Source organism: Oncorhynchus kisutch, linkage group LG8 (genome assembly GCF_002021735.2).
Source record: "Oncorhynchus kisutch isolate 150728-3 linkage group LG8, Okis_V2, whole genome shotgun sequence".
NCBI classification, from domain to species: domain Eukaryota; kingdom Metazoa; phylum Chordata; class Actinopteri; order Salmoniformes; family Salmonidae; genus Oncorhynchus; species Oncorhynchus kisutch.
Genome location: NC_034181.2, coordinates 57,964,713 through 58,108,891, shown reverse-complemented (window position 1 = coordinate 58,108,891; position 144,179 = coordinate 57,964,713). Strand labels below are relative to the sequence as shown.

The 144,179-nt window shown below is 42.1% G+C and overlaps 1 protein-coding gene across 2 annotated transcripts; it reads right to left on the bottom strand.

The window, feature by feature from the left end:
* Positions 1-27,698: 27,698 nt before the first annotated feature.
* LOC109895498 (cadherin-11-like) lies at positions 27,699-102,921 on the bottom strand. Of its 2 annotated transcripts, none has more exons than XM_020489212.2 (12): positions 102,437-102,921; positions 47,589-48,100; positions 46,445-46,739; positions 45,645-45,764; positions 42,229-42,396; positions 37,885-38,072; positions 34,877-35,130; positions 34,308-34,444; positions 33,579-33,700; positions 33,273-33,390; positions 29,820-30,071; positions 27,699-29,387 (listed from the first exon to the last, which is right to left on the bottom strand). In XM_020489212.2, the coding sequence occupies exons 2-12, from the start codon at positions 47,826-47,828 to the stop codon at positions 28,891-28,893; spliced, it is 2,391 nt and encodes a 796-aa protein (XP_020344801.2). In that variant the 5' UTR covers positions 47,829-48,100; positions 102,437-102,921; the 3' UTR covers positions 27,699-28,890. The 2 variants fall into 2 exon arrangements, with proteins under 2 accessions (XP_020344801.2, XP_031686595.1); XM_031830735.1 differs by lacking the exon at positions 102,437-102,921 and adding an exon at positions 66,414-66,503.
* Between the last annotated feature and the right edge of the window lie 41,258 nt (positions 102,922-144,179).

Below are 144,179 nucleotides of genomic sequence, written 5' to 3'. Positions count from 1 at the left end.
TCTATGTGAGGCACATTGAAGCTGTTGTGGTGACCCTATGTTTTGTCAGTTACCTGTACATACCGGCCAAAACACACTGGAACTCAAGAGTAAGGGAATGTTCAGTTCAGCAAAAGGGATCTAGAATGGTTCTTCTGGCACAGGCCACACATCAGGGGGATGGGTTCGGATTTCTAACCTTGAAATATTGTTCCTCATCAGTTATACTAGAGACATGAGGAGTGCCATAGTCTGGTTTAGAAGAAGTTCATGGGTATCTGTAGGAAGAATGTATATTGTGGGGTCAAGGAAGGTTGGGTAGGAGCCAGGGGGCTTTTGGGAGGTGCAGAGTAGAGGCGAGGCAATCACATGATTGCAGTCTCTGATAATGGTGGAGAGCTGTGGAGTAGTGAGGAAGGGGGTGGAGGTCAGGTCACCTTAAGGAGAAGGAACAGTTTGTTGCCCGTATCACTTAACTTCCTGCCTAGTAATAAAGATGTAATGTTTAGAGAGGAGGAGACTCCACCCAAATTGGGATAAATATATATATATATATATATATATATATACACACACACACACACACACTACTACTGGTGTAAATATGTATTTTGCAGCTGTATGACCCAATGGGTTTAAGCTTTACTAATCATCCACAAGTTTTAATAGGTTCATTTAGAACCTAACAAGGAATATGCCTTATTCAGGTGGGATCTGATCCGTGGGGACTTCACAATGGTCAGTTAGTATGTAATAACCTGCGTGTTACCATTTTGATCAACCGGTATTCCTCCCTACCCGTGCGCCGATGACGTGGATGTCGATTAAGGCAGCCCCCTCTGATTCAGAGGAGTTTGGTTAAATGCGGAAGACACATTTCATTTGAATGCATTCAGTTGTACAACTGACTAGGTATCCCCCTTTCCTTTCCTTTTCCCTGGAGAGGAAGACATTTCCTAGTGGTCACTGATTGGCTACTGAGAGAGTGGGGGCTAGTATATATATTTGTCTAACTTGTTTAGCCTTTTTGATGCTCAGCAGATAACAGGAAACAAATATTTTCAGTTCAGAATTGTATGTTCCTTCATGTGTCACAGCTACAGTATGATTATAGAACAGAACCATTGTAGACATTTATGAATCATAAAGGCTGCTTTTTCCTCACTTGAAGATCAATAGTGTTTTTTTCTCCCTTTGCTGTCTTGGATGCAGTAATTAATTACTAAAATCAAAGGCGCATATTTGCAACAAACACACATACATTTTTTTATGTGGGGGCTTTGAAGGTAAATGAATCAGACATCTCCATTATCCTCCACAGTGCTGTTTTTTAAAATCACACACATCTCAAACAGAAACCTTACTGTAAATACTTGCTGCTGAGCAGCACACATCACATGACATTCTAGGATCTGCTAAACAGTGAAACAAACCTAGATATTCCATTTATGAACACCCAAGTCATTATAGTCAAGAAGATTCCATAAAATAGCTTCAATATTAGCATGAGCTGTGGTAAAACTTTTTATTTCATGCTGGGTTTTTCAAGTTCTCGTTCCCTCTCTTCAGAGCTTGATGTCCGAAGTAAATAACCAATAGCTTGAGCAAGTCTAATATCTCACTCTCATTAAATCATTCAATTGCACTGAACTGAGGAAGTTTTGAAGTCATACAATGTTCCATTGAAAGGTTGAGGATAAGTAGTTTACCCTTTTGTTGGTCCACAAGGTTGTTGGTAATTATATGTTTTCACCAGGGACAGTTATTATTCAAATTTGACTGCCATGAAAAATTGCTTCTAAACCACTCTTGAACTGAATGCAAAATGTAGCAGATATGAATAAGTGCTCTTCAGATCAGCTATTCTCAGCTCTCCAGTGACCACCTCTCTTCCAAATACACCAGAAGGTTAACAGAAAAATAAACACGAGCTTGTATTGGAAAAGTATTTTTAAATGTTTGGTTTTTGAAGGGGATGTTCAACGACAATATCTAGCTGTATGTCCTACGCACCTAAAGCCAAAGCTGAACAATAAAACATGTTCTTACATTTCAGTTTTTCTGTCTTCGCTGTCTAAATGATCAGAACTCAATTGACGAGGAGGACCATCATCCACTTATACTCTTGGTGAATGTCATCCAGAAACTTTCTTACTCTTCCGTCTGGCTCTCAACACATTTTCACTGTGATTGAGCTCCCCTTCTTCAGTCTGCAAGTGTCCATAATTAAATCTGACCATTCTTTTCACAAAGTCATGAACTCTGTCTTAATGCTACAACAGAGACTATGATTTGGGGATGTTTTAAAGCTTTCACCATAAAACATTTGCCCCTTTAAAAACAAAATGTATATGTTCGATCCTTCATTTATCAAAGGAATCCACACTATATGACCTGAAAATAGGTCAATAAAGGCTCATCAGCAAAAGGCTCAAAATGTAACTCTACTTTAAGGTACATCTTTGTATGGTATACCCCTTAAAGGTTTTGTAAAGGGTACAAAGATTGTTGAATAGTTTATAAACTGTTTAGCCTAATCATTGGTTTATAGTTTGGTTTTATGAATCAGTAACGTGCAGGACTAAAATAGCATAGTTGCACATTTGGAGACTCACATCTCCCTCACTAGCTTTAAGCACCAGCTGTCAGAGCATTTTACAGATCACTGCACCTGTACTTAGCCTATCAGTAAACAGCCTATCAGTAAACAGCCCATCTATCTATCTACCTACCTCATCCCCCATACTGGTATTTATTTATTTATTTTGCTCCTTTGCACCCCAGTATCTCTACCTGCACATTCATCTTCTGCCGATCTACCATTCCAGTGTTTAATTGCTATATTGTAATTACTTCGCCACCATGGCCTATTTATTTCCTTAACTTACGTCATTTGCACTCACTGTATATAGACTTTTTGTTTTATTTTGTTCTACTGTATTATTGACTGTATGTTTTGTTTATTCCATGTGTAACTCTGTGTTGTTGTATGTGTCGAATTGCTACACTTTATCTTGGCCAGGTCGCAGTTGCAAATTAGAACTTGTTCTCAACTAGCCTACCTGGTTAAATAAAGGTGAAATAAATGTAAAAAATGTGCGACCTACATTTTGCAGAGATTTCCGCATTTAGATGAGGGAAATGAAACCATGATGCTTTACCACCAGCGATAGTTCCTTAGCCTAATCAGATTGGAAACCATTTCATAGATGGATTTGGGTGTAGTTTCTAATGAAAGTTAGTCATTCGAGTTAACTTCTCACAGATACAAATGGTGTTCAATGGCACAATGGAGTCCCCCAGCTGCCCAAGCATTTACTCCATCACAGATCTCTCCAAAACATTTCTGATTATTTGGGTGTGAATACCATCATAAACCTGTTCTTATTCCTAAATCTCTGCTTTTTTGTCTCCACTTTCTTATTATGTAAGGATTTGCCATCTGACTAGCATTTCAAAGGGATGTACAAAGACCCAACTAATTAGGAATAGATGGCTGAGTTCCAATACAATGGGGGATGAAAGAACCTTGCTAGCTAATGCCTCTGTGTACAAATCATTTTAACCCTGAGAGCAAAGGACATATAGCAGCATTAGTGAAGAAATGAGGTCGTAGACCCTTGAAATGGGAAACGCTGTTCATATTCAGAAGATGGGTGGTGGTGAAATAAGAAGGGTGTGTCACAATACTCCCCCTATCACATCAATGAACACAGATTAGCTCAATGGGCTGGTGGGCACTTTGTTTGAACCTGGCATTTTGAAGCTAAACCTTTTCTTTTTGCCTCAAAAGATGTTGGATCGGTCAATGCCTACAACCCAAGTCCCTTCAAAGTTCCACTGAGGTAGTTTGATCACCAGAAGCGGCTAGATTATACACCCAGATTGGAAACACTATAGCACAGCAATAGCACGGCTTCTTTTCAATTTCAACAGAAATTTGTAAAATCTCCATTGCTGTCTCACACTGTAAGATCGCTGAACCTTGCCCCCCTGGGGAAAGGATAACAGCTTTTTATTTGACATGTAGGGGGTGAGGAAAGACTGTCAGACAATGGAAAGTATGGAAATGCTCAGTGTTGAAAATTCCTTTTTACAAAGGAGACTAATTTCATCATGTCCCACAATAGCTTTGTTTAAGCCATTAGCACCTGGGTCAGACGAGGTAGCCTGAAATCAATCATGCTGTATTTTAATTCTGCATGCTATTTATAATGTCTGGATTTAGTTCAACTAATGGTTATAAATGAATTGCTGGTGCTAGTCACTTGGGGCTCCCGAGTGCTGCAGCGGTCTAAGACACTGCATCTCAGTGCTTGACTACAGACACCCTGGTTCAAATCCAGGCTGTATCACAACTGGCCGTGATTGAGAGTCCCATAGGGCGGTGCACAATTGGCCCACCATCGTCCGGGTTTGGCCGTCATTGTAAATAAGAATTTGTTTATAACTGACTTGCCTAGTTAAATAAAGAATACATTTTTTAAAATCACCAGCACACTCCATTGTTCCTTTGCTAGTCACAAAGTCAAAGATCATCTCCATAGTTTCAATTAAATTCTGCAATGGGGAAAGAGTATTAAAAGGACAGAAATAAAATGTTTTTGTCTGATACTGTAAATCGGGGATTGTTGTCCTGATTCAGCTGATTAGTACCATGAGGCCAGTTGGAGTAGGGTTGCACCAAAAGTGTGAACACCCAGTAGCTCTCCAAGAGGTCGTAGACCTCAGCTATGAATGTGGAATGTGACCCACACGTCACCAAAGTGTGATTATGACCCAAATGCATTATTTTGTGAGAACATCGAAGCACAGATTTTTCAAATACATTTCTAATACAGTATCTCGTTTTTGTTTGCAAATGTAATTCCACCTAAGCTCATTGTAGAGACACCAGCTTAATTTCAGTGCAGACTAGACAAGAATAATAATGGACTGTGGAGGAATAATCACTAGGGCTTTGCATATAGTGGATTACCACAATGGCTACACTAGTACATTGGGATATTGATAGAAAATGTATCACAATTCTCCAAGGGACTGTTTTGTTGGGGCTTGTTGAGGACAAAAGGTTATTCCTGAGGTTATCATATTTGAGTTGGATACTGTCGCATCTTCAAAATGTATTTTTCTCCAAAATCTGTAGCATTGCACATTCTAATTGGAACTGTGATCAATGTAAATGCATGGCGAGAAAACTATAATTGACAAAGAATGCTGGTTAGAGTGAATTTGAATAGCGTAGCATCATGTTATGGACATTAATCCCCAATTCGTAAACTGTTTAATTTGTGACAAAATTACCTCCATGCTCTGTTTTGTTGTTCCTCGAGTCAGCCGTGTAATGAATTATACCGAATAAGTGCAGCCTTAACCTTTAAAATGTATTTTTTACTACATAGAAAGTGATGAAATTTGGAAGAGATTGATTATCTACCCTGGACATGAATCATTATTTTTAACCCATGTATGAAATAGGGTGCTCAGAAATCTATTTGGGCACCGATAATTGGCAAGACACAAATATTAGTGCAAAATAGGCAGAGAATAAACTATGAACAACAAGCTAGAGGAAGGAGAAAGAAATTTGTTGAGGAAGGAGAAGTCGTGTTGAATGCAAACTATGGTCCTTTTTCAATTGAAGATGAATGTGTTTAGTTGCAAATGCTTGTCGTGGGTGGAGAAAAACAACAAAGTGAATTGTTCAAGCACAACCCATTCACCTAGGGAACACTGTGTCCTTGCATTCCATGGTACAGTAAGGACTTTGTGAATGCACTCTGTCTATGAATCCTTTATTCACTGGTATTCAAAGGAGGATTTTGAAGTGTTCAACCCCTCAAGTGCTTTTATCTGACAAAGTAGTTGAACCAGCCATGTTTATGTTAGAATACATCTGAACGCCTCTCGCTGTTATAAATTCTAAATTTAAGAGGTTAAAAACTTGATAGCAATTTTTGTTATACTGTATATGGTCCATACAATATATTTATCATTTTGGGAGTGCAATTGAATTACATGCAAATAGCACAGATGCTTCCGTTCTGCTTTCGCCTCTCAAACTGATACCACGTCAGTCACAGATGAGTTAATCTAAAAAAAAACAAGTAATTGTTTTGAGAAGCATACAGTTTCTTGTACATCAAGATAAGGTATATAACACAATCATATCCATCTTATGTATTGTTTAATTGTGGAGGTGATGACCCAGTCATCACAGATGTTCCAGAGGATGGCAAATGGCTACGAGGTTCCACATGAATCCACCTTGATCATTTTTGTTTCTTCAAAGCAAGACCAACATCACACGACTGAATATCGGCAATAATTCTGAAAACTACACACACTTGACATGGTAAAGGGCTTCTATTCGACTGCACCAAAAACAATATTTGCATATCATGTTTGAGTAGATGGCAGACTATCTCATTAGTTTGAACAACGCGTCATAATTCTATGACGAGACCGAGTTGATTGTAAACGTTCTAATTAAACTTGTGGAGCATGACCATATAATAAATGACTTCAGTCCATTTGTCTGAGACATTGCATTAAGGTAGAGGGGTGGAACCTGAATGCAGATGTAACTCACCATGAGGAGGGTGAAAAACCCTGGTGATTACCACTAACTGCCTGTAGTGAAGGTCGAGGACTTTCTTTCAGTGAAAGGGAGCTTTGACTCTTCACAATGAATCACTGTTGTGTGGCCCCACTCTGACGTCCTTCCCCACATAAGTCCCTCTTTCTAACTATATCTGACATCTTTGTTGTTATCCACAAGGGTGGGCTTAGCATGATTAAATAGATGTGAACAAAATAAATGATGAAGAGGAAACCTGGTATACTGTGTTACTGGATCTCCAAATCCTAGAGTTAATATATATTGCCTCCTCTAGGCCTCTAGATACACAGCTGCTCCAGGTTTCAAGCTGTATTACCAAGACGACCACTGGCAAATACCAACTGATAAGGTCTAGTCTCTTATCTCAGCTTTAGATAAGACATCTGATTAACCAGAAATGGAGCCAAATCCACATCTGCTAACAAGGGGCTGTTTATACAAAGGATATTCAGCTGAGGAACTAAATGATTAAGATCACTAACATGTCTTTTCATGCCTGTAGATTTCCATGATCAACATGGCCTAGCTGGTGTTGCGTAGCAACATCAGTCATCAAGGTGCACGCAGTACAGTTGTGAACATGACCAATCGTGATTTGCAGATGTGTGTCTAGTGTTTTGTCAGTATAGATAAATAAGTGATGACATGTTACAGTACAGTACATATTAATATATATCCAGTGTTGTTGAGGTGTTTAGTTATATTTATAAGAACAATGGTTGAAGTAGTCGTGTCACAGTTGTGATTAAATATAGCAGATTGGCATCCCCCCCCCCCCCCCCCCCAATTTGACACAAGGGTAGGGTTTGCATCTGTTCCTTCCGATAGTCTAGAATAGTGTCTAAGGAACAGGTCTGATATGAGTCATTTATATTCAGGTCACAGTTAGGTGGATTTTGTAATAATCCAGTTATTGATTGGGAACACATCTGTAGAGGAGCCTTTATCTGTACCCAAATTGGGTGCCAGGCCTCTGATGAGTTTCACCCTAGCCAGAGCTGTGACAACCTAGTGCCAATGGCAATCCATACAGATGGTGGCTTACTTCACCCTGATGTCCCACAATGAGTTACTGTATCACCTGTGGGATAACTTTGACCAGGGCATGGGCTCCTATTCTGGATCACAATTCCCACCTGGATCGTCTATGCTAGATGTGTCGCTCCATATCCCCATCAGGTTATACACACTACAATTTCATGAAGTAAAGTAATTCATCTACATTATACAATACACTCTGTAAATCATTCCGCCTCGTCCTGGTTACAGAAAACATCTCATAAAAGGGATTTTAATTCATCGCTATAGTATACTCCCACACATACCAACAATATTTACCCTCAGAAGAATGATGATATGAATTTATCAAACCTTCAACTGACGTCTCATGATTTTACAAATGGAAGGGAATTTTCCACATATGGTTCTTGTTCCTTATTGATAGAAGACCTACTCATGCACTGTAGTAGAATTAGAAAAGGCTACGGTTTTCTGCTCTGGGACTGAACGGTGCAGCCTGGGACCCCAAACACTGACCCTTCTCACCCATACCTCCTCTTCAACCACTTTACTGGTACTCTGTTGTTAAGCCACATTCTGTAGAGTGCATAGGCTACATACAGAAAGCTAAGGGGCTGGTTAAGATATAGAAAAGGCAACAAAGTACCTGAAACTTACTGGAGAGATCGGTTTAAGTGAACTATAGTTCACCATTTTTTCATGATCTGCACACATTTGTTTTCCATCTGCATCTACCCACTCTGCTTTTGAGCACCGCTTCACAACAATCCCAAGCAACCCTTTGAGTTGACAATACTCTATAAAGGACCAGAGAGAGTCCCTTTGACAGACGTGACTACGTCTTACTTGACGTGATTAGTCTTACTCTTTAACTAAAAAGGAGTATGCACCACTATGCACCACTACTTCCTTAATGGATTTCAGACCATTTTGATTGGATGACAGTGAGCGATCCGATCCGGTCTACTGAGCTGCCTGTACTCTCTCTGCACCACCACCACCACTACCTCAGGGTGTGATTAGATGTCGTTGTGGATAAGAGTACTTCCTGACTGCGTTGTGTGCTTGAGCACTTGAGTAAACAGTAGCTCTGACAGTGGGGTCTGACTTCCCCTCTCTTCATTGTCAACACATCCTCATGGTAACCTGTAGGCTGGAGTGGCCTCTCACAGACGGTTCTAGTCAATTGTTTTCTAGAAAAGTGTAAGAGACAAAGATGACCACCAAACGTTTACTTTGTTGCCTACCTGGATGATCATGCACCAACGATAGAGTGTGTGCATGAGAGGGGTAATGATACAATTTTGACATATTCGAACAAGGACTGCATTGTTCATGAAAATGTGACACCGCTGTAACAGGACAGGATAGAGATGCTGGTGTCCGACACCCACAGCTAAAGCTACGGTTGGGTTATTTTAGTTTCACACACATAGACAGGTACAGATAATGTATCATATTGCCTGCCTGTCGTTGAACCACAAACCTTTGATATAATTGAAAAAGGAGTATGCTGTATCTGTCTTAAGTTTGAAGGAAATAATAGAACTCGTTTTAATTAACCTAATTATGAGTGGTAATTTTTAAACGGCCATATAGAAATTAGGTTACAATTGGGAGTGTTAGCCTCCACTTTAGAGAGTCAAGTCCACAGCAGTAATATGCAAATGATGATATCTAGTGGTTTAAAATAAGTTATCTTACCTTTCGGTTAAATATATATACATTACAGAGGTTAATGAATACTATGAATACTAAGATAATCCTGCACATTTTTAATCAAGAGATTCAGGTAGCCTGGCATTTTTGAAAATGTTCACATAAATATGCAATTGTATTTTACATGAGTCTTTAATAAATATATGAATTAATGGCCTTATTCAATAAACTACCATTATTTGATAAAGGTTGTGCAGTGCACCATAGGGACAAATCATATCCTTTAGCATACTGGTTAAATCAAGATGATCATACATTTAGCCATATAATATTGAAGTGATAGCGCTCGAGAAGCCGGTGTTTGGAGGATATATTGGCACAGTCTAACAACACCGGCTTCTCAGGCATAATCACTTCTTTACAACGGGTTACCAACATATTCAAATAAAAATTTCCATATTTTCGTTAAAAACATTATTTTGATAAATTTTTCATACTATTTCATCCTTCCAAAAGATACAGTCCCGACACAAATCTAGGGATGCTGTGCAAACTGGTTGGTCATTCGTTCTATCGGTTCAGTTGCCAGAGACGCGACCCAGTCGTTCAGTCTTTTTGCTCTGTATCTATGGACACGACCCTGTCTTTTTTTGTTGTTGAAATGTTCCATTGCCACATTGGCTGGCAACGTTATTTTTCCTTGATGGCTAGCTGGCCAACTACGGCTAATTTACAGTTACGTCAAACATTGCAGCTAGAATAACAGCAAAGTAGCTGCATTTGCATTTGTTTAAACTGTTTTCTAGTGACATTTATTTGGATACATCCATACCAATGAGCTAATGAGGCACAATTTCACCTCATAGAAAATGTGCTCACTCGTCAGGATACTGTTGTTCAGGGGAGCTAGCCAACAACACAGCTACAGTACAGTAACAAAATCACTTCAAACAGAAGCTGGAAAGACTGCAAACTAACTGCCCTTCATTTAGTTTAACCTTTTTTCAATGGATTTTTTTTCTGTATTTACCCATAAAAATGATGCCCGCTGATTCATGATTTCGACTGGCTGAGAAAACGTTCAGTAAGGTTTATACAAATCTCCGCTGTTGAAAAAACGAAATGCTAGTCTAAAGGAAATGTGAGATCATGTCTAGATGCTTTTATAGTGCAGATCAAGTTTATAAATTAGCTGGTTGGGCTGATGAGACAGTGGATTGCGCAGTGAGATGGAACAGAGTAAATAGTCATTTTAACAACAGATTTAGCTGGTGGTAACTTGTGGAATAGACGCCGGCTGGAATGTGGTTTTAACCAATCAGCATTTAGGATTAGACCCACCTGTTGTATAATAAGAGAGAATCAATGAGGGGCTATGCGTTCTATGGGAAATAATGAACGATGTGAAGGTGTGTTCCACAACGCGTTGCATTGTTTTCCAGAGAACGCATATATCCCCGAGTTGATTATACCATGGCTGTAATTGAACACACTGTTGAAAGCACTGTAATTGAACATCCACTGAAGTAGCTAGCTAGCAAGTTTACTAGATAGCTACAGTAGGTGCTATGACCAAACAAACAGACTTGATAGTTTAGCTAATCAAACCATCAGTCCTAGCATGCCATTATGAAAATCTAATTTAACAATGCCAATAATGTTTTCAATTTGACTTTTGCTTTCAAAAGCAGCTCGTTTTTGGGAAATAATGCACGCTCTAGAATTCATTTCAGAGCAGATTTACAAACGTAATTCTCTATTACGTTAGAGTGTTTTTTTTTGTATTGCCGTAATGGCATTACTTTTCTATAGACAGGTAGAGTCTACTGTAAGGCACTGTTAAGCAAAAAGGTACAGTATGTTGGGTCTACCATGAGGAATTAATCAAAGTTATATTAATTTTTTAATGAGATACAGAGTGTAATGAAATTACAGTTAACGCCAAAACATCTTGTTGTGTACACCTGTATCATAAACTTACAATGCCTTATTAGCTAATACACCCAAATCTAGTGAAATCAGACATATGGAACAAGCCCCACTACATCAGCATGCACAGTGAACCTACTTATTAAGAGTTGAAAATATATATGTTTTAATTAGCTATACCTCTAGTGAGTTAAGCCTGAGAGACAAAAAAAATATAAGTAAAATGTTAATCAAAGTGGCAAAAGAATCCTAATTGTTTTCTTACAGGCTCTCCTGTGTAGGTACTAAAATAATTGTCTGAAGCTTTTTTATTTTTTTACTAATCTTAGATACTAGGTATTAGGTTGGCCTACTTACATGCTCCCTTGTCACTTGCTGCCACATATAATGGCCGTACCTGCTAGTTCCAAATGTGCATGCTTACATGGAGCTGAGCAGAAAGTACTTAAAATATGTCAGACAAACTCTCCAACACATTGCAAGACAAACTTGAAAAATAACAATATCAAGAGCTACTTTTCCAACTTTCTGATGCCCCAAGTGTTCTTTTTTAGTAATACCAATATCCATGTATTCTAAAGGCCCACGGGGCAGTAATCAATACCTCTGATGGAAACAAGTGGAGATTTTCAATAACTTCATGCAGTGCATAGTTTGATCCCATGTTTACCTTAAAACCTAAGCTATGTAGGTAACTGAAAATAGCACAACAGTTAACACATTTATTCTGAATATTTAATTAGATTAGGGCAGCTGGTAACCTAGTGGTTAAGAGCGTTGGGCCAGTAACTGCGAAGGTCGCTTGTTCAAATCCCTCAGCTGACTAGGTGAAAAACGTATCAATTGGACAACTTGGACAAGGCACGTAAACCTAATTGGTCCTGCAAGTCGCTCTGGATAAGAGTGGCTGGTAAATGACTGAAATGTACTTTGAATAGTTTGTATTTTATAAAAAGTCAGTAGGATTAAGGCCGCAATGCCGACATGAACACTATCTGCTCTTTCAAGAGTCCCAAGTGTTTGGTATGAAACTGGGAAAGGAGACAAACTGCTGAAGCAAAATATGGATTTATTCCCATTTCCTATTTGGGGGAAGGGCATGGATCAGAAAAGTAATATGACCCTGAAACTTTGTTAGGATCCTGGCGTGAATTATGGAGATACAGAGTGTAATGAAATTACAGTTAACGCCAAAACATCTTGTTGTGTACACCTGTATCATAAACTTACAATGCCTTATTAGCTAATACACCCAAATCTAGTGAAATCAGACATATGGAACAAGCCCCACTACATCAGCATGCACAGTGAACCTACTTATTAAGAGTTGAAAATATATATGTTTTAATTAGCTATACCTCTAGTGAGTTAAGCCTGAGAGACAAAAAAAATATAAGTAAAATGTTAATCAAAGTGGCAAAAGAATCCTAATTGTTTTCTTACAGGCTCTCCTGTGTAGGTACTAAAATAATTGTCTGAAGCTTTTTTATTTTTTTACTAATCTTAGATACTAGGTATTAGGTTGGCCTACTTACATGCTCCCTTGTCACTTGCTGCCACATATAATGGCCGTACCTGCTAGTTCCAAATGTGCATGCTTACATGGAGCTGAGCAGAAAGTACTTAAAATATGTCAGACAAACTCTCCAACACATTGCAAGACAAACTTGAAAAATAACAATATCAAGAGCTACTTTTCCAACTTTCTGATGCCCCAAGTGTTCTTTTTTAGTAATACCAATATCCATGTATTCTAAAGGCCCACGGGGCAGTAATCAATACCTCTGATGGAAACAAGTGGAGATTTTCAATAACTTCATGCAGTGCATAGTTTGATCCCATGTTTACCTTAAAACCTAAGCTATGTAGGTAACTGAAAATAGCACAACAGTTAACACATTTATTCTGAATATTTAATTAGATTAGGGCAGCTGGTAACCTAGTGGTTAAGAGCGTTGGGCCAGTAACTGCGAAGGTCGCTTGTTCAAATCCCTCAGCTGACTAGGTGAAAAACGTATCAATTGGACAACTTGGACAAGGCACGTAAACCTAATTGGTCCTGCAAGTCGCTCTGGATAAGAGTGGCTGGTAAATGACTGAAATGTACTTTGAATAGTTTGTATTTTATAAAAAGTCAGTAGGATTAAGGCCGCAATGCCGACATGAACACTATCTGCTCTTTCAAGAGTCCCAAGTGTTTGGTATGAAACTGGGAAAGGAGACAAACTGCTGAAGCAAAATATGGATTTATTCCCATTTCCTATTTGGGGGAAGGGCATGGATCAGAAAAGTAATATGACCCTGAAACTTTGTTAGGATCCTGGCGTGAATTATGGAAGCTAAGCTATTGCTAGTTTCATCTGACGTCCCATAAATCACCAGGCATGTCCAGCTTTTATTTATTTTTCCTCCCACATTTCCTGCAGTAACTTTTACAAGTACACAACAAAGTTCGACATTTTGAGGTGAAGACCGACACATTCACGTCAGCTGTTGTAGACCAGAAAAGTGATGGCATACTTTAAAGTCAATCTGCATGTTTAGAACCTGAAATTGTGGTAATTAGATCATCACTTGCAAAAAGGTATTCATTGAGTTCATTTGTTTGACAATTATTTAACAAGTGGCATAAGAAGGGACATTACTTAACTATTTTGGTTGGAGGATGCAATTGCTGGTAAGAAAATTTAAATAAGCAATTAATCTTCCTACAGTGATACTGATTGTTTGTAGACAACTGGAACATTTTAGCTATACAGTAGCATAACCCAGCTACGGACAGAAGCGACTTTATGTAGCAGGTCGGGAGAACTAACGCCGCAGGTAAGGGGTTATTAACGCAGCAGATTAGGATAATTAAAGTAGCAGGTTAGGAGAATGTTGTTAAGGTTAAGAAAAGGGATTGGGTTAGGCTTAGCTAAATTTGTCAAAAACTGTTATCCTCAATGTGACAACCACATTCATACAGTATGACATGTCACATGCAAAATAGGACTAGCATAGTTGGAAGCTAACAGCAGCACAGTAGGCCTAATGCTTCGATCACACCGACAGTCATTGCATTTTGGTACACCAGAATTACATTCCTCTCCAATGAAACGCTGCGTTTGCCTTTGCAGCATTGCGTTGCAGTGCATTCGGTGTGGTGCATAAATTGTATTAAAGCTTTGACGACAGCGTCACTGCGCAAAATAGTACGCAACATCATCTGGATATGTAGGCAACAAAAGTAAAAAATTTCCCTTTGCTAACATTTCTGTCAAGCCGTCTACGTATACAGTTTAACGCATACGTTCGATAAATCCAGCCGTACATTGGAAATTAATATAATTCTGGTGTACCAAAATACAATAATGCTGTTGGTGTGCAAAGCATTAAGCATAGCTACACACCTTATCCTAATCGGCCCTTGTCTAAAACGAATGTTCAATAAAATATTTGAACCTACTTTACCAATTGTCTGTCAGTGGGTCAAAATTATTATTATTAAACTGACTTCAAAACACAGGTCTCTGTGTGTGGCAATCAATATGTGTTTGCTCATGACCTAAGGCACGTGCCCAAGACGGAAGTGCATGCACCCGATGCATGCATACTAACCAAAGCATTGCAGGTGTTCACATGGTTTGCGCATGTACCTGGTGATATACATTTAAACGGTATCAGCGCTCTAAAAAGTCAGATAAATAATACTTCCCTGAAGATATTTTGTCTCACATTTCGAGCCACTGAAGGACCAACCGCACAGACAACCGGTAGTGTAAGTTTTAATGTAATTTTATTCAACAGAGAGGGTTGAAGGGCTGGCCTTTATAAAGGGTCAGGGCAGTCAAACGTGATTTCCTATTTATTTATGACATTTCCACACTTTGAGGTCAAAATGACACTCTGACATTGTGAAATTTATGATAATGCCATATAAGTGTAAGAGCTTTTCTTTAGAAAAAAAAAGAAAATGCCTGGAATTTCTGCCTTTTCAAGTGGGCTAGAATTTTTTGGCCCACAGCATGACATCACAATGTGATCTGAGTATTCTGAGCAATGAACAGTCATCTTATTTTTTTTGCATATGTATCCTCCTACTTTAAAGGATAAGCGGGGTAGGCTCTCTGGAGTCTCGACTCTAGAGGATCCTGTCTGCCAATCTGGGCTGTGCACGTAAATATATTAACATTTGTATCAACATGCCCACACCATCAGTCTGAGCATTTCAATGGCAAAGGGAAGCTGGAGGAAATAAATGATCATAAATAGTTTTAGTTACTTTCATGAAATAAACACACACAGTGATTTATTATGCATACACTGATGATTGAAAAAATACAATTAAAAAGACTGCATGTGGGCTTTAATATCTTTGGGAAATTCTCAATTGGTTAAACGTTTTAGTTATATGGTGTACAGTTAAAGGTAGAAGTGGCATTGCGTAGCATGTTAGGAGAACTGAAGCAGAAGGTTAGGAGAATTTGGGTATTGGGTTAGGAGAATTTGGGTATTAGGTTAGGAGAATTAACGTATCAGGTTAGGAGAATTAGGAAAAGGGTTAGAGATAGCTAAAATGCTACAGTTGTCCCCGACCCGACTCTAACTAGCCACAACCTTCCTCTCCTCGACTCCTCCATTGTCGTCTCCTACAAGACCCAGAAATAGAAGAATGGTTACCATATGTAGGAGAGAGAGAAAACCATGCACACATTTAAAAATGATACTCTACTTCCATTTTATATTTAAAATCTGGCACAACCAGCTACATTTCTTTTAACCACTTTACAGATATATTTTGTAAATGTGCCTGATGTGGAGAAGGAGAGAATCATTTCATACAAGAGCGTTGGTTTCCACATTTCCTCTCCTTCGCCTCCTCTCGTCGATTACCTTCAACCTTTTTCAAAAGGAGAAGAGGACAAGAGGAGTTGAGCAAAACCAATTGAGAATCTCATGTCATATTTATACACTTTTATCAAATATTTGCCAGCTTCCATTCTCTAGTCTGTTGTGGTTGCTTAAAGTTAGTCATTTGCTGCACTAGTCGGCAGCCATGTCCCCCTCCCCTCTAACTGCGAGGTATTATGTTGAAAAGTATTCCGCTGAATATACCGAGGGGTTTCAGACACAAAAAAAACATGTGATTGTGGCACCATGTAATGGCATGGAACACCAAATCAACACAGAGAAGAAATTTATAAAGAGAGACAAAAAAAAAACAATCAGCTGACAGTCAGTGGTATGTTCCAAGTCTGAGGTTACTCAGCTACGGTACAATGCATAATTATCTGTGAGCAATTACACACAGACTGAGTCATTTGCCTTGGTCAGATTTCATGTTGCTGTCATGTTGGTTGTGCATAATTTATTACTCTGATCTGCGGCCAGGGACAACTATAAAGATGAGACAAACAGGTTGCATTTGTAGTCTGAAAAACAAGGAGTCCCTCGCCCTCTTGTCTACAATCTCCCACATATGACTGGATATAAAAGGTCAATTATGGGACTGCACAGAGGGCTGTCCCCTGGCCCCTGCAGTACAGAGTTAGAAGTTGTCTCTAATTCCCCAAACTCCGTGGTTCTTGACACAGATTTGGATGTTTCAAACACAATGACATACTGTACTGACAAAGAGGGGTGTTTTCACATTCACCTCCACTGCTTTCAATTGAGAATTTACACACGCAGAGGCACGCACGCACACCCCACAAACAACAAGTGTAGCCACAAAACAAGATAATTGAATGTGTCAGAGATGGCTAATTTCCAAACTCCCTTTCTCTCCCATTCCTCCAGCCTCAGGTGGTGTTTGGGACCAACACTTAATGTCTGCAGCACCAGTGTCAGAAAGGAACTATTGATTCATGGTTCCTGAGGAAGAATCTGACACTTTTTTATGGATTCCAGAGATAAGAGACAACCCTGCAGCCTGCTGGAGTGCATCATCTCCTCCCTCTCTGGCTTGTGGAGGAGTGAGGGAGGTCAAAGCCTGCCGCCCAATCCCTGAGAGAGGAATTAGAGAGGCCCTCCGGGGCCTTGAGGTTGCAGGCTAATCACCTCAGTGGCTTGGCTAATGGAAAGAGAGTTCGGCTAGGGGCTCTCCTCAGCCTAGAGAGATGGGAGAGGTGGCAGACTGTTGGCAGGGCCACCCACAGACCTGCCACAGGTAACGGTGAGTAAGACCAGCTGCCTACTCTGCCCTCCTCACATCCATACACTCTGACACCTGATCCATACACCTCTCTCTCATACATCAAATGAAGCTTACGGGCCCCATGGTGATATCTATATTTATCCAGACATATACGTACATATTATGCTTAACAGTAGTTGTAATGTCAGGTAACCTTGGTACAGCATGCTGACCTGTAGTCTTTCTTCTAAACATGTTATTTCTCAGGTCCAACAGCATTGCTAATAATCTGAAGATGGTGCTGGCTAAAGCTAAAACTGGCGAGTGTAGAGAGTATAGAGATATTGTTATCCACGTCGGCACCAACGATGTTAGGATGAAACAGTCAGAAATCACCAAGCGCAACATAGCTTCTGCGTGCATATCAGCTAGAAAGATGTGTCGGCATCGAGTAATTGTCTCTGGCCCCCTCCCAGTTAGGGGGAGTGATGAGCTCTACAGCAGAGTCTCACAACTCAATCGCTGGTTGAAAACAGTTTTCTGCCCCTCCCAAAAGTTAGAATTTGTAGATAATTGGCCCTCTTTCTGGGACTCACCCACAAACAGGACCAAGCCTGACCTGCTGAGGAGTGACGGACTCCATCCTAGCTGGAGGGGTGCTCTCATCTTATCTACCAACATAGACAGGGCTCTAACTCCTCTAACTCCACAATGAAATAGGGTGCAGGCCAGGCAGCAGGCTGTTAGCCAGCCTGCCAGCATAGTGGAGTCTGCCATTAGCACAGTCAGTGTAGTCAGCTCAGCTATCACCATTGAGACCGTGTCTGTGCCTCGACCTAGGTTGGGCAAAACTAAACATGGCGGTGTTCGCCTTAGCAATCTCACTAGGATAAAGACCACCTCCATTCCTGTCATTACTGAAAGAGATCATGATACCTCACATCTCAAAATAGGGCTACTTAATGTTAGATCCCTTACTTCAAAGGCAATTATAGTCAATGAACTAATCACTGATCATAATCTTGATGTGATTGGCCTGACTGAAACATGGCTTAAGCATGATGAATTTACTGTTTTAAATGAGGCCTCACCTCCTGGCTACACTAGTGACCATATCCCCCGTGCATCCCGCAAAGGTGGAGGTGTTGCTAACATTTACGATAGCAAATTTCAATTTACAAAAAAAAAAAATACATTTTTGTCTTTTGAGCTTCTAGTCATGAAATCTATGCAGCCTACTCAATCACTTTTTATAGCTACTGTTTACAGGCCTCCTGGGCCATATACAGCGTTTCTCACTGAGTTCCCTGAATTCCTATCGGACCTTGTAGTCATAGCAGATAATATTCTAATCTTTGGTGACTTTAATATTCACATGGAAAAGTCCACAGACCCACTCCAAAAGGCTTTCGGAGCCATCATCGACTCAGTGGGTTTTGTCCAACATGTCTCTGGACCCACTCACTGTCACAGTCATACGCTGGACCTAGTTTTGTCCCATGGAATAAATGTGGTGGATCTTAATGTTTTTCCTCATAATCCTGGACTATCGGACCACCATTTTATTACGTTTGCAATTGCAACAAATAATCTGCTTAGACCCCAACCAAGGAACATCAAAAGTCGTGCTATAAATTCACAGACAACACAAAGATTCCTTGATGCCCTTCCAGACTCCCTCTACCTACCCAAGGACGCCAGAGGACAAAAATCAGTTAACCACCTAACTGAGGATCTCAATTTAACCTTGCGCAATACCCTAGATGCAGTTGCACCCCTAAAAACTAAAAAAATGTCTCATAAGAAACTAGCTCCCTGGTACACAGAAAATACCCGAGCTCTGAAGCAAGCTTCCAGAAAATTGGAACGGAAATGGCGCCACACCAAACTGGAAGTCTTCCGACTAGCTTGGAAGGACGGTACCGTGCAGTACCGTAGAGCCCTTACTGCTGCTCGATCATCCTATTTTTCTAACTTAATTGAGGAAAATAAGAACAATCCGAAATTCCTTTTTAATACTGTCGCAAAGCTAACTAAAAAGCAGCATTCCCCAAGAGAGGATGACTTTCACTTTAGCAGTGATAAATTCATGAACTTCTTTGAGGAAAAGATTATGATTATTAGAAAGCAAATTACGGACTCCTCTTTAAACCTGCGTATTCCTCCAAACCTCAGTTGTCCTGAGTCTGCACAACTCTGCCAGGACCTAGGATCAAGAGAGACGCTCAAGTGTTTTAGTACTATATCTCTTGACACAATGATGAAAATAATCATGGCCTCTAAACCTTCAAGCTGCATACTGGACCCTATTCCAACTAAACTACTGAAAGAGCTGCTTCCTGTGCTTGGCCCTCCTATGTTGAACATAATAAACGGCTCTCTATCCACCGGATGTGTACCAAACTCACTAAAAGTGGCAGTAATAAAGCCTCTCTTGAAAAAGCCAAACCTTGACCAAGAAAATATTAAAAACTATCGGCCTATATCGAATCTTCCATTCCTCTCAAAAATTTTAGAGAAGGCTGTTGCGCAGCAACTCACTGCCTTCCTGAAGACAAACAATGTATACGAAATGCTTCAGTCTGGTTTTAGACCCCATCATAGCACTGAGACGGCACTTGTGAAGGTGGTAAATGACATTTTAATGGCATCGGACTGAGGCTCTGCATCTGTCCTCGTGCTCCTAGACCTTAGTGCTGCTTTTGATACCATCGATCACCACATTCTTTTGGAGAGATTGGAAACCCAAATTGGTCTACACGGACATGTTCTGGCCTGGTTTAGATCTTATCTGTCGGAAAGATATCAGTTTGTCTCTGTGAATGGTTTGTCCTCTGACAAATCAACTGTAAATTTCGGTGTTCCTCAAGGTTCCGTTTTAGGACCACTATTGTTTTCACTATATATTTTACCTCTTGGGGATGTTATTCGAAAACATAATGTAAACTTTCACTGCTATGCGGATGACACACAGCTGTACATTTCAATGAAACATGGTGAAGCCCCAAAATTGCCCTCGCTAGAAGCATGTGTTTCAGACATAAGGAAGTGGATGGCTGCAAACTTTCTACTATTAAACTCGGACAAAACAGAGATGCTTGTTCTAGGTCCCAAGAAACAAAGAGATCTTCTGTTGAATCTGACAATTAATCTTAATGGTTGTACAGTCGTCTCAAATAAAACTGTGAAGGACCTTGGCGTTACTCTGGACCCTGATCTCTCTTTTGAAGAACATATCAAGACCATTTCAAGGACAGCTTTTTTCCATCTACGTAACATTGCAAAAATCAGAAACTTTCTGTCCAAAAATGATGCAGAAAAATTTATCCATGCTTTTGTCACTTCTAGGTTAGACTACTGCAATGCTCTATTTTCCGGCTACCCGGATAAAGCACTAAATAAACTTCAGTTAGTGCTAAATACGGCTGCTAGAATCCTGACTAGAACCAAAAAATTTGATCATATTACTCCAGTGCTAGCCTCTCTACACTGGCTTCCTGTCAAAGCAAGGGCTGATTTCAAGGTTTTACTGCTAACCTACAAAGCATTACATGGGCTTGCTCCTACCTATCTCTCTGATTTGGTCCTGACGTACATACCTACACTTACGCTACGGTCACAAGACGCAGGCCTCCTGTTTGTCCCTAGAATTTCTAAGCAAACAGCTGGAGGCAGGGCTTTCTCCTATAGAGCTCCATTTTTATGGAACGGTCTGCCTACCCATGTCAGAGACGCAAACTCGGTCTCAACCTTTAAGTCTTTACTGAAGACTCATCTCTTCAGTGGGTCCAATGAATGAGTGTAGTCTGGCCCAGGAGTGGGAAGGTGAACGGAAAGGCTCTGGAGCAACGAACCGCCCTTGCTGTCTCTGCCTGGCCGGTTCCCCTCTTTCCACTGGGATTCTCTGCCTCTAACCCTATTACAGGGGCTGAGTCACTGGCTTGCTGGGGCTCTCTCATGCCGTCCCTGGAGGGGGTGCGTCACCTGAGTGGGTTGATTCACTGTTGTGGTCATCCTGTCTGGGTTGGCGCCCCCCCCTTGGGTTGTGCCGTGGCGGAGATCTTTGTGGGCTATACTCAGCCTTGTCTCAGGATGGTAAGTTGGTGGTTGAAGATATCCCTCTAGTGGTGTGGGGGCTGTGCTTTGGCAAAGTGGGTGGGGTTATATCCTTCCTGTTTGGCCCTGTCCGGGGGTGTCCTCGGATGGGGCCACAGTGTCTCCTGACCCCTCCTGTCTCAGCCTCCAGTATTTATGCTGCAGTAGTTTATGTGTCGGGGGGCTGGGGTCAGTTTGTTATATCTGGAGTACTTCTCCTGTCCTATTCGGTGTCCTGTGTGAATCTAAGTGTGCGTTCTCTAATTCTCTCCTTCTCTCTTTCTTTCTCTCTCTCGGAGGACCTGAGCCCAAGGACCATGCCCCAGGACTACCTGACATGATGACTCCTTGCTGTCCCCAGTCCACCTGGCCATGCTGCTGCTCCAGTTTCAACTTCCACCTGACTGTGCTGCTGCTCCAGTTTCAACTGTTCTGCCTTATTATTATTCGACCATGCTGGTCATTTATGAACATTTGAACATCTTGGCCATGTTCTGTTATAATCTCCACCCGGCACAGCCAGAAGAGGACTGGCCACCCCACATAGCCTGGTTCCTCTCTAGGTTTCTTCCTAGGTATTGGCCTTTCTAGGGAGTTTTTCCTAGCCACCGTGCTTCTACACCTGCATTGCTTGCTGTTTGGGGTTTTAGGCTGGGTTTCTGTACAGCACTTTGAGATATCAGCTGATGTACGAAGGGCTATATAAATAAATTTGATTTGATTTGATTGCCTCCTGAACAGATATGGGACGTTACTCTTCGGATTTAAACAGGGTTGACGTCCTGAAACACTGAGGACACACTGTCATCTGCATTTTAAAAAACAAGGGTTAATCAGTCTCTTTCGTGAAAGGCTAACACATTATAAGGATAATAAACACAAGAAAGTGATTGACATTCATCCGAGGGCCAGAAGTACACAAATTGTAATATCATTGAAGATATTGCCGATCAATTAACCAGGGATGCTGTCTCATGCCGCTTGTACATTTGAGATTACTCTCATGTTATCATCCACTCTGACAAGATGACTTGTGGTTAAGGCTTAAAGCAAACATGAAAAAAGCAATAACACCCTGATTAAATTTGTTCTGCTGCTGTCTTCATTCTTGATACAGCTTGATATGCTGGCCTTGATTTTGCTCTAAAAAGGAAATTGGTCAAAGGTAATCTTGCACACTTAAAGTTGCAATATGCAGATATCTCTCTGCCAATGGTTTGCCTGAATTCAGTTTATGTGACAAAACAAGCAGTCATTGTGTAGAGAATCATTGTAGCATTTAAACCGCTGTGAAATATATTTTCCATAACCATAAATATTGTATTTTAAGCTGGTGTACGAAAGCAAAAGTAAAACGCATAGAAATAGCGCACATAGAACAAAACTACAGCTTCTTAAACCTGTCGTCAAAGAGAATGACAGATACTGTATATAACTCAGGTTACATATTGTCAGGCTAGGGTCAGTTTGTTATATCTGGAGTACTTCTCCTGTCCTATCCGGTGTCCTGTGTGAATTTAAGTATGCTCTCTCTCTTTCTCTCTTTCGGAGGACCATGCCTCAGGACTACCTGGCATGATGACTCCTTGCTGTCCCCAGTCCACCTGGCCGTGCTGCTGCTCCAGTTTCAACTGTTCTGCCTGTGATTATTATTATTTGACCATGCTGGTCATTTATGAACATTTGAACATCTTGGCCATGTTCTTTATAATCTCTACCCGGCATAGCCAGAAGAGGATTGACTGGCCACCCCTCATAGCCTGGTTCCTCTCTAGGTTTCTTCCTAGGTTTTGGCCTTTCTAGGGAGTTTTTCCTAGCCACCGTGCTTCTACGCCTGCATTGCTTGCTGTTTGGGGTTTTAGGCTGGGTTTCTGTACAACACTTTGAGATATCAGCTGATGTACGAAGGGCTATATAAATACATTTGATTTGATTTGATTGTAGCTTTAAGATTATAATGCAAAGCCAAATGGCAATGATAACACTGGGGAAATATATATATTTATCCCAAACAATCATGATATTGAAGTACACACCTTAGAGTTTAAAACTACAGTAATTCCAAGGTCAAAAGGCTCACACAGCACTTTTCTCACTCACTTTAGCAAGGTCCCTGTTAGAGTAACTGAGTGTTTCTCAGTGTGTTGCCCCTCCATCAGAGGCTGATTCCCAGGCTCCTGCCAGACTCAGGTAGGGGAGGAGTAGGAGAATGAGACTCACGTAGGGGAGGGGTCGGGGGTTTTAGAGGAGGTTGAGTTTCTGTTTACCTCCAGTTGCCTCCCAGGGGAAATTGGTTGTAAGCCTCATTCAGGTGGAGGGAAGTAACATTTTATTTCCTCTCTTTGCCATTGTTTTTTAACACCACATATGCAGAGGCAGTCATTTTGACTGCATACGAATTTAAAATGGAAGTACCTCTGCCATTTTTAAAGTCATGCCCCCTCCGTCCTTGACCTTTCCTAAATAAATCTATTCAAGACACATACAGTACCAGTCAAACGTTTGGACACACCTACTCATTCAAGGGTTTTTCTTTATTTTTACTATTTTATACATTGTAGACTAATAGTGAAGACATCAACACTATGAAATAACACATGGAATCAGGTAGTAAACCAAAAAGTGTTAAACAAATCAAAACCATCTCAATTGGGTTGAGGTCAGGTGATTGTGGAGGCCAGGTCATCTGATGCAGCACTCCATCACTCTCCTTCTTGGTCAAATAGGCCTTACACAGCCTGGAGGTGTGTTTTGGGTCATCGTCCCATTGAAAAACAAATGATAGTCCCACTAAGAACAACCCACATGGGATGGAGTATTGCTGCAGAATGCTGCGATAACCCTGCTGGCTAAGTGTTCCTTGAATTCTAAATAAATCACAGACCGTATCACCAGCAATGCACCCCCACCATCATACCTCCTCCTCCATGCTTCACGGTGGGAACCACACATGCAGAGATCATCCGTTCACCTACTCTGCGTCTCACAACGACACGGCGGTTGGAACCAAATATCTCACATTTGGATTCATCAGACCAAAGGAAACTTTTCCACCGGTATAATTTCCATTGCTCGGTTTAGTTGCAGCAATTCGACCATGAAGGCCTGATTCACGCAGTCTCCTCTGAACAGTTGATGTTGAGATGTGTCTGTTATTTGAACTCTTTGAAGCATTTATTTGGGCTGGTAAATCTAACTTATCCTCTGCAGCAGAGGTAACTCTGAGTGTTCCTTTCCTGTGGCGGTCCTCATGAGAGCCAGTTTCATCATAGCGCTTGATGGTTTTTGTGACCGCTCTTGAAATGTTTTCAAAGTTCTTGACAGGATTGACTAACCTTCATGTCTTAAAGTAATGATGGACTGTCATTTCTCTTTCCTTATTTGAGCTGTTCTTGCCATAATATGGACTTGGTCTTTTACCGAATAGGGTTATCTTCTGTATACCACCCCTGTCTTGTCACAACACAACTGATTGGCTCAAATGCGTTGACAAGGAAAGAAATTCCATAAATTAACTTTTGACAAGGCACACCTGTTATTTGAAAAGCATTCCAGGTGACTACCTCATGAAGCTGGTTGAGAGAATATCAAGAGTGTGCAAAGCTGTCATCGAGGCAAAGGGTGGATAATTTGAAGAATCTCAAATATATTTTGATTTGTTTAACACTTTGTTTGGTTACTATATGATTCCATCATGTGTTTTTTCCTAGTTTTGATGTCTTCACTATTATTCTACAATGTAGAAAATAGTCAAAATAATGAAAAACCCTTGAATGATTTGGTGTCTCCAAACTTTTTACTGGTACTGTAGTTCAGCGATGGAACAAAGTAATTAACTACAATGACCATAACTAGTCAAATGATTTTGTCTGACAACTCTACAGCATGCTTAAGCAGACTAGTCTAGCTAAATAGGATGGCTAAAGGAATGAAAAATAATAAGTAATCATATAAAAAAATAAGTAACAAACACTGAAAATGTGTATTTTTATTGATGTATACCTAATGTGGATGTATACCTAAGGAGACTATGGAATATTTGTTCACTAATGTTCACAATTTTTGGCTTTGGAATTTCCAATAAAAAGATCTAAAACATTTTAATGTCATTATTTCATAATGCATTTAATGTTTAAAAATAATTATCTGAACCAAAATCACAAACCAGATTTTTTTAAATATAATCTAACCGAACCGGCCGTCACACAGTATTAATCAAAGCAAAATATAATTTCCAAGAATAACCGCTGTTCCATATGCTCCACACATGGTAATGAAATTGCTAGTGTTCTTTGAAAAAAAGTGTATCCTAATGTTACCCCAGACCTTCATAAACACAAACAAATGATTATTTGTGTTACAGTGCTTTCAGAAAGTATTCACACCCCTTGACTTTTTACACATTTTGTTGTGTTACAAAGTGGGATAAACGTTTATTTAATTGTCCTTTTTTGTCAACAATCTACAAAAAATTATAACATTTGTAAAAGAAATATAAAAAATATAACACTAATATATTTTGATTTAATATGTTTTTAACCTCCTGAGTTAATACATGTTAGAAACACCTTTGACAGCGATTAAGTCTTTCTGGATTTGTTTCTAAGAGCTTTGCACACCTGGACATTACAATATTTGCAGATTATTATTGAAAAAATTATTTAAGCTCTTTCAAGTTGGTTGTTGCACATTGCTAGACAGCCATTTTCAAGTCTCGCCATAGATTTTCAAGACAATTTAAGTCAGAACTGTAACTAGCCCACTCAGAGACATGTCGTCTTGTTAAGCAACTCCAGTGTATATTTGGCCTTGTGTTTTAGGTTATTGTCCTGCTGAGAGGTTAATTTGTCTCCCAGTTTCTGTTGGAAAGCAGACAGACCCAGGTTTTCCTCTAGGATTTTGCCTTTGCTTAGCTCTATTCCATTTATTTTATCATAAAAAACTCATCCTTGCCATTGACAAGCATACCCATAACATGATGCAGCCACACCCATGCTTGAAAATATGAAGAGTGGTACTCAGTGATGTGTTGTGCTGGATTTGCCCCAAACATAACACGTTGTATTCAGGACATGAAGTTAATTTCTTTGCCACATTTTTTGCAGTTTTATTTTCGTGCCTTGTAAACAGGATGCCTGTTTTGGAATATTTTATTCTGTATAGGCTTCCTTCTTTTCACTCTGTCAATTAGATTATTATTGTGGAGTAACCACAATGTTGTTGATCCAACCTTAGTTTTGACCTATCGCTACCATTAAACCTTTTAGTGACCTGGTGTATTGATACACCACCCAAAGTGTAATGAATAACTTCACCATGCTCAAAGGGATATTCCGTGTCTGCTTTTTTCTACCAATAGACACCCTTCTTTGCAAGGCATTGGAAAACCTCCTTGGTCTTTGTGGTTGGACCTGTGTTTGAAATTCACTGCTCAACTGAGGGACCTTACATGTACTTGTATGTGTGAGGTACAGATATGAGGTAGTCATTAAAAAAAAAACATGTTAAACACTATTGCACACAGAGTGAATCCATCACTCATTATGTGATTGAAAACAATTTTTTTACCCTAAACTTATTTAGGCTTGCCATAACAAAGGGGTTGAATACTTATTGACTCAAGACATGAATACTTATTGACTCAAGACATTTCAGCTTTTTCATTTTTAATCAATTTGTAAACATTTCAAAAAACATAATTCCACTTTGACATTATGGGGTATCGTGTGTAGGCCAGTGACAAGTAATCTAAATGTAATACAGTTTAAATTTAGACTGTAACACAACAAAATGTGGAATAAGTCAAAGGGTGTGAATACTTTCTGAAGGCACTGTATATGAAATGTACTTATTAGACTGTTAGAATGTTGCTGTCAAAATGTCTCAAAGTGGGGTCCATCCAGGTCTGGCTTTTTTTTTTGTGTTAAAGTGCACATTGACCTTTAGCTGGGAAGCATCCCTTGGAGAGGTTGAATACATTCGCTCTGGAGCAACCCTGGGAGAGATACGTTCATCTCAGGAAATGGTCAATGTGAACACTGACTTCTGGGTCCATACCAGTGAAAAGCACTGTAAATGATGTGCAGTATGTGTGTGGACAGTGTATGTAGTGTGTGTGAATGTGTGTGCATGTTCATGGTGTCACTGGTTGTTCTGTGTCACAGTTTGCTACTGTATATTGACCTCCTTTATTGCTCTAAGTCCTCCCAGCATCATCGAGTAGACACTGTTCAATATCATAACACAGATCACCTCTAGGGAAAGAACAGATTGCTCTTTTGCTCTTACAGATTTATTAACGTCAATCATTTTATAAAAAGCATTTATTTCAAAGTTTTTCGCTTCTTAGATAGAAGCACATAATAAAGCAACAGTACAATGTTCATAAAATATAAGGGTGATGCTGTAACATTTTCTTACATGTTGAAATACTGATATCTGCATGTGTACTAAAATAAGAACATTTTACAAATAGGTACCATAAATTCGACATAGAAATTAGGCATTATTCACTACGACAGGACAGATTGCTATTTTCTCAACGAGGGAGAAAAACATACGCCAAACAAAGAAAATTTAAAAAATGAAGAGAACCCAAAAAAAATCATAGTAATCATAACATAATTAAAAAATAAAAAAGATTTACAAGAACCAATAGGCCCAAGTTTGATCCTCAAGAGACATATTTGCACATTGTACTGTACATACGTTATGTGGACTTCAGCTTGCTTTAGGATATACTTTTCAAGTTGCAAAAAATGCACTGTGATGCAAGAAAGTCCATTACTTAAGGCGATTTTTGAGCTCACAGGTCTTTCCTTGTGATTGATCATTGGTGAGATTGGGCTGAAAGGGGGGATTTTTCTCTGGATTTGTGAAAAAACACTGTCTCTGTTTTTGTTTGAATCCATCTTCCTCAGGAAGAGGGAGGTGCTACAGGAGTGACCAGTCTCAGTTTGCGGTTACTGTTTTCTCATAGGTTTTTCATTGATATAAGGCAACAATTTTCTCTTCTCCTTTGTGAGCTCATTCACAGTATCAACAATTACATGTCTCTCTGTGACCCACATTCCAACCCCAAACCGTAGTAACCTACAAAATGACTAAAAAAGTGAAATACCAAGTGTTATTTGATCTCTCACCACAAACATTAAGCATGTCTTCATTTTTCATACACACCAGTACATCCCACAGAGGTGATTTTTTTTGTTTTTGTTTAGTTTTTCAGTTTTTTATCTTTCTTTCTCTCTCGCTCTTGTCTCCAACTCCTCAATACCATCTGTCCTTCCTTACCAAACATCCCCAACAGGTATCTAGTATACTGCAAGTATACTTTACACGTACAAATAACAAAGTTTACTATAAATAAAAATGCTTGTGGAATACTTATAGTAAACTTCAAGCACCACACAGTCAGTGGATGGTTGGAGAAAGGGCGCAAAGAGATGGTCGGGGAAATGGGTGAACGTTAAGAGTTGTCATCGGCGGAGTCTTTGGTGCCGTAAAGGTCGGCCAGCTTCTTGAAGCGCGGGCCCCAGCTTTGGAGGTAGTCGTAGTCTAGGTCTGAATCTGTGGTCACCGATTCCAGGGAGCTGAGGGATCCAGCGATGGAGCCCCGGCCCTCATAGCCATAGATCTGGATGGAGTCATAGGGAGGGGCCGTGGGGTCGCTGTCCGCGTCGTTAATGCGGGTCTTGATGAAATCATCCACGTCCACAGTGTTGGCCACGGGGTGCCCGCCAGGCCTCATCGGGTACTGGAGCTCAGGCTTGATGTCCTTACGGGGTAGGAAGCCGTTGGCACCGTCAGGGTTCTGTAGTGTAGCAATGTCGAAGGCCTCTGTGTCCTCCTCTCCACCGCCTTCATCATCATAGGTGATGATGTTCTCACGGATGTCTTCCTCCTCGAAGACGATGAGTGGCTCCTTCTTCTGACGACGCAGTGCCACAAACAGCACCACGATCGCTGCCATGAGAAACATATCAAATCAGCCAATCATGCAGAACCTCTAGCTCTTACAGCTCTTAAATACCTTTAGCATAACAAATTCCCTAATTAGCCACGCTTTGACAGATGTGGAAAATAAATCAGAGCTGCACATAATTTGGATTAGAAGTGCAAAAATATACAGAATGTTGAATTACAGGTGGTATGAATCTGTCAACATTTTTAAACAGTGTTAATTGCAAGCTAAATAATCAATTGAGCCTGTGTACATGATCAAAACGCACACTATTAATACTCTGTCAAGCATCTGCCCATAAATACTTAAAAGTATTCTGAAAACATTAAGGATAAGCACCACTCAAGATGGTATAAAATATCAAACATGAGTTAAATATTAGATCAACAACAGATTGAATGCAAGTTGATGTTTTCTTTGGCGCTGATGCTCACCCAGGAGAATGACGATACAGGCGAGTATGGCGATGAGAGCTCCGGTGCTGAGGCCTGCAGGCAGGATGTAAGGCTCCACGTTGCAGGACAGGATGGTGTCCTTACTGTCACAGCTGCACACTCGAATGGTCAGCGTGTTGGTGCTGCTCATGGGAGGGTTGCCGTTGTCGTTGATCTCAATGGGAAGGAAGTAGACATCCTGGGTCATCCGGCTGAAGCCCCTCCGGGTCACATATATGCTGGCTGTGCTGTCTGTGGGGAACAAGAGGGGAGCAGAAGTAGAATAAGTACAGAGTAAAGAGGGTCCTTCAAAATGGCTCCTCTGAGGGGGGGGGGGGGGGGGGAGACATCTTATAGAGACATACCTCAAGAGACTTGCAGCTGTAATTGTTACAAAAGGTGGCTCTACAAAGTATTGACTTTGAGGGGGTGAATAATTATCAAGTTTTCTAAATTGTTGTTTGTTTCACAATAAAACATATTATGCATCTTCAAAGTGGTAGACATGTTGTGTAAATCAAATGATACAAACCCCCCCCAAAAAATATTAATTTTAATTCCAGGTTGTAAGGCAACAAAATAGGAAAAATGCCAAGGGGGGGTGAATACTTTTGCAAGCCACTGTATTCCAGGTACAGACTGTACAAACTGCTTAACACGATCATAGTTATAACCGAAGAGTTTTACTTAGCCAACGAGTTCATAAGGCAGACGTATAGCTGCGGGGAGGAGAAGCAATGAGCTGTGATTTTCCAGATATTACATTATTGTAATATTGTGAAAATTTTATTCGCTTTTAGAAGTGCAATTAAAGCTCTAGTGGAGGTAGCTGTATTGGTTTTACTTGGGGCTGGGTGAGGGTGGAAGGATGCCAAGTGCACTCTCCTGACTCCGTGCAAGGTCGCACTCAGAACAGAGATGGAGTGAGTTCATTTAGGTGCTTGTGGCTTAGTCATTTTCCCTCCCTCTCTCACAGCGGTGTCCTCAGCCCACTATAGCTTTTTCGGAAAAGGTTTCTCATGACAAAAACTATTGTGCATAGAGAACAGAAGGGTGAAAGGGCTCTATGAATCCTGCTCTATTCATTATAGGTCGACCTGATAGGTTATCATTGCCTTGGTAGAGTATCTCCTAAGGGTTGAAGTAGAACACAGTCTAAAGCCATGAGAACTTAACTATCCTATAGAAACAAGGTAACATGGCTGAAAGAAGCACGTCATAAGAAGCCGCTTTCAAGGAACATTTTCTTCATAAAATGATACTTATTAAGTGTTCATACATCTGCAGTTTTGAGAGTGCAAGAAAAACTCTACAAACAAAGCTTTTTTAGTGTCCAACAAGCTTTCTCTACCCGTAACCTTGTTCTGGACACCTCCAAAACAAAGGTCATCTGGTTTGGGAAGAAGAATGCCCCTCTCCCCACAGGTGTTACTACTACCTCTGAGGGTTTAGAGCTTGAGGTAGTCACCTCATACAAGTACTTGGGAGTATGGCTAGACGGTGCACTGTCCTTCTCTCAGCAAATATCAAAGCTCTAGGCTAAAGTTAAATCTAGACTTGGTTTCTTCTATCGTAATTGCTCCTCTTTCAGCCCAGGTGCCAAACTAACCCTGATTCAGATGACCATCCTACCTACGCTAGATTACAGAGACATAATTTATAGATCGGCAGGTAAGGGTGCTCTTGAGCGGCTAGATGTTCTTTACCATTCGGCCATCAGATTTGCCACCAATGCTCCTTGTAGGACACATCACTGCACTCTATACTCCTCTATAAACTGGTCATCTCTGTATTCCCGTCGCAAGACCCACTGGTTGATGCTTATTTATAAAACCCTCTTAGGCCTCACTCCCCCCTATGTGAGATATCTACTGCAGCCCTCATCCTCCACATACAACACCCTTTCTGACATTCACATTCTGTTAAAGGTTCCCAAAGCACACACATTCCTGGGTCGCTCCTCTTTTCAGTTCGCTGCAGCTGGCGACTGGAACGAGCTGCAACAAACGCTCAAACTGGACAGTTTTATCTCAATCTCTTCATTCAAAGACACTCTTACTGACAGTTGTGGTGGCTTTGCATGATGCATTGTTGTCTCTACTTTCTTGCCCTCTGTGCTGTTGTCTGTGCACAATAATGTTTGTACCATGTTTTGTGCTGCTACCATGTTGCGTTGCTACGATGTTGTTGTAGACCGTCGTTGTAAATAACAATTTGTTCTTAATTAACTGACTTGCCTAGTTAAATAAAGGTACAAAAATATATATATATAAAAAAAAATGAAAACAGATCAAACGCGTAGAGAGACAGTCCTCGCCATGCTGGCTGCTGTATAGTCACTGCAGCACTGCTTGGAACAGTTTGATATGACTTTATCTGGGGATTTCTTTTTTTTAAATGATCCCATTAAACTGCAATTAACACATTCATTCCCCCTCATTCATTCTCCTCCATCACAGAAGCAGATATGCTTGGAAGTGGCTTGTGACCACGGCACGGTCGGGAAGAGTATTAAAGAGATGGCTGACGATGAAAAAAAGAGCTTAAGTTTTTATAGAATGAAAATATTGATGGATGCATGTCATTAAGAGAAGTGTCATGTAATTGCTTGTTCAAAGATGGCAATGCTGACTGAACTACTCGCAGCAGCTGTTGAATGTCTCCATCGTAGTTATTGCAATAGCTTTGTCACATGGTCCTGAGCAATCTCTATGGATATAAGCAAGTCTAATCAAGCATTTTTATGGAGTCAACACTCTGTGATTAACTTTTGCTTCTCATTATCTTTAATCCGAGAGTTTATCAACAAGGTTGATGAATGCTATTCCCATGTTGAGTAATTCTCCTCTGATGAGAGATGGCATCCTCTGGGGATAAATACCACTGTGCTTCATCTGTTGAAATGGAATGTAACAGGTACTCTTTCTGACCAGGATCGCCTAACCAGCCGCTCCATCACTGTGACTGGCAGACTGGAAAGGGCTTTGAGCTTAAGGACAGCTGGGATGAGTCACCAGCCAGGCAGGCCCCCAAACACGGCAGGCAGAAGGAAAGGTGCTCTCTCTCTCTCGCTCTCTCTCACTTCTCCACCCCTGGCTGATCAGACAGAGTGTGATGTAGGGATAACTAATGCAATCACAAGCTCCGCAAACTGATCCAACAGGCTCAGTCTCCTACGCAGCAGTTCACCGATGTAGAGGCTAGGATGCCAGAGAGACACCCATGGTAATGAATAAGTGGGGAGCTCTATGGGATCTAGCTTCAAATCCAACTTCAGTCTACAAAGATCTGCTGAATCACTTCCGATGCATAAACAGTGCAAATGTAGAGAAACCTGATTTGATATAAAGAAGGAAAAAGACCCAGAGTTGTTCTATCTCACTGACTGGAGTACTGGACCAAACAGAAGTCGCTCTTCTCGTTGATGGAAATAGAACGTTTGAGCCCACCCACCTCTGTTGTCTTTCAGGGAGAAGTTGTGGTTGTTGACAGCCTCTGGGGCGATGCTGAAGTGGAAGTACTGTCGGTGGGCCATCTCATCCTTGTCCACCGCACTGACTGTCTCTATGAGCTGAGTTGAACAACACACATAGGAGTTAGTACAGACCGAGTTCACCAAAACACTGAACATATTCAATATATTCACTATAATATAAATATATTTTTGCACATGGTGGTTGCTAGTATGCAGAAAGATCTGTCTTTTCTAAATGTGACTTGGGGAAAAGTACAATATACATTGTGAATGATTGGACTTACTTTGCCAGGGGAGGCATTTTCACACACAAGGATTTCGTTCTGTGTGGCAAACTCAGGGGCGTTGTCATTCATATCTTTGACTTTGATGTTGACACGTACTTTTGTATCTTGGTGATGTCCCCCTGTGCAGAATGACAAAAATGAATAACAAACAAGTTAGTGATTTAGTGCACATACATGGGAATTGCCTGGCTAGAAAACAAAACCATCTCCCACTGCAAACACAATGAGAAGACAGCACAGTATGAACCTATTTATTGTATAAGAAATGATGTAGGTTGTTGAATGCTTGGAAATGATGCTGTCAGACAAGTGTCATGCATAATATAACAGAACTGCTTGATCTCTAAAGTTCCAGACAACATTTTTGATGCATCAAATTATCCCTGATAGGAGAGATGGAAATATTTGAGACAGATATACTTCAAAACCAGACATAATCATCTGGAGTAGAATCACACAGACGGAGAACAGCAACTTAAAGATGTTTATTTCTGATTTGGGGGGGGATGTGGATGTTTTGCAGTAGTCTCTAGCTACTCATTTCAGTTTTTGAAAGGCACTTTGTGGTAATCTTCTCTCAAAAACATCTTGAGGGAAGGCGACTCTAGGACCACATAAGAGCCGGGTGGGAACACAACAGTTCCTGGATTGGGAGGCATGACGTCTCTGATATTTCCAGCTACCCTCTAATTTGAAACCCGAGGTGGATATTGGAGGGTGGCGTACCAATCTCAGTGGCGCTGACAGAGATGTTGTGCCAGGGTAGTGTCTCCCGGTCCAGCGGTCTGGTGGTCTTGATGATGCCATCCTCCGGGCCGACACTGAAGAACTGCTCCACGTCCGTGTAGCGTGGAATCATGTACCTGCAGTGAACAGTAATGATAAGTAAACACGTATTCGATTAGGGCCTGGTTCCTTAGATAAATCAAAAGCCTAATTATCATTGTGCTGTAGGAATGCACGTTTGCATTATTTGGATGAATGTATTCAATGGAACAATGTTTATAGTTACAACAAAGAAACGGCATGTTCCTTTAAATATTTGCTCCCGCAGAGCAGGAAATAATATAGGCTATTTCTTTTGTTTACTGATTGAGTAGGGCCCTGCACTATTTTATGTTGACAAGACGAGGCCTTTGAAACTGAAATCATCTACGTATCAACATAACATTGGCAATTTAAAACAGCAAGGATGTATTATAACACAATGGGTCTGGGTGGGGTTGACAGCGGCGCTAAAAACAAACACAAATGAGTAACAGAGAGAGTGACGGAGAGTGTTCCAAGTAGCCTACCTGACAGGGTTGTTAGCCACGTCTGTGTCTTTAGCGTGTACACGGCCCACCACGGTCCCATCGTGGGCATTCTCCTCCACCTCGAAGCTGTAGCTAGTTGCCAGGAAAGCAGGCGGCTCGTCTGCGTCCTCCACCATAACCTTAACCGTGGCTGTGTCTTTGTAGGGTCCCCAGGCGATGAAGCGGGGGTCCACGTGTGTATTGGATGCCTCTACTCTCAGGGTGTATGCTCTCTTAGTCTCAAAGTCCACAGGCTGGAAAGAGGGAGCAGAGTGGATTTAGCAATAATACATTCAAACTATATCATCATTAATATCTTGGGACAAAAATGAGAAGGTTGTCGTAAACGTAATTCTTTCTATAATACAATTACTGCATCATAAAAAAGTATTTACTGTAGCTGTACACTGCTATCTAGAACCTTAGAGGGTTCTTCGGTTGTCCCCATAGGAGAACCCTTCAAAGAACCCTTTTTGGTTGCAGGTAGAACCATTTTGGTTACAGGTAGAACCATTTTAGGTTCTATGTAGAACCCTTTCTTCTGCAAAAGGGTTCTGCCTGGAACCAAAGAGGGTTCTACCTAGAACCAAAAATGTTTATCCTACCGGGACAGCCGAAGAACCTATTTGGGATGCCTTTTTTCTAAGAGGGTCAAATCAGTATGGAGTTGAGATGCTAGCTAGAGGGTGCTGTTGCAAAATAAGACAGTGGTTGTGGACAACGTCAGCATGAGACAACACCAAGACATTCTTTGCTCAGTCCTTCTACCTAAGATGACCCTTGTTTCAGTTTAATGCCTTATCTAAGTCATAGCCTCAAATCACCACCAGTTCATTTACTTGCAAGAAAATGGAAAGACACTCTCAAATCAATTATGCACAAACATAGTTAATGGCCATTTAGTGTGAACAACCCTTATCCCTCTACACCCTCCTACTGCTTTCACACATCTGCATGTTTTCTTATTACCCTGTCTCACATCACTCGCATAAATTACCGAGTGAGACTTTAAAGTCCCGACCGGAGTTGAGGGGGCGCCATACCAGGATGCACACACACAAACAAACACACACTTTATCTCTCTCTCTCTGCCTGTGTGGTGATTGATGTGAAGTTGTTTTCCTATCTCAGTTTTTTTGTTCATCCTTCAGTATTTTTTTTGCATGTCTTTAATGAAGCGGTCAGTGGTAGGAACTGCCATGACCCAGTTCTTTCCTTTAACAGGTCGGTGAATGTTCCTCACTGACGTTGTCTCCTGAAGCTGTGGTCCCCTTGCTCTCTGTCTCACCCCCCCCTTTATCTCTCTCTCTGCTCTCTTTCTCCCCCATCTCCATTTCTTTCTGTCTCCCTCCTCTCAACCCTCCCCCGTCTCGCTATCTCTCTCTCTCTGTTCTTTTATTTTGGCACTTAATAATTTGCTGCTGAAACTAATCAGCGATAGATAATATTCACAATAATGCCAGACTTCCTCTTAGCATTCAGCCTGCGCCTGGTAGCCCGCAGTTGAAACAGAATACTTGATTAAAACTCTGGCAATTCCGTCAGTCATTTCAACTTTAATTTTCAACATGTTTTGAAGAGCAAAAGGTGATGATTTCCCAAGAGGTGTATTGTGGAGGCATTATGTTATTGAGAAGAGCAGGGCTGCATCAAACTGATTGTTGTCGGCACGCTGTATAGTCCCCCCCTCCTCCCCCTCCTCCACCTCCACACACACCACACCCAGCCTAATCAGCAGACAGAATGGTCTCATTTGGGGACCTGGGTCCTGGAATTTGAGATAGCCAAACACTGTTAAGAATTACAACCAACCCCCCCCCCCCTCCCTACTCAGCGTCAAACCATTATTTCCCCTGATTCAATTCTTCCACTTTCCCCAGCTACAATTTCTATTACCCAACGTTCATAAGACTCATTATTGTTGCACCTCTCTGTTATGGAAATGAGGGGGATATGCACTGAGCAGCGAAGTCTGATCCCACTTGGGTTCATGCGGCCATAGAGGAAGTTGTTTACATGCCCATTTCACACATTTCAATGGCCGCTGTCGTGGCTTACCTGGTATAATCCGCAGCCATGATTAATAGAACAGTGCCATTTTTCAGCACATAGACGACACACACCGGTACTCACACTCCACAGAACTGCCAAAATTACCCAGCTTGCGTAAACCCTTGAGAATGCAAAGGCCTTCCTCTCGGAGTTGTGTTACTTTTGGAGAGGAGTAGAGAGGACCGTGAGTGAGATTGCTGCTGATCTGAGTGTGAGGGAGCTTGTGCTGTGAAAGACAGTTGAGGGATTTTAAATAATAAAGCACCACCAGGTGGCAATGCTCCGTCTAGGCTGCTGCTGCTGCGTAGGGACTAGGGAGGGAAGCAGCGCCTCTCTCTCCCTCTCCCCTCTGGAGGCCCGGCTAAGCCTAACCATGGCAGGCAGCTCCAGGCGCAGTGGTGCCAGTGAGTACCTAGAGGCAGCCCAGGCACGGTGCAGTGCAGTGCAAGGCTGACCTCTCCAGGTCGGTAAATGTCGGCATAATCCCAGCCCCGGAGCACAGCAGAGCTGCAGCTCCACGCTAGCAGCCGACCCACAGTCGGACTGCCTAGATGAGATTCCTCTCCCAGAGAACCAGCCATGAAAGTCAATGCTCGTAATAAGAAACTGAAGCGGTGTCATTGCAATCACAGAGTGGAACAGTGAAAAATCACTCTCTCTCGCCACTGCTCGGTGTGTGCTTCAGTCTCACACTCTCTTTCTCCCCCTCTTTCTCTCTCTACCACACATAAATTGCATATAGCCAGCTTTACACATTCAAACACGCACAGACACACACAGGTGTGTCAAGAAATGTCAAGTATTGAGGCTAGCATTTTAGTCCTCAGCACGTTAGTGAAAGGGCAGTAGCAAAAAAGGCGATTCAATGCAGACGACCCTATACACTGTCTCACAACATTCCCTTCATTCCTCCACAATGTTTGTGGAATAGTAAATCGCCTTCACTCCCTTTTCACCTTTCTCAGTTTGATGACACCCTCGCGGGTGTCAGTGTCGGTGGTAATCTCAAACACAGTCATCCCATCGCCCTCGATGAAACGATATGACACAAGTCCATTCTCGCCCAGGTCTGGATCTTTAGCCTTCAGACGGCCCACCTCCTCACCCGAAACCTTGTCCTCTGAAACTGACATGGAGTATACACCTGTGGGGAGAAACAATAGAAACGGTTACAACTAAGAAAATATCATTCACACTTGTAGTCGACGCCCGATGCCTGGTTTGACTTACTCCGAGGTACAGAATACCATTCACCCAACTTTTCACGACATTCATGTAATCTTGTTTTAAATAAGCCCCTGCCTATCTTTGTCACTGTGGGAGCAGCTGTATATACAGGTGAAGTCGGAAGTTTACATACACCGTAGCCAAATTTAAACTCAGTTCTCTGACATTTATTCCTAGTAAAAATTCCCTGTCTTAGGTCAGTTAGGATCACCACTTTATTTTAAGAATGTGAACTGTCAGAATAATAGTAGAGAGAATGATTTATTTCAGCTTTTATTTCTTTCATCACATTCCCAGTGGGTCAGAAGTTGACATACACTCAGTTAGTATTTGATAGCATTGCCTTTAAATTGTTTAACTTGGGTCAAACGTTTCGGGTAGCCTTCCACAAGCCTCCCACAATAAGTTGGGTGAATTTTGTCCCATTCCTCCTGACAGAACTGGTGTAACTGAGTCAGGTGTGTAGGCCTCCTTGTTCACACATGCTTTTTCAGTTCTGCCCACAATTTTTTTATAGGATTGAGGTCAGGGCTTTGTGATGGCCACTCCAATACCTTGACTTTGTTGTCCATAAGCCATTTTACCACAACTTTGGAAGTATGCTTGGTGTCATAGTCCATTTGGAAGACCCATTTGCAACCAAACTTTAACTTCATAACTGATGTCTTGAGATGTTGCTTCAATATATCCACATAATTTTCTACCTCATGATGCCATCTATTTTGTGAAGTGCACCAGTCCCTCCTGCAGCAAAGCACCCCCACAACATGATGCTGCCACCCTCGTGCTTCACGGTTGGGATGGTGTTCTTCGGCTTGCAAGCCTCCCCCTTTTTCCTCCAAACATAACGATGGTCATTATGGCCAAACAGTTCTATTTTTTTTTTTCATCAGACCAGAGGATATTTCTCCAAAAAGTACGATCTTTGTCCCCATGTGCAGTTGCAAACTGACTAGTCTGGCTTTTTTATGGCGGTTTTGGAGCAGTGGCTTCTTCCTTGCTGAGCGGCCTTTCAGGTTATGTCGATATAGGACTCGTTTTACTGTGGATATAGACACTTTTGTACCTGTTTCCTCCAGCATCTTCACAAGGTCCTTTGCTGTAGTTCTGGAATTGATTTGCACTTATGCACCAAAGTAAGTTCATCTCTAGGAAACAGAACACATCTTCTTCCTGAGCAGTATGATGGCTGCATGGTCCCATGGTGTTTATACTTGCCTACTATTGTTTGTACAGATGAACGTGGTACCTTCAGACGTTTGGGAATTGCTCCCAAGGATGAACCAGACTTGTGGAGGTCTACAAAAAAAAAATCGGATTTTTTTCTGAGGTCGTCTTGTCTTGTACACCTCCAATTGACTCAAATGATGTCAATTAGCCTATCAGAAGCTTCTAAAGCCATGATATCATTTTCTGGAGTTTTCCATGCTGTTTGAAGGCACAGTCAACTTAGTGTATGTAAACTTCTGTCCCACTGGAATTGTTATAAGTGAAATGATCTGTCTGTAAACAATTGTTGGTAAAATGACTTGTGTCATGCACAAAGTAGATGTCCTAACCGACTTTCCAAAACTTTAGTTTGTTAACAAGAAATTGGTGGAGTGGTTGAAAAACGAGTCTTAATGATTCCAACCTAAGTTTATGTAAACTTCCGACTTCAACTGTAGCTAGATACATGCACCGACTATACATAGCTAGATACTAGTAAAGAGGCTCCTAGTCTACCAGTAGCTCAGATTGTCACTGGTCGATTCCCTTCTCTTGCATGCCTTTAATTCGGACTCTTCCTGTATTCGGCTATAGGCTTGTGTAATGTATGTTAGAAGAAGTTGAAGTTGTAAAATTTCAACTACTGTTATGGTTTTGATAGCATGATGTAACTTGCACTTGTTGTTTTCAGGTTTGATTGAGACAATGTATTCCCCTAACCGTATTCCTTCAATAATGTCTTTCCTTATCAAATGTAAGACTAAATGCCCTTTGTAATATATTTTGGTGCATATACAGTGAGCTCCAAAAGTATTGAGACAGGGGAAATGTTTTGTTCATAACACTTATTATGATTGACATTTGTTTGGTATAAGCCTTTTCTTTTAAGAGCTTTGTCACAGTGGACCAGTCAAAATACAAAGTGCTGGAGTACAGAGTCAAAACAACAAAAGCATTTTCACTGTCCCAATACCTTTTGGAGCTCACTGTATGTGTTTAAAATACTATCCAGGTTAGGAATTGTCTGGTCATGGAACATTCCATAGAATTCTAGAAAAATACCACTGTTCACTAAAAAGGCTGTAACTCAATCACTGTAAAAGGTATTATTCCGATTTCAGATTATCAATCCTTACAAAATAAAGAACACTAAATATGCTCTAAGATTTTCTCTGTTTTCAATGGCAGTTGTTTGAGGGGAAAAAAACATTTAAGATACACATTTTCACAGGTGTTCTTTTCTTGACTGATTGCCAGTTGATTGATGTGGTGCTATCACATGCCATATCAGTTGAAAGGGCTGTTTTTCAGCTTTCAAAATGTGTATAATGTTTTCATATATGGTTTGACACCAGCAAATTATGCTCATTAATATACGCTGAGGTCATGGTCTCAGTAAATTCACAAATTCCTAAACTCTCCTACTGATGATGCAACAATACCAATATGGCGATTTACAGTTACTATTAGCTGGTGTTCTAAAGCCTAGTGTTTCCATTTGCTTTTAATGCTGTAAAACACATTTATGGTATTTTACTGTTCATTCTACAGCGTTTTACTGTTGAAATGAATTAATGGTGTGGTCCATCTTTGAAAGACATTGTATCTTTACCTGTTCTGCATTTACACCTAATTAAAGAGATTAGAGCGAGAGAGAGAGAGATATAAATGGAACGCAAGAGATACCTGTGGAGATTCAGCTGGCCAGCACCTGAGGGCCACAGCCCATGAGCAGACAGTGTTTTGTGTTTGTATTTGCATGTGTGTGAGTGTGTGTGTCTACAGGGGTGCATACACCTGCCATTGGCCGAGGCAGAGCAGTAGGGCCATATGCCCTCTCCGCCCTGTCTGCTCCTCCTATTGAAATGTTCAGAGCCAAACACTTCAGCTGCATTTAAAAATAACGCTGACATGGGAAGGAGCCTTTAAAAAAAAGGCCTAATCATATAAAGGGCTGCTACTTCAATCAGACTACATAAAAAACATAAGGGATCTTTTCGTGAGAAAGTTACTGAATCCACCCAGTCTAAAACTGTCTCTGACCATGAGAGCTGGAAATAAATATTAACATAATATCAGAGGTTGAAACGTGACAATACTGATGTGAATGTCATCTCAAAAAGTATGTCATTACTTATTGAACAATGTTCCAGTTTTCATCATCTGGGAAAGAGTTTACATTATTGCACGTGGTTGAGTCAGCCCACTGACTCAGTTTTAGAAGTTTCTCACCCCACCCAGGACTAGTTTACCCCAAATATGTATGCTAATATGCTAATTTTCCATCCAAGAGTCGCTGTTAGCAGGGATACATCCGAGCCTCAGTGCTGATAGTAGGGGAAAGATTGGGAGCTCTCTGGGACAAATCTTCAGGCTCTGCTCTCAAGAAGTAGGGGGAAATTGATGTGGACCATTTCTACTATATGAGACGTAAATCTGTGTTTAGCTCGCGGTTTAGAATTCCCCTCCATTCCCCCTCTCCGTCGAACAGAAATACTGACATACTGTTATCGCGCTTAAGATACTTGCTGTCATCACAGCTCCTATGAGCGCAATGAAACTGTTTAATAATTAAGTTTTAATACCCCCCCCTTTAACATCTATACCCTATACAAACTGCGTGTTGCATGGCCTCTGGGGCCATCAGCCATCCATATTTTGAAGTGTTGAGGCTTGAGGAGCTCAGAGAGCGCTAGACTGGCTTAAAGCAGACCTGTCCCCCGTGGATGATGCTGCTCTTACCTCAGCAGAGAGGGACAGTGACGACGGGAAGAAAGACCATCTCAGGGATTAAGTTAGCTTTAGAAAACCGAAAATAAATTTTAAAAACATAGAAAAAGTGAAAGACATGACTCTTCACTTACTCTGAGGGAACTTGGGTGGGTTGTCGTTGACGTCCGTCAAGGTGATTTTCACTTCTGTTGTCCCTGACAATCCCCCCATGTGTCCCCCCATGTCCTTTGCTTGGATGACAACGTCATATTCCTGCCGAGCTTCCCTGTCCATGTTGGGCAGAGCAGTCCGGATTATCCCTGGGGACAGGAGAGGAGGAAAATGGCTTTAATTCAAGAGGGACCTGCCTGTGACCTTTCAGCAGCTTACTACCATGCAAGGCCTATTGGGAGGAGCAGGGCATGATTGGTCATCACTGACACGTGAGATCACATTGCCATCTCATTCATCGGGCTCCTTTTCTAATATTGGGGTAATTACTGTGATATGTAAAAGGGAAAAAGAAGTGGCGTATTTCAATAGAAACTGCAGAACACTGCTCAGAACAGCAGTGAGGAACTGTTTTTTTAAGCCAGTTGTTTATTTAATTATGTTTCTGTGAGGAAACTGGCACTTCTCACATCACAGGAGAATATGATGGGGATGGTTGTTCTCTGGTGATATTTAGATGAGCCTGTGCATGAAATGCAGATAAGCCAAAAACAAATTATAAATGTGAGCATTGGACATGATCCAGTGAAATATCCAGCTTTGGTTTATTAGCAGGATTTTCTCTCTCCGATCTCTCTCTCGCTCTGAGATCTCCCTGTTTGGCTGGGGGTACTTTGGCTCCCAGGATGCTTAGAGTTCCACCAGGATATTGCTTGCCTAATCTGGCCGTGAGTTAATTCTGTTTGGCAAAGGACAGGTACACTCAGACTTTGCCTTGGAGAAATCCCAAAGCACGACAGGACTAATCCTCAACACTCACTTGGCACGTATACAAATTGTGAGAATTGACAGATTATCATAAGATACATTTAAATACATAACAGTTTTGATACAAGGCATACAATATGTATATATATAGTGCCTTCAAAAGTATTCAAAAAATAGGCCATGGTGGCGAAGTAATTACAATATACAAAATAAGATCTGGTGCAACCAATTACCTTCAGAAGTCACATAATCTGTCACAATCTGTCACATGATCTCAGTATATATACACCTGTTCTGAAATATCCCAGAGTCTGCAACACAACTAAGCAAGGGGCACCACCAAGCAAGTGGCACCATGAAGACCAAGGAGCTCTCCAAACAGGTCAGGAATAAAGTTGTGGAGAAGTACAGATCAGGGTTGGGTTATAAAGAAATATCAGAAACGTTGAACATCCCAAGAAGCACCATTAAATCCATATATATATATTTTTTTTTTTTTAAAAATGGAAAGAATATGGCACCACAACAAACCTGCCAAGAGAGGGCCGCCCACCAAAACTCATGGACCAGGCAAGGAGGGTATTAATCAGAGAGGCAACAAAGCGACGAAAGATAATCCTCAAGGAGCTGCTAAGCTCCACAGCGGAGATTGGAGTATCTGTCCATAGGACCACTTTAAGCCATACATGCCACAGAGCTGGGCTTTATGGAAGAGTGCCAGAAAAAATACATTGCTTAACTTCTTCGATATAGGGGGCGCTCTTTTAATTTTTGGATGAAAAACGTTCCTGTTTTAAACAAGATATTTTGCCATGAAAAGATGCTCGACTATGCATATAATTGACAGCTTTGGAAAGAAAACACTCTGACGTTTCCAAAACTGCAAAGATATTGTCTGTGCGTGCCACAGAACTGATGTTACAGGCGAAACCCAGAAAAAAATCCAATCAGGAAGTGCCGCATTTTTTTAAACCGCCTCATTCCAATGACTCTATATGGCTGTGAAGGAGCTAGGAGTCAGCTTACGTTTTCCACGTTTTCCCCAAGGTGTCTACAGCATTGTGACGTATTTGTAGGCATATCATTGGAAGATTGACCATAAGAGACTACATCTACCAGGTGGTCGCTTGGTGTCCTCCATTGCAATTATTGCGTAATCTCCAGCTGCAGAATTTTTCTTCTGATGAGAAGCCAACTGCCACCACTGATAGATTATCGAATAGATATGTGAAAAACACCTTGAGGATTGATTCTAAACAACGTTTGCCATGTTCCTGTCGATATTATGGAGCTAATTTGGAAAAAAGTTTGGCGTTGTAAGTGACTGCATTTTCCGGTATTTTTCTTAGCCAAACGTGATGAACAAAACGGAGCTATTTCGTCTACACAAATAATATTTTTGGAAAAAATGAACATTTGCTATCTAACTAAGAGTCTCGTCATTGAAAACATCCGAAGTTCTTCAAAGGTAAATTATTTTATTTGAATGCTTTTCTTGTTTTTGTGAAAATGTTGCCTGCTGAATGCTAGGCTTAATGCTATGCTAGGCTATCAATACTCTTACACAAATGCTTGGGTAGCTTTGGTTGAATAGCATATTTAAAAAATCTGAGATGACAGTGTTGTTAAGAAAAGGCTAAGCTTGTGTTTCAATATATTTATTTCATTTCATTTGCGATTTTCATAAATAGGAAACGTTGCGTTATGGTAATGTGCTTGAGGCTATGATTACGCTCCCGGATACGGGATTGCTCGTCACTAGAGGTTAAATAAAAAATAAGCAAACACGTTTGGTGTTCACCAAAAGGTATGTGGGAGACTCCCAAACATATGGAAGAAGGTACTCTGGTCAGATGAGACAGAAATGTAGCATTTTGGACATCAAGAAAAACGCTATGTCTGGCACAAACTCAACACCTCTCATCACCCCTGGAACACCATACCAACACAAACCCAACACCACAGTGAAGCATGGTGGTGGCAGCATCATGCTGTGGGAATGTTTTTCATCAGAAGGGACTAGGGAACTGGTCAGAACTGAAGGAATGATGGATGGCGCTAAATACAGGGAAATTGCTGAGGGAAACCTGTTTCAGTCTTCCAAAGGTTTGAGACTGGGACGGAGGTTCACCTTCCAGCAGGACAATTACCCTAAACTAAAGCAACACTCAAGTGCTTTAAGGGGAAATATTTAAATGTCTTGGAATGGCCTAGTCAAAGCCCAGACCTCAATACAATTGAGAATCTGTGGTATAACTTAAAGATTGCTGTACGCCAGCGGAACCCATCCAACTTGAATGAGCTGGAGCAGTTTTGCCTTGAGGAATGGGCAAAAATCCCAGTGGCTAGATGTGCCAAGTTTATAGAGACACACCCAAAGAGACTTGCAGGTGTCAAGTTTTCTGTTTTTTGTCTTATTTCTTGTTTGTTTCACAATACTGAATATTTGGCATCTTCAAAGTAGTAGACATGTTGTGTTAATCAAATGATACAAACCCCTCCCAAGATCTATTTTAATTCCAGGTTGTAAGGCAACAAAATAGGAAAAAATGTCAAGGGGGATATATATATATATATATATATATATATATATATATATGAAACAAGGTGGGACAGAGAGGTTGGGTACCTGTTTGTGGTTCCACTGAGAAGTAGGGCTGGCCCTGGAGAATGCTGTACACCAGTCTGGCACTATTCCCATAGGTGGGATCATCAGCATCTGTGGCTGTTACCTGCATCACTGAGGTACCTGGACGACACAAGAACAGCAGGTGTTATTATTTTCAATACCATTTACCCAACATAATACTTGCAATAAGAAAATCATTATGGCATTTAGCTTGAGCCAATACTATGTTTCTAAAATGAAATTCCTGCTATATACCTGATGTTGGAAGTGTTTGCCTTTCTAGAAATTGCTTATTCTTAACCGAAAATGTGGTGCAGTCAGCATCCCTCCCATGGTTATAATGTCCTTAAGTGCTCATGGTTTTGGGATTCACACAAAGCCTAGATGTTTCGCCAGTATTTTAAATTAATTTGCCATCACAGTGGTTTCTGAACATATTTGAAGCTGGGCTGGTCTAGACTGCCGAGTCTGAGCCCCAGAAGCACCATTTGGGTTGTCAGCTGGTGGAATCGCAGGGAAATAGATTGTTACTCTGACAGGCCAGCATTAAGGATGTTGTATTACATGGTGTGATCCCCCACACACACACACTCACGCAAAAAAAACCTTCACAAGGAAGAGGGAAATTGCAGAGCCGCAACAACAACAGCAACGCTTCCAACTTTGCCTCCCCCGGTCAGATTACAGTAATTTTGAATAATGCATGGGAAACAAGCTGTTCACTGGTAAACAGTCTGAGGAAGGGAGAATTAGACAGAGGGTAGAGAATCCTTCACGGTCCATTCCCCAGCCAGACTCACCGACGTTGGACATTTCAGGCACCCTGGCATAGTATGGCCCATGTAGGAACTCAGGTGGGTTGTCATTGATGTCCTGGACCTTGACTATGAACTCAGACGGAGGCTCCAGAGGCTTGTTGGTGGCCCTGTCCACAGCCTGGGCTGTGAGGGTGTACTGGGCCTGCTCTTCCCTGTCCAGGGTCTTGGTGGCATGGATGTTGCCTGTCTTGTCATCAATGACAAAAATGGTGCCTGCACCCTCCCCTGAGAGAATGTACTTGCAATTGCCATCCCCAGCATCAACGTCTGAGTGGAGCTGGAAACAAATGGAACGAAAAAAGTCAGCAAAATTACTTTGGAAAAAATATGTTAAAAACCATTTAAAAAATACTACCTTCCAACATGTAGTGTGATCACTAGAAGGAACATGGATAATGAGAATCACATTCGGCTCAGGCAATCATGTAAATGTGATTACATTTAAATGCATAGCTTAGAGAAAACTGCCTTGAAACCAATATGTTTCAACATAGAGAATCAATCTATATTTACTCTGATGATAAACATTAGGTGCAACACAGCAACATTACAATTAGTGGTCTGTCACATTATCAGACAGTCACTTGATTGGTTAATTTCTGCAATTCAAAACACGCATAACTATATTCCCACAAACGCATATATGAATTGTATTTCAATTTATTTTGCAATATCTACCAACTTTTCATTATATTCTATGAAATATTGTTAATAGAAACCTGTCCTGCATGCATGTTGTTTTTGTTGTTGATTGATGTCATGATTGATATCCCAATCCAATAATAACAAGGTAACATCTCTGTCACTGCCGGAATTAGAGGCAAATTTAGGTCCCCATTTGTAATCGTAATTTCTGTGGACCCCTAAAATTGCCTGTTTCCCAGATGTCAATGTCTTTGGGGGATGCTTTGATATTAAAAAGGAAATCTAATTTATAATCTTTAATCAAGTGGGCCACTGATTGCTTTGTGTAACAAATTGAGGATATTGCAAGGTCTCCACTGGTAATGAAAACCCCCTGTGACTTTAATTCAGAGATCAACAGATAGAGAGGGGGAAAGAATGGGAGAGAAAAGAGAGGAGAGGTAGGAAGGTAATGATGAAGAATTTAAAACGGTGACCTTACCCTGCCCACTAACACTGGGTCTGGCCCTGTGTACTCCTCAATGACAAAGAACTGGTTCCAGACCCAACCTCTCTTGGAGCGGTGTAGGACCTGTCCCTCCTTGCCTGTCCTCTCCCGGTGCCTGTGTAGGGAGAGGCGGCGGCGGTGGCTGTGCTCCAGGGGTGCCGAGGCGGCCACAGCGCTGTACAGCACGGCGCCCAAGCACATCAGGAACACCTGCAGTCCCAGTCCCTCCCACATCCTGCTGCCAGCCGACCAGTGCTACTCCGCCTTCCTTTGGGCCTTGCTGCACGTGTGCCTGTGTCCCCTGAGAGGCACAATCCAGAGATAATCCTGGGAAAACCTTCCTCCTGAGGTCCTTCCTGGATGGTGGCTTCACTCCACTCACTCGCTAGCCTGGGGACTTGGACCCTAAGCCTCACCGGATCCTTTGGTTTTGCTTTATGCAGTTACTCATCACAACCCCTTTCTTCTTCTCTCTCTTCCTCCTTCTTCTCCTCCCAACGTAGGCCCTGAAATGAAACGAAAATGCACAGAGTCGATCACAGGGGACAAAACAGAGTTCTGTACAAGAGTAGTTATCGTCAGCCCACTCTCCAACCAAAGTTTTAATTGACTCCTCTCTAAATCTCGACATATTAATTCATTTTGTGCCTCTATCTTGCTCTAATTAAGTGACAGAGGTTGTAAACTCATTTGCTCTTATTTAATTAGACATCAAGCCACTGGTGTTCTCAGATTGAAGTGTTGCCTATGTTTTGTCCCTTGTAGTATTACATTAGGTGAGTAGAGCAAAAGGGAAATAGTCTCCTTCAAAATTCTAATTTGGTACAAAATGCATCACTTCATTTTCATTCACTGACCATGCACTGATGGTCAACAAAGGGACAACGGAGCTAAAAACAGAATAGTCTAATAGTCGATTTGCACAGTCCTAACTGCAAACAAAGCAGGCCTAATCACATGCCAATAGGTTATGTTACACATCCGACAATTAACCAGATGCTGTGTTGTTGTCAGTCCCATGATTGGCTCTCATCACTTCCTGCTTGGCTGCTCATGGATGGACAAGGGGAACAAATGGACCTGCGGGAGATTTTCCTATCCACTGAGCCACTAAGAACCTTCAGCCTCAGCAACGATGCTAGCTGGGAGCCCAACCACAACAATAATGCTTTAACACACTGCTTACGGTGAAACACACGGTCCAGCAGGGAAGAGAGAGAGGGAGAGAAGAGAAAAAACAGAACAAATCTCCAGCTTTTGTGGCAGAGCTCATAAATAAAGTCCAAATAAAGCACATCCCACCAGTGAAGTAGGGAAATGGGCACCCTAACTCAGTTGGACCTCTCCACTGTCAGTCCCCATAATGAACGCCTGATAACGCTTCATGCTTTCCAGTGTCTCGGGTTGTAAATTGGCAGCTACTCCAGAAAAAGAAGACATTCTATGCTTTTTTTTCATTATTGACTGGCCACCAAAAATGTCAGCCAACTGTGTGTGTAGGAGTGGTTTTATTGCCTCCGATACCCCATCATCTCAAGGGAAGTGTTTCCCATTTAAATGCCTCGGGAATCACAGGCATTCATCCGTCTTGGCTAAGACTGTGGATGTGCTGAATAAGTAGTCTGGTCTAAAGTCAGTCATTGATGGCAAGTGACTCAACAGCGATGCAAAATGTCTCATCTATTACTGTAATACAGTGATTGTGAGTCATGTATGAAGTATTCCAGTGGATGGCTAGACAGCTAAATGTTTCAATGCAGAACTACTGTGGAATGGTGTGAGAGACATCGGAGAATTAGTGAATATGGAAAAATACACTGAATACACCAAACATCAGAAACACCTTCCTAATATTGAGTTGCACCCCCCCATCCCTCTTTTGCACTCAGAACAGCCTCAATTCATCGGGGTATCGGCTCTACAAGGTGTCAAAAGCATTTCACAGGGATGCTGGTCATGTTGACTACAATGCTTCCCACAGTTGTGTCAAGTAGGCAGGATGTCGTTTTTGTGGTGGACCATTCTTGATACAAATGGGGAACAGTTGAGCATGAAAAACCCAGCAGTGTTCCAGTTCTTGACACAAACCGGGGCGCCTGGCACATACCTTTTGTTTTGCCCATTCACTCTCTGAATATAATACATACACAATCCATGTCTCAGTTGTCTCAAGGCTTACAAATACTTGTTTAACCTGTCTCCTCCCCTTCATCTACACTGATTGAAGTGGATTTAAGAAGTGACATCAATAAGGGATCCCAGCGTTCTTAATGTTTGTCTACTCAGCGTATATCAACACTCTATAGCACCTTGTAAATATTGTAAAGGGGCGGATAGGCCATAGCTGTAGACACTAATATATGCAGGTTTACTGTCATGGGTCTTGCCCTAGAGGCAGAACTGAGCGATTGCCACAAGATGGACAAGCTGCAAAGTGAAAATTGGCTATGTTGTAAACATTTATGGGGAAAAAAAGTGCTTTTTGGTCTTAATTTAAGGTTAAGTGTAACGAATGCCCTGAGAGACAGGAAGCAAGTACAGGGAGTGAGTGTTTTAATAAATAAAAGAAACACAAAACACAATTCACCGACATGAAACAGAGTCAATAACACCTGAGGAAAGAACCAAGGGGAGTGACAGATATCGGGAAGATAATCAAGGAGGTGATGGAGTCCAGGTGAGTGTCACGAGGCGCTGGTGCGCTTGACGATAGTGACAGGTGTGAGGGATAATCAGCAGCCTGATGACCTAGAGGCCGGAGAGGGAGCGTACGTGACATTAAGGTTGGGTTTATCAGATGTTATGACTTCGTGGCTGTGCAGGCTAGTGACCATTCTGCAGAGTTGCCTCCAGAACAAGACTCATGAGGAAAAACGCGAACCTGCGCAATATAAGTGGAAGTGTTTCATGTTCCTCTTGAATAAATAAATAATGGTTACATTTCATGTTACTTAATGAGGGGTAAGATAATGCCACAGCTGCTTGTAAGTGCAAAATTGTTACTGAGACTTGGAGAAAATAATTATCGGATAAAGGGCAGAAAAAAAATAGCTTGTGCTTCAGAAGAAATTAAATGGCCAGCTACAAATATACGTGGCCTTATTTGTAGTGTGTGAATCCAGCTATATTTCCACTGTTCTAGCCCAGCCATGGACAGTGGTGGAGAGGGGATGTCTGAGGAGAAATGGAGTGACCTGACAGTGAGGGACAATTAAAACAATCCCTCTAGTCTTTCTCCAAGTCTCCGCTAAAAGCAGCCAAGTAACTTCACACTGTCACAGCCATGAAAAGTGAAGATCAGGAGAGAGGCACCGGGCAGATAAATCCTCCCTCTCTTTCAGCGCAGTCTTTTTGACACCAAGCAAGTGTCTTCAATATCTCATTGTGGCGCTGTAACAGCACATGTGTTACTGCTCTGCCGACATTACTATTTTAAATTGAAAACAGGGTCAAAGTTGAAGAATTAAGTTAGTTCCATGCTGATGTTTAATATTGAGTACCGACACATCAATAGACTCTAAAAGGCATACGATCCCACACCATTTGATTGAGGGGAACCCCAAAAAGCACTTATCAGCTCAGTGGGGCTCTTACATAATTGAACTCTAACCAGTAAGCATAGTCCTCAAAGGAAATATCATTAAGCAGTGAATACAAATCAAATGTTATTGGTTCTTTCAATGCAGGGCCTCATTAGGGTTATGATGAGAACCTAAATGATGTCCTAAATAAGTAAAGCGTTTCTTCAGCCACTGAAGGTGCATGTGGGGGTTGGGATTTGGTTTTTATAGCTGGGAGATGTGTTCTTCCTTGTACAATTATTATGATTATTTTTTAAGTAGGGAATGCAATCGCTCCCCAATGGTTATTGGAGCGATCGTAAAAAAAAAAAAAAACAGCAGACAGAGTATGGAACTGTGCTCAAATCTGAACCTCCCCTTGCAGAGGGGCTCAGCTTTGTCTTGCGTGACTGACCATTAACATTGTACAAGAAAAGCAAAGAGAAGCTCCCTCTCTCTCCCTCCCTCTCTCTCTGGCTCTCTCGTATTCTCTAGTGCCAGTTTAATTCTGTAAGGTCCAGTCGCACGTACAAGATGAAGTCGGTCTAAAGCAATAAGGGTGATTCATGTCTGAGTAGATGTGATATATGCCCCTGTCTGCCACAACCCTGGAGGCTCCACCCGTCTGTTTTCACAAGTGTTTATGACCGTATGGTGTGTGTGTGTGTGTGTGTGTGTGTGGGTGCACAAAGTATGTCTATTGTGTGCACATGTACTGATTTGTGTGAATAGTGTGTGTAAACAGCTTATTTATTGGGTGGTGTTGTTATACAATGAGTCGCCTATGCTGTCTGGGCACGGGAAATGTTTATTAAATTATTTTATTGATCCTTTATTTAACTGGGCAAGTCAGTTAAGAACACGTTATTGTTTACAATGACGGCCTACCAAAAGGCAGAAGGACTCCTGCGGGGCGGAGGCCTGGGATAAAACATTTAAAATATGGGTCAAAACACACATCACGACAAAAGAGAGGCGTATGGTGGCAAAATAATAAAATAAAGTTTATCTAGTGTGTCTATGCATTTAACTAAAGTCACGTGATGTACTGATAAGATGTGCTCCCTCTGCTAGAACACTTCCCCTTTGTCTGCGTGTCTGACCCATGGTTCTGGACTCACAGACAAAGTGCTGTTATTCCCTTTTTAGCAGTAGACTGAACTAAGCTCTAACAGACGAGCAGGACAAATGGTTTTGGCTTCTTTTAGAAACAGTGTGGAGACAATGAGCATTGAGAAATGGCGCGACATATCTTGACAACAATAAAAAACTCACCTCAGGCCAACCTCAGTTTCTCAGTTCCGTAGTCCTTTACAGTCACCAACCAGTACATCCTCACGGCTATTGCTCTGTTTGTTTGTCACACCACCCAAAATGGGGGCTGTAATCTCCTTATATAAACTGAGACCCAACTCCCAACTCTTCTTCATTGGGCTTTTAACATTACACATTATGTGATCCCCTCCATACTGCAATTCTTATCTAATAAAGAAAATATGTTTATTGAATGTCAGAGTCTCTCTCATTTGGTGGGAATTTCCATGGCAGACACCACAACACTACATAAAGAGAGACCTAAGACAACAACGCAGCATGTCAGCAACACATGACAAGACAGCATGGTAGCAACACAACAGGACAACAACAAACTGGCAACACAACATGGCAGCAGCACAAAATATGCTACAGACATTATTATGCACAGACAACAGGACAAAGGGCAAGGAGGTAGAGACAACAATACATCCCACGAAGCAGCTACAACTGTCAGTAAGAGTGTCCGTGATTGAGTCTGAATGAAGAGATGGGGGGAAAAAAACTGTCCAGTTGGAGTGTTTTTTTGTGTGAGAGAGAGAGAGAGAGTGACAGAGAAAGAAAGAGAAAAAAGAAAGAGTGAGGGATAGAGGGACAGGTAGAGGCGACAGTCTAGCGTTACAAATGGGGTTGCTGCGAGGGACGCAGCATCTTTGGAATGAATTCTCCACGTGCCGCCTGCATCCTGGCCTTCCCATTTCCTGACCAGCTTTGATGCACTTACTGGAGCAGTGGAGGAGGCGTTAGTGCTTGGTTGACTGTGCAGCTTGAGGGGATGTAAAAGAGTGGAGGTATTGCTGCTATAAGAATGGCATGTATCGCTTGAATGCGATATTGAATGATTTCTCCGTATGATGACCTAATCTACATGGAATAAAATTATTTACAATTACAACAATAACAAAGATCATTAAATATATAGCTGAATGTATTTTCATTAAATTTCCAATAAATTATACCTCTAAAAGTAGGCTATGCCTCCTTTCAAGATACAAGCATGGTACTGTACAGGTTATACTGATAAGACCATGTTTTCACTCAACGCAAAGTGGCCATATGATCACGGCAGATTGCTCGACAGACCATTTCATAATGAAAATAAACCACCCTTCTAAGCCCTCCACATGTTCTGTAATCCGTCACTTTCATGGAAAAACCAGGCACACTGCAGTCTGTATATTACACCATAGGCGCCGAATGTTCTCCTTTAACAATGCTGTATTTGGGAGCATGACCCCTGTATCCACCTGAGTGGTGCTTCTATTCCTAGGAATCGGGCTTTCTCCGGATTTTACCCCTTGCACACATATAAATCTTTGTTTGGATAAAAAAAAAAGAAGAGAGAAATAACACCACCGTCGCCACCTCATTCTCACAGCGTTGAAAGAAGCCGATCAGGGTCAAGTGATCGGGTCTGTAGTCTTGTGTAGTCCTCAGAGCTCCACCATGCTGCTTCTCACTCTGATAGGTAATTGCTCCAACACTACTACCACAGAGGACTCTGAGATCAGGAGGTTCTCTGCTATTCTCTCACTCGTTTTAGAGAGAGAATTTTGTTTGTTTTAAAGCAAGCTTTCTGCAATTCTACCCATTTTGCTATGAGGGGAGCAAACACTTTGCAATTCTACACATTTTGCCATGGGGGGAGCAAACACTTTGCAATTCTACACATTTTGTCATGGGGGGAGCAAACACTTTGCAATTCTACACATTTTGTCATGAGGGGAGCAAACACTGCAATTCTACACATTTTGCCATGGGGGGAGCAAACACTTTGCAATTCTACACATTTTGTCATGGGGGGAGCAAACACTTTGCAATTCTACACATTTTGTCATGGGGGGGAGCAAACACTTTGCAATTCTACACATTTTGTCATGGGGGGAGCAAACACTTTGCAATTCTACACATTTTGTCATGAGGGGAGCAAACACTTTGCAATTCTACACATTTTGCCATGGGGGGAGCAAACACTTTGCAATTCTACACATTTTGTCATGGGGGGAGCAAACACTTTGCAATTCTACACATTTTGTCATGGGGGGAGCAAACACTTTGCAATTCTACACATTTTGCCATGGGGGGAGCAAACACTTTGCAATTCTACACATTTTGTCATGAGGGGAGCAAACACTTTGCAATTCTACACATTTTGCCATGGGGGGAGCAAACACTTTGCAATTCTACACATTTTGCCATGGGGGAGCAAACACTTTGCAATTCTACACATTTTGTCATGGGGGGAGCAAACACTTTGCAATTCTACACATTTTGCCATGGGGGGAGCAAACACTTTGCAATTCTACACATTTTGTCATGACGGGGAGCAAACACTTTGCAATTCTACACATTTTGTCATGACGGGGAGCAAACACTTTGCATTTCTACCCATTTTGCTATGCAGTGTAGAGAACATTTTTGCCAAAACGTATGCCATGTTAATAACAGCTGAGTGAGAGTGACTAACAAAATCAGTGGGGGCCCCCTGGCAGTCAGGGCCCCTGGGAACCTGCCCTGCATGCCTGGGCCCTATTCGGACATGATAACTACAAGTTTAGTTTGATGGCTAGACTAATTTACCAAGCTAAACATTGTTAGCTGACATGCTAATTTAATGTCTGTCAGTGACTGACATAACAAGAGAAAAACTTTGCGTTGAGTGAAACACAATCACATTTCGAAAAAATTGCACCTTTTGTGTTCAACAGTAAGTTGAGACGCCGACTGAGTCCCTAGCGGCCGGGGGCCCAAAGTGACCACTTGTGTCGCATATACCTGGTGCCGGCCCTGCTGACAAGTTTATTAACATTGTTCAGGGACTTTGAATATACTGTGTTTACCTTTTGTATACGATACGGCTTCTGTAAATCAATGCCTCACAACAAAGACCTGCTAGATTATCTGCAAAGATATAGCATGCATGGCGTTGACAGACTTAACTCTTTAAAAGAAGACATAAGAGAGGATAAACAACTGGGAATAAAAACGATTTTCTACTCAATACGACTGCATGGAAAGAGGCTTTGAAGCCACACTGCAAGGAGGAAAAGTGGTCTTTGGTTTCTGGTTACTGTGGGCTGCTTCCTGTGGCTTTTAAAAGCGACAAAATAGAGAAAAGAAACAAACGATTGTGCTCCCAGGGCGTAACCTGACTCTTAATTGCCATTCAATTACACAGACTAATCGGTATAGGTGTTTCACAAACAAAATACCCCAGTCTGGCTTTCTGCACTTCAGAGCCAAAGAGGTCATTAGTATTCTAACAGGAGAGTGATGCACCCGCTTTTTTTCCTTCTCTCTGAGCAGACAGAGTCATGAATAATATGCTAATGCCATCATCCACAATTTGCCGCCACAGCTACAGGTGAGGGAAGAGTGCATGTACAGAAGATACTGTTACTGCTGCTACAGCCTTTGCATGCTGTTGTTCATGTTGCTGTCGATGCCGTTGCTCAGAGGGATGTCAAAGAGCCATGGAAAACGACTGATTCCATGGATAGCAGCCAGTCATTTGCACTATGCGGGTAAGGGAAAGCAACCGAAAAAAGAGCGAGGGAGAGGATACAGAGGATGCAGCTGAGCTTGAAGCGATGGTAGGAGTCTCGTTACCGAGACGGCTGGCTGTGGGATGGAGATGGAAATGGCGGAGGAGGTATGTATCACAGAGGAGCTGCACTCAAAGTGATGATATTTCAGCTCAGCCCTAGGCTTCTTTCCTCTCTGGTGTGCTCAGGAAGGCAGTGCATGCCCTTGGAGTTGAAAGGTTTATAACTGAGTATCATTTTACTGTGGCAAACAAGGCTCAGCACTCAGGTTAAGTTACCTTGACATATCTGAAGGTTAGAAGCCCTGCACAGGTCAACCACAATGCCTCTTCTGCATACCTGGCTACAGGAGTGTGGGTGGGAAGGGTTTTGATAGGGCAGTGTGAAGGTAGGATGCACCTGTCACTCAAACTGGAAGGAAAGCGAGACGGAGAGTACGAGGAGAAGCTACAGCTGAGACAGTGCAGTACATACACAGCCTGAACAAAGGGCAGTCACAGACAAACCACAAAGGGAAGGATACGGTTCAGCGAGACTCACATGATTGTTCCACTTCACACCAGCTTCTGACTATGTGTGTTCATGTGTGCATCTGGTGGAGTAGTGGGTATCTGATCTCTCTTAACCCACTACAAAAATTTAAGGGGGAATTATGAACTACAAGTACCCACATCAGCTTGTTCATAGACTAGTAATCCGTATCACTAGGCATCCTCAATCAGAGGACATGAGTACACACTGTATTATGTATATGAACACATACAGCATTAACAATAGGCCTATCTAGGAATCTCTAAAGGTAAGTTAGTCATACCAGTATCACCAACCTCTGTCATTTATTACATTTATCTTCAACTCAAAATGAACAAATGCAGAGAAAGACTCTCTTTGCAAATGACAAAAAATTGTAAGATGCAAACAAAAGCTACGCATCTGGTTCATTAACACTTACTGCAGTCAGCAGAACTGAATTCATGTTGCAATTGTACAACAATATCATTAACCAAAGAGTTTGTGTCATTAAGAAAATGCTGAAGAACTGTTCGGCTCAAAAATATCATTTCTAAACAGCCGAGAATACAGTTAAAGAATCAAAAGAGAAGCAAGTCATTTGAATCGGGAATAGCAAAAATGGACTGTGATTGCAAGCACCGATCTGACATCTTTCCACTGAATGTGAAAACAGAATGGCATGTACTCCAAACCTTCACAAAGGATCTCTACTACTGACAACCAGCAGACGTCAGGAGGCAATGTATGCTATAGTGGTGCCTCCAATTAGTAAGAACCAGGGATTCTCTTTTTGTGTCACATCCATAACATAATAATTATGTCTTCGGTTGTTATGCAAGTCTAATTTCTATGCCACATTGCTGTGTATCCAAGAATGTTAATGAAAAAGAAAAATCAATGAAGACTGCATCTGTATCTCTTCGGCTATTAAATCCAGTCTTTTCTCTTTCGTCTAGCAACGAGATGCTAGTATTTTAATCACAAAAAGAGGAATTGCCAGCATAATGTATTTTTACAGCTACACTCAAACTGTGGAACAGTGGAACAGTCGGCTTCCAAAGCCCCAAACTCCCCAGCCTTCTCCTATTCCTGGAAATGAAGGAGTAGCTGGAGTTTCAGATGGCCCAGTCCAGCCAGCCTGATCTAGGGAGCAGGAAACTGCAGTGTCTGGAATTGATTTGAGGCAAAGGGAAAAGGGATAGGGGACAGGAGACAAACAGACCCAGATCCCAACCATTATGGCTGGAGGATGACACACGAGGAGGAAGGAGCAAAGTGAGGCACTGCAATAGAGTGTCTGTGGGTTTTGTTAGTTAATTCTGCGTTGAAATGCCCAGAAGGAAAATGGAGACCAAAAATACACGGAGGGGAGGGTACACAGAAGGGAAAAAATACCAAAATATTTTTGGAGGGAGACAACCTTTTCACCAGACAGGCTGTATGAACAGACTTTACTTTTAAAACATTGTCATACTTGAACTTCACTAATCTGATTTTTTTTTTTTTTAAGATGATCTTCTGTGAAATGTATTCCCTTACTGAACAAATTGATTGACAGCTTTCCTATTTAGATTTTCTATAATGATAGAAAAGCTCGTCTCGCATTAAAGAGGTAATCCGCATTTGAAACAGCAACAAAGCATCTCCCTACCACTTTTCTTCGGGAAAAAGCTGAGGGACGGGGGCTCGAAAAATGCATTGACAGAGCTATGGATGCAAGGACTGACCATCCATGAAATCAAAAGTATGGTTTTAATGTCATAGCCGGCATTATAAGTCATTTTAGCCATTGCTATAATGAAGTAACTCGTCAGTGGTAATGGATCTGCCAGGTTGAATAATGATATAGAAGATAGTCTACACTGTGGGTTATGTATCAGCAGATTGTATCAGTAAAACCCATAGAGAATCTTACAAACCATCTAGCTACCACCGGCTGGTAATCTGCCTTTGCAGTAGCGAAAAGAGAAAAAAAAACATTACTAAACTCACAATTTCATAGCCACTGAACTGATTTCTTTCATGGGCAAGAGCAGCAGACCTGAAACAGTCTCCATGGTTGTTAAACAAACACAGAGGACTTCAAGGTGATGAGCGAGAGAGAGAAAGGAAGGGAGAGACAGAGAGAGCAAAGTGAACAAGATGGGCAAAGAGAAATCAAAGGGAAAGCACACAGAATGTCAGGGACCACTTCAGTGCTTCACAGTTCCCCTTATCGATGATGAAGACAACAATGTCAATTCACAGAAAGAGATTTCAAATTGAATGCATACCACTAGTGTCCAGATCAGAGCTCAGTTGACGCATAAAATAAACTGACCGTGTTGTCTTTTTACATCAGCAGTTGTCACAACCCACTGGACACAAACTGGTTGAATCAACGTTGTTTCCAAGTCATTTCAACCAAAACAAATCTTTGTGAGGATGTTAAATTAATGTGGAAAACTGATCGGATTTGAAAAAAGTCATCAACAGGGGGAATTTCGTATTTTTTCTCAACCAACGTTTTTACCTAAATCCAATGACATGTTGATTTCACGTTGAATTCACGTTAGTTGACAACTCAACCAAATGTAAATCCAAACTAGACGTTGAACTGAAGTCTGTGCCCAGTGGGAAAGCGCTTTACAGATACTCAGCCTAAAATCCCAAAGAGCAAGCAATGCAGATGTCGAAGCATCTAGGAAAAACTCCCTAGAAGGCAAGAACCTAGGAAGAAACATTGATAGGAGCCAGTCCTCTTCTGGCTGTACCGGGTGGTCATTTACGAGTACATTATGGATGGGATTCTTCATGTCATCATTCTGAAGAAAAATGTACTCTTGACGGGTGTTCACAAGTATTCCCAAACAACACGAATTTTGGCGTCAAATGTATAGGCTATTTACCAGATGTTATACCATTAAAAACCCATAACAATTAGGGCTGGGACTTGCCAAGGACATCAGAATATGATATTATCAGGTGCCGATACGATATGTATTGCGATTCTCACAATTCTATATGTATTGCGATTCGATGTCTGCTGCAGAGAGACAAGCGAGAGCATGAGAAAACGAGTTTTGATCAGTCAGGTAAATAAAAGTTCTGAAAAGATGTTGGCTCACTACTTAAAAAGAAGATGGAGAACAAGCCAGGGTTTTGGCGCATGTACAGCCGACTAGCTTTAGCTAACTCTACCTTTTTTATTTATTTTACAAATCCATACTTGGGAGTCAAATATTGATATAATATCATATTAAAATAATATAGCGATATGTTACTGTATCGATGTTTCACTCCCAATGCACAACCACACCTGTCTAAACAGAGATGGGACTGCTGTTCAAGTCCTACTACAACCGTACACTGCTGACTAAACTGACCATATCTGCCTTAAGAAACATTAGTGTGGCAACAACAGTTGACCGTCTTAGTCCTTTCTTCTGATTCAGTGAAAGTGATTAAAAATGAGCAACGCAAGAGGATAATAACTCTTAGACACAACAGAGTGGCCAACAGGGGAAATAAACAAGGGAAGGAAGATAGAAGACAGGAAATGTGATCCCACTTGTTATCAATCTTACAGGGTCTTGGCGGTTCAGCCCAGCCACCATTAATTAGCAATATACTTTACGTCCGGGACTGATATGTCTATTTGTGAATAAAAACCCCATGGATCATCTATCCCACAGACACATGTTAATGAGTCACATTCCAAAGTCAATTATATCCAACTCAAGCCGGTGGGAGTCACCAGTGAGGAAATTACCCATCACCCTCTCCTCTCATAGCACATGATTGTGTGGACTAATTGGAGAGAAAATGAACGATGGTGTGTTGTGACCTGTCTCTAAAGATCCTGTGAAGATTGAGCACCGGCAGGAAATCTGCTCATTTAAAATGAGATATTGACAGAGATGTTCAACTCCATCAAGGTCCTCAAAAGATAATTGTGTCAGTTCAGAGCAGTGGTATGACAACGGGGTATTTAAACTATAACACATAGACCAATAATGGACAAGGGCCTCTCATCATCTCAGGATCAGCACAGTGTCCTGGGCCTAAAATCAACAAACATGCTCTGCTTTTGAATACGACACATGGAGGAAAAGTGAATATTGTATATTACACAGTACAGTGTGCTACAAAAACCCAAAGCATGAATGGACACATTGATAACACAGCAATGACGATGATCTGTATGCATCCTTAACCCCTGTCTCGAAAGGAGTTGGCCATGGGAGAAAAAAAATCTCATGTCTCTGCAGCCTGTGACAGCAGTGACCTTTGGCAGTGTTGTGAGGTGGAAGGCGATATAGTGTTATCATCAGGTCTGTCTCCCAGAGCTTCAGAGTTCTAGGCTAGGTATTCTCGGGGTTTAATCCAACATTCAATGCAGCATTACTGTATCTGTATCTTGGCCATGGCTTTATCCTTTTCCCTTTATATAAGGTGCTCTTTTTTTCTGCAGGGAAAGGAAGTAGGGGGACAAACAGGCCTACACACAATCCGCCATTTCAGGTACCGCACAAAGGAGACAAAAAAGAAATGTAGCCATGGCTCACTTTGACCGGAGCTGTCTAGGCTCTGATGCACAGAGCTATGCTTTATCCCATAAATTGCAGAAATTAATAAATTATTAATATGACAGGTATCAAAGGAAGAAGGGAAATCCTCTTTTTCATTCTTGCAAGTAGAGAATTTAGATTGTTAATCCTCCAGGGCTTACATTTGTTTTCTGTATCTCTGAGTTCTGATTCCTTTGGGATTTAAAAACCATGGTAATCCCACAGGAAGTGAGTTCATATTTTTTTCCCTTTGCACTGGGACAGCATCAATATTGCTTTGAGCTGTGTCACTGGAGCCTGGCAAACATTTGTGGGACATTTGGGTATGATTTGGGCACCCAGACACAATTCCAATTTTTCCAGGTGGCCTTGATGCCCAGTCGATCAGAGTATCGAGGCATAGTTTCACCGTTTGACCTTGCTGTCAGGTTTGGATGTAGATGATGGATTGTTGCAAGTATTGCAATGCCCTACGTGCCAAGAAAGACGGAAACTCAGAATGAATTGTAGCATTGTAGAAATAAATATCTGGCTGCTACTTTAAACTGTACCATTATTGATTTGTCACTTTTCCACCCTACATTTGTTCAAACCTCCTGGTAAACAATCAATAGTGTTAGTGGGTATAAAACACAGCAGTGGCACAGGAAAGATCCCAGCAAATCCTCCACAAACAAGGAGGTGGATTTAGCAATGCCAGTCAGAACCAGGTCTTCAGACAGAGGGAGGCTGTTTATCTACTTATAGTGACAAACTAAAAACTAAAAGAAAATCAGTCTCCTACCATGGCAACAAGACAATACATCTAGTCATTGTGTAGAGGAGCTATGGGTAAACCGGTAATCTGCAGCTGAAAACCCTGACGCTAAGTGCTTTTATCCCTGTCTGGGATGTGCACAGAGCTGATGCTCCACCCTTAAAGTTAAATGTGTCTGCGAAGAATGGAAATAATCTGCATATTCAAAGGAGTTAAGGCTGAAATAAAAGCCCCTATATCTCTGATGGATCTGGCTTTAAGACAGGGGTCAGGGTGTAGAGCAAAGAGGGGGAGGCCGTCTGCCGGAGATGTTGACACCCTACTGCCTTGCCTTGTAGTTAAAACATGCTGGCTGTCTTTTTCTCACATTGCAAGACATTTCTAGGATTAGAGACTCGGGTACTCTCTGCCATAAGGTCACCCAGGGACACAATCACAATAACCACATCTCACGGAGATAAATATTTCTAAATCATACATTATTTTAAATAAATATATTTAAAAAAAATATAATACATGTGTTTCTTAAATTAGTGTTGCTCACAGAGGGGGTGGGAGGCAACATGTCTCCTCTGATTCTATTCAGTGTGGAAAAAGTGACTTTGAATAATTCTATGCGGCTATCTTAGTAGTGGTTGTCACAGACAATTTACACGCTTTTTGATTTCAAAGCACCAAGGGATGTTATAAAGCACAGTTTCCACATATTTCCACATAATACAAGTCAGTTATAATCAAACAATGTTTATTCTGTGGCTGACATGCTTTCTATTTATGGATTCCATATGACAGGAGAATCACATAGCATCAGTCAACCAACCCCATGAAATGGTCATGATGTCCATAACAAATCTGGAAAATTAATAAGTGGACCCTCAAACATGGTACAGCACTGCAGAGAATCCACAAAGCTGTATATTTTAATAAGGTCAAATCACTCTTTTTTTAGACATGGGCATTTCCATGTAAAAAGCCCCATGAGGACTAACATGTAAAGTTCACAGGAGCACATACAATTTGGTGTCAAATGAAAGCTAAGAGTCTATTTTTTTTATTTATTAAGGCATATATACACTGAACAAAAATATAAAACGCAACAAGTGTTGGTCCTCATGAGCGAAAATAAAAGATCCCAGAAATTGTTATTTCATTTTATTTATCTCAAATGTTCTGCACAAATTTGTTTACATCCCTGTTAAGTGAACATTTATCCTTTGCCAAGATAATCTATCCACCTGACAGGTGTGGCATATCAAGAAGCTGATTAAACAGCATGATCATTCCGCAGGTGCACCTTGTGCTGGGGCCAATAAAAGGCCAGTCTAAAATGTGCAGTTTTGTCACACAACACAATGCCACAGATGACTCATGTTTTGAGGGAGCGTGCAATTGGCACGCTGACTGCAGGAATGTCCACCAGAGCTGTTGCCAGACAATTGAATGTTCATTTCTCTACCATAAGCTGCCTCCAACGTCGTTTTAGAGAATTTAGCAGTACGTCCAACCATCCTCACAACTGCAGACCACGTGTATTTCGTTGTGTGGGCGAGCAGTTTGCTGATGTCAACGTTGTGAACATAGTGCCCCATGGTGGCGGTAGGGTTATGGTATGGGCAGGCTTAAGCTACGGACAACGAACACAATTGCATTTTTATCGACGGCAATTTCAATGCACAGCGATACCGTAACGAAGTCATGGGGCCCATTGTCGTGCCATTCAATCAAATGTATTTATAATCAATCAATCACATTTATTTATATAACCCTGTTTACATCACCCGATGTCACAAAGTGCTGTACAGAAACCCAGCCTAAAACCCCAAACAGCAAGCAACGCAGATTTAGAAGCATCTGCCGCCATCACCTCATGTTTCAGCATGACAATGCACGGCCCCAAGGTCGCAAGGATCTGTACACAATTTCTGAAAGCTGAAAACGTCCCTTTCTATGATTCATTTAGTTATTAAAACATGTCATTCTGTTCCCCAAAAAAAGTGTAACAGAATGACTGCAAGTGAATTGGCTACAACGGGAATTCATAGTAGTCACAAACAACAGTTGGGTCACCTGCTACTGTCCTCCCTTCCAGTGGCATACTGTTGTGTTCAGCTTATAAATGATTCATTTTCTCGTTCTGTCACGTGGTGGTCAAAGCAAGAGTGTGAAAACAGTCTGGACAACACGTCCCTCTCTCTGTGGTCTTGTTTGGGGGGTGGAGCTAAGAATAATACCCAAACATGCAAGGAGGATATACAGTACAAATGTTCTACCTTTGTGTACCTTTCAGGATGCATCACCATGAAGATAATGACATTCACAATTGTTCATTTCTGTATAGAAATCAGGATCAGGGACCCGTGATGGAATTCGTGATGAAATTCTCTTACCGCCATTCTGTTACCGGGTGTTAATCCACTTCACTTACTGTAGTTCGATAACCAAAATAGATTTTTTTTCAAACTCAAGGTATCCTATCATAGCTGACACCCCTTTCTTTCTGCAGACATCTTTGAATCTTAATTTGGAGAAGCTACTTAATTAAGAAAACATAGTCACGTACAAAACGGATGAAGATTTTACCGCCAGTCTGTTGCCAAACCTTACATCTGCACTGTTCGAGTAAATCTATTTTTGTAAAATGTTCTATGGAAATTATAAAAAAAATAGTTATTGTGCATAGAGCTGTATGCTTTAAAAAAAACTATGCAAGCAATCGGTTTTGTTTGGCATACTTTTAAAGTGAAAAAGCAGAGCCTCTGCGTCATTCTGTTACCGATGAAACCCTCTAGGTTTTCATTCTCCGTAATGAGTTATCAAGAACGGCTTCTCTCTAAAATACACTAAATGAAGCTGTTTAATAAAAGTTGTCCTGTGATTGAGTGTACAGTAACTGAATGCTCCAACAGTCGACATTACATTATATCAGGTTGAATACCAGAAAGTCTTGTTTATACATTCTTACACTTCATTTTATTAGTCAGATTAAAACATCTCCCCTTCACATTACTTGCCTTTTTTCCACTGTAATTCTGTAAAACTGGCATATACTATTTATGACAGCAGTGAGGGAGGAATTCTTATTGTACCAATGAAATAAATTGCATTAAGCTGCACAGACATATGGAAAGGATTTGAGTATATCTCTCTTTTTTTTCATCCCAAGGAACTGTTACACAACACTGACTTCCCCCTACAGCAGTCATAATTCCTCGCTCTGTCTTTTAAAACGCTGCAAAGTCATGACTATTTCCACACAATGACACACAGACCTATCAAATCCATAACGGGTTTCATTTCCCCCTTGATGGGAACATCATCAGTCTGACAGACAACATCAATCAGACACCATGGAATCTCTTAGGTGCACCGTAGCATGCCCATGGACATTCACGCTCATCAAATCAAATCAAAGTTTATTTGTCACCTACGCCGAATGCAACAGGTGTAGACCTTACAGTGAAATGCTTACTTACAGGCTCTAACCAATAGTGCAAAAAAAAAGGTATTAGGTGAACAATAGGTAAGTAAAGAAATAAAACAACAGTAAAAAAAGACAGGCTATATACAGTAGCGAGGTTATAAAAGTAGCGAGGCTACATACAGACACCGGATAGTCAGGCTGATTGAGGTAGTATGTACATGAATGTATAGTTAAAGTGACTATGCATATATGATAAACAGAGAGTAGCAGCAGCGTAAAAGAGGGGTTGGGGTGGACACAATGCAAATAGCCATTTGATTATGGCTTGGGGGTAAAAACTGTTGAGAAGTCTTTTTGTCATAGACTTGGCACTCCGGTACCACTTGCCATGCGCTAGTAGAGAGAACAGTCTATGACTGGCATGGCAGGGATCTTTGACAATTTTTTAGGGCCTTCCTCTGACACCGCCTGGTGTAGAGGTCCTAGATGGCAGGCAGCTTAGCGCCAGGGATGTACTGGGACGTACGCACTACCCTCTGTAGTGCCTTGCGGTCAGAGGCCGAGCAATTGCCGTACCAGGTAGTGATGCAACCAGGATGCTCTCAATGTTGCAGCTGTGGAACCTTATGAGGATCTCAGGACCCATGCCAAATCTTTTTAGTTTCCTGAGGGGGAATAGGCTTTGTCGTGCCCTCTTCACTAGCGCAGTGGTTAGAGCGTTGGGCTAGTAACCGGAAGGTTGCAAGTTCAAATCCCCGAGCTGACAAGGTACAAATCTGTCGTTCTGCCCCTGAACAGGCAGTTAACCCACTGTTCCTAGGCTGTCATTGAAAATAAGAATTTGTTCTTAACTGACTTGCCTAGTTAAATAAAGGAAAAACATTTTAAAAAACTACTGTCTTGGTGTGTTTGGACCATTCTAGATTGTTGTTGATGTGGACACCAAGGAACTTCTCAACCTGCTCCACTACAGCCCCGTCGATGGGAATGGGGGCGTGCTTGGTCCTCCTTTTCCTGTAGTCCACAATCATCTCCTTAGTCTTGGTTACATTGAGGGTGGACAGTCGTGGGTGAACAGGGAGTACAGGAGGGGACTGAGCACGCACCCCTGGGGAGTTCAAGTGTTGAGGATCAGTGTGGTAGATGTGTTGCTACCTACCCTCCCCACCTGGGGGTGGCCTGTCAGGAAGTCCAGGATCCAGTTGCAGAGGGAGGTGTTTAGAGACCACAGAAAAGCTTCCACACTGAAATGCAGCACAATTCTATCAGCTAAGCACCTCCATCTGAGAAACAAAAAAAAAAAAAAGATAAAAAAATGTCAAAGTTATCTTTCACATCTCAGTCATTCTTTGAGACCCTGCGATGACAATGATCTGCCTACCAGCACTGGTACCAATTCTTCAAGCTCTGTCAAGTTGGTTGTTGATCATTGCTAGACAGACATTTTCAAATCTTGCCATAGATTTTCCAGCAGATTTAAGTCAAAACTGTAACTAGGCCTCAGAAACTTTCAATGTCGTCTTGGTAAGCAACTCCAGTGTATATTTGGCCTTGTGTTTTAGGTTATTGCCCTACTGAAAACGTGAATCTGTCTCCCAGTGTCTGTTGGAAAGCAGACTGAATCAGGTATTCCTCTAGGATTTTTCTGTACTTAGCTCTATTCCATTTATTTTTGTCGTAAAAAACACCCTAGTCCTTGCCCATAGCATGATGCAGCCACCACCATGCTTGAAAATATAAAGAGTGGTACTCAGTAATGTGTTGTCTTGGTTTTGCCCCAAACATAACAATTCGTATTCAAGACATAAAATTAAGTTACCACATTTTTTTCAGTTTTGCTTTAGTGCCTTATTGTAAACAGGATGCATAATTTGGAATATTTTTATTCTGTACAGGCTTCCTTCTTTTCACTGTCAAATAGGTTAGTATTGTGGAGTAACTACAATGCTGTTGATCCATCCTCAGTTTTCTCCTATCATATCCGTTCAACTCTGTAATTACAGAGATGAGGTAGTATTTAAAAAATAATGTTAAACACTATTATTACACACAGAGTAAGTCCATGAAAGGTAATGTGACATTTTTACTCACAAGCTTATTTAGGCTTGCCACAAGAAAGGGGTTGAATACTTATTGCCTAGCTTTTCCTTTTTAATGAATTTGTACCAATTTCAAAAACATAATTCCACTTTGACATTACGGGGTATTGTGTGTACCATTTTAAATTCAGGCCGTAACACAACAAAACGGGGAAAAAGTCGAGGGGTGTGAATACTTTCATCACGGTGTCACGCCCTGGCCTTAGTTATCTTTGTTTTCTTTATTATTTTGGTTAGGTCAGGGTGTGACATGGGGGATTTATGTGCTTTGACTTGTCTAGGGGTTTTGTATGTTTATGGGGCTGTTTCCTTTCTAGGTAGTTTTGTATGTTTATGGGGCTGTTTCCTTTCTAGGTAGTTTTGTATGTTTATGGGGCTGTTACCTGTCTAGGTAAATTGTATGTCTATGGTTGCCTGGATTGGTTCTCAATTAGAGGCAGCTGTCTATCGTTGGCTCTGATTGGAAACCATATTTAGGCAGCCATATTCTTTGGGTATTTTGTGGGTGATTGTTTCCTGTCTTTGTGTTTTCTGCACCAGTTAGGACTGTTTCGGTTTTGCCACGTTTATTGTTTTGTAATCTGTTCATGTTGAGTTACCTTATTAAAATAACATGAACTCTAACCACGCTGCGTTTTGGTCCGCCTCTCCTTCCTAGGAAGAAAGCTGTTACACACGGTGATCAGCACATCATCGTGCTGATCCTCTTAAACATAAGAATACTATTGTTAGTGAATCTCTGGTCGCTGATTCACTCTGACAACACAAAGCCACAACAGATGTTCATGGATGGTGTGGTATAGGCTCCTTTAGAAAAACATTCACACAACACAGTGAACGTAGGTGTATGTCTCTGTATGTTTTTTGCCACTGAGACCTCCCGATGTCAACTCATCCTGGTCTGCGATTCTACAAATCCTCTACTGAGATAGGGTTTACTAGCAAACTAGCAGTCTATAAGGCTGACAGAGCAATTATTATAAGGAACAAGATATTCTTCAAATAAGGTTTGTTTTTGGTCAGATCTGTTATAGGTGACTGCTACTGTAGAACAGGAGAGGGCACACATTACTGTCACAAATTACAAATTACTGTCTTGGTGTTTGGACCATTCTAGTTTGTTGTTGATGTGGACACCAAGGAACTTTAAGTTCTCAACCTGCTCCACTACAGCCCCGTCGATGGGAATGGGGGCGTGCTCGGTCCTCCTTTTCCTGTAGTCCACAATCATCTCCTTAGTCTTGGTTACATTGAGGGATAGATTGTTATTCTGGCACCACCCGGCCAGGTCATCGTTGTCGGTGATCAGGCCTACCACTGTTGTGTTGTCTGCAAACTTAATGGAGTTGGAGTCGTGCCTGGCCATGCAGTCGTGGGTGAACAGGGAGTACAGGAGGGGACTGAGCACGCACCCCTGGGGAATTCCAGTGTTGAGGATCAGTGTGGCAGATGTGTTGCTACCTACCCTCACCACCTGGGGGTGGCCTGTCAGGAAGTCCAGGATCCAGTTGCAGAGGGAGGTGTTTAGAGACCACAGAAAAGCTTCCACACTGAAATGCAGCACAATTCTATCAGCTAAGCACCTCCATCTGAAAAACTTTTTTTTTTTTATGTTTAAAAAATTTCAGTTATCTTTCACATCTCAGTCATTCATGCTACTGTAGAACATAGGAGAGGGCACACAAATTAAATTGAGAGCTATGTCCCTAGACATTATGCAGCAGCAGCATTCTTTCAGGCCTTGGTATTCAACCTAAACTCTGATACTGTGAGAACAGGAGCAGTGCTTGTGGACCCAACCTATACTCTACTCTGCTCTTACCAATGATGCATGGCTACATGAGCAGAATCAATGAGAGGGCGTTCAGGCAGAGCATAAGCAGCTAGAATTATACCAGCTTTCGGGAGGATTTTGCAGGCCACAGCTGTGTGGAATTGACAGGTGGCAACGATGCCAATGTTTCGAAGTCAATTACACACACACGACCAACATAGCTGAACAGGGCCAAAATGACATGAAAAAATGCCAGCAAGACTGGGTTCATCTGTTCTGCAAGTCTAATTAAGATGACTGTGTCAAACAATGCCAGGCAGAGCTGCATGAAGGACACATCTTCCTCCTGGTGCACTAAGGCCAGTATTTACCCCAGATAACCGTTTCCCACTTCCCCTACATTTGATGTTAGTCATTCTAGTCACACACACGCACACACATATCACCACTGAGCATATCTCAAATCAAATCAAAGTTTGTCACGTGCGCCGAATACAACTGGTATAGACCTTACAGTGAAATGCTTACTTACAGGCTCTAACCAATAGTGCAAAAAAAGGTATTAGGTGAACAATAGGTAGGTAAAGAAATAAATCAACAGTTAAAAGACAGGCTATATACAGTAGCGATGCTACATACAGACATTGGTTAGTCAGGCTGATTGAGGACACATTCCTGGATTACTGACATATAAATCATAGGCTATTCTGAACTGTCCTCCAACTTCTCACATTTTTCACAATATCATATTCAAACCAGTTCCTTTGGTAAAACCACTGTAAGAGAAGCTCATAGAAAAGACTAATGATGTCTTGTTGAACATAAGCAGATATTTTGCAACTTATTGCTTTGTCCATCTCATTCCGTGGAGGGCCTAGGGTCTGCTGCTTTTAGTTTTTTTCCTTTCAATTAAGACCTAGACAACCAGGTGAGGGGAGTTCCCTACTAATTAGTGACCTTAATTCCTTAAGTACGAAAGGAGAAGCGAAAACCCGCAGTCACTCAGCCTTGTGTGTATTGAGTTTGACACGTGCTTTACAAGAACACCAGCCCACATGATGTGTTCTGCAAGCAAAATGTACATGTGGACATAAAATATAGATATATAGAAAAATAACAGATTGCCAAAGTCAATATAAATGCAAAGTAACACAAAAATAAATCACCTTAAAGAAACACTCTGCAAACCTTCTGCAATCCCCTGGAGATGTGTGCACGGGCGATGTGACTGACAGCTCTGTATGGGATTGATTCCCCTCCCCACGCACTTCAAATGAAACGTGGGAGAACAAACTGAATGACTAAGTAACCACAAACCTCACGTGCCACCATACACAGCAAGTGCAAAAGGTAATTGAACAGAATCAGAGGAAATCTCCTCAGAAGAGACCAGCTTTATCCATGACACATTGATTTAGTGAACCAAGGACAACAACCCACCTAGCCATTTGACAGGACTATCGAGTAGAGGAGGGCCAGAGGGTTTGTCCAATGCAGAATCCCCAAAAAATAAACGACAGTTTACATTTTCTATTACACATCGCTGGAAGAATATATATCAAAAACAAGCTTGGATGAAATCCAAGTATTCAGAGCGGATCGGCTTAATACCAGTCCCCAACAGAAAACATGTCATCCTAGCCAGGGAACAAACATAAGGTCATTGGAGAGAAAAGCCAATCGGAACGTCAGCTTTGACAAGCATCATTCACCCACTCTTCCTTTCAGAGCCACCTATTTGACTCATCCATTGAGCTGTCGATAACGACAAATTACATTATTCAAGTCAACTCTGCTGTCACTCTTTTCAGCAGCTATGTTTTCTTTTACCTGTCCTTTCAAAACATGAAATATGTGAGATGGAGGGAAAGGGAGATGAATCACCTAGTCTTTAGCAACACCCCGGCAACTTTTCATTTTGCATTTTGTATGAATTATACAATAGGAGCACACCCTCGTAATGAGTTTCAGTGCCATTTATTCGACCTTCCCCATTCCTTATCAAAGATACTCGGCATTTTTCCATGGTTGAAGAGAAGATTACCTAGCCAAGGTGAGCGAGTCTGTGTGTGTAACGACAGCAGGAGAGCCAGAGTGGAATTGCACAGCTAATACATTTGGAGTAGAGAGAGGTTGGAGTGGGAGTAGGGAGGATGGGGGACATAAAGTAGGCCTGGACAGTTAAGGGAAAAAACCGCTCATTCCCCGAGCCTGAATCTTTTCCCCTGTATGTTGATATTCAGAGCAGTGCTCACCTCTTGTGGATGATGTTTATGGATAAGCTGTTGAATATGTATTTGCCCGATTATGAGCTTTTGCCACCAAACGACCGTCCTTTATTTATCCAGATAGAGGTCGCTGACCTCCTCTGCTGACGCTCACCCTACTTGTGCCCAAATTAAATCCCTCCACTTTGCCTCCTTGACTGGTGATTCATTCTGAAGGAGATGCTGCCACCGCATCGTATTACCTGTATAGAAAACCAGCAATTGAGGGAAATTCAATATGCTTTTAACGTACATTTAGCCTCAGCAGCATGGGGTGTCCGATTCAAAATCTATGTTTCAGCCAGGAGGAAAAAATAAACATCAAATCATTTAAGTCCGTCTTTCAGTTTATAAACCATACTACCTTGACTTCGCAACTCGAAGCAAATGATTTAGTCTCTCACCAGTGCTGACTAATAGGATTTGCAATGCCAGATATTAGATTGCATCAATCTATCTCCATACATCTTCAAACTGCATAGGAGTAAAGTATATGCTGTGAAAATGATCAAATGCTATTTAAACATTGGTATTTGTTCATTTATGATACTGCAGCTCTCTCAGGGGAGGAGATTCCTTCTGATAAAAATAGCATAGAATTGAATAGCCATGCAATACATAATAGATCATTAGTGTAGTGGAGGACGTTTGAAGAACTCGCCCTATTTAAGATAAAGCAACTGCATTTAATGAGATAAGCCCTTGGGTAATCTGCCATATTCTAAATTCCTGAACTTCGCCTTACACCATTTCAATAGTCAATATTGCATGATTTGAATGAATATTTCCACCCTTCTCTCCACTTGTAAGGAGCCTGTTTCTAATGGCAGGCTGGAACTATCAGTCCTAAAGGATAAGGCATCTTCCTCTTCTAATGACAAGGAAGTGCAATTTCTCTTCTTTGCTTTTTTTGTTGTCATTGGTAAGTAACCTATAGTATTTATTTTTTATTTCCTGGAGTAGTCAAAAGAGCTGGGCCACTGAATGGTTATCTTGATAAGAGTAAGCCCTGAGCTAGCTGCGCTGAGACAGCCTCCAATGAATATCAAGTGACATGAGTCAGAGTGGGAGACGCTCCGGAAAATAAATGCTCTTCTATTAGAGTCGCCTTCTCCATTTAAACAGCCATTACTTCACAGCACACTGGCCAGAGGTGAGGTGGGAGGTGTTGACATACACCCGCTGTCGCTTGCCAAATTAAAAGAGGCTCAGGCCTACTTTGGTGAATACTAAACATAGCTTGGCTCACTCTCTATGCCACTGATTCATTCCCTCCGATTGGGCGTTCACAATTTGCCCGCACAGTGAAAACTCCCCGCAAACTTTGTTACATGGGTGGGAGAAATCGATAGCCTTGAATCATTTCATAAATAAGCCTTTGGCAGGGGCTTATTTACAGGTGTTAAGAGTCATTGGTGCGAACGAACTTGGCTGCAGCAGTGGCAAGGATGCTAAAGGACTCTCTCCTCTAACCACCCCTCCTCCCTCCCCCACCTCCTTCTCTCCCTCTCTCTCCCTTTCTCTCTCCCTCTGTGCCAGCCTCTACGCTGCAAAATCGGACCCAGTTGGGGCCCATTCATCAATGTTGGCTGCTCTCCTCCCCTCACACACGCCCACTCACTGAGGGGACCAGGAGATGCAGGTTTCCCACTGTATGCTCCGCTCTGCCAGTAATGACTAAATCTGTCATTTTCAACGTTATGAGGATTTCTGTGCGTTCTGCCTACAACTCCATCATGGCTGATTAGTTCCGGTGAGCTAGATCCAGTGTGAAATAAGCTCCTCGCTTTCAGACTCGACCTCCCTCACTCTCTGTCCCCTCTCTCTTCCTTTTCAGTCTCAATAACTCGCTCACATACATTCTCCCTCGCTATCTCTCACTCTTTCACCATGGCCCTTGATTATTGCACAGACTACAATGTGAAATAATTCATATCATAATGAAAATGGTTTGAGCCAGCCAGCTCGACTCCTCACTATTTAAATAATGCATCATTCAATCATTTCCATTCAACGTGCCCTGCTCTCCAGCTTCAGATGCTTAATGGTTGCGTATGAACTTTTTCTTGCAACACAATAGGGTAAGTTAAATTGGATAACTTCTGAAGTAAACACAATTCATTACCTATCTGGAAAATGTCATAATTGCTTCAGTGAGGGGACACGTTTGTATTATTACTAGTACAATATATATGCCAGCTGTGTATACCCTCATTTACGTTTGATCTTCATTATTTACCTACAAGTACCTACACTTGTGCAAATGAGGGATGCAAATTATATGCACACAGGTGTGGTTCCTGAGTTAATAATCAATTAACATCCCATCACGATTAGGGTCATGTATAAAAATGCTGGGCAGGCCATGATTTTGGCTACCATGGCGATGCCCCGATAGGATAATAATGCCCCATCCACAGGGTTTTGATGAGCATGAAAATGATGTAAACCATATGCCATATGCCGCTAGATCTCAACCCAAATGAACACGTATGGGAGATTCTGAAGTGACGCCTGAGACAGCGTTTTCCACCACCATCAACAAAACACCAAATAATGGAATTTCTTGTGGAAGAATGGTGTCGCTTTAAGTCACTTTATGCCCGCGTTTCCCTTATGGCAGTTATTGTACCTGTAAATTATGGGCCTGATTCCGACCCGAGTTAAGCGGGCATAAATGGAACATATCGTAATTCCCTTTCTATGCACTTTTGACTCAATGTGAATTCTGACCAGGAACTTAAGCATGAGAATAGCATACTATTCACCTGCTATTCGTTTTGATCGTGTTGAGATCCAATAACTTACGGTATGGCAGAGGTGTGTTTACAGATACGCTGTATTCTGACCTTGACTTAAGTTCCTAGTAATTCCACCAAGGAAACCATGAATAAGGCCGAGCGAACCTACTGGTTCCAAGTGGGGAAAAAAAGAGCAATTGAGTCATCTGTTCGGATAAGGGATTTGTAAATATATATTGTACAGGTATGTTTGTTTTAATATACGCTAAATGTGAAACCAGTCATATGTACAGATAAACTGAAGCATATCAATATATCAACTTCCCATTATAAACTTAATGAAATTCCATTCTGCAGAATTTACATTTTATAGCTATTTAACTTGCTGGAATAGGCCTAACAACAGATTCAACTGCCAATTGACTATTAGTTCCCTTCAGTTGGTATGGCCTACATTATCATTCCATTTATTTATGTTGTTTCGTTTACTTTCATCTGCTTCCTCTGTAAACGATGTCACAGCCATGTGGTTGTTACAGAGGATCATTAGTAACATTTGATCATGTAAAAAAAGAAAACTATGCTAATTAAATCGGATCGCAGACCAAGCCGTAACAGTTTGAATCCGACATGTGGCGCAATACTTGGCTGTGTCATCACACAGTTCCATAGTTAGTGCGGGCAATAGACAATGGTGTATCCTACTATTGTACACTATTCTCCCTATTATAATTCTATGAACACTAATCTTCCAACATCACAATGGGTTAAATAACTAAATGTGGCAATGTTCAGAATTAATCAAACCACCGTTTTCTTTATTTCGTGCATAAAGGCACTCCAAACCTGCTTTTATTGATTCATAAATACTTTCCTAACCCTAAATAATCTATAAAATCAGAGTATTTTCAAATATACCAACAGGTGCTGAAACGGAGACAAATATTTAGATGGCTTTCTTACATTGATCCCTAATATTCTTAAACTGTTCTCTCGATATATTCCTGTGAGTCTGTCAACAAAATTCAAACTTGTACACAATATTTAAAGGGATGGCTTGAAATAAATGTACTGAAAAACCTATTGATTGAAAACTCCACGAGAAAATCTGCAAGAGGAAGAGTTTTAAGCAGTTGAATTACATTTATTCAGTGCGTGCAAGGGAACCATGCCTGCAAAGCCCGTTACGCACCTTCATAAGTTAAGTCTGAATACCAACTACTGAGAAGTGCGGAGGATAGGTTTGCGGAGGATAGGTTTGCGTAAGAAAGGCGTAATTTCCTGAAGTCTGAATGAATGCCCTATATGCTAAAGCATGTGTGAACAGAAATGTGACCCGATTCAGGAAACTAGGCATATTACTTCATCAAAATGCGTTTTTTGGCAGAAATGCCTTCTCGAACATGTGAACTTTCATTTGCCTTAATATCAAACTTGTATGCCATCTGTAAATATGAATAAATTACATGGTTAAATTACATGGTTAAATGGTTCAAACACAAGCCTAGTTGGATTAGCTAAATAACCGTAGCCATGATTGGCTGAGATAATGAGTGGGCTGGACATGCCGAGATGAGTTTGGATTGGTCTTCCACATAGCATTCGTCTGTCTATTGGAGCTGATCATTATGTCTAGGTAATCGTGTAAACGCGGCTTAAATATACTGTTAGCTAGCTAACTTTAGCTGGCTGGCTCGCTAGCTAACGTTATGTGTATACTCTCCACTTTCTGAAGGACCGAGTTAAGAAGATGGAGGAAACACCAGTCTGGATTACATCAAACTAAGGGCAACCATGTATGGCATCAGACAGGAGACGCGTCCAACCGTGTTGTACAGTGGCTTGTGAAAGTATTCACCCCTTTGGCATTTTTCCTATTTTGTTGCCTTACACCCTGGAATTAAAGTGGATTTTTTGGAGGTTTGTATTTTTTATTTATTCCACCTTTATTTAACCAGATCAGCAAGTTGAGAACAAGTTCTCATTTACAACTGCGACCTGGCCAAGATAAAGCAAAGCAGTGCGACACAAAGAACAACACAGAGATACACATGGAATAATAGAAAAATAGAGTCTATATACAGTGTGTGCAAATGGCGTGAGAAGGTAAGGCAATGAATAGGCCATAGCAGAAAAGGAATTAAAGTTTGGCAAATTAACACTGGAGTGATAGATGAGCAGATGATGATGTGCAAGCTGTGCAAAAGAGCAGAAAAGTAAATAAAAACAACATGGGGATGAGGTAGGTAGATTGGATAATAAACATATCCAGGTGTTAGAATGGCCAAGTCAAAGTCCAGACCTGAATCCAATCGAGAATCTGTGGGAAGAACTGAAAACTGCTGTTCACAAATGCTCTCCATCCAACCTCACTGAGCTCGAGCTGTTTTGCAAGGAGGAATGGGAAAAAATGTCAGTCTCTCGATGTGCAAAACTGATAGAGACATACCCCAAGCGACTTACACGTGTAATCGCAGCAAAAGGTGGCGCTACAAAGTATTAACTTAAGGGGGCTGAATAATTTTGCACGCCCAATTTTTCAGTTTTTGATTTGTTAAAAAGTTTGAAATATCCAATAAATGTCGTTCCACTTCATGATTGTGTCCCACTTGTTGTTGATTCTTCACAAAAAAATACAGTTTTATATCTTTATGTTTGAAGCCTGAAATGTGGCAAAAGGTCGCAAAGTTCAAGGGGGCTGAATACTTTCGCAAGGCACTGTAGGAGTTAGCTTTGGGGATGACCAGTGAAATATACCTGCTGGAGTGCGGGGGTGTTGTTATCGTGACCAGTGAGCTGAGATAAGGTGGAGCTTTACCTAGCATAGACTTATAGATTACCTGCAGCCAGTGGTTCTGGCGACGAATATGTAGTGAGGGCCAGCCGACTAGAGCATACAGGTCACAGTGGTGGGTGGTATAAGGGGCTTTGGTGAAAAAACGGACGGCACTGTGATAGACTGCATCCAGTTTGCTGAGTAAAGTATTGGAAGCTATTTTGTAAATGACATCGCCGAAGTCGAGGATCGGTAGGGTAGTCAGCTTTACGAGGGTATGTTTGGCGGTGTGAGTGAAGGAGGCTTTGTTGCGAAATAGGAAGCCGAATATAGATTTAACTTCGGATTGGAGATGTTTAATATGAGTCTGGAAGGAGTGGTTACAGTCTAGCCAGACACCTAGGTATTTGTAGATGTCCACATATTCTAAGTCAGAACTGTCCAGAGTAGTGATGCTAATTGGGTGCGGGCAGCGAACGGTTGAAAAGCATGCATTTGGTTTTACTAGCGTTTAAGAGCAGTTGGAGGCCACGGAAGGAGTGGTGTATGGCATTGAAGCTTGGCTTTTTTAACTTGACTTTCAAAAACTTTAGAAAGGCAGGGCAGGATGGAAATAGGTCTATAACAGTTTGGGTCTAGAGTGTCAACCCCTTTGAAGAGGGCGATACGAAAGAGAGGTTGAACAGACTGGTAATAGGGGTTGCAACAATGGCTGTGGATAATTTTAGAAAGAGAGGGTCCAGATTGTCTAGCCCAGCTGATTTGTACGGTTCCAGGTTTTATCTGGATTTGGGTGAATGAGAAGCTAAGGAGGCTTGGGCAAGTAACTGCGGGGGGTGCAGAGCCTCTATCAGTTTTGTTAAGTTAAGTCTGCAGACCAGTCGTGGTGGTACGGCGGGGCGCCGTGTTGACAAAGGGTCCAGACCAGAAGGCGAGAGAGGTAATTGTAGTTGTAGTCATTTTGTTTGTTAGTCGGAAGATGCGCCTGGCTCCCAGCTAACTGGTGCTAGCTTCGGGACAGGGGCGTTAGCCACAATAGCCACGCGTTAGCAGTGATGATCCGATGCACAGGTCCAGAGCTTACGGCAAGTATCAGGTGGAGTGGCGGAGTCTACCCATGTTGGGGTAGAGGCCATCATTTGATTTACACAACATGCCCACTACCTCGAAGATGCAACATATTTTTGGGGGGTGAAACACACAAGAAATAAAACAACAACAAAAAACGAATCGCCCCCCACACCCCCCAATAGTCAATACTTTGTAGAGCCACCTTTTGCAGCAATTACAGCTGCAAGTCTCTTGGGGTATGTCTCTATAAGCTTGGCACATCTAGCCACTGGGATTTCTGCCCATTCTTCAAGGCAAAACTGCTCCAGCTCCTTCAAGTTGGATGGGTTCCGCTGGTCTACAGCAATCTTTAAGTCATACCACAGATTCTCAATTGGACTGAGGTCTGGGCTTTGACTAGGCCATTCCAAGACATTTAAATGTTTCCCCTTAAACCACTTGAGTGTTGCTTTAGCAGTATCATAAGAGTCATTGTACTGCTGGAAGGTGAACCTCCGTCCCAGTCTCAAATCTCTGGAAGACTGAAACAGGATTCCCTCAAGAATTTCCCTGTATTTAGCGCCATCGACCATTCCTTCAATTCTGATCAGTTTCCCAGTCCCCGCTGATGAAAAACATCCCCACAGCAAGATGCTGCCACCACCATGCTTCACTATGGGGATGGTATTCTCGGGTGATGAGAGGTGTTGGTTTTGCGCCAGACATAGCGTTTTCCTTTTTATAACCCAGCCCTGATCTGTACTTCTCCACAACTTTGTCCCTGACCTGTTTGGAGAGCTCCTTGGTCTTCATGGTACAGCTTGCTTCGTGGTGCTCCTTGCTTAGTGGTGTTGCAGACTCTGGGGCCTTTCAGAACAGGTGTATATATACTGGTGATGAGTCACAAATGTGAATGGAATTATAGGACCTCTCTGGGCACAGACACAGATTCCAAATGTTTATAAGAGATGTTTGCACAAATGTTTGCACCCAGACAGCACAGAGCCGCTCACAGACAGACAGACAGACAGACACACACACACACACACACACACACACACACACACACAATGTGGTTCCCTGTCTGCATCGCAATACTGGAAAGTCCCAGTCTCAACCATACTCCCACAGTGACTAAACTTTCCGTCCATTATTTTTTTTCTCCTCAATCATAGTTTTTTCAAGTCAATCCCTAGACTTCGAGAACTGCCACTGGCCAGTCATAATCTGTTATTGTTTCCATTAAACCATGTGCGATTATTATTGAAAACATTTATTCTAAATGAAATATTCAGGCTGATTTGACATTGGGCGCTATGATGGAGCTGCACTATAAATGGTTTATGTCATAGGTTTTGTCAAGTTCCTTTCTCTTGCAGCTCCACTTTGTTTTTGAAAAGCCATTTCAGAATAAGGTGGGTCAGGGGGACTAACCAGCTAAGGTTGCTACATTCAGAACACTAACATTGGGGAAAATGGGCGTTGTGCGGCACTGGTCAACTTTATTTGACACATTACCAAAGCAGGGGCTCGCAAAACCCAGATACCAACGGAACCCAGCAAGTCTCACTGGATGCATGTATGCTTATGTATCAGCTAAGTTAGAGTAAGATGGAGTATATGCATTTTTACAATGGCTCTTTTGAAAAACACCTGTGAATAGCCTGCCAGACAGGATTGGGAGGTGCAGGAGAAAAAAATTAGGTCAGTTTAGTATCAATGTCATATCTGTGCAAATCCATTCAGAAATCTCAGTCGAGGCCGAGCAGCTTCACTTTCTAATGACTTCGGCAGACATGCACATTCCTGTCTGACCCTCGATCTCTCTGTCTCTCCCTCTTCCTCCCGTCTCTCTTTCTTCCTTTACCTCAGTCTTTCACCCTCCTGCACAGGCCCCCAGGTGCTGCTTTGCTTGCAGAGCGACGGCGGGTGATAAATGGCCACATCTGCCTGTTCTTACTGCCAAGTGCGGCTCCAGCTTCAGTCCCTAATGTAGCCACACACAGTATCACAGGGCCACTTATCAACCCATACAAACACCCAAGAGACTCAACTAAATCCCCAAAACTGAGATCTCAAATTCTAGTCAGGCATGTAATTGCTCATATTAAGTGCCAGTGGTAGTCCAAGTGCTGTACTGTTTAGTGGCTTGTGAATGGGAAAAGGAAGTCAATCTGTGTGCTCACCTCAGCATAACCCCTGATCATTTACACCCACATTTTTCATGGATTTAAAAATATAGAGCCATCAGTGTGAGCTACTATACACCTGGCATATTTATGGGCCTAACAGGTGAGCCTTTACATTTTTTATCGAATTGTGCCCTTTAGCTATTTCTATGGCAACCTGCCAAGCCCTGAGCAGGAGATGGGAGCAGATAAAGGCACCAAGGACGAGGGTACAAGAAACGTCAGCGTTTCCGCCAAACACAAATCTAACTGTGAGGCATGCAAGCGCCCCCTCTTTCAAAGCCGCATTGGCAAATTGTTTTTTAAATGCTTTATTCAGGTGGATGTGCTGAGACCAAGGCTGCTGCACGTCTCTCGAAACAACAGAAGACACTGGCTGTGTCTGAATATCCATACTAGTGTGCTACATACTTAAATTGTATACTATGTATACTTTTTAGCACGTACTGTTTTAGCAAAAAGCATGCAGTACGCCACAGCCGCAACTCATTTCCAATTTGATAAAAAAAGTATCTAAACTCTGAATAGAATAGGAATGGAGTTATAGGCCTACTCAGGCTGATTATAGGCAGAGTATCACATTCGACCTATATCATGGCCCATACAGCCAATCTATCCTATTTAAAAAGGACCGAAGACAGAAACAGATCATTAGGTTCCACTTCAACGTACAATATTCATCCATGAAATCTAAGCGCTGTAACCTAAGTACCAGTCAAAAGTTTGGACACACCTACTCATTCAAGGGTTTTTCCTTATCTTTACTATTTTCTAAGTTGTAGAATAATAGTGAAGACATCAAAACTACAAAATAACACATATGGAATCATGTAGTACTCAAAAAAGTATTAAACAAATCAAAATGTATTTTAGATTTTAGATTCTTCAAAGGAGCCACTCTTCTGGCTCCTGAGTGGCGCAGCGGTCTAAGGCACTGCATTTCAGTGCACGAGGCGTCACTACAGTCCCTAGTTCGAATTCAGGCTGTTCAGGCTGTATCACATCTGGCCGTGATTGGGAGTCCCATAGGGCTACGCACAATTGGCCCAGCGTAGTCCGGGTTTGGCCGGGGTAGGCTCTCTCTCTCATTGTATATAAGAATTTGTCCTTAACTGACTTGCCTGGTTAAATAAAGGTTACACATTACCGAAGATGAAGTCTTAAGTTTACAGTGCACTGCATAGTCATCACTTAGGAAGCCATTGAATAAACCAGAGCTCTGCTGTAACTAAGGAGAGTAGTTCAAATGGAAGCAGCTGTCAGGCCTGCAATAATGCATCTGGTCTTCAAAAGGAAAGTAGGTTTCCTCCCAGTGTAAAGTAAATAAAAGGTGAATGGTTTGATTGTTGGGAAAGGAGGGCTAAGTACTAACAGGAATGAGCATTTTGGGCAGCACATGAAAATACTACCGTTTTACATTATAGAAAATAGAAACTGGGGCCTGTTTGCTCCCTTGTGTGTATTGGTGGGTGTGTCGGGGGCAGTGGTGGGCCATCAGGGCCAGCAAGGCCTTCTCTGCTGGCCTAAACATCATCAGAATATAATTTAAAAATATATATATTTTCCCACAAATATGTATTCAATTATTCCCCAGAGTAAGAGTTATACTCTTCATTTCATAGCTTTCCTCTTGGTTGCACTGCTTCCAGCCCCAGGTTGAGATTTGGAGGGCTGGTCTTTATGTTAGATCTTTTATCCAATCATATTCAGCCATCATGAGTTGCCAGGGGTCTAAAATATGCCCTCAGGCCTTCAGAATCAACAGTGTGGGTGCTTGTAGCTTGAAGTGAATGGAAAGGAAAATTTAGTGTCAACCAATCAGCTTTAGAGTTGGCTATTGTACGCCTGCTGGCTGGCTGCAGTGTTAAACAGGAGCCAGCTAGCAGGCGTAGTGCGTGCACGTCTTTTGATTGGATTACCAATATTGAGAGGCAGGTCCTATGGGCAGGTCTATGCAGAACCTCAGAACTAGGAAACCGAATTTGATAAACAAATAAATGTGCGTACTACTAAGCTGTTTTTTCAACCCACAATGGCGGAAGGAGGAGAAGATATCGATTTGGTCGAGGATATAATTTAACGCCATTCTCAAGACGAACTTTTCAAGAAAAGTTAGACATTGTAAGGAGAGGTCACCCGACGCCAACGCTACAAAGCCTGTCACAGGCGGGAAAGGGGTTTGTTCGCCACTTTCAAAGTTCCAACTACGAGCTCTATCAATGGCTCACAGGCTCCGAGAAGCACTGCAAATTGTACTGCTGGGAATGCTTTGGATTTGGTGTTTGGAGCCACACTGGCTTTGCAAACTTGAGTTGTCTAACCAAGGCAGCAACGAGACACCAAAGTACGGCTGGGCACTTACAAGCAATGGTGCTTTTGAAAACTTTTGGGGACACCCGAGTGGATCTACAGCTCAACAAACAAGCGCGCAGGGCAACGGAGTTGCACAAAGAAAAATTGGGAAATATTTAAAAATTGTGTCATGTTTTTGGGTGACGCCTGGTTATACTGCGTTTCTGTCTAAATGTATAGTGTCTAGAGCCATGGCATCATAATGATAATGATGGTAGAAGGCACAGCAAGAGACATGCCTTCCCATCTCCCACTCCTGTCCTCCATTACGATCAGGCCCTCGTTTACTACACCCATCTGAGTGTCATGTTAATGACAGCCCTGCTGGAGATTACAGCCCCCATGTCCTTGCGGGAGTGACAAACATCTTTCAGCCCACAGTCGTTCCCATTGAGCAGGTCATGACACACCTGGTCCTCCACTGGTTGTGCTGCTCATACTCAACTGCCTCAATTAGAATGGGAAAATAATATATTTCCTTGAAGGGATACTTCAGGATTTTGGCAATGAAGCCCTTTATCTACAGTACCAGTCAAAAGTTTGGACACACCTACTCATCCAGGGTTATTCTTTATTTCTTCTATTTTCTACATTGTAGAATAACAGTGAAGACATCAAATATGAGATAACACATATGGAATCATGTAGTAACCAAAGAAGTGTTAAACAAATCAATATATATGTTATATTTGAGATTCTTCACAGTAGCCACCTTTTGCCTTGATGACAGCTTGGCACACTAACTTAATTTGTGGAATTTATTTCCTTCTTAATGCGTTTGAGCCAATCAGTTGTGTTGTGACAAGGTAGGGGTGGTATACAGAAGATGGCCATATTTGGTAAAAGACCAAGTCTATATTATGGCAAGAACAGCTCAAATAAGCAAAGGGAAATGACAGTCCATCATTACTTTAAGACATGAAGGTCAGTCACGGAACATTTCAAGAACTTTGAAAGTGCAGTCGAAAAACCATCAAGCACTATAATGAATCTGGCTCTCAGAACCAGAGTTACCTCTGCTGCAGATGATAAGTTCATTAGAGTTAACAGCCTCTGAAATTGCAGGCCAAATAAATGCTTCACAGAGTTCAAGTAACAGACACATATCAACAGCAACTGTTCAAAAGAGACTGCATGAATCAGGCCTTCATGGTTTAATTGCTGCAAAGAAACCACTACTAAAGGACACCAATAAGAAGAAGAGACATGCTTGGGCCAAGAAAAATGAGCAATGGACATTAGACCGGTTGAAATCTGTCCTTTGGTCTGATGAGTCCAAATTTGAGATTTTTTATTCCAACCGCTGTGTCTTTGTGAAACGCAGAGTAGGTGAACGGATGATCTCCGCATGTGTGGTTCCCACTGTGAAGCATGGAGGAGGAGGTGTGATGGTGTGTGGTGTTTTGCTTTGTGACACTATCTGTGATTTATTTAAAATTTCAAGGCACAATTAAGCAGCATGGCTACCACAGAATTCTGCAGCGATACGCCATCCCATGTTTGTGCTTGGTGGGACTGTAATTTGTTTTCAACAGGAAAATGACCCAACACACCTCCAGGCTGTGCAAGGGCTATTTGACCAAGAAGGAGAGTGATGGAGTGTTGCATCAGATGATGGCCTCAACAATCACCGACCTCAGCCAAATTGAGATGGTTTAGGATGAGTTGGACCGCAGAGTGAAGGAAAATCAGCTCAGCATGTGGGAACTCCTTCAAGACTGTTGGAAAAGCATATGCAAAGCTGTCATCAAGACAAAGGGTGGCTACTTTGAAGAATCTAAAATCTAATATATATTTTGATTTGTTTAACACTTTTTTGCTTACTACATGATTCATGTGTGTTATTTCATAGTTTTGATGTCTTCACTACTATTCTACAGTCTATTCTACAGTACAAATAAAGAAAAACCCTTGAATAAGTAAGACGAACTCGTGGACACCATGTTTTATGTTTCTGCGTGCAATTTGAAGGAAGTTACTAACTAGTGTTAGTGCAATGACTGGAAGTCTATGGTAACACCAAGCATGCTAGTAGATACCATAGATATCCAGTCATTGTGCTAATGCTAGTTAGCATGCAAAATTACCTATAACTTACTTCATACTGGATGCAGAGACATAAAATTGGTGTCCATGAGTTTGTCTGACTCTGGGGAAGCAGACGGACAAAATCCCAAAGTATCCCTTTAATGGACACCTACCCCTGGGCCACCCACAATGTCAGCCACTTACCCATGTAGTAATAAATTCTTCCCTGCTGTAAAACTTATCCCAAGAATCAAAGGCCATGGAAAGATTGCCAAACTGCTTTCAATTACCTACAATATAATCTCAAGACTTTCAATTATTCTCAGAATATTTTTTTCAAAGATATCCGTAGATATGAGGGAGTTAACAGAGGTAGGAAATTAGCTGAAACTTGGCCTCACACCAATCAGTGGGGCCTAAAATACTTTAATGCACTTTCCAAACACACAGAATGAGAAATGACCCAGAGGGGCCTCCAGTCACGGAAAAGCCATTTCATTGGAGACTGACAAACAGCCCTGGGACAGAAATCAAAATGGCTTCCCTGCAGACACAGTGGAGGAGCTGGTGGGGTCTAATAGGTGCCAATTCCAGAGTGGTGAATGGGTTCACTGATGCAAAGCTACCCTGACAGTTTGAAACAACCCAAGCGAACAATACATAATAGATGCAAGAGGAAAACTTTTTATTTCATTCTTTTCTCTCTTTTTTTCCCTCTTTCAATTTTAGCATTGTCTGCCATACTACCCATAGAGTCAAATGGAAAGTGACAACATACTTCAAACTCTTTCAGACAGTGCCGAGTGTGCTGCTGTCCAGGGGAAGAGTGTAGTCAGTATTGACCAGTTTCCTTTCCAGTGTCCTGAATCAAGGGGTCTGGCTCAGGAGAAGAGGAGGGCCTCAAACCTTCATTGTTGCGAGCTGATAAAGAGATTAGGGCACTGTGAAAAGAGGCAGGACTGAATATCCCAGCATCTGAGATGCCTGTATGAAAGGGCCATTGTGGCCCTGGTACACATCCTGCCTTCCCTTTAACACTTGACAACCAAAACAGTGGACAAGAGAATTCCTGTGTCAGACAAAACACTCCTTTTTCGCACCAAAGGTTTATCAGCCTCATTTACAAATGTATGCCTTTGTGACCAAATAATTCCCCATTAGCAAAGCTACTAGAAGCAGAACTAAATCATTTATTCACAGATTCGCTGGTCTCAATGGTTAAAAAAATAAATAAAACCGTCTTCAAGACCACATGACTGAGTGCAGAAAAATATGTTGATCAAAAAGTGCCACAGCATCAGTATGAAAACATGTGGTGGCAAGGTTTTTTCCTCTAGCCTTTGTGTGTCACTGTGTTTGACTGGTTTGTGTGGTTAGAATCTGCACGTCAAAAGCAGAGAAACCATTTGAGTGGGCCACCAGATGTTCCATCGCAATGGGATTCACATGCATACAGCCTCCTCCCCCTTCCCTATTCATTCCCATACAATTTCCCCTGGAGGAAATTAGAACGTTAGATGTGCAAAATTAAATAAACGAATGAAATCAATGATACTCCATTTCCTATTATAATGACAAATAAAATAAAAAATGAGAAACGGGAGAAAATAATTTGTATACCTATACAATTTTAATGCATACAGGATGGAAGCGAAGACCACATTATACCACAGTACATAGCCTGCATCCTTCTTCCACAAGAAGTAAACAAACTACTGATGATCATCCGTGGGGCGGGGGGGTATTTTAGTTTCATAATTCATATTAGACAGATTTCGTTCCATGGATAATTCTGAAGCTCAGAAGATCTCTGGAACAAAGCTGTGAATGCCAAAGACCACAAGAAAAGGTTTTCAAATGAGTCAACAGACAATGAGTTCATCTGGTCTCCTTGGTTCACCCCAGTATGTTAAGGCGTATATTGCCCTAACAGCTGCTACAGTATGTGCTGACTGCACTTCCCTTTACATGTGTGGTAACTTTCCGATGAATTCAAAAACCTTTGTCTCACCAACTCCCTTTCCTCTGAAATACATGCTCACTCTTGGAACATTGCCAGCCAGTCCAAGGTTTACTTCATAGTTGTTGTTTTTTTACATCAGTAACACTACATTACATTCTCCAGACAATTCCTAATTGGCCTCTGGATAGAGCCTTTTATTTCAACTTGTAGAGCTGATCCCTTTGTGTAACCTTCTGCTGACATTGTGACCCCTTCTGAGGCAGAGGGTGACCAAAGGACTGAGACAACTGGGAGCAGACCCTGATTATTCACGCTCCAAGGAATTGTCTGAAGGCAGGATTGAAAGTATTAGTATACATTTCCAAAGCTTTTAAGACCACATATATCCCAGTTATAGCATGGAGGTCTTAGGGCTCTGTTGTGTCTTACTGTCCTGGTCAAAGTGATCTTGGATTACCCAAGGAAGACAGGCCTACATCACACAGACACATTAAATTCAGTATTTAGAAGAAAAAAAAAATTGTGAAAGGTGCTGAGAGGAGAGCCTGGCTGACTGGTGGTGTGCTAACAGACTGATGAGGGATAATACCAAGTGAAGGAGCCTCAGCTCAGACAGAAGAGGCTGATAGAGCTGCTGCTGAGCTCTGAGAGGAGGGGGAGGCCTGAGATGAAGAGTGAAGGAAAAGCAGCCAACAAGTGCTCAGCATGTGTGGGAACTCCTTCAAGACTGTTGGAAAAGCATTCCAGGTGAAGCTGGATGAGAGAATGCCAATAGTGTCCAAAGCTGTCATCAGGATAAATGGTGGCTACTTTGAAGAATATAAAATATATTTTAACACTTTTGGTTACTACATGATTCCATATGTGTTATTTCCTAGTTTTGGTTTCTTCACTATTATTCTACAATGTAGAAAAGAGTAACAAATTAAGAAAAACACTTGAATGGGTAGGTGTGTCCAAACTTTTGACTGGTTCTGTACTTCCCCAGAGTTAGATTAACCATTTTTATGTTTCTGCGTGCAGTTTGAAGGAAGTTGCTAACTAGTGCAATGACTGGAAGTCTATGGTAACTGCAAGCATGCTAGTAGATACCATAGACTTCCAGTCATTGTGCTAATCCTAGTTAGTATTGGCTCGCAAAACTACAGTCTCTCTAACTTCCTTCATACTGGATGCAGAGAAATAAAAATGGTATCCCGGAGTTTATTTGACTCTGGGGAAGTAGACGGCCAAAATCCCAAAGTATCCCTTTAAAGGACACCTACTCCTGGGCCACCCACAATGTCAACCACTTAACCCATGTAAGTAATAATGTCTGCCCTGCTGTAAAACTCATCCCAAGAAACAAAGACCATTGAAAGATTGCCAAACTGCTTTCAATTACCTACAATATAATCTCAAGACTGTGCATTATTCTCAGAAGAAAAGTTTTAAACTAACAGTTGTAAAGAAATCTCTAGAATTCTGACTGAAGCTTGCAGAGAGGTAGAGGTAGTGAGGTAGCAGGTGGACAACACTAAGAAAGGCCAGGCAGCCTGAGATAAATAGGGAGAAGTTTCACAATCCTTTATTACAGATAGTGTGACATTTACAGTCCCTACTCTGAGGGGAGAACACGCCGGACACAGCTTTTGGCCTTCACTCACCGGAGAGTTTATTAGGTACACCAACCCATTCACGAAAATGGATCTCCCCTACAGACAGTGAGTCACGTGGCTGTGGCTTGCTATACAGTATAGAGCAGGCAGACAGGCATCGAGGCATTCAGTTACTCTTCGATTGAAAATTAGAACTGGCAAAACGAGTGACCTAAATGTCTTTGAGAGTGGTATGATCATCGGTGCCAGGCGTGCAAGGACCCAGTATCTCAGAAACAACCGCCCTCCTGGGTTTTTCATGCAAGACAGTGTCTAGGATTTACAGAGAATGGTGCGGCAATCTAAAAACGTCCAGTCAGTGGCAGTCCAGTGGGCGAAAACTGCTCGTTGATCAGAGAGGTCGTAGTAGAATGGCAAGAATCGTGCAAGCGGGCTACAAACAGACAAATAACAGCACAGTGGTGTGCAGAAGCTCGTTGGTCCTTGTCACAGATGAACTACTGCAGCTGACGACCACACCACGTTCCACTCCTATCAGCTTTAAAACAAGAAGAAGAGGCTCCAGTGGGCATGCGATCACCAACACTGGGCAATTGAGGAGTGGAAAAACATTGCCTGGAACATGACAGTGAGTTCAGTTTACTTGAGTGGCCTGCGCAGGACACAGACCTCAACCCCATAGCGCATCTTCGGGATGAGATGGAACGGGCTGTTTGCAGCATGAATGTACCGCCATTAAATCTGCAGCAACTGCTTGATGCCATCACGTCAGCATGGACCAACATCCCTGCGGAACGTTTGAGACACCTTGTGGAATGCCAGTTCTGGAGGCAAAGGGGGGTCCGACCCTGTACAATGGGTGTACCTAATAAACAGACACAATGAAGAAAATAAGGACAGTGAAAATGAAAAGGCCTATTGAAATATGTGTTGCCTCTTACAGTCTCAATCTATCAAGCTTCCAATCCAATTTCATACATTGTATTGTGTTTCCAATGTTACTCTCAAAACCCTGCTTTCCCCAGAGAAACACATTATTAATCCTAGCTACAGTACCTCCCACGGAGTAGCCCAGAAAGTTGGAGAAAATAAGACCCTTTTCAAAGTGTTTTCAGACAGTATGGGAGGACTTTTCCAAATATAAGCCAGCATCTCATTCAAAACTACATACAAACGAATGCAAAAGAACCAGACACTGTGAAACACTGTTATTTCCACCTGCCATTCTCTGTTACTTTACTAAATTCAGCTAATTTCACAGGCTGCTGAAGCAACTGATACACATTCAAAGATGGAATATGCATCCATGATTAACATGGTCTCTTTTCATATCTACAGACACAACTTTCGAATAGCTACACATCAACAAAAATTTGAACAACAAGCAGGTTGTGATTCTCAGTTCGGTTTCATTCATTCTTTCATAATCCTCCAAGACTTATAATTAGACCATATAACGATGAGTGCACATCTCTGCAAAGTTTAATTGCCCTGAATCTCACACTGCCAATAGGCACAGCAAAGGATAAAAGGAAGAAAGCTAGAGTATGCATTAGCTGATTATGCAAATGTGTCACCATATGCCAGCAAATACTGAATGAACCCGGTGCTCTTAGCACTCTGATTGCAGACTACGGGTGATTTATAAATCAAAAAGATGTTATCTTAGCATTAGAGCACGGGGGAGGATGGGCTGTACAGTTAGTGACTGTGTGTTCCATCTTAGTGGTTCCTTTTAAACAGAAACACTTTCCCCTTTGAGCTCTTTCTGTTTAGGTGCTTTCTGTAGTTGACTGGGCTGGTGTAGGGGCAACCAACAATTAGGGTTATTGCAGATGTAGAGTGGGTGTAATGGAGCCTGTCATTGCTAATCAATTCCTCCTCCACCCCCCTTACAAGGCTAAAAATGAAAGTAAGTGTTGAGGTTGATTACAAGGTGCACCTCCGAGATCCTTAAGATGATTGTTTTCAACCAGGGGTCTGCATTTATACTTCGGTCTTAGGTCAATGCAACAGTACTTTCTGTATAGTTTTAGCTGTCAGCCTCTCCATAGTAAACCAACACCGTAATGACATACTGCATAGCTGGCTGAATGAATGGAATGCTCTGTGCAATAGTATCTTATTAAAAATGTCAAAAGCACCATTGTTCAGCTAGCTCCTTTATTTGGCCCTTCCCTCGCTCCCCTCAGCGCCCTTGCTTATTTAACCTACAGTACAATGGCATTAGATGTCAAGTGCAAAGTCCTAGCACAATTATGCACGACACGTCTGCTAATGAATTGGAGCAACAGTGCAGAAATGCACCATGCAGTGACTGTCAGTTGTCAGTGAAAAACAAACCGGCTATACCCAACAAACAGCATATACACTTTTATAATTTTTGAAATGGAATGCTAGTCACCTCTGCTCTCAGGAAAGTAGGGCTAAGAAGGTATCCTAAGGCCTGGGAGAGAACTCAGCCATATTACCATACAGTATATTGAAGCTAAATCTCTTATGGACTGTGTTTAATTTTAAAAGGTCAGCTTGTCCATGGCTCTTCTCAAAGCAGTGTCTTTCGATTATGCCATGAGAAAATCGATTTAGGAATCAAGTTTGAACTGAAAATACAGGACGTATTGCGTACATTCGTACCTTACATTTTTTATTCATGGACTAGTGGTGGGATGCAAGCATAATATATCAGAGAATATTGTCAATGCCTATTGTCTTTTTCTTGGAAGACAAAAAATAGTGGTAGTGACTTCAGCTGTGGTACAGATATGTACATACAGTGCATTCGGAAAGTATTCAGACTCCTTCCCCTTTTCCACATTTTGTTACGTTACAGCCTATTCTAAAATGTATTAAATAAAAAAAATCCTCATCAATCTGCACACAATACCCCATAATGAAAAAGGCTTTTAGATTTTATTGCACATGAAAAAAACTAAAACAGAAATTCCTTATATACAGAAGTATTCAACCCCTTTGCTATGAGACTCAAAATTGAGCTCAGGGGCATCCTGTTTCCATTGATAATCCTTGAGATGTTTCTACAACTTGATTGTAAATTCAATTGATTGGACATGATTTGGAAAGGCACACACCTGTCTATATAGGGTCCCACAGTTGACAGTGCATGTAAGAGCAAAAACCAAGCCATGAGGTCGAAGGAATTGTCCATCGAGCTCCGAGACTAAGATTGTGTCGAGGCACAGATCTGGGGAAGGGTACCAAAACATTTCTGCAGTATTGAAGGTCCCAGAGAACACAGTGGCCTCCATCATTCTTAAATGTAAGAAGTTTGGAACCACCAAGCTGGCCACCCTCCCAAACTGAGTAATTGGGGGATGGACACTGATAGAGCTCCAGAGTTTCAGAGATGGGAGAACCTTCCAGAGATGGGAGAACCTTCCAGAAATACAACCATCTCTGCAGCACTACACCAATCAGGCCTATAAGGTAGAGTGGCCAGATGGAAGCCACTCCTCAGTAAACACACATGACAGTGGAGTTGCAAAGTTAAGCCCGGGAATTTGGGTAATTTTACTTACAATCATCAGAAAAGTTAGTTTATAACAGTGAACCTTTTCTTGTGGGATACACATAAGGCAATTCTGGTCTTGCGGCATTTTTTGGTTCAACTATCCCCAATTCAATGGAATTGCAACCCTCTGCATACACAGCGCATTCTTCCATCACATGTGCAGTGCACTCTTCCAGCTGATTCTCAAGATCTTGCACACTAATGAGATGCTATTGAGCCCACACTACTACACTGTCTGAGCCAAGGACTGCATGCTTTCTGGTAAGTTTCGATTACAATACTGGGTGGGGTGAATATATTTTATAGGACATACATGATTTTTTGTTAACTAGTAAATAGCAGTCCTACAGCAAAGTGCATTTAAATCATTTCTAACTTGATAACAATTTCTGCAAATTAGTTTTTGCTTCCATGTGGGTTTTAGCTTGCGTGAGCCTGCTAACTGAGGAGTGTTAATTCACCTGTTTCCATTCATGTTTCATTTTAGAACATTTATCTTACAAATGTGTTGTTTAATCTAACTGCTTAACTATTTATCTGTACATGGATTTATTTATTTTTTTACCAAAAAAATTATAATCTTTACTGGAAAATGCCACAGGCACTATATGATCTGTGGAGACATTTCACTACACCTAATGTAGAAGGAAAAGCTGTGTACATTTGCAAATACTGTGCCAAATCATATGTGAAGAATGCAAAAAAAGATGCAGAATCATCTGGCCAAGTGCATAAAGTTCCTCAGTGCTCACAAGAAGCAACATCTGACCAAAAGTCCCTCTACTTCTATTAGAGGTGAAAATCATGAATCAGACACCTAATCAATAGCAACAGCTCATGTTCCTCCTGGAATCAAGTTTTTTTTTGACTCAATGGAGGAATGTATTCTGAGAAATGCTGATGTATGTCTTGCTTGAGCTGTGCATGCAACTGGTTTACCTCAGGCAATGTGTATTGGAAGAGATTTCTGAATGTTCTTCACCCAACATACACCCCTCCAACCAGACATGCTTTATCTACTAATTTTCTGGATGCATAGTTCAACAGAGTTCAAGTAAAGGTCAAGCAAATCATAGAGAAAGCAGACTGTATTGCAATCATCTCTGATGGGTGGTCAAATGTTTGTGGGCAAGGAACACTTAACTACATCTCCACCCCTCAACCAATATTCTACAAGAGCACAGACACAATGGGCAACAGACACACCGGTCTCTACATTGCAGATGATCTGAAGGCAGTCATCAATGACCTTGGACCACTGAAGGTATTTGCACTGGTGACAGACAATGCTGTGAACATGAAGGCTGCTTGGTCTAAAGTGGAGGAGTCCTACACTCCTCAAATCACACCCATTGGCTGTGCTGCTCGTGCATTGAATCTGCTCCTCAATGACATCATGGCACTGAAAACAATGGATACACTCTACAAGAGAGCCAAGGAAATGGTTACGCATGTGAAGGGTCATCAAGTTATAGCAGCAATCTACCTCACCAAGCAAAGTAAGAAGAATAAGAGCACCACACCCATTGGGGTGTGGAGGGGGAGTAGTCTCTCCAAGAAATGGCCATATCACAGTCTGCCAATATGGACAGCCCTATCAAGAGGATCCTCCTGGATGATTTATTTTGGGAGAGAGTGGTAAGCAGCCTGAAACTACTGAAACCTATAGCAGTAGCCATTGCACGGATTGAGGGAGACAATGCCATCCTGTCTGATGTTCAGACTCTGCTTGCAGATGTAAGAGAAGAGATCTGTACTGCCTTGCCCACTTCACTGTTGCGCCAAGCAGAGGAAACAGCAGTTCTGAAATACATCAACAAGTGTGAAGACTTCTGCCTGAAGCCCATACACACCTCAGTGTGCATGTTGGACCCCAAGTATGCTGGCAAGAGCATCCTGTCTGGTGCAGAGATCAACAAGGCCTATGTTGTCATCACTACCATGTCTCGCCACCTTGGCCTGGATAAGCGCAAGGTTCTTGGCAGTCTGGCGAAGTATACTTCCAAGCAAGGGCTTTGAGATGGAGATGGGATATGGCAGTCATGCCAACATATCTCATCAGCCACCTGGTGGAAGGGACTTTGTGGATCTGAGGCTCTTTCCCCTGTTGCCTCCATCATCCTCCAAATCCCACCAACATCAGCCGCCTCAGAGTGCAACTGGTCCTTGTTTGGGAACACACAGCACACCAAAGCACGCAACAGGCTGACCAATACAAGGGTTGAAAAATTGGTGGCCATCCATGGCAAATTTGAGGCTAATTGAGCCTGACAGTGAGCCATCCTCAACAAAGTTGGAAAGTGACAGTGATGAGGCCTCAGAGTCTGATGTTCAAGAGGTGGACATTGAGGAGGTCCAGGGAGAAGACATGGAAGCCTGAGAGGAAGCTTTAGTTTCTACACTATCATTTTACAGATGTATATTGAAAACGTTTTTGGGAGATGAGAAGGATCATTGGGGATCATTCAATATTCCCTTTCTTTTGTTGTTCAGTGAAATCATCCCATGTGAAGAGTCAACTAATTTCATTACAGTTCAACTAAAAATACATATATGTTTTTCTATTGGAAGTATTTAATAATTTGCAATTATGTCTACTTTTGATAAGGTAAAAGGTTTAGGTTTCTGTCTCCATATGATATGGTAAATATATCCAATGCAAAAAACGTCTACATTTAAATGCTATTAATATTAATTTGCATATATTTCCGTTAATTCCCATATATTCCCATATATTCCTGTTAATTCCCACAGAAAGTTTCCACCTCTGAATATTCCCCAAATTGTGCAAACCTACATGACAGCCCGCTTGGAGTTTGCTAAATGGCACTTAAAGGACTTTTAGAGAAACAAGGATTTCTGGTCTGATGAAACCAAGATTGAACTCATTGGCCTGAATGCCAAACACACAGCCAAGACAATGCAAAAGTGGCTTTGTGACAAGTCTCTGAAAGTCCTTGAGCAGCCCAGCCAGAGCACAGACTTGAACCCAATCGAACATCTCTGGATAGACCTGAACATCAATCAAATCAAAATGTGTTTGTCACATGCGCCGAATACAACATGTGTGGAACGTACAGTGAAATGCTTACTTACAAGCTCTTAACCAACAATGCAATTTTAAGAGAAATACCAGAAAAAAATGAAGAAATAAAAGTAACAAATAATGAAAGAGCATTATTAAAATAACAATAGTGAGGGTATATTTACAGGGGGTACCAGTACAGGGGAACCGGTTAGACGAGGTAATTGAGGTAATATGTACATGTAGGTCGAGTTATTAAGGTGACTATGCATAGATAATAACAGAGTTATTAGTAAAGGGGGGGGGGGCAATGCAAATAGTCTGGGGTAGCCATTTGATTAGATGTTCAGGAGTCTTATGGCTTGGGGGTAGAAGCTGTTTATAAACCTCTTGGACCTAGACTTGGCGCTCCGGTACCACTTGCCATGTGGTAGCAGAGAGAACAGTCTATGACTAGGGTGGCTGGAGTCTTTGACAATTTTTAGGACCTTCCTCTGACAACGCCTGGTATAGAGGTCATGGAAGCTTGGCCCCGGTGATGTACTAGGCCATACTCACTATCCTCTGTAGCGCCTTGCGGTCGGAGGCCAAGCAGTTTCCATATCAGGCAATTATCAAACATGTCAGGATGCTCTCGATGGTGCAGCTGTAGAACCTTTTGAGGATCTGAGGACCCATGCCAAATATTTTCAGTCTCATGCCCTCTTCACGACTGTCTTGGTGTGCTTGGACCATGTTAGTTTGATGGTGATGTGAACACCAAGGAACTTGAAGCTCTCAACCTGCTCTACTATAGCCCCGTCGATGAGAATGGAGGTGTGCTCGTTCCTTATTTTTCTGGAGTCCAAAATCATCTCCTTTATCTTGATCACATTGAGGGAGAGGTTGTGGTACTTGCACCACATGGTCAGGTCTCTGACCTCCTCCCTATAGGCTGTCTCATCGTGGTCGGTGATCAGGCCTACCACTGTTGTGTCATCTGCAAACTTAATGATGGTGTTGAAGTCGTGCCTGGCCGTGCAGTCATGCGTGAACAGGGAGGACAGGAGGGGACTGAGCACACACCCCTTAAGGGACCCCATGTTGAGGATCAGCATGGCGGATGTGTTGTTACCTACTCTTACCACCTGGGGGCGGCCCGTCAGGAAGTCCAACATCCAGTTGCAGAGGGAGGTGTTTAGTCCCAGGGTCTAACTATGGTGTGGAACGCTGAGCTGTAGTCAATGAATAGTATTCTCACATATGTAGGTGTTCCTTTTGTCCAGGAGTGGAGTGCAATAGAGATTGCATCATCTGTGGATCTGTTGGGGCGGTATGAAAATTGGAGTGGGTCTAGGTTTTCTGGGATAATGTGAGCCATGACCAGCTTTTCAAAGCACTTCATGGCTACAGACGTGAGTGCTACGGGTCGGTAGTCATTTAGGCAGGTTACCTTAGTGTTCTTGGGCACAGGGACCATGGTGGTATGCTTGAAACATGTTGGTATTACAGACTGAGACCGGGAGAAGTTGAAAATGTCAGTGAGGACACTTGCCAGTTGGTCAGCGCACACTCACAGTACACGTCCTGGTAATCCATCTGGCCCTGCAGCCTTGTGAATGTTGACCTGTGTATAGGTCTTACTCACATCGGCTGCGGAGAGCGTGAACACGCAGTCGTCCGGAACAGCTGATGCTGTCATGCATGTTTCAGTGTTACTTGCCTCGAAGTGAGCATAGAAGTAATTATGCTCATCTGGTAGGCTCGTGTCACTGGGCAGCTCTCGGCTGTACTACCCTTTGTAGTCTGTAATAGTTTGAAAGCCCTGCCACATCCGACGTGCAACCGAGCCGGTGTAGTACGATTCGATCTTAGTCCTGTATTGATGCTTTGCCTGTTTGATGGTTCGTCGGAGGGCATAGTGGGATTTCTTATAAGCTTTCGGGTTAGAGTCCCGCTCCTTGAAAGCGGCAGCTCTACCCTTTAGCTCAGTGTGGATGTTGCCTGCTGTGCAGCGACGCTACCCATCAAACCTGACAGAGCTTGAAAGGATCTGCATAGAAGAATGGGAGAAAGTCCCCAAATACAGGTGTGCCAACCTTGTAGCGTCATACCTAAGACTCGAGGCTGTAATCACTGCCAAAGGTGTTTCAACAAAGTGCTGAGTTAAGGGTCTGAATACTTATATAAATGTGATATTTCATTTTTTTATTATTTTATTATAATTCAAACATTTCTTAAAACCTGTTTTTGCTTCGTCCTTATGGGGGTATTGTGTGTAGATTCATGAGGGAAACAACAATTGAATCCATTTTAGAATAAGGCTGTAACGTAACAAATCTTGGAAAAAGTCAAGGGGTCTGAATACTTTCCGAATGCACTGTATATCCCATGACAGTTTCTCCATGAGCAGGCGCATTCTTACACAACAAAGAGCCTGCCCTGAATCCACATTGTGTCCTTACATGAAAGAGGGAAGATAGATGAAGCGTCAAAGAATGTTGAAAGAATGCAGATATATTGTGCAGCACAAGCTGATTGCAGAGTTATACATTAGTAGCCTTAGCCTGCCAAGGATGTTAAAGATAGATACTGTCTCCACCATTGTCTATTAAGAAGAATGCACTAACCGTCGCTCTGGATAAAAGAGTCTTCTAAATGACTAGAATGTAAATGTAATAGGAAAGTCTGTCATTAGGTTTTCGAAGGTCAGGGTGAAATTCAGCCAAACCCTCTCTTGACAAAAAGCCTTCCAGTTGACAAAAGATACTCAGAGCAAATGTACAGTACAAAACTTGCCATTCTCAAACGATTATGGAATTGTATCATTTTTGTGTGACTTTTACCCCCTTTTCCCAAGTGCATGTGATCCAAAAATGTATAGACACAGAAGTTATGAGGGGAAATTTGTTAGAACATCATATGACAAGCATCAAGCTTAAAGAAAAGCAATATGATAATACGCCATTTGATCCAAGTGTGAATGGTACATCAGAGAAAGACTGTGCGTGCTGCTGCCAGACATCCAATCCAGTTCAGCCAACATGTCCCCTCCAGGAAACAGCAAGGTTAATAAAGGCATTAGAATGTTCCTGAGAGGCCTGTTTTAATGAGTGGATAATTCAGACTGCAACACTGGTACTGTAAATGAGGCCCTACCTAAATCAACCCCATAATCAGTTAAGCTTACATGCAGCATTTGGCATGTTGGCCTTCAGTAATGTTAAAGCTTGTGCTTTTGACACGCATATGGACACAGTTTGAGCATGTGTCCACATATCCACACTCACATAGATGCTGATGCTCATATCATACACACAGCTTGTGCACAGCTTCAGAGTTGATCACCAGCAATAAGGCGTGACATATTCCCGTGCACTTTCAAAGCTACCCTTCTATACACAAGCTCCAGAGAGTATTATAAACTGGGTGGTTTGAGCCCTGAATTCTGATTGGCTGGTATGACAAAAAGTTTAGTTGTACTGCTCTAATTACGTTAGAGCAGTAAATTATCTAATTACGGACTTAATAAAGGTATCAGTAGTCACTTTAAATGATGTCACTTTAATAATGTTTACATAGAGGTATCACTTGTTTATGTGATAATGTGTACATATCCTACATTACTCATCTCATATGTATATACTGTATTCTATACCATCTACTGCATCTTGACTATGCCGCACGCCATCGCTCATCCATATATTTATATGTACATATTATTATTCATCCCTTTACGTGTGTGTACTTGTGTATGTAAGGTAGTTGTTGTGAATTTGTTCGATTACTTGTTAGATGTTTACTGCGTAGTCGGAACTAGAAGCACAAGTATTTCGCAACACTCGCATAAACATCTGCTAACCATATGTATGTGACCAATAAAATGTGATTTGATTTGGTAACCAGTTTATAATAGCAATAAGGCTCCTCGGGGCTTGTGATATATGGCCAATATACCACGGCTAAGGGCAGTGTCCAGGCACTCCGCGTTGTGTCGTGGGTAAGAACAGTGCTTAGCCGTGATATATTGGCCATATACCACACCTCCTCGGGCCTTATTGCTTAATTAGGACTCCTCCGGCGGTATGTTAATCAGACGCATTGCATTACAATACAATGTTAGAAAGCAAAACATATTTCTACACAAGTTACTGTCATGAAAAGGCACCCCAAGGAGAAGGTGGCCTCCATGTTGACACCCTTGAAATAGACATTGACTCACACATAGCCTTGCACTTAAGGGTGAAGATAGAAACGAAATACTTGATATGGCCTTACGAAGAGTCCTTTCAGGTTACAATGTTATACACTAAAGGTGGCATGGATGGAACATGGTGTTCTGGTCTTGCAGTAAGTATCTTTACACACTCAGGGTCAAGTCTACAAGGCCAAGTGCTCCTGTTTTTCTTGTACAAAGGTGTAATTTATGTAATTTACTTGGACATTCCTACATGTGTTATGATTGTCTTATTCAGCAACACAACAAGTATGTACATAAGTAGAAATAAGTCATGTTAATATCGCTTGAACATGAAATCATTATCAATGATGCTCCTGAGGGTAAGTGACAGTGTTCTGTGCGCCCACATAGCGATTTACCCAGCAATATGCGAAGTGCAACAACAAGGACAGCTTTGAATAAACTAAGCCACGGTCCTACTTTCATCAGTGTCAAGCAATATTAGTACTGCATAATTCTGTAACTGTTTATTAAATCTCGAATATGTCCACCCACTATCGATGCTGTAATTAGTTTATGGAAATAGATATAAACACTATTCAAGATTATTCTTTGTCCAGAATGCTTCGTTAAATGAGACCTGGTGGTTATTCTATTACTTGACTATTACTATCTTAATTCATCCTCAAAGTCACCGTAAATGTCCATCTAAAAAAAAGGCCAAGGATAATGTTCAACCAGCAATGCTGTAATACCTTGCTTTCATGTCCCATTGCCTGTGCGATAGATGGCGTGAGCATATCATGACTGCCTAAAAGCCACGTCGCCTGACCTTAATGTCTGTCACATGACCTGAACGACATGTAAACGACATAAACGCACAGGGAATGAAAAGAAGCCCAAGCAGTAGACACCGAATATCTTCTGTCTTGGATTGTGAAATGGTGGGGTACCCTAATCTAGGTCCCACAACATGAGGAATGTGATTCAATCCAATCTGTCCCCCTACTAGCTTCTGATGGAGGGACACAGACGTATCAGTATACTATTGGACAGTAACAGGGAAGGGTAAGAAAACGGGTCACATATTCAGATAACTTGACATCTTAATTAGGCTGCCATGCACCCCCAGGAGGTCCAAGGTCTAGGTGACATCCACTAATAATTATCCAGGTACTGTGTGTTTAAAAATGGTCATATTGTCAAGTCAAGTCATTTGTAGACTACCTTATGATTAGAATCCATACTAAAAGACACAAGGCCAAACAAGACTTTGTGCTTTACTGCCAAAATGTATGACAATATTCAAATATTTCTTTCAGCTCAAGGTCGGCAAACTGAGAGCTGTTTATTTCCATTTAGCTGATGGCTGTGCATGGAGTCTACATTTTAAAAAGGGCAAACGTTTGAGTCTTTCCTTTTTTTTCCGAAGTAGAAAAATAACTCATTGAAAAGCTCCAGTTGGCAGTCAAAATAACAAATGCCTTTATTCGTTGAAAATGATGGAGTTTCTTCCTCTATCGACCCACAGTAATGTGGAATAGGAATAGCACAGCGTGGAGCAGAGCAGGAAACCGGTGCCCCATTTTTCTCCCCTCCCCAGAACTCCAAGGTGGTAACGTGACACCGAAGGTAACAGAAGCCACTGAAAGATGTTAATCCTGACAAAGTGCCACAGCATTAGCCAGAGCCTCTGTTAGATTGAATTCTCCGTCCCCTGGGACCATGGGCAACACCAGTGGTGGCGCTCCATCTTTTTGAGTGGCCCTCAGAGACTAGTGCCGAGGTACTGTAAGCAAACCGGGCCAGCTGTCCAAAGAACAACAGCACCCTCTATTGATTCCTTGAAAACATTTATTTTCTTCCTCTGGAGGTTTCAAGACTGTTGCCTGTACCTGTAGTTATCGAGGTCCATTCGGTTTTGTCATTCAACTATTTAAGTCTGGTCACTAAACTAAACCGATCATTCAGAGAATTGGACAGTTAACAGGTTGGCTAACTATGATTCAGATTATTTTTTTATTTTTTTAACTGATTTTAAAATGTTTTAGTGAATTTGAAATAGGCTATAGAATAAGCGATGAAGCAATCCATGCGATTCTTTGATCTATGTATATGTCAACTATTTTCAGCAGTCAAGTCACACACCAATGCCTCAGAGTTGTGATTGGAGCTAAGCCTCCTCTGATGTGACTCATTCACTTCTGGTTGAGCTGCTAAAAAGATTTCACCATCAAGCATTATTACACTTTCTTTTTTAAATTAATTCATTATTGTTTTAACAAATTAAGCATTGGGAATTTATTTGAGGGTTAAAACCACCATTAAGTACAATTAATTCAATTATAAACCCTATGATGTGCATTCTTTCTTTTCAATGACTTGTTAGGGCATAACACAGATCAATAATATCAGTAAAAGCATGTTCAATAAGGAGAACGTTAAATTAGTATGGTTCCTACAGGAGCACATGAAGGGAAGCAGAGCAGACATTTCGCTGAGCAACAGTGCGGTGGGGATATAGAGGGGTAGCGGGTGGAGGGGAGATTATTTTCATCTTGAAAGCAGCAATCTTGAGCTGTGGACATGAATACTGAGGGTTCTGTGAATACATACAGTCGATGCAATGGACCAACTACAAACGCTGATTTCTTTAGGCTACCTTCTCCCTATGAATAAAACATATTGAAAACATTTTACAATGCCTGTGAATTCTGAAATTCACATTTCACATGAATTGCTGAGTAGTTTAGCAGAAAATGTGCACTAGGCTATATCGCCTTGGTTAGAGACGCAACAAGGGGAAAATTGTTTTTGCTCCATTCAGTTTGTATTCAGCTGTAAATGATACACCAACCTGTTATCACTAAAACTGTTACTCAGAAGTAGGCTAAACTAAAGATTCAAACGACTGCTATCAAAGGGCAATAAATACAAAAATACACAATTTAAGAAATTAAACTGACTCTAAAATATAATATAATAAATTACGAAAAACAAAAACCGTATTATGAATGGAGGCAGGAGAGAAAGTGTAATATCGTCCCGCATTAAAATAAATAGAAAATAAATTATATTTGGCCATCCATCCAATTCAGGTCAATTAGCTATTTAACTACAAACTCTTGATAGGAATTGTATGCCCGTATACCCTACACTTCCAGAGAAAGTTACCGTGTACACTATTCGTCACAAAACTTGAAAATGGATTGGTGGGGCGCAAATATGAAGTACAGCCTACCCGTGTCAAACTAGCCGTGAATAGTCCATGTGTCATTGGACCGACAGGTTACCGATTAGAAACGGAGGATGTATGAAAAAGTGAACGACATGAGATAATTCGATATAGGCTTTGTTTACAGTCCGGGTGAGAATCAAAATTATTCGCCTATATCCCTAATTTACTGCATTTAAAGTGCTGGACATACAATGGACACAGTCCACTTAGATTACGTATTAAATGTATAAAAAATGTCGCATCTGAGGGGTAGGTTTTATAATTTGGAAAAGCAATTCCGGTCCAATCGCAGGACTATCACAATTTCCAGTTGAAATCACTCCAGAAATTGCACAACACAACTGTACTAAAATACATGGATAGATCGAAAACTATGGGCTAAATCCCTTACCTTGCTTGGAGTGAAACCAGACTCAATGTTGCCAGTCCACTGCTTGTCCCATTAGCAGCTCCAGACTATGGCCACTTCTTTATGGCTATGAACATCCAACTCGACCCGTCCTTGCGTTATCACTCCTGGTCCAAGCGCCTCTCCTCCAGTGAGTTCCACTGGATAAGAGAAATACCGTGGACCGTTTGTGAAGACAGTGGAACTAGACGCCTAGGGCGAGTATGGTATCAAGAGAAAAGGAATAAACCCGTAGCATCCCCAACGAACAATCCGGTGCAACCGTTTAGGAACGCACGTCCTCTCCAGCTTTCTAGTGAAACGAAATGAAGCTTGCAGATCTTAGTAGCAATGCAAGCAGGATGTCTTGCCGAGGGCGCCTAAGTAGAATCACCCCCCTTTTCCACTTCCTTGCGATACCAGATGGAAGCAGTTTCGCATCTGTCGCACGTTTCCAGACCCAAACAGTGCAAAAGAACAGTACGAATGGTTACACAAGGTTTAGAAATCTTCGTCCAATCAAAAGAGGCGGATGGAAGTAAAGCCCTCCCTGGGAACCGAGGACACTCAAGGGAGATGGAGACAAAACTCATCTTCAAAATAAATGTACATCAAATGAAAATAAAAACTTTCAGGGTGAATAAAGTGAAATAGTTACAATGTGAGTTTTGCTTCCAATTACAGGTTAACTTCCCTTCATTATTACCCCTACTAACCTTAACAGCCCACTGTACTACGGCCTATGCTGCAATGGTTGAGCCATTGTTTAATCAGGCTGTTTAATCAGGCTGTAGGGAAATACAACCAAATGAAAGGAAAACCTACAGCTGTAGCTTATGGTAGCACGTAACATTATGTTGCTATTAGTTAATAAAACTGTAAGCAAGTACTTATTTTCTACCATAATTTGCAAATAAATTCATTAAAAATCCTACAATGTGATTTTCTGGGTTTCTTTTCTCATTTTGTCTGTCATAGTTGAAGTGTACCTATGATGACAATTACTGGCCTCTCTCATCTTTTTAAGTGGGAGAACATGCACAATTGGTGGCTGACTAAATACTTTTTTTGCCCCACTGTAAAGGTAATATAAACATTTAAAAAAATACAATTTTGAAATAGTGACACGAAAGACATCACAGTAGACCTATTACACTCATAACCATGGCATGACATTCCTAGCTGAATCAGTATAGAACAAATTGTGCATACCTCAAAGCAGAAATAATGAAGAGCTCATACATTTATATTCTCAGAATAACAAACAGGGAGATATTAAACCCCTGCTGGAAACATTGTAACAACTGGTAGATACGTTGGTAAAGTGAGTAATACAATACTTTTAATTACCGCAAAATGTATAATAATGAATAATCTGAAAGTTGGCTAAGGTCTAGGCTACCACCGAAACAAGTTGAATGAAGCTGTGCATATCTCCAACCACAATAGGCCTAGGACTGAAAGTGGTTAGAATGACTGTCATAGTGTTGCTGTTTCAAATATCTACTGGCATAGCTGTGGGAAGTAGAGGTGCTGCGGGTTGTGCAGCACCCCCTGAAAAAAAATAAATACATATTAATACTAAGGGACTTTCAATGTGGCACCATCATAGGATGCCACCTTTCCAACAAGTCAGTTCGTCAAATGTATGCCATGTTCGAGCTGCCCTGGTCAACTGTAAGTACTGTTATTGTGAAGTGGAAACGTCTAGGAGCAACAATGGCTCGCCACAAAGTGATGTGCCACACAAGCTCACAGAATGGGACCGCCAAGTGCTGAAGATCATCTGTCCTCAGTTGCAACACTCAACGTATTTGGGTTTCCATGGCTGAGCAGCCACACACAAGCCTAAGATCACATTTACAAATCCGTTGCATTGCCAAGTGTCGGCTGGAATGGTGTAAAGCTCGCAGTCATTGGACTCTGGGGCAGTGGAAACTTGTTCTCTGGAGTGATGAATCACGCTTCACCATCTGGCAGTCTGACAGAGGAATCTGGGTTTGGCGGATGCCGGAAGAACGTTACCTGCCAGAATGCATAGTGCCAACTGTAAAGTTTGTTAGAGGATGAATAATGATCTGGGGCAGTTTTTCAGAGTTTGGCCACTTAGTTCAACTGAAGGGAAATCTTAATGCTATAGCATTCAATGCCATTCTAGGATGATTCTGTCGTTCCAACTTTGAGGCAATAGTTTGGGGAAGGCCCTATTCTGTTTCAGCTTGATAATGGTTTGTCGAGATCGTTGTGAAAGAACTTGACTGGCTTGCACAGAGCAAGTGTCCACATTCTAATATATATATATATATATATATATATATATATATATATATATATATATATATATATATATATATAGTATGTACTATTAGTACTAATATATATATTAGTATGTGGACACTTGCTTGACGGACATCTCATTCCAAAATCATGGGCATTAATATGGAGTTGGTCCACACAGTGCAGCAACGCTCCCCATCCAACCTGACAGAGCTTGAGAGGATCCGCAGAGAAGAATAGGATAAACTCCTCAAGTACAGGTGTGGCAAGCTTGTAGCGTCATACCCAAGAAGACTCGAGGCTGTAATCGCTACATAAAGGTGCTTCAATAAAGTACTGAGTAAAGGGTCTGAATACTTATGTAAATGTGATATTTCTAAAAAACAGTTTTTACTTTGTCATTATGTATTGTGTGTAGATTGATGAGGAAACAAAACAATTTAATCAATTTTAGAATAAGGATGTAACGTAACAAAATGTGGAAAAAGTCAAGGAGTCTGCATACTTTCTGAATGCACCGTACATATATGATATGTTTCTTCATTTGTAGCATTATGTTGTGATTTCCATCTATCCACGTTAAGATTAGCACAGCAGGGCCTTCGGCAAACGTGTGGGGAGCTTGCATTTGTCTCAACACCTTTGATTCGGTGTAATAAAAATATTGACACAATAGCGTTGAGAAGAAGCTCAAAGTATAGTTCTTTAGACTGACTTTTGTCATGACTTAACAACTCGAAAAACGAGGCGGTAACGTCATGCATTTATAGGTTAAGCTATCTATTCATATCCTAAAATAGGCCTATTTATTTGTGTTAAGCGACAATGTGAATGTGATCTAATTTGGTATACAGTACCAGTCAAAAGATTGGACACACCTACTAATTCAAAGGTTTTTCTTTATTTTTTAAAACTATTTTCTACATAGTAGAATAATAGTGAAGACATCAAAACTATGAAATAACACATATGCAATCATGTAGCAACCAAAAAAGTGTTAAACAAATCCAAATGTATTTTATGTTTAAGATTCTTGAAATTAGCCACCCTTTGCCTTGATGACAGCTTTGCACATTCCTGGTATTCTCTCAACCAGCTTCATCCAGGCTGTATCACATCCGGCCGTGATTGGGAGTCCCATAGGGCGGTGCACAATTGGCCCAGTGTCGTCCGGTTTTGTCCGGGGTGGGCAGTCATTGTAAATAAGAATTTGCTCTTAGCTGACTTGCCTAGTTAAATAAAGGTTACAGTTGTCACCTGGAATGCAAGTCAGAAATATCTTTCCTTCTTAATGCGTTTGAGCCAATCAGTTGTGTAGTGACAAGGTAAGGGTGGTATACAGAAGATAGCCCTATTTGGTAAAAGACCAAGTCCATATTATGGTAACAGCCCAAATAAGCAAAGAGAAATGACATTTAAAAAATATATATATTTCGCCTTTATTTCACCAGGTAGGCTAGTTGAGAACAAGTTCTCATTTACAACTGCGACCTGGCCAAGAATAAAGCAAAGCAGTTCGACACATACATCAACACAGAGTTACACATGGAATAAACAAACATACAGTCAATAATACAGTAGAAAAAAGTCTATATACAGTGTGTTTAAATGAGGTCTCTCTCCAAGATGGCGTAGCAGTAAGTCGTCCTGTCGTGTCGTGTCCCTGTATATTTCGTTTTTTACATATTTTTCGTTTTTTACATAGCTATCCCTTTAAAAACCTTTTGCTAAACCTAAGCTTCCAAATACTCTCCTGCTACCCGCCTCACCCAATGTAGCTATTTTTCCTAAAGTATTTATATTTACTTCGGAACCCCTCAACTGAAGCTAGCCAGCTAACCACCAGCTATGCTAGCGGTCTTCAGCTAACCGGTCATCAGCTAACCTGTAGTTCGGAAAGCTCTCGCCAGTTCGAACAACGCGACTCTAACCAGAGCATAACGGACCTATTTATTTTTCATCCCCGGATTCCCACCGCAAACGGAACATTTTTCAGCTGGATCTTCACAACTAGCTATCTAGCTTAACCGCAACCCCGGATGATTACTCCTTCCACCCACTTAGCTTGAAGCTAGCCCGGCCTGCGCTACCACCGTAGCATACTCCTGAGCTACAATACCCGGGCCCACGACCGGTCTATCGATGTCACCGCATGAAGAGGAATAAACAGACTCACCCCATCGCGACGTCCCCCAAAGGCTAACTCTCTAGCCCTCGCTATCTCCCTGCTTGCTAATTCGGCCTGCTAACTGCTAGCTTGTCCAGCTCCGGTCCGCTAACTGCTACCTTGTCTAGCCCAGGCCTACAAACTGTTAGCTTGTTAGCACAGGCCTGCTAACCGCCTGAATCGCCGCGTCCCAAACGCTCACCTGACCCATATTTACTTTCTATCTCTTTTGACTTTTAATTTGTTTATACCTTCCGGAAACCTGCCTCACCCAATGTGATACGGAATCGCTATTATTTTTATTTATTTTTAGAACACACTCAAGAACCTCCAGAAGCTAACCAGCTAACTAGCTACAAGCTATTTAGTCATTGTTGTTTTTTTTAACCTGGATAACACTCGCCAGTCCAGCTTCCCTGCCCCATCCACCGCTGCCCCCTGGACACTGATCTCTTGGCTACATAGCTGATGCACGCTGGACTGTCCATTAATCACGGTACTCCATTCTGCTTGTTTGTTTTATCTGTTGGCCCCGTTGCCTAGTCTACGCCATTTTACCTGCTGTTGTTGTGCTAGCTGTTGTCTCACCTACTGTTTTAGCTAGCTTTCCCAATTCAACACCTGTGATTACTGTATGCTTCGCTGTATGTCTCTCTCAAATGTCAATATGCCTTGTATACTGTTGTTCAGGTTAGTTATCATTGTTTTAGTTCACAATGGAGCCCCTAGTTCCACTCTTCATACCCCTGATAACTCCTTTGTCCCACCTCCCACACATGCGGTGACCTCACCCATCACTACCAGCATGTCCAGAGATACAACCTCTCTCATCATCACCCAGTGCCTGGGCTTACCTCCGCTGTACCCGCACCCCACCATACCCCTGTCTGCGCATTATGCCCTGAATATATTCTACCATGCTCAGAAACCTGCTCCTCTTATTCTCTGTCCCCAACGCTCTAGGCGACCAGTTTTGATAGCCTTTAGCCGCACCCTCATACTACTCCTTCTCTGTTCCGCGGGTGATGTGGAGGTAAACCCAGGCCCTGCATGTCCCCAGGCACCCTCATTTGTTGACTTCTGTGATCGAAAAAACCTTGGTTTCATGCATGTCAACATCAGAAGCCTCCTCCCTCAGTTTGTCTTACTCACTGCTTTAGCACACTCTGCTAAACCTTATGTCCTTGCTGTGTCTGAATCCTGGCCCAGGAAGGCCACCAAAAATTCAGAGATTTCCATACCCAACTAAAACATCTTCCGTCAAGATAGAACTGCCAAAGGGGGAGGAGTTGCAGTTTACTGCAGAGATAGCCTGCAAAGTAATGTCATACTTTCCAGGTCCATACCCAAACAGTTCGAACTACTAATTTTGAAAATTACTCTCTCCAGAAATAAGTCTCTCACGGTTGCCGCCTGCTACCGACCCCCCTCAGCTCCCAGCTGTGCCCTGGACACCATTTGTGAATTGATCGCCCCCCATCTAGCTTCAGAGTTTGTTCTGTTAGGTGACCTAAACTGGGATATGCTTAACACCCCGCCAGTCCTACAATCTAAGCTAGATGCCCTCAATCTCACACAAATCATCAAGGAACCCACCAGGTACAACCCTAACTCTGTAAACGAGGGCACCCTCATAGACGTCATCCTGACCAACTGGCCCTCCAAATACACCTCCGCTGTCTTCAACCAGGATCTCAGCGATCACTGCCTCATTGCCTGTATCCGCTACGGACCCGCAGTCAAACGACCACCGCTCATCACTGTCAAACGCTCCCTAAAACACTTCTGTGAGCAGGCCTTTCTAATCGACCTGGCCCGGGTATCCTGGAAGGACATTGACCTCATCCCGTCAGTTGAGGATGCCTGGTCATTCTTTAAAAGTAACTTCCTCACCATTTTAGATAAGCATGCTCCGTTCAAAAAATGCAGAACTAAGAACAGATACAGCCCTTGGTTCACCCCAGACCTGACTGCCCTCGACCAGCACAAAAACATCCTGTGGCGGACTGCAATAGCATCGAATAGTCCCCGTGATATGCAACTGTTCAGGGAAGTCCGGAACCAATACAAGCAGTCAGTCAGGAAAGCTAAGGCCAGCTTCTTCAGGCAGAAGTTTGCATCCTGTAGCTCCAACTCCAAAAAGTTCCGGGACACTGTGAAGTCCATGGAGAACAAGAGCACCTCCTCCCAGCTGCCCACTGCACTGAGGCTAGGTAACACGGTCACCACTGATAAATCCATGATTATCGAAAACTTCAATAAGCATTTCTCAACGGCTGGCCATGCCTTCCGCCTGGCTACTTCAACCTCGGCCAACAGCTCCGCCCCCCCCGCAGCTCCTCGCCCAAGCCTCTCCAGGTTCTCCTTTACCCAAATCCAGATAGCAGATGTTCTGAAAGAGCTGCAAAACCTGGACCCGTACAAATCAGCTGGGCATGACAATCTGGACCCTCTATTTCTGAAACTATCTGCCACCATTGTCGCAACCCCTATTACCAGCCTGTTCAACCTCTCTTTCATCTCGTCTGAGATCCCCAAGGATTGGAAAGCTGCTGCAGTCATCCCCCTCTTCAAAGGGGGTGACACCCTGGACCCACACTGTTACAGACCTATATCCATCCTGCCCTGCCTATCTAAGGTCTTCGAAAGCCAAGTCAACAAACAGGTCACTGACCATCTCGAATCCCACCGTACCTTCTCCGCTGTGCAATCTGGTTTCCGAGCCGGTCATGGGTGCACCTCAGCCACACTCAAGGTACTAAACGATATCATAACCGCCATCGATAAAAGACAGTACTGTGCAGCCGTCTTCATCGACCTTGCCAAGGCTTTCGACTCTGTCAATCACCATATTCTTATCGGCAGACTCAGTAGCCTCGGTTTTTCGGATGACTGCCTTGCCTGGTTCACCAATTACTTTGCAGACAGAGTTCAGTGTGTCAAATCGGAGGGCATGCTGTCCGGTCCTCTGGCAGTCTCTATGGGGGTGCCACAGGGTTCAATTCTCGGGCCGACTCTTTTCTCTGTGTATATCAATGATGTTGCTCTTGCTGCGGGCGATTCCCTGATCCATCTCTACGCAGACGACACCATTCTATATACTTTCGGCCCGTCTTTGGACATTGTGCTATCTAACCTCCAAACAAGCTTCAATGCCATACAACACTCCTTCCGTGGCCTCCAACTGCTCTTAAACGCTAGTAAAACCAAATGCATGCTTTTCAACCGGTCGCTGCCTGCACCCGCATGCCCAACTAGCACCACCACCCTGGATGGTTCCGACCTAGAATATGTGGACGTCTATAAGTACCTAGGTGTCTGGCTAGACTGCAAACTCTCCTTCCAGACTCATATCAAACATCTCCAATCGAAAATCAAATCAAGAGTCGGCTTTCTATTCCGCAACAAAGCCTCCTTCACTCACGCCGCCAAGCTTACCCTAGTAAAACTGACTATCCTACCGATCCTCGACTTCGGCGATGTCATCTACAAAATGGCTTCCAACACTCTACTCAGCAAACTGGATGCAGTCTATCACAGTGCCATCCGTTTTGTCACTAAAGCACCTTATACCACCCACCACTGCGATTTGTATGCTCTAGTCGGCTGGCCCTCGCTACATATTCGTCGCCAGACCCACTGGCTCCAGGTCATCTACAAGTCCATGCTAGGTAAAGCTCCGCCTTATCTCAGCTCACTGGTCACGATGGCAACACCCATCCGTAGCACGCGCTCCAGCAGGTGTATCTCACTGATCATCCCTAAAGCCAAAACCTCATTTGACCGCCTTTCGTTCCAGTACTCTGCTGCCTGTGACTGGAACGAATTGCAAAAATCACTGAAGTTGGAGACTTTTATCTCCCTCACCAACTTCAAACATCAGCTATCTGAGCAGCTAACCGATCGCTGCAGCTGTACATAGTCTATTGGTAAATAGCCCACCCTTTTTCACCTACCTCATCCCCATACTGTTTTTATTTATTTACTTTTCTGCTCTTTTGCACACCAATATCTCTACCTGTACATGACCATCTGATCATTCATCACTCCAGTGTTAATCTGCAAAATTGTAATTATTTGCCTACCTCCTCATGCCTTTTGCACACATTGTATATAGACTCCCCCTTTGTTTTCTACTGTGTTATTGACTTGTTAATTGTTTACTCCATGTGTAACTCTTTGTTGTCTGCTCACACTGCTATGCTTTATCTTGGCCAGGTCGCAGTTGCAAATGAGAACTTGTTCTCAACTAGCCTACCTGGTTAAATAAAGGTGAAATAAAAAAATAAAAAAAATAAAAAAGGTAAGATAAGGGAGGTAAGGCAATAAATAGGCCATGGTGGTGAAGTAATTACAATATACCAATTAAACACTGGAGTGAGTGATGTGCAGAAGATGAATGTGCAAGTAGAGATATTGGTGCAAAGGAGCACAATAAATAAATAAATACAGTATGGGGATGAGGTAGTTGGATGGGCTATTTACAGATGGGCTACATACAGGTGCAGTGATCTGCGAGCTGCTCTGACTGCTGGTGCTTAAAGCTAGTGAGGGAGATATGAATCTCCAGCTTCAGTGTTGAAGAGTGTTGAAGGCTATTTTGTAAATGACATCGTCGAAGTCGAGGATCGGTAGGATGGTCAGTTTTACGAGGGTATGTTTGGCAGCATGAGTGAAGGATGCTTTGTTGTGAAATAGGAAGCCGATTCTAGATTTAATTTTGGATTGGAGATGCTTAATGTGAGTCTGGAAGGAGAGTTTACAGTCTAACCAGACACCTAGGTATTTGTAAGTTAGAATTGTCCAGAGTAGTGATGCTGGACGGGCGGGCAGGTTGAAGAGCATGCATTTAGTTTTACTTGCATTTAAGAGCAGTTGAAGGCAACGGAAGGAGAGTTGTATGGCATTGAAGATCATCTGGAGGTTAGTGTTCAAAGAAGGGCCAGAAGTATACAGAATGGTGTCGTCTGCGTAGAGGTGGATCAGAGAATCACCAAGAACAACATCATTGATGTATACAGAGAAGAGAGTCGGCCCGAGAAATGAGCCCTGTGGCACCCCAATAGAGACTGCCAGAAGTCCAGACAACAGGCCGTCCGATTTGACACATTGAACTCTATCAGAGAAGTAGTTGGTGAACCAGGCGAGGCAGTTATTTAAGAAACCAAGGCTGTTTAGTCTGCCGATAAGAATGTGGTGATTGACAGAGTCGAAAGCCTTGGCCAGGTCGATGAATACGGCTGCACAGTAATGTCTCTTATCGGTGGCGGTTATGATATCGTTTAGGACCTTGATCGTGGCTGAGGTGCACCCATGACCGGCTCGGAAACCAGATTGCATTGCATTGAAGGTATGGTGGAATTCGAAATGGTCGGTAATCTTTGTTAACTTGACTTTGTTAACTTGACTTTCGAAGACCTTAGAAAGGCAGGGTAGGATAGATATAGGTCTGTCCCAGTGTGGGTCAAGAGTGTCTTCCCCTTTGAAGAGGGGAATGATCATGGCAGCTTTCCAATCTTTGGGAATCTCAGACGATACGAAAGAGAGGTTGAACAGGCTAGTTATAGGGGTTGCAGGTGGAAAGAATGGCCAGCCGTAGAAAAATGCTTATTGAAATTCTCAATTATTGTGGATTTATCCGTGGTGACAGTGTTTCCTAGCCTCAGTGCAGTGGGCAGCTTGGAGGAGGTGCTCTTATTCTCCAAGACTTTACAGTGTCCCAGAACTTTTTTGAGTTTGCGCTACAGGATGCAAATTTCTGTTTGAAAAAGCTAGCCTTAGCTTTCCAAACTGCCTATGTAGTTTTCAAAACTGCCTAACTTCCCTGAAAAGTTGCATATCACAGGGCTATTTGATGCTAATAAAGTACGCCACAGGATGTTTTTGTGCTGGTCAAGGGCAGTCAGGTCTGGAGTGTTCCTGTTCCTGGTTCATACATTTTTGAATGGAGCATGCTTATTTAACATGGTGAGGAAGGCACTTTTAAAGAATAACCAGGCATCCTCTACTGACGGGATGAGGTCAATATCATTCCAGAATACCCCAGCCAGGTCGATTAGAAGTGCTCACTGAAGTGTTTTAGGGAGCGTTTGACAGTGATGAGGGAAGGATGTTTGACCGCAAACCCATTACGGATGCAGGCAATGAGGCAGTAATCGCTGAAATCTTGGTTGAAAACAGCAGAGGTGTATTTGGAGGGCAAGTTGGTTAGGATGATATCTATGAGGCTGCCCGTGTTTACTGATTTGGGGTTGTTCCTGGTAGATTCATTGATAATTTGTGTGAGATTGAGGGCATCAAGCTTAGATTGTAAGATGGCCGGGGTGTTAAGCATGTCCCAGTTTTTGTCACCTAGCAGCACTAGCTGTGAAGATAGATGGGGGGCAATCTATTCACATATGGTGTCCGGGGCACAGCTGGGGGCAGAGGGTGGTCTATAGCAAGCGGCAATGGTGAGAGACTTGTTTCTGGAAAGGTGGATTTTTAGAAGTAGAAGCTTGAATTGTTTGGGTACAGACCTGGATAGTAAGACAGAATCTGCAGGCTATCTCTGCAGTAGATTGCAACTCTTCCCCCTTTGGCAGTTCTATCTTGGCAGAAAATGTTACAGTTAGGGATGGACATTTCAGGGATTTAGGTGGTCTTCCAAAGCCAGGATTCAGACACGGCTAAGACATCCTGGTTGACAGAGTGTGCTAAAGCATTGAATAAAACAAAATGAGGGAGGAGGCTTCTAATGGTAACATGCATGAAACCAAGGCTTTCATTACTTTACTTTAAGACATGAAGGTCAGTCAAGAGCAGTTGCAAAAACCATCAAGCGCTATGATGTACCTGGCTCTCATGGGGACCGCCACAGGAAAGGAAGACCCAAACTCTGCTGCAGAGGATAAGTTCATTAGAGTTACCAGCCTCAGAAATTGCAGCCCAAATAAATTCTTCACAGAGTTCAAGTAACAGACACATCTAAGCATCAACTGTTCAGAGGAGACTGTGTGAATCAAGCCTTCGTGGTCGAATTGCTGCAAAGAAACCACTACTAAAGGACACCAAAAATAAGAAGAGACTTGCTTGGGCCAAGAGACACGAGCAAGGGACATTAGACTGGAGGAAATCTGTCCTTGGTCCGATGAGTCCAAATTTGAGATTATCGGTTCCAACCGCTGTGTCTTTGTGAGACGCAGAGTAGGTGAACGGATGATCTCTGCATGTGTGGTTCCCACCGTGAAGCATGGATGAACAAAGTGGATTTAGCAAATGAAATCAATAAGGGATCCTACATTTCACCTGGATTCACCTAATCAGTCAATATCATGGAAGTACAGGTGTTCCTAACGTTTTGTACACTTTAAGGTAACTCCCCACTTTTGCATTGGGACAAAAAACGACTTTGTACGAGTTTGTACGAACATGTTGATCATGTCCTTTGGGACAATCAAAAGTCCTTTGTGTACAACATGAAGATTGTAGGCTACAGCAGACAAAGGCGTTCATCGCTGATCAAGAAACCTCTGTATTTATATTATATAAATCAGGTTTCCAGATAATCTGGAACTGTAGCCACCCCGTTTAGAAAGAAAAAAAACATATGACCTGATTAGAAAGAATCTGGTCCCATCATAGCCCACATAACACGGTTTTACAGCTGATTTATTACTTTGTCATACCCTACAACTAGGATCCGGAGTTTCACCTGGTTAGTTTAGCCTACCAGATCAGGGAAAACTCTGGGCCCAAATTGGTGGCGGGAATGGCCTTCCATAGGAACAAATATATTTTCTGCATGAGTGAGGACCAATCATGTAAAGCAAAGACTCAGATTTTTTTTTTCTACATTGGACATACAATGTAATAAACATAGCCTAATCAAACAATGTGTTTGATTATCAGATTACAAATGAAACAGTGGCCCTCCACTCTGGGCGGTGAAAGCTCATTTTCAGCCACAGAGTTCTATTCCTATCCTACAGCAAGGCATATCAAACATGATCCTTCCTGCATTGGCCATTTGGCTGGGAATATAGTGAACGATCAATTCCGTCAGATTATTAGTCCGTCTAATAATTGAATTTGGCTGTCGCTGAGGTAATGGATTCACTGTTCATACAGCCGCATTTAGCAGGCTAAAGCAGGGAGAGGGAAGGAAAAACAGATACCATGTCTGAGGTGACACTGGTGAATGGCATAGCAATCAGCAAGTGTGGCAGGTTTGAATCAGTTCTCTAAAAGCACAAATTAGTCATTGGGTGAGAACAACACCTTCCTTCTCTCCTTTTATTGGCTGTGATGTGAACCACCATTTTGTTTCTCTTTTGAGTCTGGTGGGAACTGGGCCAGTGATCTAAGTAAAATAATACACATCAGACATTGCTCTATATATAGAACCAATTATAATTTCAACAAATAAGGTATGGGGCAAATAACTTTGCACTAACACATGCTGCATGACAAAACACTTGAAGAGTAGTGATTGGCTTATGTAGACTAACCATCTTTGTGACTCCCAGAGATCAGGAATCAAAATGTCCTACAATCCGAATTCTGAAGAATATAGCTATGTATTACGGCAATGAATATAGCTTCTGAAGAATATACAATGTAAATATGGGTTTTAGTTCTGTCTGGTCCTATTTAAAAGTCTCCACCCTAAAAGATTGATTTCTGCTGCAAAATCTGAGGCATATACAGGCAGCGCACGGAGCATGTTAAAGATGATGATTTAAATGCTTTGATGCTGTGGGAGAACAGATTAAAACTAAAACAGAGCAGCTCCCATCATGGAGAGCAAGATATCTGATATCAGTCGATGGGCATTGGAGCACGGACTGTTTTTCCTGAGAGAGAGAGAGAGAGAGAGAGAGAGAGAGAGAGAGAGAGAGAGAGAGAGAGAGAGAGAGAGAGAGAGAGAGAGAGAGAGAGAGAGAGAGAGAGAGAGAGAGAGAGAGAGAGAGAGAGAGAGAGAGAGAGAGAGAGAGAGAGAGAGAGAGAGAGAAGTCAGGGTACCCCACTGTGCTTAGAGAAAGTAAAAACACAAACTGTACTGCATCATTTACCTAATCACACCAGGACGTAATTGCTAAAGAAAAATGAGAGTAGAGTAGGCAAAGAAGATGAGCAGAATGTGGTTTATTAAAAAGCCAACCAATATGACTTTCTTTTCACATTATTTTGTAACTAAGGCCATTAGAGTTTTTCCTGGTTAGGTCACATGGCCAAAAAAAAACTGTTGTTCTTGGTTATAACCGCATTGTACATTTTGAAGTTATTAAACAATTATTCACAGAGCAATGCCTCTCCACGGGAACACCAATAAATGTTAGGCTCTGAAACCATTTCTCTGAAGGAGTGTACAAAATACAGGGTATATGAATAATTAAATGCAAACATTATTAGCAGGGCTTATCATGCCGGTGTCTATGATGTCAGCCTTTTTTGATCAAACTCAGGCTAATTAGTGTCTGAGTTGTTAAATATATACCGTGTTTGACAGATGTATCAGTACAGGCTCTTCTTAGATATTGTCATTGGAAGAAAGACACCACATTTCTGAATACATTAATGTTTCATTTGTACCTTTATTTAACTAGGCAAGTCAGTTAAGAACAAATTCTTATTTTCAATGACAGCCTAGGAACAGTGGGTTAACTGCCTTGTTCAGGGGTAGAACAACATATTTTTTCCTTGTCAGCTCAGGGATTTGATCTTGCAACCTTTTGGTTACTAGTCCAACGCGCTAACCACTAGGCTACCCTGCCAAGGAATACCTTAATTCAAGTTAATGCTAGCATCCTTAACGTAAAAAGTAGACTCATTTTGTAATCAAAGAAATCCACATACACAAAAAAGGTTTGATTTAATCTGAAGTTTGATTTAGTATAACTATTGACACTCGTTGAAAGATGAATCATGTTTGATCGTAATGACTAGGGCAGCAGCAATGTTAAACTTGAATAAAAAGACAGTATTGGTTGTGAGAGTGCCTTTGTCTCTTGTTCTCGCTTCTCTTTATTCTTATAGGTGACAGATCCTAAATTTGAATGGGGATACTCAGTGGTGGACAGTTGGCGTGATAAGGCAGTGGGGATGGATGGTCTGGCTGGCGGTGCAATGCTGGGGAGCAGGGGAGCCATTGGCACGTACAGCGGATGTAATTGAATCAACGTGGGCCTGTGCCGCGCCAGCTAATGGAAAGGAAACAAGCTGCTGGGCAGAAATGAGAATCTCACAGACCAAACAGAGGGTGTGGGCCAGGCGGGCGGCAGGGGATGCTGCGTTGGTGATATCCAGGACACAGGATAGAGCCTTGCAGGGATCTGCCTGCTGGATCAGGGGCAGGGGTCAGGACCCTTAGATGGACCTTTTAGAGGGAAACCTATTCCAGTCCTTCTCCCTTATACTGTATCTACTATCTCCTCCTCCTTTTGACATGTGTGGTCTGCTAATCTGATCTCCTGTGGTGTGATAGCCCAAACATAACCTCCATCTATTGACAAAGGATGGATGGTCACTGAAATACATGCAGTACTGTATTTGATATTTATTAATTATTATGACTTGGCTCATATGATATGCCCACTGTAAAAAAGTTGGATATGTCAGTAAGCTGTCTATCTATTCTGCACTCTTGTGTATTAACACATGCAGACAATTATAAAACCAGAATCACTTGCATTCTCACCTCTCTCTGAACCCCATGATAAGAGACAAACAAATCCCCCACTTCAGTAAACAAAGTTTTGAAGCATCTCCACACAAGGGACAAACAAAGCAACACACATGATTTGTTTTAGTCAGTGACAGATCTTATTTAGATTGATGAAATCCAGACCTAGACGTGCAGCTTAAACACAACAAAACCATAGGGAAAGCTGTTCCACCCCTCTCCCACCAAGAGTTTTATCACTATTTCCCAAGGTCACATTCATTAATTTCCATATTTATTCATATCTCCACAGATGCCTGATATGTGGTGGTGGGCTTCCTGCCACAAAATGGACACAGTCGCAATTACATTATATAGTGGATGAAGTCTGTTCCCCCTTGGCAAAGTGCTATATAAATCATATCTGTTTAAAATGTGCTACTTCAGTAATTATGTAAGAAGTGACTAAAGTAGCTTTCAGTCAAGGATATGCTAAGTAAAACAAAGAAACGATCATTCCCTGTTTTTACAACCTTGGAGAATCATTTTCTCACTCTGCTAGAAGCAATCTTAATCAGCCCAAACATCACCTGAGCCATACCTGTCAATAACTGGCCCTGTGTTTAGACAGAGGCAGAGACATTATCCTTCCCAGTTGGGGACCCTGGACTGGACCACATTAGGCCCTGGCATTGCCCCTCACCTTACCCCATCCATCACACTCACAATAATGTGCCACACATATTGCAACATGATACCTCCTCCACATTCTTACAAGAAGAAATCCTACTCCAGGCCGACAACAGCCTTTTTATTTCTCTTTCATATGCCAATGTGGCCAAGTAATCTGACACACCCATCATGACCTCTGCAGCTCTGTTTAATACAAACCTCACTGGAGACAGTGTCCAAGCCCCATGCATCATTAAGGTCTCTATAAATATTTACACTGCGATTTCTCAAGACATTTCACAATGGATTCTCTACAGCATTGAAATGGGCTCTTGTTCAGGGATTTGAAGGGGTTTTATGGGGTATGACCATAGTTTCCTTTTTCTTTCTTTTACTGCCTTTAGTTATTCTTAGTTATCCATAACAGATCCTTGTCTGTTGGTTGAGTACCCTGAAATCCCAACTTAGTGGACCCAACTTAGTGGACAGCTGGCTTACTCTGAAGCCTGTCTTTGCTGCCAACAAGGGGCCAGAGCGTCTCACCAGCAACAATACATGGCCTCCATGACAAAGCATCGTACCACATTGTATTAATTCCAGCTAAAGAGTTAATCATCAGACTTGATTGTTTTTTTACCCAGCAAATGCTTTTTACACACCTGTGTTCCAGGCCCCCTGGAACGAATGCGACTCCCGAGTGGTGCAGCGGTCTAAGGCACTGCATCTCAGTGCAAGCGGTGATGCTACAGTCGCTGGTTTGAATCCAGGCTGAATCAAATCCAGCCGTGATTGGGAGTCCCATAGGCCGCGCACAATTGGCCCAGCGTCGTCAAGGGTTACGCCGTCATTGTAAATAAGAATTTGCTCATAACTGACTTACCTAGATAAATAAAACATGAATTTACACTCATCTAATGACTCAGAATTCTGTATCAGTTTAGCAGAATAATCTGAACTCTGTTCATGTCAAATTAAGCAAGGCTATTCAGAGAATTTTTCCCACTTTACCTCTACACAATTATAATTTTTTTGCATAAGGAATTTATAAGAGGTGGTTGTGCTGTAATGTGAAATGACATTAAGAGTAGATAATGGTTTAAGGGTGATTTGAGACACGAGACATGAGCCCGTGCAACAACAATGCTGGATTTGCACACTTCTCTTTGATGTGATAGGGACGAGGTGGGGATGGAAGCTTTCAAATGTCAAGCCCAAAGAGATTAAATAGCTCATGAACAGGGACCACACTCCACTCTGCACTGCATATGTTAATATAGATGTCGTAGGATTTCGTGGACCAGAAACAACAACAAAAAAAGGAATTAATTCCAGATAACATTCGCTTGGAAATAAATATGCAATTTATTGTTATGCATTAAATATTTCCCTCACTTATCAAGAATGCTGGAATAGATAAAAAAAAAAAAAATACATACATACATATACAAACTGTTTAACCCTTCCTATTAGCTACACGGGAATAAAACTACAAAATAATTCAAAAGAACTGCAAAAGATTTCGAAAATGTGGACAATTGCCAAACTCACCGTATTTCAGTGCACATAAGCAGGAAAATCATTTAATAATTCATCGATGAATATCATTGCCTGGGAGCTATGAGCCAGATACAGGAAGTTTGTTTCGCTGGGTCGTACTGAAATCATTTGAGGAACACTATTTGGCAGATGACCAACTTTATTTTGCTTTTATTTGTAACCACATTTTGAGGGATAGCCATTTCATGGATTAGACTTGAGAAACAGTCTCCAGGAAGTGTTAGTCATCTCCATCTGTCTCCCCAACCAACCCCTTCAGTCACTGACTAAGTTTGAAAGGACTGATATTCTATATTTAGGGTTTGTGTGCGTAATGATTTTGTTTTATGTGCACCATTCAAACAGAGACTGAAATCTCATATATTCTATCCCATTGCTCCTTCTCAGTTCTCCTTTGTGATATTTGTAACACCTGCATAATGCTCTTAACTTCCACTGCAGTGGGGATGCATTAGTGGAAAAGGCATGCCACTGAGCTATGCTTTTAATGGTAGCAGCTTAAGACAGACAGTGCCTTCAGAATGAATTCAGACCCCTTGACTTTTCCCACAATTTGTTAGGTTACAGCCTTATTCTAAAATACAATACCCCATGATGACAAAGCAAAAACAGGATTTTAGAAATGTTAGAACAACTGAAAATCACATTTACATAAGTAATTCAGATGCTTTACTCAGTACTTTGTTGAGGCACCTTTGGCAGCGACTACAGCCTCGAGTCTTCTTGGGTATGACACTTCAAGCTTGTCACACCTGTACTCGGCGAGTTTCCCCATTCTTCCCTGCAGATCCTCTCAAGCTCTGTCAGGTTGGATGGGGAGCGTTGCTGCACAGCTATTTTCAGGTCTCCCCAGAGATGTTTGATAGGGTTCAAGTCCGGGCTCTGGCTGGACCACTCAAGGACATTCAGAGACTTGTCCCGAAAGCCACTCCCGCATTGTCTTGGCTATGTTCTTAGGGTCGGTGTCCTGTTGGGAGGTGAACCTTCACTCCAGTCTGAGGTCCTGAGCGCTCTGGAGCAGATTTTCATCAAGGATCTCTCTGTACTTTGATCCGTTCATCTTTGCCTCGGTCCTGACTAGTCTCTCAGTTCCTGCCGCTGAAAAACATCACCACAGCTGCCACCACCATGCTTCACCATAAGGATGGTGCCAAGTTCCCTCCAGAAGTGATGCTTGGCATTCAAGCCAAAGAGTTAAATCTTGGTTTCATCAGACCAGAGTATCTTGTTTCTCATGGTCTGAGAGTCTTTAGGTGCCTTTTGGCTAACTCCAAATGGTCTGTCATGTGCCTTTTACTGAGGAGTGGCTTCCATCTGGCCACTCTACCATAAAGGCCTGATTGGTAAAGTTCTGCAGAGATGGTTGTCCTTCTGGAAGGTTCTCCCATCTCCACAGAGGAACTCTAGAGCTCTGTCAGAGTGACCATCGGATTCTTGTTCACCTCCCTGACCAAGGCCCTTCTCCCCCAATTGCTCAGTTTGGCTGGCTCTAGGAAGAGTCTTTGTGGTTCCAAACTTCTTCCATTTAAGTATGATGTAGTGGTCTTGGGGACTTTCAATGCTGCAGACATTTTTTGATACACTTTCCAGATGTGTGCCTCACATTCCTGTCTTGAAGCTCTACGGACAATTCCTTCGACCTCATGGCTTTGTTTTTGCTATGACATACACTGTCAACTGTTGGACCTTTGTACAGTTGAAGTCAGAAGTTTACATACACTTATTTTGGAGTCATTAAAACTCATTTTTCAACCATTCCACAAATGTCTTGTTAACAAACTATAGTTTCGGCAATTTGTTAGGACATCTACTTTGTGCATGACAGAAGTAATTTTTCCAACAATTGTTTACAGACAGATTATTTCACTTATAATTCAATGTATCACAATTCCAGTGGGTCAGACGTTCACATACACTAAGTTGACTGTGCCTTTAAACAACTTGGAAAATTCCAGAAAATGATGTCACGGCTTTAGAAGCTTATGATAGGCTAATTGACATCATTTGAGTCAATTGGAGGTTTACCTGTGGATGTATTTCAAGGCCTACCTTCAAACTCAATGCATCTTTGCTTGACATCATGGGAAAATCAAAAGAAATCAGCCAAGACCTCAGAAAGAAAATTGTAGACCTCCACAAGTCTGGTTCATCCTTGGGAGCAATTTTCAAACACCTGCAGGTACCACATTCATCTGTACAATCAATAGTTTGCAAGTATAAACACAATGGGACCATGCAGCCATCATACCACTCAGGAAGGAGATGCGTTCTGTCTCCTAGAGATGAACAAACTTTGGTGCGAAAAGTGCAAATCAATCCCAGAGCAACGGCAAAGGACCTTGTGAAGATGCTGGAGGAAACAGGTACAAAAGTATCTATATCCACAGTAAAACGAGTCCTATATCGACATAACCTGAAAGGCCACTCAGCAAGGAAGAAGCCACTGCTCCAAAACCACCATAAAATAGCCAGACTACAGTTTGCAACTGTACATGGGGACAAAGATTGTACTTTTTGAAGAAATGTACTCTGGTCTGATGAAACAAAAATAGAACTGTTTGGCCATAATGACAATCGTTATGTTTGTAGGAAAAAGGGGGAGGCTTGCAAGCAGAAGAACACCATTCCAACCGTGAAGCACGAGGGTGGAAACATCATGTTGTGGGGGTGCTTTGCTGCAGGATGGACTGGTGCACTTCACAAAATAGATGGCATCATGAGGTAGAAAATTATGTGGATATATAGAAGCAACATGTCAAGTCATCAGTCAGGAAGTTAAAGCTTGGTCGCAAATGGGTCTTCCAAATGGACAATGACCCCAAGAATACTTCCAAAGTTGTGACAAAATGGCTTAAGGACAACAATTCAAGGTATTGGAGTGGCTGTCACAAAGCCCTGACCTCAATCTGATAGTACGTTTGTGGGCAGAACTGAAAAAGTGTGTGCGAGCAAGGAGGCCTACAAACCTGACTCAGTTACACCAGCTCTGTCAGGAGGAATGGGACCAAATTCACCCAACTTAATGTGGGAGGCTTGTGGAAGGTTACCCGAAACATTTGACCCAAGTTAAACAATTAAGGCAATGCTACCAAATACTAATTGAGTGAATGTAAACTTCTGACCCACTGGGAATGTGATGAGATAAATAAAAGCTGAAATAAATCATTCTCTGTACTATTATTCTGACATTTCACATTCTTAAAATAAAGTGGTGATCCTAACTGACCTAAAACAAGGAATTGTTACTAGGATTAAATGTCAGTAATTGTGAAAAACTGAGTTGAAATGTATTTGGCTAAGGTGTATGTAAATTTCCGATTTCAACTGTAAATTATGTAAATATGTATATATTTTTTTATAAATTTGCAAAAATGTCTAAAAACTTGTTTCACTTTGTCTTTATGGTGTTTTGTGTGTAGACTGTTTTTATGGTGTGTGTAGATTGTTGAGGATTTTAGTTATTTAATCCATTTTATATTAAGGCTTTAACCTAACCGAATGTGAAAAAGTCAAGAGTGTATGGTAGAAATGAATGCCATGCACCAGCAAAATGGCTTATGTGGAGTGAAACAGACTGGAAATTCTAACAGTGTATCAAAGCTTCAACTGTGTAATTGTTCACTGGTGTGTGTGACTGTTCATGTGTCGTGAGAATACTGTAGTTGTTTCATCTGTGCTCGAGTTGGTTGTGTTTATGTTGCTGCCAAGTTTGTTGTTTGATCATTGTGCATTTTTTGAAAGAGCATCTTGATCTCTTCTGGTCACCTGCTTCCCTAATCACTCAATCACCATAATTAGGGGTCAAAGACTAAGAAGTTGACTTTTGATTGCTCACAGGCAATTATTGCTACAACAGATGTGTGTAAGTGGGGCTTTGAATTGTGCATGGCTTTCCACTAGAAAATGTGCATTAAGATTCTCAACCAGGAATGGGAACTTGGATGGGGGTGGGGGCCACCAAAAATCATGAAGGGGCCGTAGCATCTTGCATACCCACATCCATACCCACACATGCAGTCAGAGCTGGCCCTAGCCTAAGCGACATGTTGTTGCCATAAGGTGGAGAGAAATGTCTTCAGTTTTCAATATAATATCTGAGTGTCTAACAAAATCAATGGGACCCACCCAGTTGGTAAATCGACCATGATTACTACAAGTTAAGATAGTTGGCCACTAGACTAATTGACCAATCCCCCAAAATTAGCTGACATGGGCTAATTGAGTGACTGTCAGTGACTGACATAACAAGAGGAAAACTGCCGATGCACAACCACATGTCAAAATTGTGCCTTGTGTATTCTACGATTCTGAGATCCACATTTGGAAATTGATCCGGAGGCCTACAAAAGGGGGTAATTTGGCCCGCGGCCCGCTAGTTGGCCATCCCTGTTCTAAACAAACCCAAATAATATCAATGTTGCCAATGATTACAAATTTTAAGTCTGAATATACCAAACATGCTATATGGCAACTTATATCTAGAAAACTCTGGCAGGTAGTGTGATATAATGTAGGATCTACAGTATTTCACATCTTGCAGCAGTGAGTGAGACAGCCACTGTGTCCTTCTGGCTTGTAGTTACACCACGAAAAGGAAGTCTCTGAAGAGCCCTTTCTAAAATAAATATGTTCAACCCCTTTCAATATGTCCAATGGCAGGTCCAGAGATACACAGTGCCCCAGGGACTGTGGTCATCTGAGTGGAGAGAGGACACTAATGTCACAGATGTCTGCCTGTTTGTTTGAGAGGCAAGTTGACTCTAATGGCATTGCAGAGAGAAAGGGCTCCATCTCCACTGTGCTCTCCAGAGGGCTTCTATCAACCTTCACCGCCGGGGAAGGGTCAAGTAGATGATTTCTTCACACAGAAGATCATACCAGAGACAGAGAGGAAGAGCTCAGAGACTTTCTTGTCGTGGATTGTGTGTCACATTTGAGAACTTTTTGCATTTGACTCCAAGGGTGTTTGGGTTTATGTTCTAAAATGTATTTACCACGTATGTGCCTCAAATGTTTTGCTACACTGAGGCTGCATTTGAGTTTTCCTTTAATCAGGTTCCAAAACAAAACAATTGGAATATGTGAATTACTTTCAGGGACACTCAAATCAGTCCAATCTATCAATGTCTCAGGACCTTGTTAACTGGCCTTTGTGTTTAATTCTGACTTGAGAGACACATGGTTAAGTGACACAAAAACAACTTTTTCAGGCTCCTGCAATGCATGCATGCAGCAAGTCCAGTGTATTCTGGACACTACCCTTACAACAAAGGTATACAAGCAATTTTAATTACGTAGATGCAGAAATTTTTTTAATTTTAAAAGAGCTTTTAAGAATGATTGTGCAACTGTTTACAGGAAGTCCAATGAGGGAAGACAGAAATGGGCTACACGAGCGGAGAGGGGGGAGTTCTGATCCTGAGATCTGCTGACCAAGGTTGATTTAGCACTTTTCAATCGCCCAAACTGTCATGACTATATAGCAGAAAACCTTAAATGCAGAGCTGTTTACAATACACACGGACTCATTCAGTCTGCTGTCTGTACACACTGGCGTGAATGACATTCTCACTGTGTCAAAAAGGCTGAAGACAGCATCAGTACATATAACAATTATGATGATTCCTACCATCTGGGTTTAGGTGAAGCAGCAGATTCTCAATCAGAGTTGCTGCCTGGTCCAAATATTAAAGCTTGGTTTGCATGGGGCCCTAACCTGTAGGAACAAATCTGATCACAGGGTCTATCTTCTGGGAGATACCACAACTACAAACACGAAACTCCCATTCACTTATCCATGGCTCTGGTCTTAATCATAGTCAAATGATCCTTTTCCATTTGCCCCCCTCTTCTGCTATGCTTTGGTAAATGGATGTCTCTGTAATAATTCTGACTGTCTACACACCAGGCATCGGGATCTTGTTAGCGGGGCAGGAACTGGGGGCTTCTTGCTATTTTAAGGACATTGTATTTAGGATAGAACAGAGAAATGGATAGCATTACAAAACTGCTACTATTGCAACCTGATAGTCTACTACAGTATGGCTACCATCTTGTTGTGGCTACCATTACATTGACTTTTACAACTACCACCATAAGTTCTCCTGCTACAACCACCATCTTTGAGATTGATGTGACATAGACACCTTCTTTATAATGACATTTTGAAATCAATTTGAAATCTAAACGGACGCTACTCTGGCAGGTGATGATGTCATCCAATCCCAGAGCATGAGAGGGTTAGAGAGTGAGATATTTCATATTGGCTATGCCTAACAGATAATATAAATTGCTAAGCTATGTCTCAGACAGTAGGACACCAGTCTAGGAGATTGGTATCAGACGGGGAGGTTGACATGTTGCATTTCCAGTTTACAAGACAAACTAAACAAATTGTGCATAAGGTTGGCCTTCTATTTCATGTTAGAGACAAGGCTATTGACGGGAGTATTTTGTCTCTCCTCCAGCCCCCTAACTAAGCCTCCCTCATTCTTATTTAAGAGGAAAAGGCAAAACACCACTTGTGGCCCACAGCACTTTGAAGTGAATGGATGGCTCATAACAAATGAGAGAATGTCAGTGTGGGAAATAGGCTGGCAGAGATGATTAGTGTTCTACTACAGTCTGTGAAGGTTTGACCTTTCAGGGCTACCATAATAATTCCCTGCGCAAGTCATAGTGAGTGAAGATAGCTAGTTGAGAACAAAACAATACATAATACACCCAAATCACAGTAGATAACACACAATTATGTTGTTTAGGTAGTTTAGGTAGGGAAATATTCCCATTCAAGGACTGGACAGCAGAAGACACTGTGGTATATCTGTCACGTCTATTGTAATAATGGTCAGACCAAGGTGCAGCGTATGTAGAGTTCCACATATTTATTAGAAAAAACAAAACAATAAAGAATAAAAACGAACCGTGACGACAATGCAGTGCTAACAGGCAACTAAACATAAACAATATCGAATAAAAATGCAACTTAAGTATGATCCCCAATTTTATTTAAATTTGTTTAAAAAAAAATGTCACCTTTATTTAACCAGGTAGGCTAGTTGAGAACAAGTTCTCATTTGCAACTGCGACCTGACCAAGATAAAGCATAGCAGTGTGAACAAACAACACAGAGTTACACATGGAGTAAACAATTAACAAGTCAATAACACAGTAGAAAAAAAAGGGGGAGTCTATATACATTGTGTGCAAAAGGCATGAGGAGGTAGGCGAATAATTACAATTTTGCAGATTAACACTGGAGTGATAAATTATCAGATGGTCATGTACAGGTAGAGATATTGGTGTGCAAAAGAGCAGAAAAGTAAATAAATAAAAACAGTATGGGGATGAGGTAGGTAAAAATGGGTGGGCTATTTACCGATAGACTATGTACAGCTGCAGCGATCGGTTAGCTGCTCAGATAGCAGATGTTTGAAGTTGGTGAGGGAGATAAAAGTCTCCAACTTCAGCGATTTTTGCAATTTGTTCCAGTCACAGGCAGCAGAGAACTGGAACGAAAGGCGGCCAAATGAGGTGTTGGCTTTAGGGATGATCAGTGAGATACACCTGCTGGAGAGCGTGCCACGGATGGGTGTTGCCATCGTGACCAGTGAGCTGAGATAAGGCGGAGCTTTACCTAGCATGGACTTGTAGATGACCTGGAGCCAGTGGGTCTGGCGACGAATATGTAGCGAGGGCCAGCCGACTAGAGCATACAAGTCGCAGTGGTGGGTGGTATAAGGTGCTTTAGTGACAAAACGGATGGCTCTGTGATAAACTGCATCCAGTTTGCTGAGTAGAGTGTTGGAAGCAATTTTGTAGACGACATCCCCGAAGTCGAGGATCGGTAGGATAGTCAGTTTTACTAGGGTAAGTTTGGCGGCGTGAGTGAAGGAGGCTTTGTTGCGGAATAGAAAGCCGACTCTTGATTTGATTTTCGATTGGAGATGTTTGATATGAGTCTGGAAGGAGAGTTTATAGTCTAGCCAGACACCTAGGTACTTATAGATGTCCACATATTCAAGGTCGGAACCATACAGGGTGGTGATGCTGGTCAGGCGGAGACACACTGAACTAAGTAATTGGTGAACCAGGCAAGGCAGTTATCCGAAAAACCGAGGCTACTGAGTCTGCCGATAAGAATATGGTGATTGACAGAGTCGAAAGCCTTGGCAAGGTCGATGAAGACGGCTGCACAGTACTGTCTTTTATCGATGGCGGTTATGATATCGTTTAGTACCTTGAGCGTGGCTGAGGTGCACCCGTGACCGGCTCGGAAACCAGATTGCACAGCGGAGAAGGTACGGCGGGATTCGAGATGATCAGTGACCTGTTTGTTGACTTGGCTTTCGAAGACCTTAGATAGGCAGGGCAGGATGGATATAGGTCTGTAACAGTTTGGGTCCAGGGTGTCTCCCCCTTTGAAGAGGGGGATGACTGCAGCAGCTTTCCAATCCTTGGGGATCTCAGACGATATGAAAGAGAGGTTGAACAGGCTGGTAATAGGGGTTGCGACAATGGCGGTGGATAGTTTCAGAAATAGAGGGTCCAGATTGTCAAGCCCAGCTGATTTGTACGGGTCCAGGTTTTGCAGCTCTTTCAGAACATCTGCTATCTGGATTTGGGTAAAGGAGAACCTGGAGAGGCTTGGGCGAGTAGCTGCAGGGGGGCGGAGCTGTTGGCCGAGGTTGGAGTAGCCAGGTGGAAGGCATGGCCAGCCGTTGGGAAATGCTTGTAGAAGTTTTCGATAATCATGGATTTATCGGTGGTGACCGTGTTACCTAGCCTCAGTGCAGTGGGCAGCTGGGAGGAGGTGCTCTTGTTCTCCATGGACTTCACAGTGTCCCAGAACTTTTGGGAGTTGGAGCTACAGGATGCAAACTTCTGCCTGAAGAAGCTGGCCTTAGCTTTCCTGACTGACTGCGTGTATTGGTTCCTGACTTCCCTGAACAGTTGCATATCGCGGGGACTATTCGATGCTATTGCAGTCCGCCACAGGATGTTTTTGTGCTGGTCGAGGGCAGTCAGGTCTGGAGTGAACCAAGGGCTATATCTGTTCTTAGTTCTGCATTTTTTGAACGGAGCCTGCTTATCTAAAATGGTGAGGAAGTTACTTTTAAAGAAAGACCAGGCATCCTCAACTGACGGGATGAGGTCAATGTCCTTCCAGGATACCCGGGCCAGGTCGATTAGAAAGGCCTGCTCACAGAAGTGTTTTAGGGAGCGTTTGACAGTGATGAGGGGTGGTCGTTTGTCTGCGGCAACGTAGCGGATACAGGCAATGAGGCAGTGATCGCTGAGATCCTGGTTGAAGACAGCGGAGGTGTATTTGGAGGGCCAGTTGGTCAGGATGACGTCTATGAGGGTGCCCTTGTTTACAGATTTAGGGTTGTACCTGGTGGGTTCCTTGATGATTTGCGTGAGATTGAGGGCATCTAGCTTAGATTGTAGGACTGCCGGGGTGTTAAGCATATCCCAGTTTAGGTCACCTAACAGAAAAACTCTGAAGCTAGATGGGGGGCGATCAATTCACAAATGGTGTCCAGGGCACAGCTGGGAGCTGAGGGGGTCGGTAGCAGGCGGCAACAGTGAGAGACATATTTCTGGAGAGAGTAATTTTCAAAATTTGTAGTTCGAACTGTTTAGGTATGGACCTGGAAAGTATGACATTACTTTGCAGGCTATCTCTGACAACGATTACCAGCTGCCTCTAATTGGGAATCACACACAAACCCCAACATAGAAAATTAAACCTAGAACCCCACATAGAAAATTAAACCCAGAACCCCACATAGAAATAATAAACTAGACTAAAACCCCTAGTCACGCCCTGACCTATTCTACCATAGAAAATACAGGCTTTCTATGGTCAGGACGTGACAATATCAGACGTATGGTACACCAGAATATACAGTGCCTTGCGAAAGTATTCGGCCCCCTTGAACTTTGCGACCTTTTGCCACATTTCAGGCTTCAAACATAAAGATATAAAACTGTATTTTTTTGTGAAGAATCAACAACAAGTGGGACACAATCATGAAGTGGAACGACATTTATTGGATATTTCAAAAAAATGTAACAAATCAAAAACTGAAAAATTGGGCGTGCAAAATTATTCAGCCCCTTTACTTTCAGTGCAGCAAACTCTCTCCAGAAGTTCAGTGAGGATCTCTGAATGATCCAATGTTGACCTAAATGACTAATGATGATAAATACAATCCACCTGTGTGTAATCAAGTCTCCGTATAAATGCACCTGCACTGTGATAGTCTCAGAGGTCCGTTAAAAGCGCAGAGAGCATCATGAAGAACAAGAACAAGGAACACACCAGGCAGGTCCGAGATACTGTTGTGAAGAAGTTTAAAGCCGGATTTGGATACAAAAAGATTTCCCAAGCTTTAAACATCCCAAGGAGCACTGTGCAAGCGATAATATTGAAATGGAAGGAGTATCAGACCACTGCAAATCTACCAAGACCTGGTCGTCCCTCTAAACTTTCAGCTCATACAAGGAGAAGACTGATCAGAGATGCAGCCAAGAGGCCCATGATCACTCTGGATGAACTGCAGAGATCTACAGCTGAGGTGGGAGACTCTGTCCATAGGACAACAATCAGTCGTATATTGCACAAATATGGCCTTTATGGAAGAGTGGAAAGAAGAAAGCCATTTCTTAAAGATATCCATAAAAAGTGTCATTTAAAGTTTGCCACAAGCCACCTGGGAGACACACCAAACATGTGGAAGAAGGTGCTCTGGTCAGATGAAACCAAAATTGAACTTTTTGGCAACAATGCAAAATGTTATGTTTGGCGTAAAAGCAACACAGCTCATCACCCTGAACACATCATCCCCACTGTCAAACATGGTGGTGGCAGCATCATGGTTTGGGCCTGCTTTTCTTCAGCAGGGACAGGGAAGATGGTTAAAACTGATGGGAAGATGGATGGAGCCAAATACAGGACCATTCTGGAAGAAAACCTGATGGAGTCTGCAAAAGCCCTGAGACTGGGACGGAGATTTTATCTTCCAACAAGACAATGATCCAAAACATAAAGCAAAATCTACAATGGAATGGTTCAAAAATATCCAGGTGTTAGAATGGCCAAGTCAAAGTCCAGACCTGAATCCAATCGAGAATCTCTGGAAAGAACTGAAAACTGCTGTTCACAAATGCTCTCCATCCAACCTCACTGAGCTCGAGCTGTTTTGCAAGGAGGAATGGGAAAAAATTGTTTCTATTTTTTTTTGTCTCTCGATGTGCAAAACTGATAGAGACATACCCCAAGCGACTTACAGCTGTAATCACAGCAAAAGGTGGCGCTAGAAAGTATTAACTTAAGGGGGCTGAATAATTTTGCACTCCCAATTTTTCAGTTTTTGATTGTTAAAAAAGTTTTAAATATCCAACAAATGTCGTTCCACTTCATGATTGTGTCCCACTTGTTGTTGATTCTTCACAAAAAAATACAATTTTATATCTTTATGTTTGAAGCCTGAAATGTGGCAAAAGGTCGCAAAGTTCAAGGGGGCCGAATACTTTCGCAAGGCACTGTATGTTTGTTTCACAGTGTCCACTTTATGAATAAGGATAACCCATGTGATCGTTAGAGGATTAATTAATTTGGGATTCTGATTGTAGTCTATATTGTACTTGGATTAGGCCTATTTGTCAAATCCACAACCAAGGTAAGCAATTGTATAGTAACATGGATAGAGAGATGGTTTTAGGCCAAAAATCACCAACTAGATTTTTTTCTTGAGAGGATGATCGGGGGGCCGGAACATAACAACAAATAATTTGTAGACTACAAATTGACTGCAAGAAACCCAAACAGATATATTTGACGAAAACATAATTTTCATAATATCTTGCTTACATTTGTATACGATCACGTGTCTCTCTATTACGCGTGTGCATTCTTGGGAACAGATTTCCTGGTGTCATTCACAGTATGTGCAACAATGAAAATGCTAAAAAATAAATACAACTTGCTCAGAAAACCACCTGCGTGCCACAATCGGCTCGCAACCCTGTTTTTAGAACATGCAAAGTATGCTAGTATGCTTGTATGCTTGTATGCTGAAACAAACAGAAACATGTGAGGCATGTCTGTTATCATGGTGGCTCTGATAAACACAGGCTCCTTGCCAGCATCAATTTACTGAGCCTGGTAACGTGGGCTCTGATATTACTCATTCGTTGCCTCGCGGCCAGCTGCGAGTGCTGGGACAACAGAGATTCTTCTGTGACACAAACAGCAGTACACTCAGTGGAAGATGGACGCTGCATGCCTCGGCCTTTGCCAATGTTAATTGCTTTAAATTATTAAATTGCATCCGACGCCGACGAAGACACAGAGCACTTCTCTAGTGTGCCCTTGCTGGGCACACAGCTGCTAAGGAGATGTCACGTGCATGCGTGGCCCCCATTCACATTCAAAGACCGACCACACTCTTCATTACAAGATGAAGTGGCTTAATGTGAGTGGGCAGCATGGCTGATCTGGTTAAATCCCACAGTAAGAACAAGCATCACTAAAACATGTGAAGGTCTATCAAAATAGTCTTAGGTTAGTGATTTGCTTGGCTCATGTGTTTGTCCTTGATGCTCTCTCTCATAGATTACATTTCACATGTCACAAACCCATTTGTGTGAAGGAAATATATATATATATATATATATATATATATATTGCATAATTCGATACCACAAACTACTAGGGATGTCTAGAGATAAAAGGATGCAGGATGCAGCATCTCTCAACACCTTTTGCAATGTTTTCACCCTGCAACCTAGAGGCACAATAATGTATTCTTATGAGAATGTCATATTACTTAAACAGTCAGGTCTTTCAGGGCCGACACACACACACACACACACACACACACACACACACACACACACACACAAAGAGCACTTAAGTAACTCTTCAAATGTAATATCTGGATCTAAAGCCCTCTTTCACTCTCAAACACAGAGGACTTTAGTGGGATAAAGGCACAGGCGCTTCATAATAACCATTGTATGTATAGTATTGTAAGCACATTTCAAATGTATGTGTGGTATTTTTTCCAGCAGTATAAATACGGTAAGAGAAAAAGGGAAATGTTTTATCACTCGTCCCATTATGTGAGTATGCTAGGAGATACAAACCGAATCATACATGATTAATTGGATCGGTTTGGGACTGAGTGTTGGGGTTGTGTTGGCCCATTGTGTATGATGACTTCCTCTGTTCTCGGAACATCAGACGGCCTCCTTTGATGCTTTAATGCCATGGAAGCTGGAGTCTTCCCCTGACAGGCTTTCAGGACACAGCGAAAACAGCTCCAGATAGGCAGAATCTCCAAACCAGCATGGAAACTGGAGGGAAGAAAAATAGAGGGGAAGATAGTAATGGGTTAGGCTGGGTTGGAGTGGTGAACTGAGGTGATCCAGATGGTAGCTATAACAGGGGTGATATGACTGTTGATTACCATAGTAAAACCTTTATCAGAAGTTTAAAGAAATACTTGGCCTCCTTGCACAGATTTCACATCCTGTTGCCTTAGAGCCTGTTATTTTGATGCATTCAATGATAATTTTATTTCACAGCTTGTGGCAATTGCACATTTGACGGCTGAATCAGAGGTAGTGTAGAGTACAGCCAGCCTTTCAGGCTGCCCATTTCAGTGCTGCTCCCTCGCATTTAAGAGTCTCTTCTGCAGCAGTTCACCAAGGCCCTAACTTTCAGGAATAGCACTGCTTGTTGGTTGTCACATCTCTCCTCGTCTCTTCATCTGTTTTTTTCCCCCTAGGCAGCTGAGTGGAAGGGGGAGGTGGGGTGTCCTCCGATGAGACCACAGGCACCCTGTCCAGTGTGAAGTCCCCACCTCTTCACCAGGAAAAAGCTTTTTGCGACCTGTCACCAGATATGTCACATCTTTCCTATTCCACATTTTGTATTTGTTGTTAAAAGAAACAACTCTCCCACTATTGAGCGTCAACATGTCATGGCTGATGGGAGTTCTCCCCCCCCCCCTCTCCATAATATCACTGAACGTATATTTACTCAAGTGACATGATGGATGTAATATATGCTGTGTTGTATTTTGTACATGTGTACCTGAGGTAGGCCTACGTCTTTCAACGTCATATTATCGGTAGAGAAATCCATACAGAGCCAACGAATAACTCAACTAGCAGGGGACTGAATGATAACTGTCAGCTTAAGTTGAGTCTTTTGGGTTGATATGGCTTTCCTGGCGTCTTGTATAGGGAGTGCCACTGTCTGCCAGCGTGATGAAACGGGTTACAGACAGGAAACAGGAAGCCAAAGACATATCCAACAGAAGCCTGGCAATCCGACAACAAGGTATTCGTCACTCACCAGGGACTATTTGTCGTGCGTCTGAAAGTGAAAGGATACGTCTGAATAAGCTACGGTGGCACATCATCAATTTGAGTAAAATAAATAGTGACAGTCAGGTATATCCGGAAAGTCACTTGAAAAAGTCTGATCTGATTCTGTCAAGCTGGAGCACTTACCCTCACAGTGGGGTTAGCACCAGCTGATCTCCTTCCTAGCTGCAGAAGACAATGATGATTTTCTCACTCCTCTAAAGACTCCTCTAATAGACAAACAAACTGTAAATTCCCAACGGGCCGCAGAATTATTCGGATTGTTGTCTCTGTCTTTGCCACACAGTTAAAAGAAGAGCCAGATTCATGCAACACATGAACTAAACAGGAAGAACATTTCGAAACCAAACAGACCGAAAGGTTTTGTAGGAACAAAACTGCTTTTTTTCCCTCTAACATTTTACAATTACAAGCTAGTTGGTCAATGATCCCCCCCCCCCTCCCCCAAGCACACACACATACAGTGGCTTGCGAAAGTATTCAACCCCCTTGGCATTATTCCTATTTTGTTGCCTTACAAACTGGAATTACAATGGATTTTTGGGTGGTTTGTATAATTTGATTTACACAACATGCATACCAGTTTGAAGATGCAAAATATGTTTAACTGTGAAACAAACATCTTGAGCGTGCCTAACTATTGTAGAGCCACCTTTTGCAGCAATTTAAGCCTCAAGTCTCTTGGGGTATGTCTGTATAAGGTTGGCACATCTAGCCACTGGGATTTCTGGCCATTCCTCAAGACAAAACTGCTCCGCTTCAAGTTGGATGGGTTCTGCTGGTGTACAGCAATCTTTAAGTCATACCACAGATTCTAGGCCATTCCAAGACATTTAAATGTTTCCCCTGAAACCACTTGAGTGTTGCTTTAGCAGTATGCTTAGTCTCATTGTCCTGCTGGAAGGTGAACCTCAGTACCAGTCTCAAATTTCTGGAAGACTGAAACAGGTTTCCCTCAAGAAATTCCCTGAATTTTGCACCATCCATCATTCCTTCAATTCTGACCAGTTTCCCAGTCCCTGCCGATTAAAAATATCCCCACAGCATGATGCTGCCACCACCATGCTTCACTGGTGCTATTCTCGGGGTGATGAGAGGTGTTGGGTTTGCGCCAGACATTTTCCTTGATGGTCAAAAAGCTAAATTTTAGTCTCATCTGACCAGAGTACCTTCTTCCATATGTCTGGGGAGTCTCCTACATGCCTTTCGGCGAACACCAAACGTGTTTGCTTATTTCTTTCTTTAAGCAATGGCATTTTTTCTGTCCATTCTTCTGTAATGCCCAGCTCTGTGCAGTGTACGGCTTAAAGTGGTCCTATGGACAGATACTCCAATCTCCTTGCAGCTTCTTCAGGGTTATCTTTGGTCTCTTTGTTGCCTCTCTGATTAATGCCCTCCTTGCCTGGTCCATGAGTTTTGGTGGTTGGCCCTCTCTTGACAGGTTTGTTGTGGTGCCATATTCTATCCATTTTATAATAATGGATTTAATGGTGCTCCGTGGGATGTTGAAAGTTTCTGATATTTTCTTTATAACCCAACCCTGATCTGTACTTCTCCACAAATTCGTCCCTGACCTGTTTGGAGTGCTCCATAGTCTTCATGGTGCCCCTTGCTTAATGGTGTTGCAGACTCTAGGGCCTTTCAGAACAGGTGTATATTTCCTGAGATCATGTGACCGATCATGTGACACTTAGATTGCACACAGGTGGACTTTATTTAACTAATTATGTGTCATTTTTTTAAATTTCACTTCACCAATTTGGACTATTTTGTGTATGTCCATTACATGAAATCTATTTAAATTACAGGTTGTAATGCAACAAAATAGGAAAAACATCAAGGGGGATGACAGTGACTTTCAACGTGGCACTGTAATAGAATGCCACCTTTCCAGTTCGTCAAATTTCTGCCCTGCTAGAGCTGCCCAGGCGTAGTATGTAAAAAAGAAATCGTTGCAACACTCACTACCTAAACTCTGTCTTTCGAAGATAATTCGTACAAATCCAAATACCTTCACAGATCTTCATTGTAAAGGGTTTAAACACTGTTTCCCATGCTTGTTCGATGAACCATAAACAATTAATGAGCATGCACCTGTGGAACGGTCGTTAAGACACTAACAGCTTACAGACGGCAGGCAATTAAGGTCAAAGTTATGAAAACTTAGGACACTAAAGAAGTCTTTCTACTGACTCTAAAAAACACCAAAAGAAAGATGCCCAGGGTCCCTTCTCATCTGCATGAATGTGCCTTAGGCATGCTGCAAGAAGGCATGAGGACTGCAGATGTGGCCAGGGAAATAAATTGCAATGTCCGTACTGTGAGATGCCTAAGACAGCGCTACAGGGAGACAGGACGGACAGCTGATCATCCTCACAGTGGCAGACCACGTGTAACAACACCTGCACAGGATCGGTACATCCGAACATCACACCTGCTGGACAGGTACAGGATGGCAACAACAACTGCCCAAGTTATACCAGGAACACACAATCCCTCCATCAGTGCTCAGACTGAGATAGGCTGAGAGAGAGGCTGGACTGAGGGCTAGTAGGCCTGTTGTAAGGCAGGTCCTCACCAGACATCACCGGCATCAACGTCTCTTATGGGCACAAACCCACCGTCGCCGGATCAGACAGGACTGGCAAAAATTGCTCTTCACTGACGAGTCGCGGTTTTGTCTGGGGTGATGGTCAGATTCACATTTATTGTCAAAGGAATGAGCATTACACCGAGGCCTGTACTCTGGAGCGGGATCAATTTGGACGTGGATGGTCCGCCATGATCTTAGGGCGGTGTGTCACAGCATCATCGGACTGAGCTTGTAGTCATTGCAGGCAATCTCACCGCTGTGCGTTACAGGGAAGACATCCTCCTCCTTCATGTGGTACCCTTCCTGCAGGCTCATCCTGACATGACCCTCCAGCATGACAATGCCACCAGCCATACTGCTCGTTATGTGTGTGATTTTCTGCATGACAGGAATGACAGTGTCCTGCCATGGCCAGCGAGGAGCCTGAATCTCAAACCCATTGAGCATGAAAGGACATTTCTTTTTTTCCCTGAGTTTAGTTCCAAACTGCCTCCAAATTCAGCACAAGAACTGTTCTTCGAGAGCTTCATAAATCGGTTTCCATGGCCAAGCAGCCGCACACAAGCCAAAGATCACCATGCGCAATGCCAAGCATCAGCTGGAGTGGTATAAAGCTCACCGCAATTGGACACTGGAGCAGTGGAAACGTGTTCTCTGGAGTGATGAATCACACTTCGCCATCTGGCTGTCCTACAGACTAATCTGGGTTTGGTGGATGCCAGGAGAATGCTACCTGCCCCAATGCATCGTGCCAACTGTAAAGTTTGGTGTGAGGAGGAATAATGGTCTGGGGCTGTTTTTCAAGTCAAACTCAAATCAAATGTTATTGGTCACATACACGTGATTAGCAGATGTTATTGTGGGTGTAGTAAAATGCTAGTGCTTCTAACTCCGACAGTAGGGTAATATTTAACAAGTAATATCTAACAAATTACACAACATATACCCAATACACACAAATCAAAGTAGGAATGAATTAAGACTATATACATATGGACGAGCGATGTCAAAGCGGAACGGACTAAGATACAGTAGATTAGTATAGAATACAGTATAGACATTTGAGATGAGTAATATGTAAACATTATTAAGTGAATAAAATACCGTAGAATAGTATAGCAAACAGTATATACATATGAGATGAGTAATGCCAGATATGTAAACATTATTAAAGTTACTAGTGGTCCATTCCTTAAAGTGAACAGTGATTTCTTGTCTATACCTATAGGCAGCAACCTCTAATGTGCTAGTGATGGCTGTTTAACAGTCTGATGGCCTTGAGATAGAAGCTGTTTTTCAGTCTCTCGGTCCCAGCTTTGATGCACCTGTACTGACCTCGCCTTCTGGATGATAGCGGGGTGAACAGGCAGTGGCTCGGGTGGTTGATGTCCTGGATGATCTTTATATTAATAGTTTGCCCCCAGTAATGCGTTGGGCAGACCGCACCACCCTCTGGAGAGCCTTGCTGTTGCGGGTGGGGCAGTTGCCGTAACAGGCTGTGATACAGCCCAACAGGATGCTTTCAATTGTCCATCTGTAAAAGTTTGTGAGTGTTTTTTGGTGACAAGCCACATTTCTTTAGCCTCCTGAGGTTGAAGAGGCTCTGTTGCACCTTCTTCCCCACACTGTCTGTGTGGGTGGTCCATTTGGGGTGGCAGGGTAGCCTAGTGGTTAGAGCGTTGGACTAGTAACCGAAAGGTTGCAAGTTCATATCCCCGAGCTGACAAGGTCCTGTCGTTCTGCCCCTGAACAGGCAGTTAACCCACTGTTCCCAGGCCGTCATTGAAAATAAGAATTTGTTCTTAACTGACTTGCCTAGTTAAAAAAAGGTAAAATTAAAAAAAATCTGTTTGTCCATGATGTGTACGCCAAGGAACTGGAAGCTTTCTGTCTTCTCAACTGCAGTCCATGCGATGTAGATAGCGGGATGCACCCTCTGCTGTTTCCTGAAGTCCACCATCATCTCCTTTATTTTGTTGATGTTGAGTGAGAGGTTGTTTTCCAGGCACTCCCAGAGCCCTCACCTCTTCCCTGTAGGCTGTCTCGTCATCGTTGGTAATCAAGCCTACTATTGTTGTGTCGTCTGTAAACATGATGATTGAGATGGAGGCGTGCTTGGCTTCGCAGTCATGGGTGAACAGGGAGTACAGGAGGGGGCTGAGCATGCACCCTTGTGGGACCCCAGTGTTGAGGATCAGCGGAGTGGAGGTGATGTTTCCTACCTTCACCACCAGGAGGCAGCCCGACAGGAAGTCCAAGACCCAGGGCCTCGAGCTTAATGATGAGCTTGGAGGGTATTAGCATATGTTGAATGCTGATCTGTAGTCAATAAACAGGATTGTTACATAGGTATTCCTCTAGTCCAGATGGGATAGGGTAGTGTGCAGAGTGATGGCGATTGCATCGTCTGTGAATCTATTGGGCGGTAAGCAAATTGAAGTAGGTCTAGGGTGGCAGGTAAGGTAGAGGTGATATAGTCTCTCAAAGCACTTCATGATGACCGAGGTGAGTGCTACGGGAGATAGTCATTAAGTTCAGTAACCTTTACATTCTTGGGTACAGGAACAATGGTGGCCATCTTGAAGCATGTGGGGACAGCAGACTGGGATAGGGAGAGATTGAATATGCCCGTAAACACACACAGGTCAGCTGGTCTGCGCATGCTCTGGGGACGCGGCAAGGGATACCGTTTGGGTTGACACGTTTAAATGTTTTACTCTCGTCGGCCCCGGAGCGGGAGAGCCTACAGTCCTTGGTAGCGGGTCCCCGTCGGTGGCATTGTGTTATCCTCAAAGCGTGCAATGAATGGGTTTAGCCTGTCTTGAAGGAAGACATCGGTCTCGGCGATGTGGCTGGTTTTCCTTTTGTAGTCCGTGATTGTCTGTAGTCCCTGCCACATACGTCTCGTGTCTGAGCCGTCCAACACTCACTACTTAGTTCCAAACTGCTTCTGGAAGCAATGTCAGCACAATAACTGTTTGTCAGGAGCTTCATTAAATGGGTTTCCATGGCCGAGCAGCCGCACATGGTTCGGGCTAGACCCAATAGTTCCAGTGAAGGGAAATCTTAATGCTACAGCATACAATGACATTCTAGACGATTCTGTGCTCCCAATTTTGTGGCAACAGTTTGGGGAAGGCCCTTTCCTGTTTCAGCATGACAATGCCCCTTGCACAAAGCGAGGTCCATACAGAAATTGTTTGTTGAAATCGTTGTAGAAGAACTTGACTGGTCTGCACAGAGCCCTGACCTCAACCCTATAGATCACCGTTGGGTTGAATTGTAACACTGCCAGGCCTAATAGCCTTCCCAGAAGAGTGGAGGCTGTTTTAAGAGCAAAGGGGAGACCAACTCCATATTACTGCCCATGATTTTGGAATTAAATGTTCGACAAGCAGGCGTCCACATACTTTTGGTCATGTAATGTATCTTGTGATTACTGTTATCATTAAAGTAATCCCACCATTCTACCAATACCATAATCCATCAGTGATCGGAATCACCAATTCTCCTTTTAAATGTACATGTCCTCTTCCCACTCCTCACCCTACCAATGGGGCCCTGTGGCTGAGTAATCTTGGGCTCATCTATCGATTTCAGTTCTCCAATGTAAAGGGAACCAGTGGGTTGACCATGGGCCACAGTTTTGATTCACTATGTCTGGTATTGAAACCTAGGCGCTAGTGTCCTATATGAATTACATCTATAGGGAACCATCAACCATGTTTGAAGCCTTTTCTGCTGAGGCTAAGAAAACACTCTGTAATCTCATCCACTATTGCCTACCTTTGCGATGGTCTCAGGCTTTGCATTTGAAACCTGTGCATAAGGATATTTAATTATTTATAGTTTGGACACTGTTACGGCCCTATGTAACACAGCACACCTACTTGTGCATGCAAAGAATCTCTTTGAAAAGATATCAGGGTGCTAACACCACTAGCCATCACACCCTTTTGTGGTGGGTGCATGACCATGGGTGAGGGGTGTAGGGGTAAGTGATGAGAGGCAGACAGAGATGTCATGATGCACAGCAGCAGGCTAGCAGGCCAGTGGGAGCCAGGGGTAGAGAAGAGCAGAGCAGCATATCCCTCCTGGGCTCAGGGGATCAGCAGCAGGGGACAGGAGACAAATGGAGAGGCGCCCAGGTGGAACTACCGCAAGGTGATCAATGGCCATGCTCGAAAGATTCACCAGTGATGCCAAGGCAATCATGACGGGAATACTAAGAGCCTGAGACAAAGACAATGTTTAGAAGTGAAACATATTTACCTACTGTGTTTGTCACGTACTGTGCCACATGTTCATGTGTCACTGTCATGTAAGAAAACAGCGAAATGAGCCGTGGGTAATTGCATAGGGTAAAACTGTATTGAAATGACATGACGGTAGTGTAAGTAAAGTTTATGACCCATAAGAAGTTATGTAATAGGTAGGTGATATTGTCACGACTCCCGGCGTCACCGGCCTACTAGCCGCCACCGATCCCTTTTCCCTTGTCTGTTGGTTTAGTCTTATTAGTTGCACCTGTTTCTTTTATGTTTCTTGATTTCTGGTCTATGTAAGCCTGTTAGGCCCGCTGGGGTTTGTGCGGGATTATTTTGTGTTCTCTGTCGGTGTTGGATGTATTTTCTCTCCGGATCGTTTTGCCCTGTGTGCTCGGGCGGGTCAGTGTTTCTGGGCCCTGTGTTTGGCGTGACCGTTTTTGTGCCGGAGAAAATAAATCTTCTATTATTGAACCCTCTGCTCTCTGCGCCTGACTCCAACCATCCACGCCTAGTAACCCGTGACAGACATGTTATAAATGTCCATCTTACATGTCCTTACTCAAACGCGTATCCGAAGAACAGTATTTAACTGACGTTGTTGTTGCAGTAAGTTATTGTCCAGTGTCATATTTTTTTTCTCTCCACTTGAGGTTGAGTGTTTTAGATAGGAACACACTTGAGTATAGGAATGGTCTTGGCCATGCAATCCTAACACCCTGATATCCCATGGGCTCTATTGCCATTTGCCTTCAATCTTAACTGAAATAAAATATACATAATCTACAGCCCCAGAGCAAGAAGGGATAGAAAAAGAGGGATGAAGGTCTATGCACTTGGGAATTTAAGCAGATTTGAATCGCAGTGACGTAGAGCCATTTGCTTTTTCCTGCAGGGGCTGGCTGGCTATCGTCGAAGGTCGAAATTGTAGCTAATGTAGGATGTCCACATGTCTTTTTTTGTAAGACAGAAGAATCCAAGGCAAGATAATAGTTTACAAATGTGTTATTGTCAAGAGTGAAATTGTGATTTTGTAGGCTGTGGAAATGTGTCCAAAACGGATTGTTTTGCCATGGTCATTTAACAGCAATCTGTTTAATTCCCTCTGTAACGTATGCTGCCTAACAACAGCTTCATCGTTTGAAATGGGATCCTTTTTATGAGGCTGTCAAGCTTCTGAGGGAGGACCTTGCCATGCAATTTCAACAATTAGTGTGCCATGATTGAAATACGTTTCATCATGTAGCCAGGCCTTTGGCAAAGAGAGAGAGAGGAACAAGCTCTAGGGGGCATAAAAATCAAAACAAGCGTATAATCGGAAGATGTCTACCAAGAGAAGGCTTCCTTTCAACTGCCCTATGCTGCTCCTTCTGCAACCTTGTCCACGAATGGCTGTGCACACTTCGAAGAATAAACAGAGACGGAAGGAGGTGGACTCATTCTGCACTCGTCTTCTCTTGTTGGTCTTCCACTTTGAAAGCAAATATCACTTTTAAAGGATCAGATTTAATGGACCACAGGCTCCCTCATGTCCAGATAGGATGAGGAATCGTCTTGCCATTTTATTCTGGCGTATAAAAAATGCATGGTGAAATCTGATACGAAGCATATGTCACGTATACAGCGTTGAATTAATCATCTGTTTGTAGACCTCTCACAAAAGTCAATGGCTATGCGAAGAAAAAAAATTATGTTTTATAGCATTTGAAATGTAGTATGTTTTAAATGCCAAGATATCGTACTCATTTCAGGTTTTCATCTAGTAGAATTCGCTATAGACTAATGAGGAAGAGAAGAATCTTTTGAGAACCTTGTGTGTTTGGACGCAATGTACCAAAATGAATGAACGGGGGGAATCAACTTAATTGTGCATTATATGACGCATTCTCAGTAGGATGGACCTATTATGCTGATATTTGTCGGTTACTGCTTTCATTTTTTACTAAACACTACTTTCTAAATAGTATGTAGTACGATAAGTACACAGCGTGCAGTTTTTAATACTGTAAGTAAGTAGTATGCAAGCCAGATTTCGGACACCGCCAATAATATAACATACAACATTCATCATTGACCATTGTTCAACACAAGTAGTCATTGTGTTCGGAGTAGATTCATTTCTTTTCAATAGGATATGAATGGCTCCCTTTTTTATTCAGTTGTTAGTCAATGCCATGCTGTGTAACGACTCAACAATAACCTGCAAGAGATATTGTTGCGATGTATGGTACAATCTTTATTCGTTTTCCTTCTTAGTTGCTTGTTGAGAATACAATCTACACAAATCAAATGAAATGTTATAAGTCATATGCGCCGAATACAATAGGTGTAGTAGACCTTACAGTGAAATGCTTACTTAAGAGCCCCTAACCAACAATGCGGTTTAAAAAAATATCAGAATAAGAAATTAAAGTAACAGGTAATTAAAGAGCGGCAGTAAAATAACAGTAGCGAGAATATATACAGGGGTGTACCGGTACAGAGTCAATGTGTGGGGGCACCGGCTTGTAGAGGTAATATGTACATGTAGGTAGAGTTATTAAAGTGACTATGCATAGATGATAACAACAGAGAGTAGCAGCGATGTAGAAGAGGGGGGGGGGGGCAATGCAAATAGTCTGGGTGGCAGGAAGTCCTGGATGGCAGGAAGCTTGGCCCCAGTGATGTACTGGGCCACACACACTACCCTCTGTAGTGCCTTGCGGTCAGAGGCCAAGCAGTTGCCATACCAGTCAGTGATGCAACCAGTCAGGATGCTCTCGATGGTGCAGCTGTAGAACCTTTTGATGATCTGAGGACCCATGCCAAATATTTTCACTGACCTCCTCCCTACAGGCTGTCTCGTCATTGTTGGTGATCAGTTGTGTCATCGGCAAACGTAATGATGGTGTTGGAGTCCTGCCTGGCCGTACAGTCATGAGTGAACAGGGAGTACAGGAGGGGACTGAGCATGCATCCATGAGGGGCCCCTGTGTTGAGGATCAGCGTGGCGGATGTGTTGTTATCTACCCTTACCACCTGGGGGCGGCCCGTCAGGAAGTCCAGGATCCATTTGCAGAGGGAGGTGTTTAGTCCCAGGGTCCTTAGCTTATTGATGAGCTTTGAGAGCACTATGATGTTTTTGGTTACTACATGATTCCATATGTGTTATTTCATAGTTTTGATGTCTT

Coding starts and splice junctions, on each gene's coding strand:
- LOC109895498 (XM_020489212.2), bottom strand. CDS start 47,828: ATGTGGGAGGGACTGGGACTGCAGGTGTTCCTGATGTGCTTGGGCGCC. Junction 38,073..42,228: donor CCCACCCAAGTTCCCTCAGA/GTAAGTGAAGAG, acceptor TTCTCCCCACAG/GTGTATACTCCATGTCAGTT. Junction 30,072..33,272: donor CTCCCTGAAAGACAACAGAG/GTGGGTGGGCTC, acceptor TGTTCCCCACAG/ACAGCACAGCCAGCATATAT.